The sequence below is a fragment of the Notamacropus eugenii genome, chromosome 5, assembly GCF_028372415.1.
Source record: "Notamacropus eugenii isolate mMacEug1 chromosome 5, mMacEug1.pri_v2, whole genome shotgun sequence".
NCBI classification, from domain to species: Eukaryota; Metazoa; Chordata; class Mammalia; order Diprotodontia; family Macropodidae; genus Notamacropus; species Notamacropus eugenii.
In genome coordinates, this window is record NC_092876.1 from 342696740 (window position 1) to 342840918 (window position 144179).

At 37.1% G+C, this 144179-nt stretch overlaps 2 protein-coding genes across 5 annotated transcripts in view; one reads left to right on the forward strand and one right to left on the reverse strand.

Annotated features, from left to right (window-relative positions):
- Positions 1-1712: 1712 nt before the first annotated feature.
- KPNA1 (karyopherin subunit alpha 1) lies at positions 1713-95553 on the forward strand. 4 transcript variants are annotated; one of them, XM_072613808.1, is made up of 15 exons: positions 1724-1841; positions 4917-5051; positions 44122-44255; positions 54458-54565; positions 66283-66382; positions 68029-68123; positions 75968-76099; positions 79271-79359; positions 79946-80045; positions 80629-80792; positions 83807-83885; positions 85757-85882; positions 88331-88458; positions 90506-90684; positions 92828-95553. In XM_072613808.1, exons 3-15 carry the CDS (start codon positions 44127-44129, stop codon positions 93013-93015), a joined length of 1617 nt encoding a protein of 538 aa, XP_072469909.1. In that variant the 5' UTR covers positions 1724-1841; positions 4917-5051; positions 44122-44126; the 3' UTR covers positions 93016-95553. The 4 variants fall into 4 exon arrangements, with proteins under 4 accessions (XP_072469912.1, XP_072469909.1, XP_072469911.1 ...); XM_072613809.1 differs by lacking the exon at positions 1724-1841 and adding an exon at positions 2120-2190; XM_072613811.1 differs by lacking the exon at positions 4917-5051 and having other exon boundaries at positions 1713-1841.
- A 34522-nt stretch (positions 95554-130075) lies between these two features.
- FAM162A (family with sequence similarity 162 member A) overlaps positions 130076-144179 on the reverse strand; it is a 35381-nt gene continuing 21277 nt past the window's right edge. Inside the window, exons 3-5 of the mRNA XM_072613816.1 lie at positions 141352-141460; positions 136174-136282; positions 130076-131741 (exon numbers count right to left, since the gene is read on the reverse strand). Of these exons, the coding sequence (XP_072469917.1) occupies positions 131643-131741; positions 136174-136282; positions 141352-141460 (317 nt within the window). The 3' untranslated portion in view covers positions 130076-131642. The remainder of the gene's footprint in view (positions 131742-136173; positions 136283-141351; positions 141461-144179) is intronic.

Here is a 144179-nt window from a genome sequence, read left to right on the forward strand (position 1 = left end):
AAAAAAGTTAAAGGGTTAAAGAAAGTAGATTTCTGGGAGGGGCACTGAGAAATTTTTTTAAAAGGGGTGATAGGCCAAATAAGTTTGGGAACCTTTGCTTTAGAGATAGGTAACTGTGGCCAAAGGGTGACTATGACCCAGTGACTTATCTCTGAATAATCATATTTGTTATCGTAGGGCGGTTGTGAGGAAAGTGCTTTACAAAACATAAGACACTATGTTAAAGTAAAAGAGTATTTTAAATAAAGCTTTAGTGTTGTTTTCCCTACTTTCGTTTAAGAGATATGGCTCACTTCCTAGATGGTCCTCAGGTCCTTGTTCATACTTCAATGTGTATTTTATTCCCCAGTTTGTAGAAGATGGATTAGATTTATTTAGCATGGCCTTAGAGAGCAGAGGTAGCAGTGAGTGGGATCTTGCTTTGATTGTGAAGCTTTTCTAACTGAACACAGCCTACAAAAATGTGATGGAGGTAGTGGGCTCCTTCCAAGTAGCTTTCTTCAGAAGGAGGTTGGATGGCCACTTGTGTCAGATGTTGTAGAGGGGAATGGGCCATCTTTTCAGCTACAAGCAATTCTCAAAAGCCATATGCTAAGTCAGAGGGGCTGAGAATCCACGGGGTGGACGAAGGGAATTCCTGCTTGCGCCTCTGAAGCTTTGTGACTCTAAGAGTCCTGGACATGAGAGACACAAGAGAAAGGGATCAGAACAGGTCTCCTGGGTAGGCCCCACCTTGGCAAGGTCAGGAGATCCCAGATTCGCTGGGACATTCATTCCTACTAAGAAGCTAACTGATCAGCCAGAATCCCATCTGCGTTGGAACGATCTTCCAGGCTGGTCAGCAGCACAGTTTGCAGTCAAACGTCGGGCCCCCTGCTGAGGGGCTCTAGAGCCGTCCTCAAGTCAGGGAGATGCGGCTTCTAGGTCCACATCAATACTGACCAGCTCAGTGCCGCAAGCACCACATGGGGCTATAAACCAAGCTAGGGCTCGGAGTCCTCCCCGGGATGGAAACAAAAGGGCAAAGTCAAGACTTCGGGGCTACAAATGTTTATCAAGCATCGGCTGTGGATAACACAGGCAGCAGTAACGCAGAAAGGTATTCGGACGAGTGCAGACAGAGCAAAGAGATATTGTCCCCCAGGCCGTAATCCACCGTAGGGAAGTGCGTGAAACGGGCCAAAAGGCCGGGTAGGCCGGTCCGAGCGCCCCTCCCTCCTCCGCGGAGGGACGACGCCCAGGCTCCAAAGCTCCCGGTAGCTTCTGCGAGGCCTGTTCCCTGCCCTTCCCTAGTAATCCGACACTAGTTGCTCCTCCCTCCTTATTATCACTCTCCTAATCCCCAGGCCCTTCACTCCCCAATATAAACCGAGTACTGCAGACTTCATCTTCAATCCATCCGTTTTTCTGAGCTAGACCGATCCTAGTTTTTCTTCTTTTGAACACAAGCTGAAGGGGGAGGGGCTGTTGGTTAGAAGCTGTTACGGGCGGGTGGAACTACAATTCCCAGAAACCTGTCCGGGACCCTAATCGCGGAAAGGGAACGCGCAGGCGTAGAAACTGAGCTTCCCCCTCTTCTCCCCCCCCCCCGGCCGCCCCCTCCCAACCTCCGACGTATGTAAGCTGCTATCACGCAGGCGCGCTCCGAACGCCGGCTTCTCTGGTCTGGCTGCTTGCTCGGTACGCGGCGGCGGCGGCGGCGGCGGCGGCGGCGGAGAGCGAGCGAGGCCTGGTGAGCGCCTCTGAAGCCGCAGGTCAGCTGTGCGGTCGAGAGAACCGGCGGACGCTTGACGCCCCCACTTTACCCACCGTTCGCTCGAGATCGGCTGCCACGGAACCAGGTGGGCGCGCGGGTGGCGGCGGTTGGGGAGGGGAAGGCGTCCGCCAGGATCCTCCCTCTTTTTCTTCCTCCCTCCCCCCTCCCACTCCGGGCTGTCCTCCCGCGGGGAATGGGGAGAGGCCCCGGGGCGGGGGCGGGGAGGGCGCGAGCTCCGATCCCTGGGCCTGTCATCTTGCGCCTTCTCCTCCTGTAGCCGCGCAGCTAACGGCAACGTTGGGGAGGCCCTGCCGGCCTGGGGCTGGGCCCTGAGGTGCTGGTCACTGTCGGGAACGCCGGCTGCGGCGGATCGGCGGCGGCGAGAGCAGCGGGAGGAGGAGGAGGAGGAGGAGGAGGAGGAAAGGGAGGAGGAGGTGTGTGTGGGGGAGGGGAGCTAGGACTGGGCGCCCGCAGGGGCGTCGACGGCGGGGAGGGCGAGCCTAGACGCGGTGCCTGCGTGGTAGATTGGGGTGGCGGGGGGCGCCGGAGGAGCTTGTCATAGGCTATGTGAGTGTGTGTGTGTGTGTGCGTGCGTGTGTGACATCGTGTTAATCCAGACAGGAAGGGACAGTCCGGGTGGGAGTTCACAAGTTCGGGCGCCCCCACCTACCCCCCGGCCCCAAAGCGGAGCGGATGGGTATTTTTGGGGGGAGGGGGGAGACAAGGCAGGACGCTGCGCTGTGGAGGTGGGGGTGGGGCGCGGCTACGGCGACAGATGTCATAACAACACCGGCCTGAAAAGGCTGACGGGGGTGTGGTAATTATAGGCATGACAGAAGCACTTGTGACTAGAACGCGGATAAATGGCGATTCGTGTGCCGGCATGGCTGGGAGGTGTGACGTGCGAAGAGTTCTGGAGGATGGTGCCCAGTGGCGGGGAGGTGGTAGAGCCCGCTGAGGGGGCCTGGGCTGGGGGAGGCAAGGACAGCCCTGAATGCTGCCCCGATTATAAAACTGGAGAAATAAAAAAATACATTAATCCTTCAAAAATTCTGTTTAAGCTCTTTAGGACAAATAATCGCAAAATACTTCTACCTCCATACTGTCTTACAGTATGATATGTCAAAGGACCATTTTACTAAGCTCTTTTTTGTGATTTAATCTATACATATGGGTTAATCTTTTTTTTGTTCTCCTGTCATTAATGGCCCTCTTTATTTTTATCTTGTTTTTGCTGTTTTTAATTTTTGAAATGATCAAGAGCTTGTTTTCTAGATCCTTTGAGTAGTAATGAATTACTCATTTTCTCATTGGCAGAAATCATAAATAACCTCATGTATTTATTGAAATAAATTGTTATACTTGCAGCACGTGGATTTCATAATATGGAGAAGGTGTGTTTTTGGACTAGAGTGGATGGAGGACTAGGGGAACTAGTAGAGCAATTGGGCAGACCATGATCCATGTCGGGGCAGAAGAAAGCCCTAAAGACTTGAGACAGGCCAGGAGGATTTGGGACTGAAGCTGATTACCTTCTTAGATTAATTTCAACAGAGCTAGGCTACCCAATCAAGCTTTCTGGAAGGGTCAGGGTGCAGTGTGAGAATACTGGATCTGGAGGTACTCCCTTTAAGGGTACAAATCACAGCCCCTTCTTACCTACCTGTTACATGCAATTCCTGCCCCTTGGACTACCGTAAACACATCACACAGAGCCTCCTGAAATGTTAAGGGCTGCCCTTCCTTTCCCTTGTTGTAATCGTGCACATGGGTTGTCAGATCAGTTACCTCTTACTTCATTTGCCCAACCTATCTTTTTCACTCATACATTCTTTAGTAACATTCTTTAATTTATTTCTCCCTATAATTCCATGTTTCTTTATTTTTTTTTGTATATTTATATAGTCTTTGCTTGTGCTCACTGCGGGCGTGCTCCGTTACCCTTTGGCTTAGTCTCATTTTCAGTTATTTGGACACTAGTGTTCAATGACACTGTTCTCACTACAACACTAGAAGAATGTTGGTATTTTTAAAATGATATTTAAAATACTCGTATTTTTAAAGGCTTAGGGTAATTAAAAGACCTTTGCAACATCTCAAAAGCAGTCCAACTTCTCTTGCTTTTCAATTTTGGGTCCAACTCATTGTCCATTTGCTGTATATGAACAAGATTTATGCTAATAGTCAAGCTATATAGATTTTCTGCCCAGTTACATATCATTGTGTGGATAATAGGGTTTTTTTTTCTACCTGTTCTTTCCTCTGTGGATGATTCAGATTTTTGAGTGATTATATTTGGCTCCAAAATGAACTATTCTATATGAAACTAAAATCCAGTTTTGAGTAAATCACTGACCTGTCCTATTTGTTTCTGAAGAATTCTAGGTTCGAATGCTGTTTATTTATTGCCAGTATTGTTCCCCTTAAGTAGTACAGGTGGCCAAGATAACCTTAATATTTGATCTGAAATGTTACTTTAGAATAATATATTTACAAAAAACACAGTAATTGTTAACTAATCTAGTGCAGTACTTTTATCAGTTACATATGTGAGGAGGAATTGTATGAAGAACACCTAAATATTACTAAATAATACTAAATAGTATGAGGAATACTTAGGAAAGGATTACGTATGATCCTTAAGTTTACCATCTGGTAGAGGAGATAAACTATACAGGCGTCAAAACATACAGATCAAAGTGCAGAAATAAATATCAGTTAAAATTTTATTATTTATTCTGCTGGAGTGAACCAGCTTGCTTATATTTAGCTTATGTTTGAGTTGAACTCTCTTCTCATCACTCCCTATTAAAATCCTTAACTTTCTTCAAGGAGCCAGTCCAGGTGTCATTTTCTACAGGAACCATTCTTGGTACCCCATAGTTGTGTTTATTGAAATCACAACTTATATTTTTACTTAGCTTAAATGTTGTATTTCTCCTGTAGAATGCAATCTTGAGTTCAGGGACATGTTCAGGAACATTTTTGTATTTCTAGTGCTCATTAAGCATCTAGGTAGTTAGGTGCTTAAAAAATTCCTGTTGAACCAAAAATATGTGTTTTGAGTGATGAATTTAACCAAGATAGTGAAGGTGAATGTTTTTAGGCATAATTGAAAAAACACTATCCACTAATCCACATTGTTGTGGTTAATTAATAGGAAGCAGGAAGGAAGCTTTGATCCAGTTGGTGGCAGGTGTTGTAAATACGAGAAAGTTTTGCAGTCCTCCAAAGAAGAATTGAAGCTGCAGGGTGGAAGGGGAAAGGCTGATTACAAAAGCAACTGGTTGAAAAGGTAAAAAGAAATTTATCTGAAGTAGCTGGATGACAAATAGTTGGGGATATCTTCTCTGGGCTTTAAACAATACAAAATGTGATTACTCTGCCTATGGAGAATCTTTGTATTCCAAGTAAGTATAATGATGCTGTCCTTTGAATAGAAATATGAAGTTATTGACTCACAGGAGTTGTTTTCCAACAGTAACGATGTTTAGGAATCCACCTAAGAGAGATAGGAAAAGTGGAACTTGAGGTTTTCTTTGAGATTGTTCATCCATAATTACCAAACTAGGAAAGGAGACTTGGAGTTAGGGCAGTTTGTGTCTTGGATTGTGCATTTGGTTAGAGATTTTATGGGATCTTTTTAGAATTTGAACCTAGTGGATTGAGGTACAGGGGGAAGATGAGGTAACAATTACATTGCAAGATTTGTAGGAGCTAGAAAATTGTTGCAATTCACCATTTCATTTTTTTGTCTTATATTTTCAGTATGAGTATATGTACATTTCAGTGTACAAAGAACAAAAAATACTTGTGTCTGAAACTGTTAGCTTTATTATGTACAATTTTTTTAAAAGGACATTTAAGTATAACATGGTAGTACAGAGGTGTATGAATTATTTGGCACTGGCAACTATTTTGGTATGATTTCATTTTATGACGCAGTAATTTGGAATTGATGGAGAGCTCACCTGGAAACCAGAAAAACCTAGATTGAAGTCACTTAACCTCTCATTACACTAGGCAGCTGTGTTAAGAGAAGTGGAAAAGGTAGTAACCTGTATTGATAAAGGGGGTATCCTCACCTTAGAGTTCCCTACACTAATAAAATGACAGGTCCAGCCCTGTGCTTTTTTGTGTGTGTGACTGCAGTGGTCATTTATATGTACTTGTGATAACTCAGAATGTCTGACCTTGACCAGACAAAACTAGATTGAGTTGGTTTTCTCTGACCAGCCTTACCTTTAGTACTTTGAGTTGAGTATTAGATTTTGTGCCATACACAAATGTTTTGTTGCTCTTTTTGTTGTGTTTTTAAGTTTCTGGTTATTAAGAAGGGATGTTATCATTCTAAGGAAATGTGCAAAAGTTGTAGCTTTTGAAGAGCATACTTTGATATTGTGAGATAATTGTAATGGCTTCTTGGCCTGGAGATCTCAAATGATTCAGAGATTGTTCAACCCATAAAGATTAGTCACACTGAAATGCAAAGGAAAATGTAGTCCAAAATGAAAAACCAGTGTGAGGAACTGACACATTTTAGCTGCAAAATAGTCTAATCTCAGAAAACTAAGATCTTCATAAGGACCTGGTAGCCAAAGAAGTTGTTACTGGTGTTTTCACTATGTGGCATAGGCTTCTTGAAAATGGAAGAACAGAGAGAAGACCTGTTTAAAAAAATAAAAGTTTCTGACTCTTGCTATGAAGAAAAAAATGCTTGACATAGGCAAGACAATACAAAGACTGAAGTATTGGAGATTTGAGAAAGGTAATTTTTACTGATGAAATTCATTTTGTAATTCAAGTCTATGGCAAAATTGTTATTAGAAGTCTGAATACACCTGTTAAGAACTACAAAACAACATCAAATTGTGAAATATTCACACACACACACACATACACACACACACACACACACACACACACACACCACCCCCAAATACCCAAATTTGTTGGGGATTTTTTTTTTTTCACTTTTCAGTGAGCCTGTAAGTCTTATTTCCCATTGAAGGAATAATGAACTCTGATAAATGTATTGATATCTTGAGAAGCAGAATCGTTCTAGAATTATAGAAATTCCAAGGTAGAAGCAGAATTTTATAATATAAAATGAACATCTTGTCATGTGTCAACAGAGGGTTAAGATATTAATATTACAATGTCCTGAGAACGTGCTTGATTGCCCATTGGATGGAAAAAATTTATAGGCCATCCTTTTCTCAGGTTAGATTGTGAAAAATGAATTGTTTGTCAGATATACTTAATATCCAATGTCATGATGAAGAATTAAAGAATGTATCAAAATCTTCTGAACTCAATACCAAATCGTATAAAATAAGTGATTTTGACAAATGGAAGACCTATTACATTTTTTTAAAAGTTTCTTTAACGTGTGGTTAAGTCAATAAATAGTTGACTTTGCTCCAGTCAGTTAGCATACTGTTATAACAAAATTGGCTCATTTGTGCCACCTGATCTCTTTTCAGTTTCTTCTGTGTATTTTAAAAATATTTTATTGATGTTCTCATTTTGCATCTATCTTTTCCCTTTTGGGGGTATTTCTGTCACATTTAATTCATCTTCCTCTTCCTCAAATCAAACCGTCCTTCCCTATAATAGTTATTGTTAAGAAAAACAGATTTGTTCATTAGCCTTTTCAGAAAATTTACATTATGTTCTGCCATTCAATTAATTTTTTCCAATAAACATTTTTAATAAGGGCCTATTGTGTGTTCCAGCTCATTCTTAGGTGTCCAAACAAAATAACTGGAAAATATGATTTCTACCTTTACTCTTATCAAATTTAGGAAAGAAGACGTTAAGCATGGGAAGCCTTGAGTAATGTGTGGAAATAGAACTGGATTTTGAGCCAGTATGCCGGCTTCTGCTACTACCTGAGGCAGCTGGTGGCTCAATGGAAAGAGAACTGGACTGGAGTTAGGAAGACCTGAATTCCAGGCTGACGTTAGATGCTAATTAACTATGTGTGACCTCCTGGCAAGTTATTTACCTTCTGTCTGCCTCTGCTATAAAATGAGGAAATGATAGCATCTACCTCACAGGATTGTTGTGAGGATTAGATTAGATATCTGTTAAAAAAAAAAAAATAGCATGGTGCCTGACATGTAATAGGCACTTTATAAATGCTTATTCCCTCTTCCTTCCCTTTCCCTTACTGCCTGCATGACATTGGGCAAATAATTTAATCTCTGTGCCTCAGTTTCCTCATTTGCAAAAATGAAGGTATTGGACTAGAGGACATCTAAATTCCCACCCAACTGTAAATTTATGATTCTGTGAACTAGAAAATAATTCTAATGTTCCAAGGTAAGAGAAAGTTCATTGTTGCATTTGAAAGAAGGTAGGCCTTCAGCTGTGCTTTTAAGATACAGGAACCTTCATGGTAATAACATTATTGCTTGATTTATATTGTGCTTAAGGATTATTGCTTTCATAAAAATTATTTCACAAATATAGAAGTTGGTAGTAAAATTACAGATGAGGAAACAGGTTTTGCTTAAAGTTGCAGAGCATAGTATGGTAGGTAATCAGTAAATATTTGTTGAATATTTTCATTTGACATTTTGTTGAATTAATTCAAAGCATTTGGAGGTCAATGATGTTTTCTTTACACTTCTACTGAAATCTTGGTGTTTTTCTCTGTATTCCATTGGCCATCATCTCCATTATTTTTCTCTGCCCTTCCTAACTGCTGTATTTTTGGTGCTTTTTTTTCCCTGGACTTTTTGGCCAACCTTAATTTCTCATCTATACTTCACCAACTCAAGCCATTTTACCCTCCCACTTCCATACTTCTCTTAACTACCTCAGTGATTTCATTTAACCTATTTGACTGCTCCAGCATCCTCCCCAGCTTCCATTTATTTTGACTAGGTTCTGCCACATTTCATCTGTTGTGCGAAATAGTAGTGATGTACAGAGGGTTGAATTACCATACTTCAGACATGGCAGCATTCTGATAAATCATCAGTGAGAAAAATTATGAGATTGGGGGGAGGGTTATTTTTTAGAAATACTGTTAAGTTTTTAGTCTTTCATTTCACCCTCAAAATCTAGGTGAGCATTCCACCTATGATAGTTTCTTAATAAATGTTTAACAATTAATTGCCAAGATCATAAATTATTTGTGTAAGGATTCCTGATGTGACAACTACTAGGAAAACAAGAAAGCAGTTTGATAGAAATTAGGTTTAGCTCAACATCTTACATGATGTAATTAATACATTATGTCCAAAATGGACATTATAACTTTCATATTAAAGGTCACACTAAAATATTAGAAGAGAATCAGATCAGGTACCTTTTAAAGTTATAACTAGGGGAAATACAGGTTAGAGATGATCACAAAAGATAAAATAGATAATTTCAACTGCGTGAAATTGAAAGACTTTTGCAAGAACAAAATTACTGCATCTAGGATAAAAACAAGCATGAAGCTTGGGCAGGGGGAGGTATATCAAATATGTCTGAAAAAGGATTGATATCCAAGATATAGAGGCAATTAATTAATAAAGATATATAAGACCAAGACTCCATTTAATCAACAAGCAAGGCAGGAAATGGAACAAGAATTGGGCTTCTACTATGTGCCAGGCACTACCAAGTACCTAGACATAAAAAAACAAGTGAAACTGTCCCTGCCTTTGAGCTAACAGTATATAACAAGGCAAGGTAACATACATGTATAGGTGTATACATATGTGTGTGTGTGTATACGTGTATAGGGCTGTATAGGCATATCCTTATATAGATGTATATATAGGTTATGTGTGTGTGTGTATATATATATATATATATATATATATATATATATATATGTATAAATGTAGAGAGAGAGACAAAATATGTAAAAGATAACTTTGGGGCAAAGCCCTAAAGTAAGTGGGAGGTATGAAAAGATTTGCTGTAGAAGATGGCACTAGATCTTGAAGAACTGGCAGTGAGAAGTGAGTACATTCCAGGTGTGGGCTAATGGCCACCCTCAGACACGAGATAGAATTTTGTTATGTGAGGTTTCAGTAAGAAGGTCATTTTGGCTACCCTGTAGTGAGTGTGAAGGGAAGTATTGTGTAAAAGCATGAAAAGTAAGATAAGACCAAGTTATGAAAAGCCTTAAGTACCAAACAGGAGTTTATGAGATTCTGCAGGTGATGGGGAGCCCACTGGAGTTTGTGAAGTAGTGTTCACATTTGGACTTTAGTAAAAATCATTTTGATGCTTATGTGGAGGATGGATTGGGGAAAACATTTTGGAAACTATTCTGGTAGTCAAATCAAGAGAGAATGAGGGTCTTAAGGAGGCTGGTAGCCAGGTAAATATAAAGGAACAAGATCTGGGGTTTGGGTAAAGGGCTTGTTAAAAAAATGGAAAAATTCAGGGGGAAAATACTCCATTCCAGGTTTTTTTGTGTGTGTCTTGCAGGAAACAAAGAGAGAAATAAGCATGTTTATCATGTTACCAGAATTCTCCCTTTCTCTTTATTTTCACTTTTTCCCTGTTATTATCTTTCATAGTGGAAGAGAGTAAAGAGAAGGGGAAAAATAGCCATTTAAAAGGTCTGAGCCTTGAAAAGCTAGTGAGCTAGTGCTTGGAGCTTTCAAATGAAGAAAGCTAGAGAATTTCCCAGTTTAATGTTGTTCGGTCATTTTCAGTTGTGTCCAACTCTTCATGACTCCATTTGGGGTTTTCTTGTCAAAGATATGGAATGGTTTGCCATTTCCTTCTTTAGCTCTTTTTACACAGGGAAGAAACTGAGGCAAACGGATAAGTGACTTGCCCAGGGTCACCCAGCTAGTGTCTAGGGTCTAATTTGAACTCAGGTCTTTCTGATTCCAAGGCCTGGCTCTGTATATACTGCTCCTAGTATACGTATGCCCTATATAAACATTAGTTACGTTGCCTTTTATCTTTTCTCAGGTGATGACTGGCCAGCACAAGGGTGAGGCTATGGGCTACTGGTACCATATTTTACAATGTACATGTACAATTGCAGTGCACACTGTCTCTGCATATTCTGGCAGTAATAGCCTTAGTTATGTAGCTTTTTATGGTGCAGAATACTTTCACATACATTATTTGATCTTCCCAACAGTTCTGGGAAGTAGGCAGTAACAGTGTTACACTAACCATTTTATAGCCTAGGTACTGAGACTCAAAGAGTTTGACTGATATCCGAGGTCATATAGCTAATTAAGTAGCAGAGTGAGACCTCAGACCTATTTCTGATTCTAGGTCCATGGCTTTTCCCCCTAAACAATGAAGTAAAGCATAATGGTTTTGTTTCTCTTGCCAGTAAAAAAGTTCTAGTATCAACTTTTTGTTTCCATTTCTTGAAACAAGGGAAAGGAGATGGTAATAGAAATAATTTACTTTACAATCTTTAATGGATGGCTAAAAATCATTTTAGAGGCGTGAGAGCTGATGCAGAACCCTTTCTAATCAATCCTTTCTCCCTAATCAATCTTTCTGCAGAATCCTGAGAAAATAAGGAATTGGACAATGAGGACACATAGTAAATTATCTTCTCAGTGTAATACGTAATCAGTGCTTGCTGATAGACTACACAGTAATTGTTGGTTACTTATTTCAGATCAGATTAGGGACTACTTCACTCCTTCAAATTATACTTACAGGGAGTATAGACAGCAGTTGGCTAATCACATTTATTTTATGTAGATTTTATTTGAGGGTAAAGGTTATGCGTTAAGGATGTTTTCTTTGGAATTTGGAGACACCAGTTAGTTACACTAGTAAACTGGGATTAAAACCCAAGTCTTTTGGTTTTTCCCTTCTGTTACTGGTTCTGTTATAACACCTGGTCTTAAGAGATCATAATTAATTTTGAACATGTTTAATTGGAAGTTACTGTGGAGCAAGCAAGCAGCTATGTTTGAAGTTAGTTGGAAATATGGAACTGTTTTTCAAGTCTCCCACACTTCTCCCTCCCTGTCTCCCTATCTTGCATCTGATAAGGCAAGATCTCATCAGCCTTGGTATTCTACCTTATCTCTACCTTCTGCGCTTCTGATTGCAGAATGGAGACATGAACTCCAAACTTATATTCTGAGAGAGAGCTCTGTTTAGATACCTCATTTCCCCTCTGGCTGCACTGCTTTGGGACTTCTCTGATTTTTCCACCATGTGTCCCACTCTCATGTTGGTTGCCTTCCCTTCTCCCCCCTTTTCAGTTTACTTTTTGTGTTATCTTCCCCCCATTATATTGTAAGGTTCTTGAAGACAGAGACCCTTTTTCTTTTTTTTATATTTGTATTTTCAGAGTTTAGCACAGTGCCTGGCACATAAGTGCTCAATACATGTTTATTAACTATTGAGGAAATTAGGGTAATTTCAGTGTAAACTCACTCTTCTTCCCCTTCACTATATCTCAGAACCCCTTCACAAAATCTTTCCCTCTTTTCTCTTCTTTTTGACAATGAATGTCTTTACTGAGGCCAGAATCTTTGTGTGTTTGGTCCCACCCACTTCTGTCTACTCCAGTAAATTGCCCCTTCCGTGATCCTCCACTCAGTCTCAACACTCTCTGTGTTCTGTTCCTTACTACCTTCAAATGTACTCAGTTTTCTTCATCCCTAAAAACACCTTCACTTGACTTTTCTTCTCATAAGTTATTGTCCTTATTATATGTTCTTTCTTTCTTAACCAAACTTCCCCCCCCCAAAAATGCATTTTGCCTCCACTTGCTTTCCTCTCAACCCTTTATAGTCCAGCTTTTGACTTCTTGCCTCAACCAAAGCTACCTCTCTCCAAAGTTATCAGTGATCACATTTGCTAAATGTTAGTCTTTTCTCAGTGCTCTTCCTTTTTGGCCTGCTTTATTTAACACTTACCATCCTCTCCTCCTTCATATTCCCTCTAGGTTTTCTTGTCACTACTTTTTCTGATTCTCTCCCTACCTGTTTGACCAGTCCCTTAGTTTCCTTTATTCTGGGTTGTTATGCATAGTGTATTCTCTTTGGGTGTGCCCCAAGGTTTTGTCTTGGGCTTCCTTCTTGCTGTATACTCTCCCTTGGTCATCTCTTTGGCTCCTGTGGATTTAATTATTATTTCTATGCAAATGACTCGCAAATTTATAAATCTTGTCCTAGTTGCTCTTTGATCTTGGTCTCATGCCACCAGTTGCCTATTGGACATTTCAGAGTGGGTCATAGAAACATTTGAAACTTAGTGTGTCCAAAACATAGCTCATGAGCCTTCCAAACCTACCTTTCTTCCAGACTTTCCTGTTGCTGTCAAAGGCACTACTGTTTTTTCCAATCTTCCAGGTTCGTAACTTTGGCTTTAATTATTCTCAACTCTTTTTCTCACCTCACATTTCCAGTCAATTGCCAAATACGGAAATAACATTTCCACCTTCAAAAGTAGTAATCCATTTTTATTTCCATAACAGCTCTCATAACCTTCATCCCTAACTACATTATATTTATTTTGGATTTATTTTCTGGGTGTCTGCATGTGTACATGCACATGCATGTATGACTTACAAACTCCAGAGTGGGGATTGTCTCATTCTTTTTTGTTGTTGTTGAGCGAAACAAAGCAGTTAGTACAGTGCCTGGCATGTAGTAAGTTGCTTAATAAATGCTTGTTGATTAATCTGACTCATGTTGTTTGTTTATAACAAAGACCAGTCAACACAGTGAAATCTTGTGTTCCCTGAACTTTTAAATCAATTATATAATGAGTTACTCTGATAATGCAGAATGTCATTTGCAAAAGCCTACCTTTTGTTGTTTCTCTTTCCGTATTTTTATTAAGCATGTTCTGGATGTGTTTGTAAGTGACTCTCTTAAAAATTTTGTAGTGATTAGAAAGTAGCCATGTGAGTCAGTAGTTGATAACTTTTTTTTTTTAGTAGTAATAAAGTATATGATTTTTTTTTTTCCAACTATGTGTTAATCTTTAAGAAGCAACATGGTTTAGTGGATAGAGGACTGGCCTTGGAGTCAGGAAGTTATTAAGTTCAACATCTGACATATAATAGATGTGTGACCATGGACACATCACTTTATCAGTCTCCCAGTCAATTCTCTAAGTTACAGAAACTTAGGACTTGCTTATCTGCATTAGTGGAAGGAACTGGTTTGGATATCTCTGTTCAAAGTGCAGGCTGGCTTCATTTTTTTGGTGAGAGTTTGTGTTCATTTCTACCTCTGTTAGCTTCAGCCTTATTAGCAGAGTTTGTGCTTCTTTTCTTAGTTGAACCTTCTCTTGACCTCCATGGCTTATACTTTTCCTAAGCTGGTGCTGGCTATCCTGGTTTGTTCCCTTTACCAGTCTCCACCCTCTTCTTTTTTTTTTCTTTTTTTTTAAATTTTATTTTTATTTTTTAATGTTTAACAATCACTGCCATACAATTGAGATTTTATCCCCCCCCACCTACCCTCCACTACCCCCCTCCCTCCCCGCGACTGCATACAATTCTGTATAGATTCTACATATACTTTCCTATTGAGTATATTTTCACTATAGTCATGCTATGTAGTCAGACTAAAATAAATGAAAGAAATCGTATAACAAATCAGAACATAATACACAAACACATACACATACACAAACATGATCTGCTACATTTTGTGAGTGACTTCCATATTTCTTTCTCTGAGTGTGGAAGGCATCTTGCCTTGAGAACCACCTTTGGGATTTCTTTTTTTTTTATAAGAAGTTTTTGCGTTATTACAAAAATCCAAGTCTACCAGAAAAAACTCTCACACACTGTGGTCGTTGCTGTGCACAAAGTTCTCCTGGTTCTGCTCCTTTCACTCAGCATCAGGTCATATAAGTCCTTCCAGGCCTCTCTGAAGTCTTCTTGTTCATCATTTCTTATGGCACAATAGTACTCCATTACATTCATATACCATAATTTATTCAGCCATTCCCCAATTGATGGACATCCCCTTGACTTCCAGTTTTTTGGCAACTACATAGAGTGCTGCTATAAATATTTTTGTACATGTGGGACCCTTTCCCATTTTTATGATCTCTTGGGGATATAGTCCTAGTAGCAATATTGCTGGGTCAAAGGGTATGCACATTTTTGTAGCCCTTTGGGCATAGTTCCAAATTGCTCTCCAGAATGGTTGGATGCGCTCGCAGCTCCACCAACAATGAATTAGTGTTCCAACTCTCCCACATCCTCTCCAGCATTTATCATTTTCTTGTTCTGTCATGTTTGCCAATCTTATAGGTGTGATGTGGTACCTCAGAGTTGTTTTGATTTGCATCTCTCTAATCAATAGTGATTTAGAGCATTTTTTCATATGATTATAGATATCTTTAATTTCTTCCTCTGAAAATTGCCTGTTCATATCCTTTGACCATTTATCAATTGGGGAATGACTTGTATAATTATACATTTGGGTCAGTTCTCTATATATTCTAGAAATGAGGCCTTTATCCCCGAGCTTAGCTGTAAAAATTCTTTCCCAATTTACTACATCCCTCCGGATTTTGGTTGCATTGGGTTTGGTTGTGCAAAAACTTCTCAGTTTAATGTAATCAAAATTATCCATTTTGCATTTCATAATGCTTTGTATCTCTCCTTTAGTAAAGAATTCTTCCCTTCTCCATAGATCTGATAAATACAGTATTCCTTGCTTCTCCAGTTTATTCATGGTATCAATCTTTATACCTAAATCATGTACCCATTTGGACTTTATTCTTGTGTACGGTGTCAGGTATGGGTCTATGCCTAATTTCCGCCACACTGTTATCCAGTTTTCCCAGCAATTTTTGTCAAACAATGAGTTCTTATCCCAGAAGCTGGGGTCCTTGGGTTTATCAAACAGAAGGTTGCTATATTCCTTGCCTACTGCATCTTGAGTGCCAAGTCTATTCCACTTGTCTACCTCTCTGTTTCTTAGGCAGTACCAAGTGGTTTTGATAATTGCTGCTTTATAGTACAGTTTAAGGTCTGGTAGCGCTAGGCCACCTTCCCAAGCATTTCTTTTCATTAGTCCCTTTGATATTCTAGACCTTTTGTTTTTCCAAATGAATTTTGATATTATTTTATCCAGCTCTAGAAAGTAATTGTCTGATAGTTTAATTGGTATGGCACTAAATAAGTATATTAATTTAGGTAGAATTGTCATTTTTATTATATTAGCACGGCCTACCCATGAGCAACTAATGTTTTTCCACTTACTTAAATCTGACTTTATTTGTACAAAAAGTGTCTTGTAATTGTGTTCATATAATCCCTGGGTTTGTTTTGGCAGGTAGACTCCTAAGTATTTTATACTGTCTACCCTAGCTTTAAATGGGATTTCTCTTTCTATCTCTTGCTCTTGGACTTTGTTGCTAATATATAGGAACGCAGAAGATTTGTGTGGGTTTATTTTGTAACCTGCAACTTTGCCAAAGTTGTTTATTAATTCTAGTAATTTTTTACTTGAATCTCTGGGATTCTCTAGGTAAATCATCATATCATCTGCAAAGAGTGATAACTTAGTTTCTTCTTTGGCTATTCTTATTCCTTGAATATCTTTATCTTGTCTAATTGCTACAGCTAACATTTCTAGTACCATATTGAATAATAGTGGTGATAATGGACAACCTTGTTTCACCCCTGATCTTATTGGGAACGCATCTAGCTTATCCCCATTGCATATAATGCTTGCTGAAGGTTTTAGATAGATACTGCTTATTATTTTATGGAAAGTTCCCTTTATTCCTGCGTTCTCCAGTGTTTTTAGTAGGAATGGGTGTTGTGTTTGTCAAAAGCTTTTTCTGCATCTATTGAGATAATCATGTGGTTTTTGTTAGCTTTGTTGTTGATGTGATCGATAATGCTAATAGTTTTCCTAATATTGAACCAGCCCTGTAGTCCTGGTATGAATCCTACCTGATCATAATGTATTAATCTCGTGATAAGATGCTGTATTTGTTTTGCTAAAATCTTATTTAAAATTTTTGCATCTATATTCATTAGGGAAATTGGTCTATTATTTTCTTTCTCTGTTTTGTCTCTTCCTGGTTTGGGTATCAAAACCATATTTGTATCATAGAAAGAATTTGGGAGGACTCCTTCTTCCCCAATTTTCAAAAATAGTGTATGTAGTATTGGAATTAACTGTTCTTTAAATGTTTGATAGAATTCACTTGTGAATCCATCTGGCCCTGGAGATTTTTTCCTAGGGAGTTCATTGATGGCTTGTTCAATTTCTTTTTCTGAGATGGGGTTGTTTAAGTATTCAACTTCCTCTTCTGTTAATCTGGGCAATTTGTATTTTTTTAAAATATTCATCCATCTCGTTTAGATTATCGAATTTGTGGGCATAAAGTTGGGCAAAGTAGTTTCTAATTATTGTTTTAATTTCCTCCTCATTGGAGGTGAGTTCACCCCTTTCATTTTTAATATTAGTAATTTGATTTTCTTCTTTCTTTTTTTTAATCAGATTGACCAAAGGTTTATCAATTTTATTAGTTTTTTCATAAAACCAACTATTGGTTTTATTTATTAATTCAATAGTTTTCTTAATTTCAATTTTATTAATCTCTCCTTTGGTTTTCAGTATTTCTAATTTGGTATTTACTTGGGGATTTTCAATTTGTTCTTTTTCTAGCTTTTTCAACTGCAAGCCTAAGTCATTGATCTCCTCTTTCTCTCTTTCATTGATGTAAGCATTCAAAGATATAAAACTTCCCCTAATAACTGCTTTTGCAGTATCCCATAAGTTTTGGTATGTTGTCTCACTATTGTCATTCTCTTGAATGAAATTGTTGATTGTTTCTATGATTTCTTCTTTAACCCAACCCTTCTTTAGAATTAGATTATTTAGTTTCCAATTGATTTTTGGTTTCTCTTTCCATGGCCTTTTATTACATGTAATTTTTAATGCATTATGATCTGAAAAGGATGCATTGATTATCTCTACCTTTCTGCACTGGATTGTGAGATTTTTATGTCCTAGTACATGGTCAATTTTTGTAAATGTTCCATGTACCGCTGAGAAAAAGGTATATTCCTTTCTATTCCCATTTAATTTTCTCCAAAGATCTATCATATCTACCTTATCCAGAGTTTTATTTACCTCCTTAACCTCTTTCTTGTTTATTTTAAGGTTGGATTTATCGAGTTCAGAGAGGGGGAGGTTGAGGTCCCCCACTAGTATAGTTTTGCTATCAATTTCTTCCTTCAACTCCCCCAACCTCTCCTCTAAGAATCTGGATGCTATACCACTTGGAGCATACATGTTTAGTAATGATATTGCTTCATTGTCTATGGTGCCTTTTAGTAGGATATAGTTTCCATCCTTATCCCTTTTGATTAGATCTATTTCTGCTTTTGCTTTGTCTGAGATTAGGATTGCTACTCCTGCCTTTCTTACATGAGCTGAAGCACAATATATTCTGCTCCATCCTTTGACCTTTATCCTATGTGTATCCCCCCGTTTCAAATGTGTTTCTTGTAAGCAGCATATTGTTGGGTTATGGCTTTTAATCCATTCTGCTATCCGTCTCCGTTTTATGGGAGAGTTCATTCCATTCACATTCACAGTTATGATTACAATCTGTGTATTTCCCTCCAACCTCTTTCCCACCATTTGTGCTTTTAGCTCTCCTGTCTCCCTTCCCCTCCTCAACAGTATTCACTTTTCTCCCCCTCCTCCTGCAGCCTTCCCCTCCTTCTTTTAGCCCCCCTCCCTCTTACTCCCCTTTACTCTTATTGCTTCTTCCCTCCCTTTTAGCCACCCTCCCCTTTCTTCCCCCTTCCCCTCCTACTACCTATAGAGCTAGTTAGGATTATCTACTTAAGATTATTGTTCCCTCCTTTAAACAAATCAGATGAGAGTACCTCTCAAACAATGCTCATCTCCCTCCCCTCCTTCCTTCTACTATAGTTTTGTACTTCTTCCTGTGATATAATTTGCCATTTCCTGCTTCCCCCTTTTCACACCTCCTATTACAATCCCTTCTCATACTTAAATCATATTTTTGACATGACATCATTTACTTTATGCCCGTTCCCTCTACATATATCCCTTTTATCATAATAGCTGCACAGTTCTCAAGATTAACAGGTATCATCTTCCCTTACAGGGAGGTAAACAGTTTGCCCTAATTGAGTAGCAAGTTTTTATTTTTGTTTTTTCCCCTCTGTTTACCTTTTTATGATTCTCTGGAGACCTGCATTTGAAGATCAAATTGTCTATTGAGTTCTGGTGTTTTGGTCAGGAAGCTCTGGAAATCCCTTATTTCTTTGAATGACTTTCTCCTTGCCTGAAATGTTATGCTGAACTTTGCTGGGTAGTTGATCCTTGGTTGAAGTCCTAACTCCTTTGCCTTACGGAATATTGGGTTCCAATTCTTTCGATCTTTTAATGTAGATGCTGCAAGGTCCTGTGTGATCCTGACTGTGTGTCCTTGATATTTGAATTGTTTCTTTCTGGCTGCTTGTAGTATTTTCTCCTTCACTTGATAGCTCTGGAATTTGGCAACTATATTTCTTGGGGTTTTGAGTTTGGGATCCCTTTCGGGAGGGGAACGATGGATTCTTTCAATGACTATTTTGCCCTCTGAGTCTAGTACTTCTGGGCAGTTTTCCTTGATGATTTCCTGGAAGATATTGTCCAGACTCTTTTCTTCATCATGGGGTTTCTGGCAGGCCAATAATTCTTAAATTTTCTCTCCTGGATCTATTTTCCAGGTCAGTTGTTTTTCCAATTAAATATTTTACATTTTCTTCTATCTTTTCATTCTTTAGATTTTGTTTGACTGATTCTTGTTGCCTCATTGAGTCATTAGTTTCTACTTGCTCAATTCTAATCTTCATCGTATTGTTTTCTTCAGTTAGCTTTTGCATCTTCTTTTCCATCTGACCAATTTTTCCCTTTAAGGAGCTATTTTCTCCATTTAATTTTTGTACTACTTTTTCCATTCGACCAATTTTCCCAGTTAGGTTTTGGGTTTCCTTTTCCATCTGATCAATTTTCCCAATTAGGTTTTGGGTTTCCTTTTCCGTTTGATAAACTCTTCCTTTTAGGGAATTATTGTCTCCAGTTAATTTTTGAACTTCCTTTTCCATTTGTTCAATTTTCCTTTTCAGAGTGATGTTCTCATCAGTGAATTCTTTTTTTATAATTTTAAAATCATTGGCCAGTTTTCTTTTATATCCTCCTTCAGATGTTCCAGGTAATCTAGTTGTGCTTGCGAGAAATTCATAGTCCCTTCTGAGGTTTCAGATGGAAGTACAGTCTCAGCTCTGACCTCTTTGGTGTTTGTGTTTTGGTCCTTATCCCCATAGAAAGATTCTATGGTTTTTTCACTTTTTGTCTGCTTTTTCTGATTCATGATGTTGGCTGAGTGTTGTAGCTTCTGGTTTTTTCAGTCAGAAGATACAGATCTTTTAAGTTGAGCTGATGTGTGTCTAGGCTAAAAGCAGGCTTTTTTTTTTTGTTGTTGTTGTTTCCCAGATCAACCCTGGGGTTAGCTTGTTAGGTGTGTGGGAGGGGTGGTCTGGTCTCAGGAGATCTCCTCAGCTGACCTGAGGCAAAGGCAAGGTCAGGGGATGGTGATCCCAGCTTCCCTATTGTCTTCCCTTTTCCCCTGGAGGGCTGGGGCACGCCTAGAAGCTAATGCGTGTTCCCGCCCCTCCCGGGGCTTGTCTCCCAGCTCTGAGGCTTGCCTGGGTCTCAGTGCGAATTTTCTCAGCCCTGGGTTGTCTGTCCTTCCAGATCGCCTCCGCCACAGTAGGAAGAATCCCCCTTTGCTATTTTTCTAGCCTCTGGTGTTATGAGACTATTTGCCCCCTTCTGCTGTTCCCGCTGATCCAGAATTTATCTGGGGAAGAATTTTATGGTTCTTTCACGGTCATCAGGGGGGAGGAGAGAGCATTTACTGATCACTCCGCCATCCTAGCTCCTGGAAGTTCAAGTAGTTGACTTCCCGAAGTTTAGTCTTCAGGCTGAAGGTTTCAAGGGCTGCTGCGCTGATGTCTGGCGCTCAGCGGCTCTCACCGGCTCGGTTTGGCTTGTCTCCTGCTCCGCTGGTTTCGCCCGCCACTCTCGGGCTTCTCAGGTCCCTTCCGCCCTGCTGCGCTGACCGCGCTGCGCTGTGCGCTGGGGGCTTACCCCCGCGGAACAGATCCTTCCCGTGGACCTTCCAGTCTAACCTGGGCTCCGAATCTGTCAAAGTCTGTCACCCACTGGATTCTACACCTCCAAAGTCTGGTCAGATTCTCCTTTCAGAGATATCCAGAGGAGTTTTTCCAGGAGCTTAGGTGAGTCGTTGCTTTCACTCCGCCATCTTGGCTCCGCCCCCCCACCCTCTTCTAACTATGTCTCCTTGTCTTTTGTGTAAAGTGTTAGTTAGTGCCTGAGTTGCATTTATCTTCTTGGTAGTCTTTTTTTTTGTTATGATAAAAGGATCATAGATCTAAAACTGGATATGATCTTGGAGTCCATCTCCTTCGACCCTTCTCATTTTATAGATGAGGAAGCCAAGGTCTAGGGAGATTAACTAACTTATCCAAGATTACAATTGTAGTAATAATCAGAGGTAACCTTTAAACCCAATTCTTCTGACTCTTGAGTGTTCTTTCCACTGTACCATACTAAGCATCTCATATTATGTTTCTTTTTGCCTTAGGACCCATGATAATACTGATTTCTTTATATGTCAGCCCAAGAACAACCTGTGAACTTCTTGTTAATATGTCAGTCCCCTTCATACACTTAGTGGTCCATCCAAACTGACCTTCTGTTCCTCACATGTTATACTCCATTATCTTGTCTCCTTACATTTGTATTGACTATTCCCCATGCTAGGAATGCACTCCTTCTACCCCTCAGAATTGCTCATTTCCTAGCTCCAGTACCATCTTTCATATAACACTTTGCTTGGATTCCCGCAGTACTCAGAATTTATATTTATTTTGTATAAATTGGGTGTATACTTACATATACCTGTTGTTTCCCCTGATTGATTGTAAACTTCCTGGGAATAGGGACTGTTTTACTCTTGTCTTTGTATCTTCAGAATCTAGCATAGTGCCAAACATAGCAGTGTGCTTAATAAAAGCTTGTTAATTAAGTGAACCTTTTTATTTCAACTTAATTATATTTTCTGAGTTCATTTATAGCAAGAATATCAATATTGAGATAATTCAGTTCTTACACTAGTACATTGGCTGATTATTAGATGATCTTAGTGTAATCATATTTAGAACACTAGTGTTAAGTTGGTGCTTATTGGTACTTTAAAAATTTGTGAATATTAGCAACTTCTTTTTTCTACATTTTTCTACTACCTGTTCAGAATAAGAAGAAGGTTATATTTGTATTTTTTTTGTTTCTGCATAGTGTGTTTGGTAATCAGGCATTGCCTTTTTGGTGTTTTCAACATTATTTAAGTAATTTATAATTGACTTTTCATGGGGCAGCTAGGTGATGCAGTGGATAGAGCACTAGTGCAGGAGTCAGGAGGATCTGAGTTCAAATCTCACCTCACTAGCTGTGTGACCTTGGGTAAGTCACTTAACCCCAGTTGCCTCATCCTGGGTCTTCTCCAGTCATCCTGATGAATGTCTGATCACTGGATTCAGATGGTTCTGGAGGAGAAGTGAGGTTGGTGACCTGCACAGCCCTCCCTCATTCAAAACAAAGTCAAGTGCAAGTCATGTCACCGATGGTGTGGTCTTCTTCGACAATGAAGGATGAACACACACAGTTGACTTTTCATACTCTTTTGTATTCTCCACTATAATCAAGCTGTTTCCTGGGTAGGGACCGTTTTATACCTTTTTGTGTTTCGTATACCTAGCTATAGTTAATTCAACAAACATCTGTTACGTGCAAAGATATGCTAGAACTGGTAATATAGAGATAAAAGCACAAACAGATTTTTTTTCTTTAAAGTTCTTTAAATACTTTTGGAAAGCAGGGAAGGTATGACAACTAGGAAGAAAACATGCAACTTGGGAAATTAGGGGAAGACCTTAGGGAGGAAATGGTACCTGTGTTGAATCCTAAGAAAGCTAATAATTCTGTCAGGGGAAACGAAGGTGTGAATTCTAGGCTTGAGAGAGAGTGGCATGTGAAAGACACAGAGGAAGATAGAATGACCATGAAATATAGAGTGCATGAAGGGGAGTAATAAGTTTGAAATGGTAGGCTGGAACCCGACTGTAAGGATTTTAAGTATTCCCATTTATGCTAGAGGCAAGAGGGAGTTTGGGAGTGACATGGTCAGACATATACCTTAGTAAGATTATTTTGGCAACTGTGAGGGGTGGATTGTAAAGAAGAGAGACCAGAGGCAGGCAGATGGATTAGGAAATTATTAAAATAATTAGTGAGAGGTGATGAAGGTTTGTGACTTTCTAAGAGGAGAGAAAGGGACAGATTGTAAAATCTTTTTCAGCAGAAGAAGCACTAAGATTTGGCAACTGATTAATTATGGGGAGAAGTAAGGAAGAGTAAAGAGTCAAGAATGACTCCAAAGTTATGAACATGAGTAACTGGGGGATCATGGGAAATAGGGAAGTTTGGAGTGCAGTGTTAGATGAAAAATTCAGTTTTAAATCATGCACAATTTGTGATTCTAGTGGATTATCCAGGTAGAGAAGCCCAGCAGCTAACCAGTGATGGAGAATTGGAATTAGGAGAGAAATGAGGTCTGAATATATAGATTTGGGAATCATCTGCATAGATATGATCATCAGACTCAGGGAAGCAGATAAAATCGCCAGAGAGAGAACAAGAAAAGAATCAAGGACGACCATATTTAAGAGATATGAACTGGATGATAATCCAGCATAAGAGAAAGATCATTAATAGGAGGAGCACTGTTATAAAATTGGAGAGAGCAGTGTTATGAAACTCTTTAAGAGGAGAAAGTATCCAGGAGAAAGGAGGTTATTAATACCTGCATAGGCTACAGAAAATTTAAAAAGGATGAATTCCAAAAAAGGCTATTAGATTCAACAACTAAGGGATCCTTGGGGGATTTAGGATTGGTAGAACATGAACGATGGAAACACAGGGAAGCAAGAAATTCATGGATAAAGGGCAATGAATATAGTTTATTTGTCAACTCTGAAGTTAAGACCGAAGGGAGGAAAGTGAAGCCAGAACAGGGATGATTTTGGAGAACAGAGCTCTGTGTGTTCAGCAACAGGACACATAGCAAGAAACCTGGGATGGATGCCTGAGTGAGATTTGAAGCATTGTCTGGAACTGACTAGCTAATATAATTTAGATGAATTTGCATTCAAATCACTCACCAGAGGGAATAGTCCCTCTGGGTGGAGAGGACGGTGAAGGGAGGAATTTAAGGAGAGTAGAAGATGAGATGAGGTCCAAAATGTGTTGTTCTAAGCGTAGCAGCAAGGTACCCCTAACAAGCTGCCTAGAGTAGATGTCTGGATGGGATGTGAAGTATGTTCTGAGGCTAGCTAGATATAGTTAACTTCATTACTCTTACCTCCTATTTTGATGCCTTTGGGGGCTGTCTCCCATGCCTGGAATGCACTTCCTCCTTATCTTTGACTCTAAAATTCCCTTACATATAATAAATGCTTCTTGATCAATTAATTGATGTAACGCCATGATGGAAGAACTCAGGAGCAGGAGTAGTGTACATTAAGTCTATGAAGACAGGTTAGAAGTAGATTGTAACATACCAGAAGAGTTTGTTTTCTCCTAGAGATAAGAGGGAGCCACTGGAGTTTTTTGAGCCAAGGGGTAATGTGGATTTGTCCCTTAAGAATATCATTTTAGGAGCTATGTGGAAGATGGATTGGAGACAGGAGAGGCTAGAGGCAGGGAGACCAATTGGTCTTCTAATTAGAAAGTTATTGCAATAGTCCAAGATAGTGTTAATAAGGACTTGAACTAAGGTGATTGTTGTTGTGTTGTGAAGACAGAGAAAGGAATGGATGCAAGAAGAGTTGGGGAACTAGAATTAAAAAGATGTGACAACTGATTGTATATTAGGAGTGAAAGGGAGTGAAGAGTCAAGAATACCTTCACTGAAGCAATGCAAGAAAATTATGAAAAGAGAATTAATAGCTTGGCAAAAGAAATATAAAATTTCACTGAAGAAAATAACCATAAAAATTAGAATAGGTCAAGTGGAAGCCAATGACTTCATAAGATATCAAAAAACAATAATATAAGGACAAAAGACTAAAAAGGAAAAAATTGTGAAATAACTCTTCAGAAAAAAACAACAGACATGAAAAATAGATCGAGGACAGATCATTTAAGAATCACTGGACTACCTGAAAGCCATGATCAAAAAAAGAGCCTAAGCCTATCATATTTCAAGGTCTTTTAAAGGAAAACTGCCTGGATATCATAGAACCAGAGGGCAGAGTAGAAATTGAAGGAATCCTCAGGTTACCTCCTGAAAGAGATCCCCTAAATGAAAATTCCCAGAATGTTATACCCAAATTTGGAGCACCCAGATCAAGGAGAAAATACTGCAAGCATTCAGAAAGAACTACCATGGAGCTGCAAGATTTAGTACCTACAACTTTAAAAGAACAGAGGGCTTGGAAATATGATTCTGGTAAGGCAAAAGGAAGTAAGAACCACCTACCCAGCAAAATAAATAAATAAAGGTTATTTAATGCAATAGAGAACTTTCAAGCGTTCCTAGTGAAAGGACCAGAGTTGAATAGAAAATTTGTTATTTAAAGACTACAGAGAAACATAAAAAGGTAAACGTGAATAAAAAATCATAAAGGACTTTAATAAGATTAAACTGTTCCATTCCTATATGGCAAGTTGATACATGTAACTCCCCTTTCTTTTTTTTCTTTTCTTTCTTTCTTTCTTTCTTTTTTTTTTAAGGCACTCATGGTTAAGTGATTTACTCAGAGTAACAAACCCAATAATTATCTAAGGTCCAATTTGAACCCAGGTCATCCCAACTCCAGGGCTGGTGCTCTATCCACTGCACTGCCTACTAAGAACTTTATTATCATTAAGATAGTTAGGAATCTGTCTACTTAGGGGGCATGGGTGAGTATTAAGTTGGGATGGTCTGAAAAAAAGAATAGAGGAAGAGAAAGAATGAGAGAAATTAATCTCATATAAAAGAATTATACAAGGAAGAGTTTTTGTAATGGAGGGTAAAATGAGGGGGAGTGGGCAGTGCTTGAACCTCCCTCTCTTCTGTACTTATTCAAAGAAGTAACAATATGCACACACAGAGTTGGGAATAGAAATTCATCTTATCCAATAAGGAAGTAGGAAAGGGAAGGAAAGGAACCAAGAGAAAAGGGATAAGGTGATAAAGGGGAAGGATAGATTAAAGGAGGCAGTAATCAAAGGCTAAAAAGGGACTGAGTAAAAAAGAATGATGGACAGAAGAGACTAGGATGGAGGGAAATAGTCATAAATATGAATGGAACAAACTAATAAAATGGAAGAAGGTAAAACAGATTAGAAGCCAGAATCCAACAATATATTGTTTACAAGATAAAGGAAGAGTTTTATCTTTTGGTAGTTCTAGAGATCCATCTGGGCAAATTTTCGGTGATTTTTGACCAATACACTCAGGGTTTTTGGAGCAACTTTAGAGGTTGCTTTCTGCAATGAAGAATATGACAGGATTTCCATAGGCAGAAAAAAAAATCCGGTTTCTAGGAGCTAGAGAAAATGATAAGATCCTGGCACAGACTTAGGAAGAACTTTTCCAAGACTGGCCAAGGACTCAGAAAACAAGCTAGGACCTGGGCAGGGAATCATTCAATCAACAAACATTTTTCAAGCATCTACTCTGTGCTAAGTATTGTGCTAATCTCTCTGGGGATTAAAAAAAGGAAGCAAATAATAGTCCCTGTCCTCAAGGAGTTTACAATCCAAATGGGGGAGACAACATAAAAACAAATATATGCAAAAGTAAACTGGATAAGTAGGAAGTAATTAACAGAGGGAAGGCATTAGAATTAAGTAGGATTGAGAAAGACTCCCTCTAAAAGATGAGATTTTTTTTCCCCAAACTTATTTTCAGTTTTCAATAAGCACTTCCATAAGTTCCAAATTTTCTCCCCTTCGCTCCCTGCTCCTTCCCCACGACAGCTTGCAGTCTTATATGGGATCTACACATACATTTTTATTAAGCACATTTTCACCTTAGTCATGTTGTATAGAAGAATTAAAACAAATAGGAGAAACCATGAGAAAAACAAAATATAACAAAGGAGAAAATAGTCTGCTTCATTTTACATTCTGACTCCATAGTTCTTTTCTCTGGATGTGGATGGCATTTTGCATCATGAATGGAAATGTTTTAGGTCCTTGCATTATCGTGAAGGGCTAAGTCTTTCAGTAACAATCCTCAAACGCGGTGGCTGTTACTGTGTGTAATGTTCTCCTGGTTTTGCTCATTTCACTCAGCATCAGTTCATGTACGTCTTTCCAGGTTTTTCTGAAGTTCACCTGTTTGTCATTCGTTATAGCACAATATTATTCCATTGCATTCATATACCACAACTTATTCAACCGTTCCCCAATTGATGGACATCCCCTTGATTTCCAATTCTTGGCCACCACAAAAAGAGCTGCTTATAAATATTTTTGTACATGTGGATCCTTTTCCCATTTTTATGATCTCTTGGGGATACAGCCCGTAAAAGATGGGATTTTAGTTGTGGTTTAATGGAGGTCAATAGTTGGAGTAGAGAAGGGAGAGCATTCCAGGCATGGACAGCCAGAGAAACTGTCTGGAGCTGAGGTGTTTGTGGAATAGCCAGAAGTCTAGGTGCATGGTGGGGAGCGACAGAAGAAAGAGGAGTAAAGTGTAAGAAGACTGGAAAATTAGAAGGGGACTTAGGTTATGAAGGACTTGGAAGGTCAGAGTGTTTTGTATTTGCTTCCACAAACAATAGCACTTGATTTAATTAAGTGAGGGGAGGGAGGTAGAGGAGTTTTCAAAGTGGTCTGGCCTGGATTTAAGGAACATCACTTTGATGGCTGAATGGAGAATGGGTAGAGACTTAAGGCAAGTAGACTTTTCAGCAGGCTGTTTCAGTAGTCCAGTTTGGAGTGATGAGCGCCTGGTGATAAGTGTGCTTATTTAAGAGATGTTGCAGTGGTGAAATTGACAGGCCTTGGCAACAAATGGATGGGGAGCTTAGAGATAGTGATGAATCCAGGTTGACTCCTAGGTTGTGAACCTCAGGAACTGGGTAGTGACTTTTCAGAATTCCCTCACAAAAGGACAGGACAGAATGAATTGGAAGCCATGCTTGAATCTTCAGAACATCCCAAAGAAACTGGATAATTGAGTACAAAGAAATATAGTAAACAAGTTCAGAATCTAGCCCTTGAGAGACTGGTATCAGGATAACTCATATCAGGTAGAAGCAGATACAGTCAGCACCTTAGTTCAGGCCTTCAATACCTCTTACATGTATGTATTATCAACTTAGTCTTTTCTTCTTACTGTGTCAAATCTTCTCTTATTCTAATCCATCATATCATTCTTGCCAGCAAAATGGTTTTCCTTAAGTGCAGTTTTTACCCTGTCACTCTCCTGCTGTCAACTCAAATAAAATTCCTGTTTTAAGCTTATAAAAAATATATTTATTGATATGTTTTGTTTTTGCATCTCTTAGATTTCTTTCTGCTTCCAGAGTCATCTCTTTGACAAAGAATTTGAAAGAAAAAAAAAAATGTCAGCAACCTTGATCAGTACATCAAGGTAACTAACATTATCTGTGATATTCCACACCCATATATGTGGGACACTTCTGCAAAAGTATATGTGTTAGGGAGTGTCTTCTGATGTTTTTTTAGGGCCAAGTTTGTTCTTTGGAATTTTGCAAAATTCATTTACAGTTGATTTGTAGTTGTAACTTTTAAAGCTCTTTACAATCTCACTCCAATCTATCTTTTCATCCTCACTAAATATTGCTACTACACCTACACTATGCCACTTAGCTCAACCAGCCTTTTCATTTTTCCTTACATATGCTAACATGAGAAAACTATGTCTCCTGTCTTAATGCTCTTGCACTATGTGTCCCCCATATAAAGCATGTACTTACCTTAGTACATTTGTTGAATGAATGAATAATTGAAGGCTATCTTGAGACTAAGCCAAAATATATTTAATTACCCACAGTTAAAATTGAGGTCATTGTGGGACCCACAGAAAATGGTTAGCAGGTATAGTTAAATGAAATAAAGAGAATGGGGTAAGAGAGTAAATAGAAACTGCTATTTCAAATGAGATAATATTTATAAAAAATGCTTAGTATAGTGACTGGTAGGTACATTGTAGGCACTTATTCCATTCTCTTTTCCCCCCATCTCAACAGACTTTTTTGTCTAGATTCCATTTGTTGATTCTTTCTTACTCTATTTTTTTCTGAGTCTGGACTCAGATCCTGAAATTTAGTATTGACCATTAGTTTCTGACTTTTATCCCAAGTCTAGGCCTACTGCCTTGTTTAACCCCCAACTTTTTCTTGGTTTCCCTGGTCCTGCCTTCTTGTTTTGCCTCTGAACTTCAGGGACTTCATGTTGACATTGTGTTGTACTTTTATCATGTACTTGAACTTAGCTTAAGGTCTCAGAAGCAAAACTAATCCCAACACAACTCAATTTTACAAAACAGGGCATGTGATTTCATCAGTGTAGGGAATTCTTCTGACTAGACCACAGTCATGACTTAGTGGCTTACACTTACGAAGTTGCCTGAGTCACATGGAAAATAATTGCCAAGGGTCAATCATCAAATGTTATTTGCCTTAGATTATCCTGTCTCTGCATGTTTTTTAGACTGTATTGAATTGAAAAGTCACTCTGTCAAATTTCAGGGTTATAGAAGTTCAGAATTTCAGAAATACAAGACAGTTGGCAATTATCTGGCCATTTTTCCTGGGGAAAGTTGTATCCAAGGTCAAATACTAGCAAAACTGGAATCTAGGGTCCCCTTTCCTAACATTCAGTGTAAGGATGATATTTAGCTTTTCAATTTCTGACAACAAAAACTGTATGACATTTAAAATGATTATCTTGATCTAAGCTGAAAGTGGATGAGACAGGCATAGTAAAGGCATCAGTTCTGTTTAGCATTTTAGTAGGAAATTTTTGACTTTACTATTTTTGCCTTTCTATATTTCCCCACATAACAAATGCTTAATTCTTGCTGATTTGACTTGATATGAACAAATAGGGGACCATATTTCCAAAAACATATGGTTTATGTGGATCTAGTAATTTTGTAGCTATTAGTCTTTATCATCAAGTTTGTCCTCTCTTTGAGAAATCACCCTGGTTAATTTTTTTTTCTAATATTTTTACTTAGGAGAGATACCTGTCTTTATTTTCCTGTACAACTGTTTAGCTAAGTAAAAAATTGTCTGGAGAAGAAATTGCTCCTAATCATTTAATAAGCATTTATTTAGTGACAGTAATGTGCCAAGCACTGTAAATGGGTGCTAGAGATCTAAATAGTCCCTGCCTTCAAGGAGTTTATATTCTTTTGGGGGAGACAAAACACACATATAACTATACAAAATAGGTGATTTTAATGAGGAGGCTGCTAACAGTTGAGGGATTATGACTCAATTCAATTCAATAAACATTTATTAAGCTCTGACTGTGTGCCAGGCACTGTGCTAATTGCTGGGAATATAAAAAGAGGTAAAAGATAGCCCTCTGCCTTCAGGGAGCTTACAGTCATAACTAGGGGGATTACATACAAAAACATATATGCAAAGCAAGGTATATAAAATATAAGTAGGAAATAATTAAAAGAGGGAAAGCACTGGAAGTAAGAGAAGTTAGGGAAGACTTGATGGAGAAGGTGGAATTTTAGTTGGGACTTAAAAGAGGCCAGGAAGGTTAGTATTTGGAGTGGAAGAAGGAGAGTGTTCCAGTCATGGTGGACAGCCAAAGAAAATTCCTGGAGCCAAGAAATGGAACATCTTGTTCATGGAATAGCCAGGAGTCCAGTGTCACTAGATTGAATAGTACATGTTGGGGAATAAGATATAAAAAGACTGGAAAAAAGAAAGAGGGCTAGATTATGACCAAAACAGAATATTTTGTATTTGTTCTGGTGGCAATAGGAAACCACTGGATTTTATTAAGATTGGATTTTATTGGTGGCAATAGGAAACCACTGGATTTTATTGGATTTTCAGATAATTGTGGATATTCTTCTTTGATATTACACCAAAGCTTGATAAGTGGTAGGTTCTTTTTTTTTTTTTTTTTAACTTTTAACATTCATTTTCACAAAATTTTGGGTTCCACATTTTCTCCCCTTTTGTCCCCTCCCCCCACCCCAAAACACCAAGCGTTCTAATTGCCCCTGTCTGCCAATCTGCCCTCCCTCCCTCCCCACCCCTTCCCTTTGGAAGGCAAGCAATTCAATATAGGCCAGATCTGTGTAGTTTTGCAAATGACTTCCATAATAGTAGTGTTGTGTAAGAACTAATTGTATTTCCCTCCATCCTATCCTGTCCCCCATTACTTCTGTTCTCTCTTTTGATCCTGTCCCTCCCCATGAGTGTTGACCTCAAATTGCTCCCTCCTCCCCTTGCCCTCCCTTCCATCATCCCCCCCACCCTGCTTATCCCCTTATCCCCCACTTTCCTGTATTGTAAGATAGGTTTTCATACCAAAATGACTGCATTTTATTCCTTCCTTTAGTGGAATGTGATGAGAGTAAACTTCATGTTTTTCTCTCACCTCCCCTCTTTTTCCCTTCACTAAAAAGTCTTTTGCTTGCCTCTTTTATGAGAGATAATTTGCCCCATTCCATTTCTCCCTTTCTCCTCCCAATATATTTCTCTCTCACTGCTTGATTTCATTTTTTTTTTAAGATATGATCCCCTCCTCTTCAGTTCACTCTGTGCACTCTGTCTCTATGTGTGTGTGTGCATGTGTGTGTGTGTTATCCCACCCTGTACCCAGATGCTGAATAGTTTCAAGAGTTACAAATATTGTCTTTCCATGTAGGAATGTAAACAATTCAACTTTTGTAAAGTCCCTTATGACTTCTCTTTGCTATTTACTTTTTCATGCTTCTCTTCATTCTTGTGTTTGAAAGTCAAATTTTCTTTTCAGCTCTGGTCTTTTCATCAAGAATGCTTGAAAGTCCTCTATTTCATTGAAAGACCAATCTTTCCCCTGAAGTATTATATTCAGTTTTGCTGGGTAGGTGATTCTTGGTTTTAGTCCTAGTTCCTTTGACTTCTGGAATATCCTATTCCATGCCCTTCGATTCCTTAATGTGGAAGCTGCTAGATCTTGTGTTATCCTGATTGTATTTCCACAATACTTGAATTGTTTCTTTCTAGCTGCTTGCAATATTTTCTCCTTGATCTGGGGACTCTGGAATTTGGCCACAATGTTCCTAGGAGTTTCTCTTTTTGGATCTCTTTCAGGCAGTGATCGGTGGATTCCTTGAATACTTATTTTGCCCTCTGGTTCTAGAATGTCAGGGCAGTTTTCCTTGATCATTTCATGAAAGATGATGTCTAGGCTCTTTTTTTGATCATGGCTTTCAGGTAGTCCCATAATTTTTAAATTGTCTCTCCTGGATCTATTCTCCAGGTCAGTTGTTTTTCCAATGAGATATTTCACATGATCTTCCATTTTTTCATTCTTTTGGTTTTGTTTTGTGATTTCTTGGTTTCTCATAAAGTCATTAGCCTCCATCTGTTCCATTCTAATTTTGAAAGAATTATTTTCTTCAGTGAGCTTTTGAATCTCCTTTTCCATTTGGCTAATTCTGCTTTCTAAAGCATTCTTCTCCTCCTTGGCTTTTTGAACCTCCTTTGCTAATTGAGTTAGCCTATTTTTCAAGGTGTTATTTTCTTCCGCATTTTTTTGGGTCTCCTTTAGCAGGGTGCTGATTTGTTGTTCAAACTTTGCTTGCAAGTCTTTTATTACTCTTCCCAGTTTTTCCTCCACCTCTCTATCATGATTTTGAAAATTGTTTGGGCTCTTTAAGACCTTTTCCCAGAACTGATCCCATTGAGTGGGCTGGGATGTAGAAGCACTGACTTCCGTGTCTTCCCCTGATGGTGAGCACTGCTCTTCCTCATCAGAAGGGAGGGGAGGAGAAACCTGCTCACCAAGAAAGTAACCCTCAATAGTCTTGGTTTTTTTCCCTTTTATGGGCATTTTCCCAGCCAGTGACTTGGGCTCTGAATATTCTCCTCACACCCACCTTGCCTCCGGATCCTCCCAGCCCCGAGCTTGGGGTCTGAGACTCAAATGCTGGTTCCCAGCCTCAGGGCTTTGGGCGGGGGCAGGGCTGCTGTTCAGTGTGAGATTATGTTCAGATGCTCAGGTGGGGGCAGGGCCGCCTCACGGGCTCAGTTCCCTCAGGGGGTTTATGCAGAGACCTTCAACAATGGATGCAGGCTCCTGCCTGCTTGGGGAGCCCCGGTCTGCTCCCGCCTCTGCTGTTGCCTCCCGAGGGGGCCTGAGTTATGGGGGCACCCCACTCCCCTCTCGACCCGCCAAAGAGACCCTCTCACCAACCCCTGTCACCTGTGGGTGGAGGGACCCATGTGGCCGCTGGAGATCCCGTCCCTGAAGCCCGCTTGGATCTTTTCCTCTTGGTGCGCAGCCGCGGCAGGGCTGTACTCAGCTCCCAGTCCCGGCGCCCAGTCCGCGGCACAAAGGACCTTTTGTGAGAGGTTTGCAGGTCTCTCTGGAACAGAAATCTCCCTCTCTCCAATGTTCTGTGGCCTCTGGGTGCAGAATTCGCCGTAAGTTACTTCTTTGTAGATGTTCTATGGGTTGTGGGTTCGGAGCTATGTGTATGTGCGTCTTTCTACTCTGCCATCTTGGCTCCGCCCCCCGGTGGTAGGTTCTTAAAGTTAGCTGCAGTGTGATACCCAAAACCAAATCAATGAATTTTTCCTGTTCTAGTACATTGAAATTTGTTAGTCTATCCTTCTAAATGTTGGCACCTCTTTATACAATATCAAAAAAATCGCATTTGTTAATATCATTGATGTCATCAGAAAAGTCTTTAACTGTTGGGAAACTGTCAAGTTCATGGTGGTGGATACAGGTTTTCCAAAATTTTAATTTTTTTTGAAAGCTTGAATGTTATCATTGCAACAAATACTGTATTTGTTTTATTTGAAGAACAACTTCACTTTTTTTATTTTTTGAGGAAATATCTTCCAAATAATCAAATCTTAATTAAACATAATTTGCCATTCTTTCATGTAGAAATAATGTTCTATGAAAAAAGGATCTAATTAGTTCAGTTTGCACTTGAATTAAGGAACAGAGTAGAAGTGCTTTACACAGGTACTTCCGTTTCATCACACAGCATATTTAAAATATGTATACTCAAAGTTTATACTGAAGTTTAATAAAGTGAAATAATTTTTATTGCTTCATCAAGGGCATTTTTAAGTGCAACTGACTTTTTTTTTCTTCCTGTGACTGGATGTGAAGAATACAGTAACTAATAGTATAAGTTAGTATAACTGCCTTGATTCATGTTAAGACTCAGAAGGTTTCGCCCACCTTTGCATTTGTACTGTCACTGCAAATGTCAGCACAGCTGTTCCAGAAAAGATATGGTATTCAGAGAAGAATTTTGATAAATACAAGCAAAACAGCAGTTTAGTCATCTGTAGATTTGTCCATTTGTTAAGAGAAAAGTACAGTTTTGCACATGAGGTATTAACTTAGCCTTCATATTTGCGGCTAAATCTTTAAATTTGAAAGTCAGGCAACCTCTTGAAAACTCCCCTGTACATAACACTTGTGGGCAGGTAGGTGACATAGTGGATAGAGTGCTGGGCCTGAGTCAGGAAGACTTACCTTTACAAGTTCAAATCTGGTCTCAGACAATTTTTAGCTGTGTGATTCTGGACAAGAAAATGGCACACTACTGCAGTATTTTTGCCAGAACCCCAAATGAGGTCATGAAGGGGTGAACTGAAATGACAACAACAGTACATAACTTGTGACAGAATGAGAGTTGGAAAGGGGCAAATAATCTCTTAGATTTATTATAAAAATAGTTTGGGCTTCAGACCTCCTGAAAAGGTTTTAGAGATCTCAGGAGTCCTTTAAGGCCATACTTTGAGAACCATTGCTCTGTAGATAGAAGAATTTGGAAAAGGGGTGGGTTTAAGCAGAAAGATTAGCTCTGTTTTAGTTATGTTGAGTTTGAGATCCCTGCAAGATATTCTTGTCCATTTGGCGGTTGATGATGTAGGACTGGAGCCCAATAAAAGAGACTAGAGCAGGATCTATATAGATCTTGGAGTCATCTTAGTGTTGATAAGCAAACTCATGGGAGCTTATGAGTTTATTTTTTTATACAGAGAATAGAAAAGATAGTCTAGGACCTCATAGTGCCTCATGGGGTATTCTCATATGTTGTGATTTGGGTCATGATGCATATCTGAGCATATTGACAACAGCTCTAAAAGATAGGTGCTATTTTTAAGCCCATTTAATAGTTTAGGAAACTGAAGAAAATGGAGTGTAAGTGATTTGCCCAAGGTCACATAGCTAGTACACATCTGAGGCTGAATTTGAACTCAAATCTTCCTTATTCTGGGCCCAGTGTTCTGTTTATTGTGCCATCTAGCTTCTTTATACACATGACAAACAAAGTATGATATATAGTGCCTGCTAGTAGACCTAGACCATTTATCTTGATCAGGCAGTTCAGATGCGTAATATTCTGGTCCCAGAACTGAAGAAGAGGAAGGAGGAGTAACATATTTAGAGGAAGGGATATTTGATGGACAGCACACATGCTCCACTGGTATGCATGCAATTCCAAGATAGCTAAAGAAAGGTCCGCAGAATCCCTATGGAGGATTTTAGGGAAGTATTTGAACAATTCACACAAGATAAGATGGGTTGCAGTCTACATTCATATCTGGTCACTGGATTCAGGTGGTTCTGGAGGAGAAGTGAGGTTGGTGACCTGCTCAGCCTTCCCTCACTCAAAACAAAGTTAAGTGCAAGTCATGTCATCATTTCACTGATGGCATGGTCTTCTTTGGGAATGAAGGATGAACACACACACACACACATTGATGAGGGTATAGGTCCTTCAAAGTATGGAAGTGCTTCTACTTGCCAAACATTGAAGAGATTTATTATAAAAAGAGCTTTGGAATGGTTAAAACTCACAACTTATGTATGTCAGCTACCTTCTAGGAACCTGACATGCTTTTGGGATTTGAGAGAATGAGCCTAGAGAGAATCATATACACAAATACAAGGTAATTCAAAAAGAGCCCTTTAAAAATTTATTACTCAGCAGTTAGATTTATATGAACATGTAGTCAAAACCAATTTGTAAAAGGAACTATGTGGAAGAACATTGTGCAGTGTAAGACTACTATTTGGTACATATTACATGTTCTTATGTAACCTAGTGACTGAATAGTACCTTTTTTTAAAAGAGTTCAATTCTTTTTTTAATCACCCTGTATTTATACACAGAATCAATTCTCTTTCCGTTGCACAGTTCTTCCTGTTCTACATCTTATCCACGGTGATATATGAGCAACTTTGTCAAATGTTTGCTGAAATCCACATGTGATATTTCAATGATATTGTCATGATATCTAAGTCTAGTAGCTATCAAGACTCTTTTCACTTATCTGGACTTCAACTGCCTGTTAAGCTTTTGTATTCTACCTCTCAGTGTCTAAAGATGTTTCTTTTTTTTCCTCTACCTAGAAAAAAAAATTATCTTGTTAAGGACTTCTACCTACTCTCCATTTTTTGGTTATTATTCCCATCTACTCAGCAGTTGCCCTGTTCTTTCTGAAGTGCCCCTTCCAGTAGCTACCTTCATTAGCTCCATTCTTATTTCTGAGTTGGTCTCCTTGAAGGGAAGCAACTATCCAGGTTCAAGGTATTCTGTGGGTTTCCACTTCTAAAACTATAGTTCAAATGCCTCTACCAATATACTTTAATAACCCTAGACATAATTAGCTCGAAGGAGGAAACACTAAGGTAGCATAGTAAGAACAGTAGATAGAAACCATGCCCCCCCACCCATAAACCTTGGACACTGTCCCATAAATACACTTAGCACTAATGGGAAGAGTGGGCACACAGGGAAATCATGTGACCAATCAACTCATGCCTCCAACAGAGCCATGTTGGACCCTTTGTCCTTTCTCATTGGGTTTTCATGCTACTTCCTCTCCCCCCTGCCCCAGGCACATCCTCTGTAATGGGGGTACAGACTGACCAGCCCTTTCCCAGCCCATAACTCCTTTGTGTGTACTTTATCTTGAAAAAGACCTGGTATTTGCTTCTAGAGGTGGGTGTCAGAAGAGCTGTGAGTTGTGAAATGGTGCATTGTCCTGGATTCTGTCACCATTTGTTATGGATGAAATTATGTATAAACACAAATTTCGAGTTATAATTTAAGATCAAATCATTCCCAAATATATCAATCTGATTAGAACAAATTCATGTTTTCAGAACTAGGAACTAACTATATTTGTTGTAATTTCCTTGTTTGTCTCTGTTTTGTTTGTTTTTTCCTTTGAGGCTTTCCACTCAGATTTCTTTGTATTCACTTGATACTTAGTAAATTGGGGTCCAGTTTCTCATTTTTATCCTGTGTCTATCTTTGATTTTTATCCATGTTCCTTGTGAGCAGTAAATTGCAGGATTCTGTTTTCTTATCAAGTATATCACTTTTTGTTATTAATTCATTCATATTTAAAGTTAAGGAAACTGAATTTGTTTTTCTACATTTGTGTCTCTGGTATTTTTTTTAATTAGTATTTTTTGTGTGTATGTTATTCCCTTTCTTTTTAAGATAGTACTTGGTGTGAATTCTGTAAGGTAATCCTATTCTTACAGGCTTTCTTCCCCTCACCCTCAGTATCACTCTTCTGTTTGTCAACCCTCACTCTAGTTTTGTAGCTTTACTTAATTCATATCTTCCTTCTTGAACTAATTGTCTTAATTTCTTCACCTTTTTCTAGCCCTCTATTTCCTCCCTCTCAGTTAAGTGATTAATTAAAAAATCTGTCCTCTTTCCTACATTCCACCTTTTTTTTATTTATATTTTTTTCATTTTCTGCACCTTTTCTAAGGATTTCTTTAACTTGTTCTCTTCATTGATCCTTTCTCTTTGTCTTATACATTATAAGACATAATTATAAGATATAAGTATACATTATGTATTATAATGTATACTTACATTTCTTCATGGACTTTATGCTTATTTATTCCTTCCTAGACTCTTCTATTATCCTCTCTTCTTTTGTTCCTCATGGAATTAAGACTTCTAAAGGACCAAGTCTGAGTTCCTTCTTTTGACCAGTAGTTTCTCTGTTACTGTTTTATAAATCTTGCTTCTTCACCCTCCCCCCCCTTGACCCACCCTTTTCTGTTGTGCTTCACTCTTAGAAATATCAATTCTTGAGAGAGGTAATAAGGATAGAAAGATTACTCCAAAGTTGAAGTCTCCTCATGTCCCAAGTCCTGTGGTCCAGTTCTGCCCCCTGCCCTTCTCATAATCATTTTCTTTCCCCCTTTTCAGAGTCAGATGGTGGCACAGTGGATAGAATGCTGGTCCTGGCTTCAGGAAAACCTGAGTTCGAATCCAGCCTCACATATTTACTAGTTACATGACCCTGGGCAAGTCACTTAACCACTGTTTGCCTCAGTTTCCTCAATTATAAAATGGGGACAATACCATTATATAAATGCTTATTCCCTCTATCCTCTCCCATTTACCATGTAATCTTCTCTCTAGGTCCATGCCTGTCTACTTTTTGGGATGCCTGTGTTGTTCACTTCCCCCATCCCACCCTCCAAGTAGCAATACTGGCTCTAGTTTTATTTCTAAGGTAGAATGTCCATGTAGGTACAAAACTCTTTCAGAGGAAGTGGTCTCCCTTTGCACCAACTCCCTGCAAATTAAACCCTTATAGTTTTATCACCTCCATTACAAAATGTACCTGTCCCTCCATGAAAATGTTCTTCAGTTGGAACCTGCTTAACTGAATGAGTCAAGATCTCTCCTATTCTTTTCCTTTCTTTTCAGTTCCTCCGGTTGCCACCTAACCCATTCTTCTGTAGCTTCCTTCCTTGCTAAGAGACCACTTGATTAGGGTAGATCATACATTCTCTCTTTCCTTCAACTCTTGTTTCTGCTTTTATGCACATTAGTATCCTTCATTTTAGTCTCACAAAATACTGATTCCTCTGTAGACAGCAATTGCCTGGGTTTTATTCCCTAATGCATGTAATATTCTTCTATTTTAAGTTATTCTTTTTTTCCTTATCCTTGCGTTCTTTCAGAAGCAAATCTCTTTAAGGGTCTTTGTTTATTCTTTTTTTTTTTGTCAGTAGGTGTCTTTATCCAGTTTTTCCCCCCTTTCTAATATTCCCTAGAGATAGGGTAATTCTTTCCTTTTTCTTTTTCTGGTAGTTGCATTTATTTGCTTTTCGTTGGGGGGGGGGTGGCTTTTTTGGTGAGTAGGTGGCAGTATTTGCATTTGAATGATCTGCCCCGTCCAAGTCATTGTTTTTGTTTTTTGCTAGGCTTCAAATGCCATCTTTTTTCATTGAATGGTTGGGCTCAGATTTATTATGTCTTGTGTACCTTTGCTTTAAATATATTATTCCATTCCTTTCTGTGGTTTCTGGTCAGTATAAGTAGTTTTGTGTTATTTCTTTATATTTGAAGGTTGTCTAGTCATTTGCTGAATATGTTGTCATTGCAGTTGTCAAATTTGTGTGTCTTGGATTTTGAAACAAGTTTTGTTTTTGTTTTTGCTTTTTCTTTTCTGCTGGATGTAATCTGTAGATTCTTTTGATTGGTGTTTTGTTTTCTCCATTCAGAGGTTCTGAGAAGTTTTCTTATACTATTTCTTGTATTAGGATATTTTGGTTTTTTGACTTGTCATGCTTTTCTGGCAGTCTGGCAGTCTTAAATGATTTCGAGGCATCCTGTCTTTGAGATTAAGTGGTTTGGTTTGCTTTGTGTTTGTATAGAGATCTTGTGTTGCTGAGTACTACTACAGTATTTTGACTTTTTCTGTAGTTCTAATTATTTTTGCTATTCAGGCCATAAACTGCCTTTATTCCTCTCTTTTTCTCTCCAGATTCTGATTTTCTGTCTTGAATCATTCTGGAACATTCTGCTGTGGTTCTACACTCTCTTAGGAATCCACGGGGTTCTGTGTTTCATCAGGTGTTAAGTTCATTTTCCTTTGTTTTACAGTACTTAAAGTTAATTCATAATCTTTTAAATTGTTTCTCATCTTTCTAATTTTTCTATCTTCCCTGTTGATCTATCTGCTTGTGTTCTAGGTTTTCAGCTGAATTTTTTTTTTTCTCCTGAGATCTTTGGTGTTGGTCTGGTGTTGGTTTGGTGTAGTCTTTTTCCCTCCTTCATATTCCATATGGCTCATTTTCTGATTGCTCACTTGGTGCTGGGTTTGCAATCTCCCACTATCATGCCTGTCTGTGCTGGATTTCAAAGCTTTTTTTTTGAACTCCTGTGTTGAGTAATTTCCTTTTCACTGGTTTCATTCACTGACCCAAATATTTCCTAGGTGGATAGGGCTGACCCAGCTGGATTCCAGTTTTCCTTCAGATCTGTTATAGCCTTGCTATATACTATGTACTTTCCCCTCCCCGCCAACACAATTCTCTCCATATTTTAGTTCTGTAGATGACTGGTTCTGTGTTTGCCTCCCTTTTTAGGCTTGGGGGAAGATGGTATGGTTGTATACTGACAGATCTGCTGTCTTAGAGTTTCCTAACCTGAGCACTACCCTAGGCAGAGCAAGGACCCCCACCCCCTATACCTCAACTGTAGGGCAGAATTGAGTTCTTTTTGTTACTGCTGGATGCTAAGGGGAAGGGCAGGGGTGGAGTGTGCCAGTAGAAACTTCAGCAGGAGGAAAATCCTTGAGTGGGTCTCAGAACACAAGCCTGTGAGTCAGATTGTATGCCGTACCTTCAACCTGAAGGCTGGTGGGAAAGGGAGGGTGCTGAATTAGTGTTCTTCACTGTCAATTCATAATGCTGTAATTGTTCTATCTCCCACACATATTTCAGAGTAGGGATTGGAGAAAAATATCTAGTTCTCCATCTTGTAGATTTTATTACCCTGTATATTCCATTACACTAACAGAACAACTTGTTTCACCATCCTCCAGTTGATGGGCACTGTTCTTTGGCACTATGGAAAGAGTTGCTATATTTTTGTACACATAGGCCCAATTTGATGAATGTAAGGTAGACCCTTAGAATTGCTTTAATTTCTCTAAGAGTGATTTGGAATATTTTTTCTTGTGACTATTGATAGTTTGATTTTTTTCCTTTAAAAATTTCTTTTTCATATCCTTTGGCCATTTATCTTGTGCTGCTCTTAAAGTAGGCCAACACTTTTCTTCTTTTGGTCAGTGGATACTATACATTCTCATTGTTTTTGTTAGAATTTTTTTTCAGCAGTGGAATAGTTTAAATCATTACAGTTTGGTTCTTATGAGGTGCCACTGTTCCTGGACAATTCCTTAGTAGAATGTTAGGTTATAGTAGTTAGGGGGCCTAACCTTTCTCTGAGCTCTTTGGAATCTTTTTTTCCCTACATCTAGGGTATATGTCAGATTATGTTCAATCTTCCTTCCTTATTTCAGTACTTTGAGACTAAATGTGCCAAACAAAAATTATAAGTCTTTTGAAGCCAATGTAGTAGTAATCTACCTCTTTGAATTAAACAGAACTTACTCTTAATTAACAATGGACATAAAGTTTGTCATCATTAATTTCCTTGAAGTTATTCTGGTTGGTATGCCACCTTATCAGAACTGTAAGCTCTCTTGACTTAGGCTTTGAGAAATCAGTCATTTCTGTACTATAATGAGCTGTCAGAGTGATTCTAGGTTGCTTTTTTTTTAAACTTTGGGGGAGTAGGGGGTGGCTAGGACCTAATGCCTTTTTCTTTCTTTGTTGAGATCACTTAATAACCTGTTGATAATCAGTTCTAGTATTGTGAGTATGCAGATAATTAGCTTAAGTACATTAAACAAATATTTTAATATCAGATAACCAAAGTTGAATTAAATCTTAAAGTTGGAAGTAACCACAGTAAATAAACTACATTTATTGGAAAGGGTTTAAAGAAAACTTTAAGGGATTCCGAAAAAGGGAATAGGGAACTTGAGAAAATGTCATGCAACTCAACTTCTGCCAAGCTGTGTTCAGTAGAGACTCAACTTATTTGCCATAGGCTCTTAAAACTTCCTTTCAAATTCCCATAGTTTACATTTTAACCATCATTTTCTTTTCTTTTTTGATTTATGGACTAAAACATTTATGTGACAGCATAATAAGAAAAAAGATGATTGTACATGGAACTGCAGCTCTCTTATGTACACCTTGCTATTCCTTTCAAATATATAATAAAGTTATCATGTAAATTTTTTTTCCTTTTTTTCTTCCCTGCCTCCCCCCCAGAGATGGCCAACCATCAGTTTCTCATAATTAGAATCAGTTCCAGAATAGCACTTTCCTTATATGACTTCTTTTGTGGGTTGAGAGAATAGAATGATTATAGATGGTCATAGGTATAGAGGTAAAAGTTATCTCAGAGACCATCTAGTCAGACTCCTCATTTACAGTTTAGGGAACTGTATCTCACAGATGCATTAAATAACTTGGCCAAAGTTATATGGTAAGAGTCCTTAAGACAAGTCAAAAATTTATTGTCTGCTCTACTTTTGAAAGAGAAAAAGATCTAGCCAATGTCAATAGTACTCTATCACCATATTTTGTGCATATGGCTGTGTTCATTTTTTTCCTTTTGATTGTGAGTTCTAGTATATTCCAATTACCATATCTCTTCTATTTTCTACCACATTTCTGCCCTATTTTGTGAATCTCTCATAAATATATTATTTTAATACTTCATACAACTCCTACTACCTTGTAAATAATACCATTTGACCTATAATTCTGATTTTTGAACTTCTATTACTGTTGATACTGATCTAGACTTGGTACTTCAGAGTGCTCAGACCCTAAATGCTGCCCACATCAGGAAATCTCAATAATCTGACATCTTAAATTGATTTATTTTGAATGTATGACTCCTTCATAGTTATTATTCACAATTTTCATCAGACTTATGTTTATTCATTGAAGTCATGAGGAAAGCTCTGTCTTTTTATTTCCTGTCAGATTCTTCCCAGATATACACTTCACTAATTTGGTTGGCCTATTAGAATATAATTTGTATCTGAATACAGTAATTCTGGAGAACAAACACTGATTCACTAGAAAATAAATCTTGGAAAATTAACTAAGTTCTGATGATTAGGCTTTTTTTCCTTTAAATTCTAGAGGGTGTAACCATGAAAAGCTCAATGCATTCATAACTATTATCAGAGAACTGGTGTCTCTTTATCTTCTGTATTCTTCATAGTCTGTCCATAGCAAGGTAATTTTAGACAGTTTTCTTTAATGAATCAAAATTGTAGGTGTAGGATTTATGAAGGGTACATATCACAAACAGATAGGAAATTACAAGTGCAAAGATGGATATACAGAAGTGTACTTATTGTGTAATAAATGGCTTAGAGATGCAGCCTGTACCCTGTGCAGGTCATTTATTTTTTCTTCTTGCCTTCCCAAGAAGTCTTTTTTTTTTCCTAGTTCTATACTGCAACTATTACACTAGGTCCCCTAGTTGAAGGAGGGATTTCTTTGGGCCCCCAATTCTTGTCAGTTCAGGTTGTTTTTATTTGGGTTCCCTTCATTTTTGTTTCATGTTCCTTCTATTCATCTAACTTTTCGTGTTGTCTGCCTCATTCCCAAGATTCTAGTTTCTTTTTTGTTTTGTTTTTTTTTAACCTTTTCTTTGGCCTAGGACCTAAATAAAACTAAAAGCTTTTTCTTAGTGATATCACTTATTAATCTGTTGATAATCAGTTCTAGTATTGAAAGTGTATATGCTGATATTAGCTGAAGTATACTAAATAAATGTATTTTTATATAAGATAATCAATGATGAATAAAAGTTGGAGGTTATCTGCTTCTGTTTTTACTAGAAAGGGTTTAAGAAAACTGCTTTAAGGGATTCAGTAAAAGAGAGTAAGAGTAGGACATCTGAGGAAATGCAGTACAATTACTTCTGCCAAGCTATATTCATTTTAGAAAATTCAGAATCTCTTGAAATTGGTTTCCAAGAAAACTTGGAAACTTGGTTTGCCTATCCTTTTGTTGGAAACAACCTTTAAAAATAAAATAAATCATAGTTTTAGACCCAGTTTTTGACTCGAAAGTATCATAGTAGAATATAAAAGATAGATTACAAAACAGTCTTTCCCTGGGAAACCTCTCTGCTAGACTCATTTTTTCAATATAACATTGCAGAAATCATGACCACCTCAGGAAAAGAGAACTTCCGCCTAAAGAGTTACAAGAACAAGTCCCTGAATCCTGATGAGATGCGCCGGAGGAGGGAAGAAGAAGGACTTCAGTTACGCAAACAAAAAAGAGAAGAGCAGGTAAATATTTTATCTTTATTAATTTGTTATAGTTTGTTTAATATTTCAGAATAAACCTGAAAACAGTCAATTTGTAGCTTTGTTCATGGTTTTAGACACTTGTTTTATGTACTGTCAAGCCAATCTATCTGTGGATGCAATTTCTATACTTGTGAGCTCCCTAAACCATCGAATTACAGGTCTGTCTGACTCCTTCCATGGCCCAAAGTGCCTGTTAGAACAATGCTTCTCAATGTTTTCTCTCTTAAAAACTCTAGAAGAGTCTTTCTACTTGTTCCAAGTTTCTTCTTAGAACAGCTGATGTATACTTTTGGAGAGAATTCTAAGGTTCATTGCCCAAAGAGAAGGTATGAAGACTGAACGAGACAGATTGATGTGACATTGTGCCAGTGATGGGCAGACCTGGAAGGGTTCCAAGAGGGATAATGGCATCTGCGGAATGAGAATACTAGTCATTATTTACTTATGACTATAATGGCATAACATACTTTTAAATATATACATATATATATGTATTTTGTTTTACTAAATATTTCCAAATTGCATGTAAAAAAATTTAGCTATCAATTTTTTAAAATTATGAGTTCCAAATTCCCTCCTCCTCTTCCTGAAAAGGCAAGGAATTTGATATTGATTATACATGTGAAATCATGCAAAACATATCCATGTTAGCCATGTTGCAAAAGAAAGCATACAAAAAATAAAACAAGAAAAATAATTTTTAAAAAGTATTTTGCAACCTTCATTCAGAGTTCAGTTCTTTCTCTAAAAGTGGATAGCACTTTTCATCATGGGTCTTTTGGAATTGTCTTGGATCACTGTCTTGATCAGAGTAGTGAAGTCTTTCACAGTTGGCCATCTTTACAATATTGCTGTTACTGTGTACAATATAACCAGCTTTTTTTAAATCTGTAAGTGTCAACCATACTTACTAGATTCTTTGTAGAGAAGAAACTTTCTTTCAAATTTATGTCTGTTAATATTGTATTGCAACATTTTAAGCAAATAGGAGGAAAGATTGAGTACTGTATACCAAAGAATAACTTTATGATCAAATACTTAGTTGCCCAGTTGCTTTTCCTCTATTCATCCAGCTTTTTGCACAGTGATGGGTAATAATAAGTATGTATGCCTACACTGACTTTCTGGGAAGCAGAGCACTTTTCTATCAGTTGTGACTTTTATAAGACAATCACCTTTCTCTTCACCAGTTGTTTGTTTTTTTACCACCTACATCTTCATATAAATCACCTACAGATTATTACATATAAATGTGACTTGATGTGTACACATCAGGCATAGAGTCTTATCAGTTGTTTTGACATCTAGTCCTCAGTGCATTAATCCTTTTATAGAAGTTCACTATACATTTCACTATACATTTTTGGTGTCAGGCAAATTTAGGACTAATTTCAAGTGCATGGCACACAAGTCTAGTATGGGTTAGAATGATTTTTTTAAAAAGCAAAGCACAGCATTGGAAGGTATGGACAGGTGCAGTCAGGAATAGAGTTGCATGTGGTTTCTGTTGCCTCCCTCCTGTTCTAGTGGCAGCTTATTGGGTGGTGGCACAGATAAATAGTGGATATGCTTATTGTTTGAAGACCCAGAGACACTGGGGACCTGGGGTTTATATAGAAAAGACTTTTCATACAAAAGTCTTGCTAGGATGGCCATCATGTTATCAGTAGAATGATGGGGCTAGGCAGCATGAACCAGTAGTGAAGAGAGGGAGCATTTGTAATACAGAAGACCTACTTAGGATGAAGAAGGTGGAATTATAACATTGCCACGTCCATAAGATTGCTAGAGAGTTTCAGCAGTCAGCTTTAAGCAAAACTGGGTGCAATTTGAACCTCAAGTCAACTTGAGTCAAGTATATCAGAGTTTGTATAATAGGAGACAGTCCTAGGAAAATGGAGCCTTAGATTTCTCTGGCTATTCACTTGATCACTGCTAGTTTCATGCAGTGCTATTGACCACACTACATTATAGAATGCTGTATCATTGGGGATGCATTTTTGATGCTATAATGCCTTGAGAGTCAACATTTATTAGAAATCATTAGGATGTATAATGAAGTAGCATGCTTTAAACTAGAAAGCTGCCTAAACAATTGGGTTTTTTTTGAATGGTTAACACCAGTGATTTGTAAGGTGTGACTTGACTGTTAAAACTACTAATAGTATGGTGTACCCTTTCTTATTGATGCTAGAATTCTACTTGAAATTTAGTTATTTTGTTTGTGTTATCTTTACAGACACAGCTTATTAAATTGTCTAGGCTATCAAATATATCTGCAATAGAGTAGCATACTGTATTTGTTTTACAGTCTCATAACAAAGTGGTGAACATCATGGCACAATACATGTTTATTTTAGGACTTATCTTAATTCCATGGTCCTTCCATTCACTTCATCATCTGTCTGAAACTATCATTGTCTTCTGTCAACTCAACCATTATTTGTGTGTGTGTGTTGTGTGTGTGAGTGTGTGTGTGTGTGTGTATGCGTATGTGTTGAGGGTATTATGAGAGAAGATGTTTCCAAATTAGTAGAGGTTGTTTCAGTGATCACTGAAAAATGACACTGAAAAGGAAGAATTCTGAGACCAAAGTAAAATTTTAGCAAATGATTCTAACTATTGTGCGTTGTTTTATTATCCAAAGCATGCAGTATTAGTAATACTGAAGAAGGAGTAATCACTACCAGTGCTTTTTGCCCTCAAAGTATTGAAGATTGAACATGGTCTCTTTATAAACTAACCATGCTTATGTCAGTGTTTGAAGATAACGTAACATTGATGAAAAGTACATAATAAATTATAATACAAAAATATAGGTTTGTTTAATTCATAGCAGTTCTCTCTTTCCTATATGTCTTCTGCAGTGAGCAAATGCTTGTGGATACCTCTATAGTTTCCCATTCCTATCAACTGTTTTGATCATTTCAACTTTTGACATAAGTCCTAGTCTAGCATTTTATTGTGGAATAGAAGTAACCTTGGATTCTAGAAAGCTTTGCCAGTGAAACACAAACTATAGTGAGTTGTACTGAGCTGAAACTGCTTTGAGGACAGTCCTAGTAATAGCCTGAGTCTGCTTGTTCAAGAACCAAATATGGAGAATCACCACTAGGTGATGATTTATTATTTCCTGGGTTGTCGTGGCTTAGGAAAAATACAAAGTAGCCTTCAATTCTTAGTGTCTTCTTCCCCTCTGAATGTCTGTAGTTGCAAGGGCAGAAAATACTCAGAATCATAATTTTTAAACAATCTATAGATATTATTTAATTATTGGTATTCTAAATATGAGATCTTTATTTGATCTTATATGAGACTTCTAAGTGGTATATAATGGATGAGTTGCTGGGTTTAAAATCAGGAACAACTAAATTTGAATCCAGCTTCAGACTCTTAGTAGTTTTATGACTCTGGACAAGTCACTTAACCATTTTTAGCCACAGATTTTTCATTTGTAAAATGAAGATATTATTGTGAAGATTAAATTTATATATGTGTATATATACATACATACACACAAAATATATACATATGTAATATATATATATTATGTTTATTAGACGTAAAATCTATATACAGAAATATATACACACCCATAAACTGTGGTGTTGAGGGTAGTAAGAGAGAAGATGTGTGTATACATATATACATGCAGATATGTAGATTTCTTTCTATCTTCTGTCTCAGGCACTTAATAGTTTTATGACTCTGGGCAAGTCACTTAACTCTTCTCAGCACCCACTTCATAATATTCTTGTAAAGATTGTGTGATATTTCTGTGTATATGTATGCATTCAGATTTTATTTACATGAGTAACATATAAATATGTACAGATATATTATAAACTACTTTTATTTATATATAAATACTATATTAGGATGTAAATGTGTATATAAATTTTTATTTACATATAATTTATGTGTAACTATGTAAATAAAATATGTATATGTACAGATACACACATAAAGATCTCATTTGATCTTCACAATAATTCTATGATGGGGATGTTGAGGAAAAATTTGTGACTGAGAAAGGTTAAGTGACTTGCCTAGGGTAATAAAACAACTATCTGAGATCAGATTTGAATTTTAGTATTTAGTATTATACACACACACACACACACACATCTTTAAAAACCTTGGAGTGTTTTATAAGTGTTAATTATTACATGAACATGTGAGTTCCTGGAGGAACTGAACATACCAGTATTGACATTGCTGAGAATCATAAAATTTCAGAGTTAGGTAGGACCTCAGTGGCCAACTAGTCCATATCATTCTTGAAAAAGAATTCCCTTTACAACAACATACCTGACAAAGGAATCCAGCATTTGCTTTTGTATACTTTTATTGCATAGGAATTCACTACTTCTGATTTAACCAATTCTATTTTTGGATAGCTCTAATTTTTGATAGAAATGAAATGAGGAGGAGCAAAGAAGTTCTAGTTAAACAGAAGGATTCCTCATAGGTTACCCTTGGAGATGGAAAAACAGGAGTTGTTTTAGATCAGTCAAACAGCATTAACTAAAAGATATCATTGTATGGCATACTTGGTCCACCATGAAGGTAATGACAGTTTAAACAATGAAATCTGTTGCCAGAGTTGAAGAAGTAGAGAAATTGTGAAGATCCTCTAAACTAAGTCATCGTATATCTTAATAATCGTGCCTTTACTGTAAAAGTTGAAGTAGAGGAATGTGGTGAAAAATGTTTGAAAGTATGGTTTATAAAGAAAAAAGTGGCCTTGTACCTATATATCATGAATACTTTTTCCAGAAGAGAATTCATGGGATTATTTATAGAAGAGTTCTTAGAGATCATCTAAGCCATCCCACTTGCTTCCAGATGAGGAAACTGAAGCTCTAAGAGTTTGTCACATAGCTATTAAGTATCAGTGTGGGATTTGAACCTAGATCCTTTTGAATTTTAGAATCAGTGATTTGTTTCCACTATGCCACGTTGCCTCTTGAACCATCAAAACAAAGACTATATATCACTACCTTACCCAGGCTGGAGTACAGTGGCTATTCACAGTCATAATCCCACTACTGATTGACTCAAGAGGATGGACCTATTTCATTCCTACATAGGCTAATTTATCCTTCCTTAGGCAACCTAATAATCTCCTATTCCTGGGGCCTTACCATATTGATGCCAAATTTAGTGTTGTCATCTAATCAGCATAGCTTTCTGGAGCTCAGAACCCCTCCAACCTCTAGCTTCCTAAGTAGCTAGGGCTGTGTATGTAATGTAAATACCACAAGGCAGGTTGGAAAGTACTGTATATTCAGTCAGTCAGGCATTTATTATGTATCTGCCATGTGCCAGACACTGTGATAAGCCCCAGCGATATATAGAAAGGCAAAAATACCTCCCCCCAGGGAGCTCAGATTCTAATGGGGGAGTTATACAGACAAACTATGTACATATAAGATATGTACAGGCTAAATTGGGAAGGCACCAGTGTAGAGTGGTAATGGAGTGGGAAGGGCCTCTTGCACAAGTTGGGATTTAAAGTGAATCTTGAAGGAAGCCAAAAAGTGGACATGAGATGGGAAACATTCCAAACATAGGACACAGCCAGTGTCAAGGAAGGGAGATGGGAGTGTTGTTTGTGAGGAACAGCAAGGCTAGTGTTCCTGAATCATAGACTATGTGAAGGGGAGTAAAGAATAAGAAGACTTTAAAGAAAAGAAGGGACCAAGTTCTGAAGGGCTTTAAGAGTGAGGTATGTTTTTATGTTTGATCCTGAAGGTAGCAGGAAGCCTCTGGAGTTTATGGGAGAGGGGGTAACATGGGAAGAACTGTGCTTTAGAAAGCTTACTTTGGCACCTGAATGGAGGATGTAGGGAGAGGCTTCAGGCAGGGAGACCAACCAGAAATCTGTTGCAGGTTTGAAGTGATAAGTGCCCGCACCAGAGTGGTGATGGTGTGAATAGAGAAAAGTGAATGTATGTGAGCGGTATTATGAAGGTAGAAATAACGAAACTTGGCAACAGATGAATATGTGGAGTAAGTATGAGAAGAGACACTGAAGGTGTCTGGTAAGATGGTGTACTAGTAGGATAGTAGTACTCCTTCAACGTAATAGGAAATGTAGAAGATGGGAAAGTTTCATTGGGAAAGATACCAAGTTCTGTTTTGGATGTATTGTTCGATGCCTTGTAGGATATCCATTTAGAGATGTCAAGTAAGCAATTTGGTGATATAATCATAGAGGCCAAGAGAGAGGTTCTGAGGTGTGTGTGTGTGTGTGTGTGTGTGTGTGTGTGTGTGCACGCGCGCACGCATGTGCGTAGGAAGGAGAACCAGGAGAGAATAGTGTCATGAAAACCTAGAGTGAAGAGAGTATCCAGAAGAGTGATCAGCAGTGCCTAAGACTGCAGATAGGTTATGGAGGATGAGTTTTAAGGAAAAGGCAATTAGATTTGACAATTAAGAGATCATTTGTAAGTGGAAATATCAAGTTCAGTTGAGTGATGTATTCAGAAGCCATAATGAAATGGAGGACCTAGTTGTAAGATGGACTTCTTAAGTACTTTAGCCAAGAAAAGGAAGAGTCATAGGATGATAACTAGCAGGGATGGATGGATCAAGTGAGGGCTTTTTGAAAGTGATGGAGACAGTCATGATTGTAGGCATTAGGGAAGCAGCCAGTAAAGAGGGAGAGATTAAAGGTTGATAAGAAAGTGGGAATGATGAGGGATAGAAGACAAACTGCTGGAGAAGATAGGATGGAATGGAATGATTACAGGAAGAGGAATTTTCCTTATTAAGGAAAAGCATTGTTTTAATGTATTAATAAATGTAGTACATGTCGTTTAGAACTAATAGCATACACCCATTATTTTAAAATTATTTTCTTTATGCTTTTTGAAGTTATGAATATTAGCTATCTCTTAAATTTTCTTCTTCATCTCTATCTACTATGTTCCAACACCATTGCTAGAATTATCTTTTCCAGGAAGAACTTTTAATGTTTTATAGTTGACATTTTTTAAATGTTAAGGTTGTCTTTTTACACCTACACTTTTAGCAGTTTGAAACAATTGCCATCTTGCTGTCATAAATGAGCCACAAGACCAAAAATCAGTGCTTTTATCATAACTTGTGGTAATTAAATATCACAAAGGTCATGCTGCTGCTTGTCTGATACAGTCAAGAAAGTGCCAGTGTTTTAAGGGGCAACTTGCTGATAAACATTGTTACTGATGATACAAGTCATGCTATACACGTAATGGAAGGTTGTGTATTATTTAATTTTTCATTACCTTGCACACGATAACATGTTAAGCCAAATAGTTTTAAAAATAAATAGTCGTCACCAAAAATATTCACCTGTATGGTATATCACTTCATTGAAAAAATTTCATCTACCAGGACAGTAGCCTTTCTGTCTCCTATGGAATACCTATTCTTTGTTTAGATGCTGAAATCTTAGTTCTGAAGTACCAATTTTGGGGAGATATATTTTTTTATTTTCTCAACTTCATTACCAAATAAAAAATGGACAAGGAAAAAATTGTTGCATCTTTTAAAAAGAACATTAGAGAAAAACTAAAAGAGCAAAATCAAAACAACTCTGATGTTCTACCTCTCACTCATCAGATTAGCCAAAAAAAGAAAATGACATGTTAGAGGAACTATAGGAAAAAAGACAAATTAATCCTGTGTTAATGGAGCTCTGAATTGGCATAGCCATTCTGGAAAGCAATTTGGAATTATGACCAAAAAGTTAATTATGCATATTCTTTATCCTAGACCCTACCATACCCCAAAGACACCAACAAAAGATAAAAAAGACCTATATATTCATTCAAAAACATTTGTGACAGCTACTTTCAGAGTAGCAAAAAACTGGAAGCTTAAGGGAGTGCCCATCTATTGGGGAATGGTTGAACAAATTATGGGATATGAATATAATGGAATATTATTGTACTATGAGAAACAATTGAATGGGCTGTTTCAGAGAAACCTTGAGAATATCTATATGAAATGATGCAGAGTGAAGTGAGCAAAAGAACATTTTATGCAGTTAACAACAATATGAAGAAAAATAACTTTGCAAGACTTGAGAGACCTTAGTAATGCAATAACAAACTACAATTCCAGAGGACTCATGATGAAGTTATTTACCTCTTGACAGAGATGATAGATTCAGCATGCAGAATAAGGCATGCATTTTTGATCATTACCATTGCAGGAATATATTTTTCTTAACTAAGCATATTTCTTACCAAAAAATTAGCCAGCATATCAACTGAACCTTGACAGTGTGTTCTTTTTCCTTTTTTTTGAACATTTTTAAAGTTTTAATTTTCAGTTCCAAATTCTCTCCTTCCCTCTCTGCCCTCTCTCACTCCATGAGAAAAAAAAATACAATACCCATTTTATTTATTTCATATATTACACACACATACATGTATATATTATATATATAAAGTCATATAGAATTTATTTCCACATCAGCCATGTCGTGGTGGGGAGGGACACAAGAAAAATAAAGAAGAAAAAACGTGCTTCTCTCTGTACTCTTTGTGTTCTTTTCCACATCTACAATTTCCTGCTTTTCCATTGAAGGTAGAGAAGTGCATTTTCTTCTTTGGAGACAAGCTTGGTGTAATTATAATTAGGTTTTTCAGTTTAATTTTTATTTCATTTATTTATTAATTTATTTACATTTACACTGTAATCATTATGCCTATGTTTTCCTAGTTCTGTTTGCTTCAGTTTGCATCATTTCATAGGGTTTTTTATGCTCCTGTATTTTTAATATCCACCATTTTCTTTAGTACAATAATAATTTCCTTTAGTACAGTTATAATATTCTCTTACATTCACATACCACAGTTGTTAAATCATTCCCCAGTCACTGGGCATAAACTTTTGTTTCCCAACTCTTTACTGCTACAAATTGTGATGCTTATTTTGGTGTGTATGCATCCCTCACCTTTTTTGTCATTTATCTCCTTGGGGCGGATGTTTAGCAATGGAATCCTTAGACCAAAAGAATATGGTTATTTTGGTAACTTTTTAAAGCATGATTCCCAAATTACTTTCCAGAATGGTTAGACAAATTCAGAGCTCCTAATTCAGAGTGCTTGTCTTTTTATATCTCTAACATAGACTAAATATTTCCATAATTTGTAATTTTTACATTTTGTGATTGGCTCTGTCCTATGTTTGACTAAGAATTCACACTGCAATTCTAGGTTACAAAAGGTACCTGATCTAGTACCTTTTAGTTCCCTTCTAATTTTTTTGTGGTATTTTTTTATGGTATTTATGTTGGTTACATAACTGTTTTGAGCATATATTACTATATAGTGTGAGATGTTAGTCTAAACCTAATTTCTGCCAAGCAGCTTTCCATTTCCAGTTTCCTCAACAACTCATGTCAAATAAGGAGTTCCTTTGGAATACCATTTTTTTAAAAAGCTGATCTTATTTTTAATAGTTTATTTTTACATTTCCTTCATTTCCAAACATATCCCTTTCCATCCCTACTCAGACAGCCATTCCTAGTAACAGAAATTAAAATCTAAAGAGAAAAAAACCAGTTTAGGAATACCAATCAATATTTACAATATACCCAGTATTGCATAATTATAAATAAGTCCCTTGCCTTTTTGTTGAAGAGAATAAGGTAAATTTTCTCCCTTATTTCCCTCAATTTTTTTTCCTTCCTTCCTTCTGTTTTTCTTCTATTCTTTTTCCTTCCTTCTGTCTTTCCCTCTTCCTTCCCTCCGTTATTTCTCTTCTTCCTTTCTCTTTACATTGTTATACTCATTATGTATATTATTTCCCTAGCTTCCTTTCATTCAATATCTTCCCATGCTTCTCAGAAATCTTCAGTTTTTGTTTTATAGTATGATTATTTTCTCTTACATTCTTATGTCATAATTTGTTTAAACATTCTCCAGGCATTGAGTGTTTACTTTGTTTCCAGTTCTTTGTTATCACAGAAGGTGCTGCTATGGACATCTTGGTGTGTGTGAGAGCTTTCTATCTGCCTTTAACCTGTATACCTGGTCTGTAGTGGATGCTTGATAAATGCTTGTTTAACTTCTTTGGGGCACATGTCTGTCTTTGGGATCTTTGGGTTAAAAGTTTATCAGCATTTTAGACACTTTTCTCAGCCCATGGAATGCTGTTCTTAAAAAACTTTTCTTTTTCAGTTGTTCAAACGAAGAAATGTTGCCACAGCAGAAGAAGAAGCAGAAGAAGAAGTAATGTCAGATGGAGGCTTCCATGAGGCTCAAATCAATAACATGGAGATGGCATCAGTAAGTGAGATGTGAAAGGCAAACATTTTTAATTCTAAAAAAGTTATGAGTGTTAGCTTTCTTTTTTAACTTAAGGAAATTTGCTATATAACTTAGAATAGTATTTTGTATATAGATTATGCATATAATATAATATATGTATATGTATATAATATGTATATGTATATAATGTATATCCCTGCTTCCCACCCCACCCCAAGGAAGCATATTCGATAGTGCCAGAGTTAGAGTCTAGAAGGCTTCAGTTTGAAGACTCTTTTGGCTATTTAATAGCTGTGTAACCCTGGGCAAGTCACTTAACCTCTCTCAGTTTCAGTTTCTCATGTCTAAATTGGAGTTAGAAATAGTTCTTACTTCAGGCTTGTGAAAATCAAATAGCACAAGATATATAATAAAGTGCTTTGGAAACCTTAAAATGCTGGCATTATTATTGATTTCATTTAACCAGAGGTAATTTTAACATAGAGATGAAGCAGATTAAATAGGTGGAATTATATAATATAATTATATTTTGGAAATTTTTTGTCTCATTTTAAGAAAAAAACCTACACACCCAAAAATTTGACTGTAATTTTCTCCAGATTTAATCATAGATTCTGATTCTTTATGTGAATAATTGAAATATGTTCCTGTGGTTAGGAAAAAATGACTCCAAAACATACTAAAGAACACTTAAGATAGAGTAATATATCATTCAAAATTAGTAAGTGAAAAATTGAGTAAGACTTACTGAAATTCTAAGAAAATAATTTGCAATGTAAAATTCAATGAATGTTTTAAATGTGTACATTTAGAGCTTCTTATAAGACCATGAAAAAATCTGGAACTCAGTTATATGGTCAACATTCTTATTCACACTTTTCTGCATGAGTAAATGAGAGATGAAGAAAGGGAGATATTTTGCATATAAGTATTATATGATTTGTTCTCCTGGGTCTTCAGTAGCTTTCTCAAGCCTTTTCTTTTTGAATTAGTATTTGGAACCAGATACCTGCAGAAATTCTTGTAATTTCCTGCTTGATCTCTTCAAAGCCTGAAAAGGACTTATGTGTCATCCTTTGTCATCAGAACGATAACTGAAAAAATCTTGTCAGTATAGATCATTTTAGAGATTATAATGCATTATGAAAATGTGTTGAAATGAGTGAAGGAAAGATGTAATAATAAATCATTATACTTATAGTCTTGTAAAAGATTTAGAACAGCAGGACTTTGTTAAGGTACTCTGATTCTGGATGATCAGTCTGGATAACTGAGATTGAACTATCTCTGCTTATTGGAGAAGGGCAATTCATTAGGTGCCCTAATTTCATGAAAATATTGCATATGAAGGTCAACGTACTTTACACTAAACATTTCTTTAGCAAGTAACCTTTTGATGTATTATTTAATGTACTTAGTGCAGTTTAATAGAAAAAGATGACATTATTAAAATGGTGAATTTTACAGCAGTTTATAAATGAAAAATGTATATTTTATTAGTAAACTGGAATTCTTTTTTGCAAATTAGCAGAAAGACCACTGGCTTAGGAGTTGGACTGCTTTCTAATCACCATTCTGTCACTAACAAATTGTGTAACTGTGGACAAGTCATTTTTCTGTGGGTCTTGCTTTCTTTGATGTTAAAATGAGAAGGTGGGATTGGATGATTTCTGGTGTCCCTTATATGATCCTTATAAGTTAATACCATTTCATATAAGCAGCACGGGATAGTAGTCAGTCTTAGAAACAGGAAGACATAGGTTCGAGTCCTACCTTTGATACATAATGTCTGTTTAATCTTGAGCAAGTTATTTAACCATTCAGTGCTCTAGGCATATCTCTGAGAGTATAAGTTATGGAGGAATTGACAACCTGTATTGGTGTAGGGTTTTCTCTCATGTGAAAAATCACTGTACAAATTAAATCACAGATCCAGCATCTTTCCTGTTCTATTTATGCAATTTCCTTAGAGCCTTATCAACTTGATAACTCATTGTTTAACAGATAAACCAAGTTTCTGAACCCACAAATTTGTAAATCAAAACTTTAGCCATGTTAACTGCATGTACAGTAGTAGCATACCATCTATAGTCTAGCTGGAAGCATTTAAGTAAGCTGTTTACCTTCATAGATTGGTGATTAAGAAGATCATCTAGAAACAGTTGTTTTAAAAAAATTGTCTAGAGAATTATAAGGAAGAATTAAAAATAACCCATTACCTTTAAGCGTGCCAGGACCTCCTCCTAGAAAGGAGAAAAAACTAGGTGAAAATCTTCCCTAGTAGTGCTTTTTTTAAAGCTCCACCTAAAGTGATCTGATTTCTCTTATTCTTTGGAAGCTAGCATCTCCTAAAGATTATTAGCAGCATTTTCAGGTTTGCTGTCATTGAATAGATTTGGTATAAAATAAGGCCCATCCTCTAGAGGCTAGTATTTCTTCTTAAGTACTATACTTGGCAATGCTAGTAGCTTATACCAGGTAAACAAATCTTCAAGGAGTTTATAGGTTCAGTGGATAGCCTTTCCTCAGTTGTAGATAAAAAGAGGCTAAAATAGTATAGCATATAATTTCAGATAACATTAAGTCTTTTAGCAACTTAGATAATTGTTAGTGTTGGACTTGGAGTGAGGAAGGCCTGAATTTGAATCTTACCTCAGACATTAGCTTTGTCACCCAGGCAAAGAACTTAACCTCTCTCACCCTCATTTTCTTCATCTAAAAAATGGGGATGCTAGTAATACTTACCTCACAGGCAGTTGTGAGGATCAAATGAGATAATGCATGCAAAGTGCTTTGAAAACCTTTCATTATATAGACTCTAGTTAGCTTAAAGTATATATAAATATAAATTAAAATATAAATTACTAAATGCTGGTATCTAATGTTTTTCAAGCAGAGTTTCTCTGATGAGGAAAGATCATCTTATAGAGAGATTTTTAAACAAATAAAACACCTAACTACGGATTAGAACTTCCTGATTCAACTTTCACCTGTTACTAGTTGTGGCTTAACTATTGTTATCCTCACCAAGGCCCAATAGTTAATTTCTCTTCTGCTTTTTAAGAATTGAAAATCTAAATGTTAGAAGGAGCATCAGAGATCATCTGCCTCAACCTGCCATCCATTATAAAAATCTATTTTATATATAATCTGCAGTCTGTTGTTGTTAGTTCTTCCTTTTAAGGATCCAGATTTTGCCCCACTCTTGCTTCTGCGTATTTGTCCTAGCAATGCTTTTTGAAGTCAGAGAGAAATTAACTTCTCTTCTAAATTACACACTCTTATATATTTGAAAACAACTTCATCTTCTGTCCTGTCATTTCTCATATGGGCTGTTTTTAGACTATATACCATACTGGTTCCTTTCTCTGGAAGTAGTTTTATTTGTAATTATCCTTCTTAAAATGCGGTATGCAGGGAGGCAGAACCATGATGGCAGAGTAGAAAGATGCACCTACTCTAGCTCTTCCCCCACAGCCCATAAAATACCTGTTAAAAAAATGACTCTAAACAAATTCTAGAGCAGCAGAAGCCACAAAATGACAGAGTGAAAGAGATTTCCAACCCAAGGTAGCCAGGAAGGCCAACAGGAAAGGTCTATCACATGGGGCATAGAGCAGAGCTCAACCCATGGAGCCCAGCCCAGGTTTGGCCATGCAGCAACCATCAGGAACAGGACAGGAGCAGGCCTTGGGGGCAGAATCCCCAGCAACAGCTGCGGTTCCCAGGTACCTCAACCCACAAATGCCAAAGAAAGCTTCAAAGGTCAGTGAGAAACCTTTTTCACCTGAGTGAGAAGGGAGCAGTGTCCTCCCCTAACCCTGGACCCAGGCAGCTGCAGCAGCAGCAGCAGCAGCTGCAGCATCCATTTTTGGAGGCCTCAGCCTAAAGACCCTGGGGGAATTGAGCTACTGATCTGGGTCTCAGCCCTGAGTGGTGGTCCTGGGGTGAGGAAGAGTGCTGGTATGGAAGAGCTGGTGGAGGTTCTGGAAAGGGAATTCAATTTGCAGAACTTGGGCAGAAAAGCTTTGGTAGGTCCCAGACCAGAGCGCAGGCCAAGAGAGGAGCAAACTCCTCTCCCTTGATTATGCCACCTTGGAGGAACTGAGAACTTACAGATTCCCAGAGTATACCCTCCTCTTGACAAAGGACTCAAAAGTCAAGTAACTCTGGTAAAATGCCCCAAAAAGGGGGAAAAAAATAAGACTATAAAAGGCTACTTTCTTGGTGAACAGGTATTTTCTTCCATCCTTTTGGATGAGGAAGAATAATGCATACTACCTGAGAAAGACATAAAAGTCAAGGCTTCTGCATCCAAAACCTCAATGGTCTCAGGTCATGGAAGAGTTCAAAAAGGATATTGAAAATCAGGTAAAAGAGATGGAAGAAAAATTGGGAAGAGAAATGAGAGTGATGCAAGAAAATCATGAAAAGCAAGTCACCAGCTTGCTAAAGGAAACCCCCAAAAAATGCTGAAGAAAATAACACCTTTAAAAATAGGCTAACTCAGTTGGCAAAAGAGGCCCAAAAAGCCAATGAGGAGAAGAATGCTTTAAATAGCATAATTAACCAAATGGAAAAAGAGGTTCAAAAGCTCACTGAAGAAAATAGTTCTTTAAAAATTAGAATGGAACATATGGAAGCTAATGACTTTATAAGAAACCAAGAAATTACAAAACAAAACCAAAAGAATGGAAAAATAGAAGACAGTGTGAAATATCTCAATAGAAAAAAACTGACCTGGAAAATAGATCCAGGAAAGACAATTTAAAAATTATGGGACTTACCTGAAAATCATGATCACAAAGAGCCTAGACATCATCTTTCATGAAATTATCAAGGAAAACTGCCCTAATATTCTAGAACCAGAGGGTAAAATAAATACTGAAAGAATCCACAGATCACCTCCTGAAAGAGATACAAAAAGATTGTAGACAAATTCCAGAGTTCCCAGGTCAAGGAGAAAATATTGCAGTCAGCTAGAATGAAACAGTTTGAGTATGTGGAAATACAATCAGGATAACAAGATCTAGCAGCTTCTATATTAAGGGATCGAAGAGCCTGGAATATGATATTCCAGAAATCAAAAGAACTAGGATTAAAACCAAGAATTATGCACCCAACAAAACTGAGCGTAATACTTCAGGGGAAAAAATGGTCATTCAATGAAATAGTGGACTTTCAAGCATTCTTGATGAAAAGACCAGAGCTGAACAGAAAATATGACTTTCAAATATGAGTCAAGAGAAGCATGAAAAGGTAAACAGGAAAGAGAAATCATAAAGGACTTACTAAAGGTGAACTGTTTACATTCCTACATGGAAAGATAATATTTGTAATGCTTGAAACTTTTCTCAGTATTTGGGTAGTTGGAGGGATTATACGTGTGTGTGTGTGTGTGTGTGTGTGTATACATATATAGACAGAGGGCACAGGGTGAGTTGAATAGGAAGGGATGATATCTAAAAAAATAAAATTGAAGTGTGAGAGAGGAATATATTGGGAGGAGAAAGGGAGAAACAGAATGGAGCAAATTATCTCTCATAAAAGAGACAAGAAAAAAGCTTTTTCAGTGGAGGGGAGAAGGGGGGAGGTGAGAGGGAAAAAATGAAGCTTCCTCTCATCACATGTGGCTTAAGGAGGGAATAACATGCACACTCAATTTGGTATGAAAATCTGTGTTACACTACAGGAAAGTAAGGGAGAAGGGGATAAGTGGGGTGGGGGGATGATAAAAAGGAGGGCAAATGGGAGGAGGGAATAAAAAGAAGTAATCACTTTAGGGGAGGGACAAGGTCTAAAGAGAGAATAGAATAAATAGGAGGAAGGATAGGATGGAGCGAAATATAATTAGTCTTTGACAACATGACTATTATAGAAGTCTTTGGGCAGCTAGGTGGTGCAGTGAATAGAGCACCAATGCAGAAGTCAGGAGGACCTGAGTTCAAATCTCACCTCAGACACTTGACACTCACTAGTTGTGTGACTTTGGGCAAGTCACTTAACCCCAGTTGCCTCATCCTGGCTCATCTCCAGTCATCCTGATGAATATCTGCTCACTGGATTCAGATGACTGGAGGAGAAGTGAGGCTGGTGACCTGCAAAGCCCTCCCTCGCTCAAAGCAAAGTCAAGTTCAAGTCACGTCATTATTTCTGTGATGACATGGTCTTCTGTAGCAATGAAAGATGAACACACATTATGGAAGTCTTTAACAAAACTACACATATATAGCCTATATTGAACTACTTGTCTTCTCAGTGGGAATGGGTGGAGAGGGAGGAAGGGAGAGAAGTTGGAATTCAAAGTTTAAGGAATGAATGTTGAGAATTGTTTTTGCATGCAACTGGGCAATAAGAAATACAGGTAATGGGGTATAGAAATCTATCTTGCCCTACAAGAAAAGGGAGAAGATGGGGATAAGGGAAGGGAGAGGTGTGATAGAAGGGAGACCAGATTGGGGGAAGGGATAATCAGAAGGCATGGTATTTTGGGGTGGCAGAGGGGAGAGATGGGGAGAAAATTTGAAAGTCAAAATCTTGTGGAAATGAATGTTGAAAACTAAAAATAAATAAATAAAAAAATTTTAAAATGTGGTGTCCAGATTTGAAATTTACCTTAGTGTGTGGTATATTTGAGGAATTCAAGAAACTTAAAGCCTCACAGTAAGTTTATCTAGCTACGGGTTTTATTAATAGTATACAAACCACTAGTAGAACACTAATACAACATGAACACAAGGCATATTTGCTCTCTGCCTCATGGCCATCCCCAGGTTCCTACGTTGGCATGCTTCTTGGAAATGAAATTTCTTACACATGCATGTAATCCTAGGCAAACAACTCTGTCCATTCAATTCACTGGTTCTGGATGACTTAAAGATTTTCAGGAGCAGTACAATTTTATCTTGATGTGAACAGCGTTATCCTGAGATGCTCCATCTTACAATAGAAAGAATAAAGGAGGACTAAATAAGTGTTGATCAGCAAGCAAAGAATAAATCTAGAAAAGACAGAGAAGACAAATAATAAAAATAAGGGAAAGCTTTAGAAAGAGGTACAATGAAACTTTAAAAACTAATGAACAAAAAGAAGAGGAGAGGAAGGGGGCTTCTTCTTGACAACTGAGAGGAAAAAAAGAGGAGAATAAATAAAAGCAAGCAAGGAAAAGGAACTTGAAAAAGGCTAACAAACAGGAGGCAGGGGTTTGGGGGTCTCCAAGGTGAGGGGGAGAGAACCAGTGGGAACAAGGCCGACTTAAACTATAGATTAAGCTAAGGTAACCAAAGAGACTGTGTTTGCAGCAGAAGACAGGGGAAAAAAATCCTAATTTGGGTGTGGAGGGGAGATGTTAGTAACATAGTGAAAAATATAAACCCAATTTTCATGATTTTAAATGTGAGTAGATTAAATGTTCCAATAGAATGAAAGAGTAACAGATTGGATAAGAAAATGAAATCCTACAAACATATCGCTTACAAAAAGTGCATTATTAAAGTCATAAAATAAAAACGAGGGGCAAGAAAATAATTTGTATCAAGTGAATCCAAAAAGTGCAGGAATTTCGATTAATGCTAATCTGAAAAAGCAAAAACAAACATTCAGAACGAAAACAGATAAACCAAGAAACTATATTATGCTGAAAGGAAGCGTAGACAACACACCAGTATCAGTATTATACTTAGAAGCTCCAAATGCTTTTGCCTTTAAATTCATAAAGAAAACATGAAATGAGCTACAAAGAGACGTAGACAGTAACACATTGGTAATAGGAGGCTTCAGTGTTCCTCTCCCGGTGTTGGATAAGTGTAACAGAAAGATAAATGAAAGGGAAATTTTAGAACTGAACAAATTACTTTAGAAACCATTTACATTTTGGCAATAATAATATAAATTAGCATCATTTCATAAAAACAGCATAAAAACATTTCATAAAAATAAGGAAAGCCATGTTTATACTAAATTTTGTCAGGCAAGTCAGATCATCTTGAGACCATTTAAGGAGTAAAGTGAAAGACTTGTGAAGTAGGACAAGACCTATCAGTGTAACAAATTAGTTTCCTTGTTGTTGACATTGGAACCTTATTTTGCTACTTGAGGAATCTAAAATGACACCCAGAAAAAGATGGGAATAGTAGTTGGACTACACGTACAAGGGGGAGACCTATCCTTCTGGTCATAAAACCAAAGGGGCTTTGAGGGATTGATTCTCAAGATGTTTTGAAGAGGGAGATACAGTATCAGACAATTGGAATAATCATGGATATTATTATTACCAAAAAAAAAAAAAAAAAGCAATCAAGATCAGCAATAACTATAGAACCATGTTTCTGTTTCCCATCTCACCAAATCTTTTTTAGAATGATTGGTATGTGTAGGAAAAACGTTCTTGATCATGGTATGAAAAGGGAACAGATAGTCTTTTGTAAACTATTTTTGACAGCAGACCACATCTTTATAGTTATGTAATTGACTGCAAATTCTTCAGGTGAGAAACCAACTGTCCTGGATATAAATTGTTTCAGGATTCTCTCAGTACATAAGGCCCATCCAGTTGGAGTCTAAACATAATTTTCTAGGTTTTCCTTTCTGTGTAGGACACAGCAAAATTTCTTTAAGTGTCCTATTACCATAGATCTCTATGCAAATTTTTTCTGGTCATTTTTCCAGAGGACATCAGATATATATCCACTAATGGATCCCTGCCACTTCAATGCTACTCCTACTGGAATAAAGCTCACTTAGTAACAGAACAAGTAGCCTCAGTTAAATCAAGTAAGCCCAGAACAAGGGACTTGGAAAAGCTCTCAAGAATGGGATTAAGCACTAAGGATTGTTTACCTGGGGTTTCAGGAAGTCAGAAAAACTTTGCCCTAAGGCCTTGCAATTTACATAAGCTTCTCACAATAAAGCAAGCAAGCAGTCTAAGTCTGTTTAAACAGAAAAAGAAAATAATGAGTATTTCTCAACAAGGCACCAGGATTTTTGTGATGCAAGGCCATATTTTTTACTATTGTTTACAAGATTAATAGTAAAGTGCTTAAATATTTAAGAAAACAGATGCTAAAGTCTACAAAAATCATCTCACAGGAACCTGACTTGTAAGGGAAACAGACACCCAAAGAACTATACAATTACAGCCTGAAGTGGGAAGAGGGGAATTGACGATTTTTCTCAAGTGGATCCCAAAAGCCAGGGCATGTAAAAATTTTAAGTCCTGGGTGAAGGATTTCTCCCAAGGGGGGAGAGGGGTCCTTGCAAATAAGTACATACAAAGGGCAAAATTTCATCCCCGTTAAGACCCCACATGTAATTATTACTGTCTGACCTCTTTCTTCCATTGCAGTGCTAACTGACTCTCTTGCTAAAAGTTTTAGGAATAGGTCTGGTACTCCTGAGGGAGTTGGGGGTGTCTTTCTCTTAATATTTTTGGTTCAAGCCTCCATTTTTGGTGTGTCTTCCTCTCCATGTTAACTGCTGGTGGTTAATGCTTCATTTATATTTAATCAGCTAACATAAATTAGCTTTTATTAGGGGATATTTAATTTACAGAGATAACTAGATCAGGAGTATGCACATTTTCAGCCCATATCTGGAGGAGCACACTGTCCACTACATGTTCTACTTTGATCCCTGGGGAGAGTGGTCTTCCCAGCATTTGCCCCACCAGGCTCAATTCCAAATATGATATAGTGTCTGGATGAGACCTATATATTAGTTATCATTGGACTTGGTCATTAAGATTATTCCTTAGAGCCTCAATGATGGAATCGTTTTTTGATAAACCCATCATGAACCCTACTTTGGACCTCCTCGTGGCTTTGGCCCCTGACATTTTGAAGTTAATCAGGATTAGAGCCATCCCTAACTGCTAAAGAGAAAGCGACAAAGAGCAAGAGGTCCACATTTCTGGTCTATATGTTGGCTTCAAATGGGAAGCACCCAAAACCAGTCCCTTCATGGCATTATGCTTCACCAGAGTACTGGCCAGGAAGGAATCAAACCAAAGATACTTACAGCTCTAGGTAACCTTTTTAATGCATCCAAATTATGGCTATGCAACCAGTCAAAAAAGTTCTTTGTCATGTAGCAGAACCAGTCAGAGAATGTCTGTCATTATTCTAGGACTCTCTCAGGTCATCATGTCTGTATGGAGGCAGGCTCTTCTGCTTCTACCATGTGGAGGATTAAGTCACCCAAGCATGTTGATGCCTGCTCATTAACCTTCCATTTCTGTTTAATATTTCATCCCCTTCTCTGATAACGTGTAAAAGCAGTTCTTAACATTTTTTTTAAATTTGAGTTTCTGATTCTTCCCCTTCCTCTCCCATTGAGAAGGCACATGTGCAGTTGTACATATGTCCATATTAGTCATGTTGTGAAAGAAAACAGACAAAAAACCTCTAGAAAAAATAAACAAGTATGCTTTGATCTACATTCAAACTCCGTTGGTTCTTTCTTTGGAGGTAGATAGCATTTTTCATCGCAAGACCTTTGAAATTGTCTTAGATCATTGTATTGCTGACATTTGTCTGCTGTTTTAAAAAGGTATTGATTGAGTAGATCAAAATGCACTTTTCAGAGCTAATCTCCAACAAGGTGTCTATTATACCTCTAAAAATATGGTCTTGAGAGCCTTCCTCAGAATTGATTTTCAGTGATTCTAAATAGGCTGCTCGTTGTGCCACATAGAAAAGATCACCATCTAGAGGTAACTTCACTGAACTACAGGCAAACATGTGATACTTAAATCATAAGAAAAGTATTGAGTGGGTATGTGATTGGCTCTTACTGTACGTAGTCAATCACTGTGTATGTCAAAGTTCATTTGGAAGTTTTGAAACCTGGAATCTTTACAGCCACATTTATGATATACTCTACATAGACTTTATTCATGTCAACCTGATAAATACTCAGATTGAAGTTTTGGTAAATGTTTCACATCAATTCTTCAAAAAAACCTTTTAAATGACCATTCATCTAGCAAGCAGTTATCAAATACATTCTGTATTCATGGTATTGGGTTTAGTGCTAGTAAATATAAACATGAATAAGATATGTACTCACTTCCTTCAAGGAACTCGCAATCTATTGGGGAGACATACCAATACTTGTGTTACAATCGGGTAAATTGGTTGTAGTGTGAGTAGAGAAAGGTCTAAGACACATCTTTCTTTTTTATAATAGAACTGAATTGAAAAAGTGTCAAGTAAACAGTAACTATTAAAGTGAAGGAAACCTACCTGAAAGCCCTCTTTTTTTCTGATCTGACTTCTTGTGCTTAGCTTGTTTTCTCTCTATTATTTTTCAATGTCTACAGTTTGGCTGTAGTATTCTTGGTGGAAATCACTTCCTAAGGTTCCTTGAGCATCTAATTGAAAGGATAACAATAGGAAAAAGACTCTGATTTCCTTCATAAAGGAAACTTTCAAAGGAAAGTCAGCAACTTTTCCACAATTTGTAGTGTTATAGGGATACATAAAACATGGAGAGGTTAAGTGATTTGTCCAGGGTCATGTAGCTAATCTACATCAGAGGCAGGACTTGAACTCAGATCTTGTTATATGTTTTAATTTAAAACAAGTTAAACCTAGCTCCATGTGATTATCTATAGTTGCATTATTTATGCTTTTAAATTTTTCTTTAAAAACTTTTAGTGAACCTGCACTAGTATGTTCATTTAGTTTTCCTCTGAAAACTATTATTTGGTTATATTTGGAATTTGTGTGTTATTCCAGGGTGGTGTCATTACCTCTGATATGATTGAAATGATATTTTCCAATAGCCCAGAGCAGCAACTTTCAGCAACCCAGAAGTTTAGAAAACTACTTTCAAAAGGTAAGTTATGAATCTATTATAAGTATATATTTTATACATATTTCCATAGTATGACTTTCACAAAGCACATTCTTTACTATAGATCAACATATTTTGAACTGCCCTCTTATCAGAAGAAAAAAACATATAATTTATAATCCATGCTTACAGTCTTACTTTTCCCACTTTGATTAGACTGGATGTAACCAAGATGTTTTTGTCTCATTTCTAACCTACTGCATAAAAGACCACTTGATTGGAGTAGCATTCAACAACTCATTTAAATTTAAGAGATCTTGACTCTCCTTTTAGCCTCATTCACTTTTTTGATGAAAAATAAGAGATCATGTGAAAGGAAAGTAATTTCCAATTTTGATGTACTTAATTTGCCACTGAAGCAGCTAGTTTAGAACTGAAAATATTTAGTCAAATTGTCAGAGGTTTTAATGGTCTGAGTGTGTGTTGTTTGGTCAATTCCACATAATTAACTAGGGTTGAATGAGGTTTTGTCCCTGACTCAAATAAGTCTTAGAATTTTAGAGTTGGAATAAACATTAATGGTCATTTAGTCTAAACTCTCATACAGTGCAGGACAAGGCAGGGAATAAATGCTTTATTAAGGAAACAGCATCAGTATTAGAAGAAAGTCTTGATTAGTGTGTGACACTAAGAACTTTGCATCTTTTAAAGGAGAGACCAGCAGTCGTAGAAGTGGTGAAATCAGAGAGGAGAACTCTGATATCTGCCCTCTACCTTCTCCAGTATAAAGGGAGTGGGTCAGTCCCAGGAGCAAGGAATACTAAATAAGTTAGAGTTCCAAGGTTGGTGTGATCTTGCAAGATGATGAGTTTCTGGAGACCATGATGAAGTCCTGATGAGTGCAGCTGATGAGAAGTTATGAGATAGATGGCTGCCCTAGGTACCTTCCTTAAATAGAGGATCTGGGAGGAACTCTCTGTTTTCTGCCATTTCCAGGCAGATGGAGGGAAGAAGCCCAGGGTCACATATCCTTCTCAGTTCTCCAGTTTTCTCATATATTAATATCTCAGTATTAGTATGGGAAAACAGTCTGGTGCACCAGAATAACTACTGTTTTTAGAATGAAAGGACAGGGCTTCAAAACTTGTCTGTGCCTTATACTTCCTAGTGACCTTGGGCAAATCACTTAACCTCCTTTGACCTCAACTTCATCTGTTAAATGAAGGGATTAGATTAGATTGCCTCCAAGGCCCCTTCCAGCTCTAAATCTATGATCTATCATTCCAATAAAAAGTAATAGCACCATTATTTATAAAATCAAGGGGTTAGAATAGATGATCCCCTTCTAGCACTAAAGTTTTATATTTCTTCTATATGATTTTGAAATTAGATTTCTGTTCCCAAAAATGACCAGAACTCATTTGCTAAAGCTTCATTACTAGTATAAAATTTCTCTATTTCATTTAGTAGTGAACCTTTCAAAGGGAAAACAAAGGAATGAGGAAAACATTATGGAATACTTTAGAGCTACTCTTTCTCTCCATATATATAATATGTATGTGTATATGTATATATACACAGACGTATGTGTACACACACCTATATGCACATATACATATATAAACATACATACAAATTAAAGGTTAAACTTTTTTCCTTTTTTTTTTTTTTCCCCTTGGGGGAAATAGAACCTAATCCTCCAATTGATGAAGTCATCAGTACACCAGGAGTGGTGGCCAGGTTTGTGGAGTTCCTCAAACGAAAAGAGAACTGTACATTACAGGTAGGAACTTTTCTTCACTTTTTTATGTATTACTTCAGAGTGAAAGAACATCGTTGGCACACTGAAAACTATAGTTTTGCTAGTATTCACACTCCACTTTTGTCATTAGAGTTAACTTCTTTTTGAGTTGATAACTATGTATCAGTTTGTGCAATTATTTGCTAAAAAGTCTTAAAAATCCTTAGGGAAGTATTTGTGGTAGAGGAAACCTTTATCATGGAACATTTGTTTGTATTGTCTCATCTTCGATTTATAGTTGTCACAGACATAAAAGGGAGTCTAAAATTACTGTTATTGAGTTACTAGTGGCTACTTAGTATTCTTGGTCTGACTACCATGCTATTGCAGTATCAGGAAACTCTGGTTTCTATATTGGATTATTTCCCCATTGAAAGAGTAATTCATAGAACTTGTCTTTTGATATCCCAGTCCATACATGATACAAGAGCATTAATTAATAGATATTTATCGAGCATCTGCTATGTTTTAGATACTAAGAAGTGATATATTTAAATAACATATGACTCCTGAGCCTAAGGAGTACATTGTAGGGAGGTAAGACACCAACACAGATAGCTATAATGTACAGTATCATATGATGAGAATTACAGTGATTGTCGCCATTTATTGGGAATTCGTTTTCTGGTTTTTTTAATTTCTTTATTTTTAGTTTTCAACATTCACTTCCATAAGTTTCAAATTTTCTCCTCCTTCCTCTCCACTCCCTCCCAAAGACGGCATACAGTCTGATATAGGCTCTACACATACATTCCTATTAAACACATTTTCACATTAGTCATGTTGTATATGAATGGGAGAAACCATGAGAAAAAGAAACAAAAAAGAAAGTAGTCTGCTTCACTCTGCATTCAGACTGCGTAGTTCTTTCTCTGGATGTGGATGGCATTTTCCATCAGTCCTTTGGAATTGTTTTAGGTCCTTGCATTGCTGAGAAGTGCTAAGTCTGTCCGAGTCAGTCATCACACACTATGGCTGTTACTTTGTACAATTCTCTTCACTTCACTCAGCATCAAGTTCATATAAGTCTTTCAAGGTTTTTCTGAAGTCTACCTGTTCATCATTTCTTATAGCACAGTAGTATCCCATTACTTTCATATACCACAGCTTATTCAGCCAGGGAATTGGTTTTTTTTGGAAGAGATTTTATTTGAGTTGGGTTATAAAAAATGGAAAGAAATGCAGTATGATAAGATAAGGAATAGAGGTATTCTAGGAATAGATATTATTATGAACAAAGTTCTGGAAGCATCAAAGGATAGCACAAATTTAGGGGTCAGAAAGTAGTCCAATTCGACTGAAGCTAAATAGAAAAGAGTCACTTAAATTAAGGATGGAAAGATAGTGTGGTGACAGATTTTGGAAGCAGAAGCATTTGATCTTGATAGGCAAGAGGGAGCCCCTGAAAATTTTTCGTTGTTGAGCACATCTTGGCATAAGAAAGATTATTCTGTCATTGATGTGAAAGAGGGATTAGAAGGAGGAAAATGTAAAGGTTCTATGATCTATAAATAAGATATTAAAGCAGATCAGGCAGGTGGATTTATGTGACAAACTAGATGATCAACTAATGTTCAGTCTGTTTTGGAGTGACAAATGTAACCATTTAATGTATTGCCAGTTGATTCAGAACCAGAAATGGCATCAAAATGCCACAGTTCCCTTTGGAATTACTTTAGATCATTTTCAGAAATTAATTTGGTATGAATCTTCAAACCAATCTTTGGGTTTTTTAGTGATCACTTTGAGAAATTAATGAAGAGCCAAATAAATCACCAGATATCTGTATTGAGTTATATTGATCTCAGTTTACTAAGAACATAATAAACATGTTTCTAAAAGAACAAAAAAAAGTGGCATTACTGATAGCTTTCATTTATTTTACTGTCACTGTTGTGTATATTGGGCTGGGTTTTTTTTTAAACTAAGCATGATGATTGTTAAGTTCTATTATTTGACTATTCAATCCATGGTCCCAGGATTCTACATTGGTCTAAGACTGGTGTTACATGGGGAGTGGAACAAACTGGTAGATAGCAGTCATTTTGTAGGTTTTACTTGCTGCTGGTCTCCATATTTCTCACTGTTCAGAGCATTGTATATATATACATGGAACTATGATTTTGAAATTTGTAGAACTTGTTCAAGATATCTCTTCTTTTTAATCTCTTCCCACCCCCGCTTTCTGTCTTCTCATCCACTCTGTTTCAGTGATGAATTGCTTCAAGAAGGAAAAACAAGAAATCAAGAGAAGGTAGAGTACTTCAATCTTCCATCAAGTTTCCCTGTTCCAGCTTGAGATTCACCCAACCCCCATTCTCCATTTGGATCAGGACTGTTTTACTAGATGATTCCTGTGTTACATTTTGTTCCCTGGCAAAGACCAGGACGGTCATCAGCCATCTGTATATCAGGATCACCTAGAGAGCAAGGAAAAGTCTTATATCAGAAGAGTAAATCCAGACAACCAGTACTGCAGAGAACAGAGCCTGAGCTTCAAACAACCTTCTGGGAAGGAAACCAAAGGAACTTTACTGCAGTCTATTGTATATTTTTAATTGGATGAGGGAGGTAGGGAAAATGGAAAAACTGAGTTGTTTTGTCCATGATTGTAATGTGAAAAAAAAAAATCTCCACCCCATATTAGGAATTAAGAATGCTAGGGAAGAGTTGCAGAATTCATTCTTAGTTCTTAGCTTTTATAAGTAGTTTCAGGACTCAGTGCTATAATGTGGCATAAAGAGTTTTATAACCCTAAATTGAAAAATGAGTCAGGCAATTCCGGAGTGAGACAATTCAAACTCCATGTCTAGACTTTAGTAATGCCAAAGGAGCATAGCATAATCCTGTTATCAACTATTTCTCCTGGCTAGATCACATAATCCTGTAACATTCTAACATCATCTGCTATGATTCTTCTGGACATTTGAGCCCTAGAAAAATTCCTCCAGAAATTTAATCCAAATATCCAGAAGAATTAAAACCATCATAACCTGCCATTTATTCAAGTGAGGAAGAAGCTCTGAATTACTTGGGAGGTGAGAATGGGGAGGAAAGGATATGTTTGGTGGAGAGTAGAATACCAGCTGGCTTGATATGCTCCTGGCTCTTTGAAAAGGCCTTAGGTTGCAACTTGTCCTTGGCTCTGCTATCCTTTGGCTAGAGGGCCACATTGTACTCTGATCAAATTCAGAAGGGAATTGTTGACTACTGCTCTACCTTCAGTGCTGTTGATAAAAATCTATCCTCATAGGCAGGGAGCAGGGTAGAGATAGGAGAGCAAGAGATAGGAATGCAACATTGCTAGAGAAGTGTTCCTCACTGCCTAGCTCCAACTAAGAGGAATCACTCTTGCTTTTAAAGTCAGTGAAATGCTCAGGACCTAAGGGGTAAGCAGTTAGTTATAAGGGACAGACACATTTATTCTGGGCATTGCAGCCAGTGCACTTTTCCAATCTTTTACCTGAGAGAAATCAGTCTGTAGCTGACCTTTATCTTCCCTATTCGACCACTGCTGTGGTATGAGATGTGGAGGTTTGGTGACATTGTGTCTGTATGGGAGAGTATTTTCCAGTTCGTTGGAACTAAGGGCTCAAATACCCGAGGACAAAAGCTTTTTAGAAGGAGGCTGAGTATGCTGGGTTGGAACACTACAATTTAACCTATCCCTTTTGGAAATAGAAGTTGTACTAGGAATGTATAGTATTCTTTTGGGGATGCCCTGGACTGTAGCCATGGCATTTAACTGTCTCATCCTAGGTTTCCTGAGTTCATCTCTCTAATTGCCCTTTCCATTTGGACCTGTCATCTCTATGATATCTCTTTGCTTTAGTGAGGTGTTTTATTACCCTCATGCCTGCCTTATAAAGGCAGCTGAAAACAAAAGGTGAATTATTTTACAGCCCCAAATATTGGATAGAGGTGCTGTATCTTAAAATTATGAATTTAATGAAATTGACTTGTTTTTCCCTTTGTCCCTCCCTCTTCCTGACTTAATACAATAAACTGCAGTAAACCTTTTCTTACCCTTCCTGTTGGTCCTTCTAATTTTTGTTGGAAGGTTGTTCAGAGCTCAGGCCCTGCTCACTGCAGGGTTTGATGTCTAGGTTTACTTTTCTGATATGAGCCTCTCTTTTCACTTGCTCTCTAGGTGAGCCTGATGTAAAATGGGCGACCAGTGATCCTAGCATTTGCTAGGAAACAGTGAGACCTGCAAAGTGGCCAGCAAGAGTCCTGATCCAAATGGAGAAGGGGGACCAGGCGTACTTCAGCATGGAGTGGGAAACTTGATGGGAGGTCAGAAGTACTCCACCTTCTTTGGATTTCTCATTTTCCCTCTCTTAAAAGAACCCATCACTAGAAGGTAGAGACTGAGAAGGGGAAAGAGAAAGCATCATAAGAATGTCCCACAAATTCTCCAGTTGTTGCTGGTTTTAATAACCTCTTCATCATGAGAGATGGTGAAAATGTCTACTGCTTGATGGCTTGCCTAGTTCTCCTCCACATGGTGCCAGACTTAGAACACTACAAAAGCTTGAGACTGGGCCCTATGGAAATAAAGAAAAAATAACCAAAAGAGAAAAATAAGTATAATAAAATTTACTTTGGCTGCCACTTTTTTCTGCAGATGATAATTTCTTTGTTTAAAGTGAAAGTTCTTAAAGGAAATTGTTCATTTGGAGATTTATCAATCATCATACTTAAATGCTTTTAAACTTTAGAAGTATTTGATTTAATTGCTTTGCCTGTCGCTGCAAAAAAGTTGAATTTTAGGTATTAATTTTTGTTCACATTTTAAAAATTAATGACGTAAATAATTTAAACTTATTGGGTACCTATGATGTGCAAGACACTGAAAGAGATAGAAAAATAAATAAGACATTGTCCCTGCCTTAAGGAGTCTATGGTCTATTAGGAAGATAGTCCACAAATATTATAATGCTGTAAGTGTATAAGAATTACAAGCAAAGTTTAGAGGACATAGAGATTAATTTTAGTTAGAGGAATCAGAAGTTCTGGAGGATGGAGGACCTGAACTGAGCTTTGAATGATGGGTGAGATTTCAGTTGGTGGAGCAGAATACATTTCTTTTTTTAAAGGGGGATGGCAGGAGTAAAGACAAGAAGATGGAAATTTGGAATCACTTTAGGGAATGAGATGTGGTGGCACATGTTATAACATAAACCTGTAAAAGTAGATTGGGCTTATATTATAAGTGGCTTTGATTGCTAGGCTGTGGAGTTTGTATTTTGTTGAGGAGATGATGAAAAACCTTTAAATCCTTTTGAGTTTCCAGCCAAAAAGTAACGTTTGGATATGGACATGGGAAAAATTAATCGGTATGCATGGTAGATAGGAGGTAGGGAAACTGATTAGGAGGTTATTGCAGTAATCTGCTAGGTTGCAGATAATGAGGACCTGAAACTAGGGTAATGACAATGGGAACAGAGAAGTAAACAGTTCCTTGTGATACCAAGGAGAAAAAATGACAGATCTTAGAGACTGATTTTCATATGGTATGCAAGATGGGAAGAAGCAGCAAGGATAACACCAAGGACTAAAGTGATTGGGAGTGACTGGGCAATTGGGTGATTGAAAGAATGGTGCTGTCTTACTAGCTATGTGAACATGGACACTTTACCTTCCTGAATCTCAGTTTCTGCCTCTATAAAATGTTGCATAGAAGCAAATCATTGTAAATTTTAAAGAGCTGTTTTTAAAAGAGACAACAGTATTTCCATTAACAGAAACAGGAAGCTAAAAGGAAAAACAGATTGGGGGAAAACATGAGGAATTGGTTTTAATTTTGAGTGTCAGTAGAATGTCCCAGCAGAGTGATCCAGTAGGTAGTTGGAAATATTAGTCCTGGAGCTCAGGAAAAAAGTTAAAGGCCAGAGGTAAAGATTAGGACTCATCTGTATTAAAGTCACTTTGTGGGGATGGATAAGAGTCTAGGGGAGGGGAGTAAAAAGGAGAGAGCGAGGAAATTGACCAAAGACAAGACCTGAAGGATTGCCAATATAGGGGCATTAGAACAGTGAAGAGTCAACTGAGAAGAAACAAGAACCATGAGAGTCCAGTAATCCCTTAAGCCAAGGGAAGAGAAAATATTAATACAAGAGGAGGTGATTAGCTTTGCCAGCTCCTGAGGAAGTGTCTAAAAGATTGAGGACTAAGCAAATTCAATCAAGATTGTATTAAGGGTCGAAATGAAAACCTTATTGTTCAGAGTTTAGAAGTGTTGAGTGAGTGATAAAGTGGAGGTAGCAAGTGATTAAACACAAATAAATATGCTTCCCAAACATGGACAAATATGGTAATGAAATGGTTGGATACTGCCAGGAACAGCCCATCACCTTCAGTGAAAAGAAGCTCAAATGCAGATATAATAGATGACTTAGTATTTTATAAATAAACTATGATGTTATCAGCAGAAAGAGATAGTATTGTCTTCTCCTTGCCTCTCTTATATGCCTTTATTTTGTTTTTCTAGAACTATGTCAAATAATAGCTGGAAAAGGGGACCTTATTTCTTTACTCTTGTGTTTTTTGGGAAAGCTTTTTTGCCATTGCATGCAGTGTTAGGTTTGGGTTCTAGTTATGTACTTGTTATCAGTGTATTTTTAAAAGTTACCTTTGTATCTATATTGCATAGCACCTGCCACATAGTGGGTACTTAAGACATACTTAGTGACTTACTGATTTGTAGATTTTTTTAGTATAAATATATGTTGAACTTTGTCATTGACCTTTTCTGTATATCTTGAGATAATCATGTGGTTTTGGATGGTTGTTTTTAATGTGATTAATTATGCTAATTGTTTTCCTAATTTTGAACCATCCTTGTATCCTTGATATGAATCCAATTTGATCACACAGTAGATGCTTGTTTGGATAAGAAGCTATAATCTTTTTGCCAAGATTTTATTTACAAGTTTTGAATTGCTATTCATTAATGATATGATCTTTAGTTCTCTTTTGTTGCCTTGTTTCTCCTTGGTTTAGATATTAGAGCTGTATTTGTCACATGGAAAGGATTTTGGGGAATAATTTGTGTAGCATAGCCATTGTTTTTTAAAGTTTGAAAGACTTCTGCATTTCCATCTAGACCAGGAGTTTTTCCTGTAATAATTTATCCAGTATGCTATTGTCTTAACTTATTAATTCTTATACCTTATATTTCAGAACCTTCTCATTACTGGAAGACCACCCTTTTCTTCCTCTGTCATTTCTATTATTTTTATCTTTATCCTAGTTATCATTTTATATGTTTTTTTCTTGCCACCTTTGCTTTAAACTTTTACACAGACAAACCTACCAAAAGGCCTTACTCATTTATTTGTTTTTGATTTATCTTCAACTCCTACTTAATCTAAAGTTAGTCATTCTGTATGTTGCATGATTAAGCACTTACTATATGCGAAGGACTATGCTAAATGTGGGGGATGTGAAGGACAGTCATTTTTGTCATGGAGCTAACATTCTAATCGGAGGAGACGACATATATAGAAAGGGTCAACATCAGGGTGAGTAAAAAATCCTGGTGGGCCAGATGGCAATAGTATCAGATCAGATGGTGTGACCAAGAAGTATTATAGTTGGTGATTCATTGAAGATGTATAAAAAGGCCATATAAAATGTTCCTTTAGTTTGTGAGTACTTAGTTTTAGAATTTCATTTTATCTGTTGTAATACCCTTAACCTGCTGAAAACTACTGTTAATAATGCTGTCTTATTCTCACTTCTCCGTAGAGAAACTCTTGAGTGTTCTTCATGTTACATAAGTTGTGAGCTATACCAATGAAAAATTATTTTTATTTTCATAGTTTGAATCAGCTTGGGTGCTGACAAATATTGCTTCAGGAAATTCCCTTCAGACTCGAATTGTGATTCAAGCAGGAGCTGTGCCAATCTTCATAGAGCTGCTCAGCTCGGAATTTGAAGATGTACAGGAGCAGGTAAAAAAACAAATATAAAAGAGAATTAAAATTGTCTGGTAAAAAAGCATTAGACTTTAGTATTGGGATAAATTTTCCTTTCAACCTTATTTAAATAGGATTTTATAAACAAAATCCGCATCAATCCATGGTTTCTCAGAGGAGGATATTTTATAAACCTAATATTAGTTGAATTGAAAACTTGGACAAAAAAAGTACAGTTGGAGTGAATGATATTATGTTCACAAATTTGATACAACAAAAGTATTTTCGGGTCTGGAATGTAGATACTGTGAATTCTTTTGAGTGAAAAATTTTATGAAACATAGCATTGGTTATTTGGCCATCAGTTCAGAAAAAATGCTGTCGTATTCATTGTTTTTATGTATAGTATCTATGCTATGTAAAATTAAGTACCTATAAAGTATTGCATAGAAAAATATATGCAGAATATGTATATAAGAATTATGTAGAACTACAAATTGATAGAATTAACTAGTTTTACAAAAAAATTGACCTTTTAAAAAATTAGAAGGACCAAGAGGATAAATTGATGCAAAAATATTGTAATTATACTTTGAAATAAAAATTTTCATCCTACTGTTTTAAGATAAAAAAAATACACTATGATAACTCACATGGCTTGGTTCTTTGAGGTAATTCTTCTAGTTAAGAAAGTCCTTGCTCTGAAGGAGCTCACAGTCTAATGCGGGACACAAGCAAGGTGTAGGCAGGTTGAATTGTGGATAGCCTCAGAGAAAGCACTATAAGGCTGGCTGGGAAAGGCTTCTTGTAGCAAATCATATTTCTGAGTCTTGAAGAAAGCCAGGAGGCAGAGATAAGGAGGAAAGAGTTCCAGACACGTAGGAGTTAGCAAGCACAAATGCCATAAGTCAGGGATGAAGTGTCTGGAATGTTCTTCAAGACCTCCTACTGAGGAGATTTGATTTTGCTCAGTTGGAGGCCTTGAAGAGTTTTGAGCAGAGGAGAAAAATAACCAAATCTATGTATTAGAATGTTGAAACTGGAAATGGTATTATTTATTGGAGAGGAGACAAAATCAAGAAGGTAAGTAGTTCAACTGAATAAGGACCTTTACTGGAACAATAACAGTAAGAGAAGAGATTCTAGAAAGATGACACAGGAAGATTTGGCAGTACTTGACAACTGATTGGATGTGGGAGGTGATGGACAGGCAGGAATCAAAGATTTCAAACCTGGTTATCTGGGTTACTGGTGGTACCACGTGGAAATTGATAGTGACTCAGTCATAAGAAGTAAATTTAGTTTTTTGACCTGTTGTTTCTTGTCCTTGTGAAAAAGTCATTTAGTTGGAGGGATACCCTGTGGATAGTACTTTAGAGAACATTTAAAAAGTTCAAGTTGCTAGCAAAGGAGTAATTAGAGATATAGTTGGAAAAGGAGGAAAAGATGATCAAAGTAAGGGCATTGAACCCTGGGAAAGATTACTTCCAAAACTTAATTCCAGGAGAAATGCAGCAAATTGGAAAAGATGACATAAGATGGCAAGTAATCACCATTGGATTCAGTGGAAATATTTTGGTTTTGTTGAGCTTTCCTTCTTTAAACCATTGTTACAAGACTCACTGGATAGGAAAAGGTTTGTAATATGTTTGGAGATGAGTCTGATGGGACAATAAAAGAAATAAAAATAAATTTAAAGGGGGAAGTGGAGCTCATATGGATTTGATAATTGGTTTGACCATTTAGAGCAAGTTTCAGCAGGAGGAGGGGGAGGAAAGCTAGTAGAGTTGAATGGTAAAGAGGTGAAGGCATGAACTTTAGATTGCCTTTATTTTTAAGAAAATGTCTTATTTGATGCCTTTTCTTTCTAAAACAACCTCAAATTTTTCCTGCTATATCACTGTCACTTTTGCCCATTGAGCTCTCCCTTCCTTTTAACAGAAAAACAGTTAAACAAAAGTAATCAGCTATGCATATGCAATGTATTACACTTAAACACCCTTCCTCTTTAGCGAGATGATTTCATCATTTGTTCTACAGGACCACAATGTTGGTCATTATATTAGGCTCGGTTCTGTTGCTTTTTAGTTAATGTCATTGTGTTTCTCTTAGTTGCAGTTATACTTCCTTTGTTCTTCATCATTTCATATTTTCATCATTTCATCATTTTCATATTTCAAGAACTTTGTCTTTGAAAGGGACAAGAGTGCTGAGACATTACATGATGTATAATAAAAATGTCACAATAAAGAAATGAATGCTGAATCAAGTTTCTGAGGGGTAGGTAGGGGAAAGGATAGGATCAAGGATAAGAGGATGTGAAATTAACCTTAAATATTGGGATATTTTTTTCCTCTGAGACAAAAGGGAAGAAAGCGAGACTAGGTAAGTGGTGTATTCTGTTTTGAATTTGAGAAAACACATTAAAAGTGTACTTTTAAAAAAAGTTAAGATTGCTTCAGGTTTTAGGCCATATGGTAAGCTATGATCAATTTAAGTAATAAAAATGATTGAATATTTTCAGTTTTAGCTATCTCCTTAATGCATATTTTAAAAGATGTTTTTTCCAAATTTAAATAGTTTTGACAGAAAAGACACTTCTTAACAACTTCAGTCCCATTACAAAGTATATTTTCTGAAAAAGTTTATTGATTATTAACAGAAACAAGGAATGTGTTCTTTAATGGTACCCTTTTACAATTTGGTACTAATATTGACTAATTCACACTGTGGGGTAATTATTATTGCTCCCTCCATCTCCCATTCCTGCTTCATTTTCCTTTTGTGTGTTATCTTTCCCCGATAGAATGTAAACTTTTTGAATCAGGAACTGTCTTTTTGCTTGTATCTGTATCCCCAGTGCTTGGTACAATGCCTGGCACATAGAAAGTGCTCAATCTATTCTTGTTTGTTTCCTTCCTTCTTCTTTCCCCCTAGAAATGTGAATATTTGTCATCAGATCCACTTTGTTGTTGTTGTTGTTCAGTCGTGTCCGACTCTTCGTGACCCCATGGACCATAGCACGCAAGGCCCTTCTGTCCTCCACTTGCTAGTCATGAAATGAATGTCATCATGTATTTTTAGATATAATGTAATAGGTGGCTAACATAGGAGCGATACATTAATAGGTAATGGTAGCATCTACCTCTTATTAAGATGGAATTAATCTACTGTGAAACTCTTGACTAACCAGTCCTTCTTTCACAGGCAGTCTGGGCTCTTGGTAATATCGCTGGAGACAGCACCATGTGTAGGGACTATGTATTAGACTGCAACATTCTTCCCCCTCTATTGCAGTGAGTATTTGTCATTTGTGCTTGAGTTCAAAGTTTTGGTGGAAGGAAAATATTTCTATTTGCCCACAATCCACTGTAGCTTTGGAAGTAATTTTAGATTTCCTACTTTCTAGTTGAGGCATAATGGGATAGTGGAAAGAGTACTGTTTTTGGAGGCAGAAGAGGCCTAGATTCATGTCCGACTTTTGGTGCTAATTCTTTGACCAGGGGTAGGTCACTTTACTTCTTTAAGCCTCAGTTTCCTCATCTATATAAATGGGGATTATGGTAACTATGCAGGGTTATGGATCAAATGAGAATGTATATAAAATATTTTTGTGAACTTTAAGAAGTGCTCTGTGTTAGCAGTCATAGTTGTTGTAGTAACTGTTGTAATAATTGTTGTAACTGATGGTAATGATGGTTATTTTTATTCCACTCTGACCTTGAATTGAGGGTCAAAATTCTGAATTTATATAGTCCAAATTAATGAGGTTTACTGTTGTAGAGAAGCAAATCTTATTTATTACTCAGTAACAGCAAAAGTTTCCCTGCCTCCCCACCCACTTGACCAAAAATTACATTTTAATTTTTTGTGTTTCTATAGGCTACTTTCCAAGCAGAACCGTTTGACCATGACTCGGAATGCAGTGTGGGCCTTGTCTAATCTCTGCAGAGGGAAGAATCCATCTCCAGATTTTGCAAAGGTATATGTTTGTGAAAAATTGAGAATTGCAGAAAAAGTACATAGAGGAAAAACAGAGACCAATTTCAGGTGTGAAAGAGGAATTGTGATTTTTTTTCTTTGTGACCCACATTTAAAAAATTATTTTAAAATATTTTGCACTATTACCTATTGGTAAGGGAAATTGAGAGCTTCCCCTTTGGCTAGATTTGTGTTTTTGTTAAGTGAATTTAACTGCTACTTGATGTTTCTAAATTAGAAACCTTAGAAACGATTGGGTTTTTTGTTTTCCTCTTTCGAAGGAAGGTAACCAAAATGTAAGGTTTCTTAACTCTATCCCTCACTGAAGCATTATCAGAAATTTGATTCTATAAATAGTTTGATTTTTCTAGAAATCTCATTAAAGTCATTGTATATGAGTCTCTACTGCGTGATATTTTTTTGCTTCCATAAAGCAAACTTAAAAGGCCCTATTTTCTGCTTGTAAGTCTAAGACTACACAGGTACAGTTTGCCCAATAGATCATCAGGTAAGTGCCTGTTTGCTTTCTTGAATATTTTCAGCTTGGCTGAATTTTCACAGCTCATGTCATCTTCTTCTTGCAGGTTTCTCCCTGTCTGAATGTACTTTCTTGGTTGCTGTTTGTTAATGACACTGATGTGCTAGCCGACGCATGCTGGGCACTCTCTTATCTGTCAGATGGACCCAATGATAAAATTCAAGCAGTAATTGATGCAGGAGTATGTAGGAGATTAGTGGAGCTACTGATGTAAGAACTTAATGTTTGTCGTTTTGTTTCTGTTAGTCTTCTAATTAGTGGTCAGAATTTTGTATTTGGTTGCAAGTACTGATGTATTATTACTTCAGGGGGGAGGGTGTCTCTTGTTTGCCTTGTTTATTATGTATATGCTCCATCCCTGGGTTGTTTGTGGTTACAACCTTTAAGCCCTTATCTTTTGCCTTTAGTAGGATGTAGGGTCAAAAAGAGGACTGCTACCTGCTTCTGTGCCCTAGGGCAATATTTTATGGACCCAGGCTAATTATTCAGGGAGGCAGGGATATGCCATCCCCCAAAAGAACACAGAGGGAGGAGTGTACTCTCTAGCCACCACCAGTGATCTTATAGCTCTGACATGCTGTTTCCCTTCCTGAAGATTTCAAAGATCAGTAGAAGGTAGGAGAGAATTATAAACTGATATCAGAAGATGCCCTATTCTTCCAACAACTGTCATCTTAAAATAACACTACTAATGTAGTTTTGTTAGGCAATATTTTTTGTTCTTATTTACATAGCTCAATGAAAGATTTTGATTTTCAGGGAAAGCAGGATATTCAAGGTGGTTACTATTTTATAGCTCTTTCTTTACTCTAAAGATTATTTCTTCTACAGCTGATACTTAATCTTTTCCTCCTGAGAATATTGTAAGGCTAGGTTCAGGTGACGGTTGTTTCTCAGAATTGATGGTTCTGTTGAATCAACTACCCATGTGGGAAAAATCAAGTAAAAAGGAAAAGAATCTTTTCCCCATGTAAGAATTTCGCATGGAGCATACCCTCAAAGATATCTAGTTTTTTCTGTAATTAATGATTTCATTATCAGAGTATCATTTCAGGTATTAATTCTAAATTTTTAGGGCCATATATTAGTGATCTGAGAGCCAGGTAGGCCTGGGTCCCACTTCTTACACATATAAATATCCTAAGTCTTAGGCAAGTTTTAAACTTATTAAAACTTAAGACTGCACTAAGGCTTTTGGATCACCCTGTATATTTGGCTGTGTGAATGGGCAAGTCACTTAATCTCTCAGTGTTCCAGGTAACTCTCTAAGACTAGATGTTTCAGAAAAGGTGCTTACTTATATAATAGTGTTTTCATTCCTTATCCCTTGTGTCAGTGGCATGTTTATATTCCCAATAGTTATATATTTCTGATTGTTTGATGAACTGTGGTTGAACTGAAAGTTTTTACGCAAAAACAAACCCCAAATCTCCTTTTACAGAAGGAGGAAAGACTATAAATTTCACGTATACTACCCATATAACCTAGCCACCTCAATGACATTTATTCCTTGTTTAGACCCAGTTAGCTATTCTTGCTTTGTCAGGACTTCAGGCTATAGGGTTAGAAAACAATGGCATCTGAGTAGTTGAGGATAATCAAAGACAGCTCACTAGGCACAGTCATCCTCTATGGTACACTAAAAAGTGAATATTTATTTTCTTTATCTCACGCTTGGTGTTTAATCCCTTACATTTGCATAGGTCCCTTGATGTTGATTATGACTTATAAGTAATATTAGATCTTATTGTGTCTTAATCTGTGTTTTGTGATACTTTTAATAATTTGTGAGACATAAGGAATATATTGAAGTCATTTCTATTTACTGTTTTTATTCGTCACCTGAATTTGAAAAATATGTTTTTTGAATTTATAGATGATCTAGGTCAGATGAGACTGCTAATACTCTTGACTTAAACAATTAAGGAATGGCCCAAAAGGCAGTATGAAATTTGGTAGGAATAAGGGCAAGATGAGAGCCAAGACAACAATACAGTTGTAGAATGGAGGAAGGTACAGAAAAGAAAGATCTGTTAGTCATAGTTGACCACAAGCTGCATGGAGATAATACAGTGCTGTTGTGTATGTATGTACACACACATTATAATGCTCATAAAGGACAGGAACTAAACTAGCCTTTCATTTATATTCTCTAGTGGAGAATTCAAACACGATATAATCTTTTTTTTCCTATGTCCTTTTAAAAGGGTTATAAATATGATTAAATGAAAGATTCACAGAATCAGGGTTCTCAGAAGAGAGTGTTAAGAGGCAATTCAGTTACTGTCTTCAAACATAAAGAGTTTTTATGAGTGGAATGTTAATCAGGTTTCTGGAGGATTAGATTAGAGAAAATAGATTTTAAATTAAAGCATAAGATTTTTAATTATAAGGAAAAACATCACTCAAAGTTATTAAAACACTGGAATATACTATTGAGAGAAATGATAAGTTTTTCAGATATTAAGATATTCGAGAGACTAGGATGTAGAGATTATTGACTCCAGTTCCCTCATTTTTATAGATGGAAAAACTGAAGCCCATGTGACATAAGCATTCATCATGGCTCTAGGAATGACCTAAAGGGCTCTTCTAGTTCTAATTCCCACAGTGCGAATATTGCTTTAGGAAATTGATCCCTAAGAAAAATAGCAAAGGGGTTGACTCCTACCCCTTCAGAAAATTTGTGGTCTTACTTGAGATGCACTTCTAACACAGATAATAACCCCCTCTACACCTTAATGTTTTCATAAGGAATTGGGGCCAAAAAAGTTCACTTATCTGGTGATGAGCCTCTCTCCACTTAGCTAGCACTGAAACTACTTTAGTAAAGTTTCTCTTTGTCTGTGCAAATGTATTTTAAATACAATTAAAAGCAGGTATTATAGTTTTTCTTTTCATCTTACCATCTGCTTTCTTTGCCATATGCACTGTGTCTGTTGGTGCAGCTTACTCCTTCAAGATATTCTTAAATTCTGATCCTTTTTAGTGCTAGACTAGTCCTCAGACAGACCCAAAAGATGTGTAGGGGACACACATCTTTTGGGTCCGTAATTTAAGCCTTTCCAGGTTGGTAAGGGCTGTCAGAGCTTGTACTACTCTGACATAGCTTTCAAGAGTAAAGGTTACCTCAATTCATTGGTCAGATAGCATGATATAAGACATTAATGGGTGAATCATATTAAATAAATTGTCATGAAAACTAAATCTTTTTATAATTACAGGCATAACGACTACAAGGTGGTTTCTCCTGCTTTACGGGCTGTAGGAAACATTGTTACAGGTGATGATGTTCAGACACAGGTATGATCAAATAGTTATAATACACTTAGCCACATAAATTTCCAGTTTTAATGAGAATTAATTATATACCTGCTATTTATTTGAAGCACTGTGCTAAGCAATGGGGAAACAAAAGCAAAAAATGAAACAGTCCCATCCCTCAAGGATCTCATATTCTACTGAGAAAAAGGAGTGAAGGTTACTTTTTGTGTGCACAACATTTACACAAATGTAGTATATGATGAATTCTGTGCTCTCATAGTAATGATGTCCAGCCTTTTTCCTTTAATGTTTATTATGTTGAAGTTTTAGCGCAGATAGCTGCTTTCTTCTATTATATCTAATAATTCCGTTTTGATGGCCTACATCTTATGCTGTTGCTAGTTCCTGCATACACCAGTCTTTGTGTAGCCAGCTTCTCTTTTAAGCTAAAAGCACTCATTATGTACCTCTCTTGGTTATGACAACATCATTTCCTTTTGTTCCATTTTCTTTGATCTTTCCCTCCCCAGTGGCATTCCTTAAATTGACTTTCACAGCATTCCATGAGTTGGTATCATTCTACCTTATCTTCTAGTATTCCCTTACAAAACCCCTCTTTTGTAGTCAAGCCGATTTGATCAGTGTGTTCAGAAAACACTACTCTGTCCTATCTTCCTGCCTTTGTTCAGTCTTTCCCACTTTATAGAGAGCCTTCCCTCTTATTTCCTATGAAATCTTATTCATATTCAAATCCTAGAGGCAGCAAAGTATAATGGAAGGAGCACTAGATTGGGAATTAGGGCTAAATTTGAATCCTAAACGTAATATGTGCTTTATGACATTGAGCAAGTTACTTTACTTCTTGATGCCTTAGTTTTATCTGTAAAATCAGTGGATTGGACTAATCTCTGAGGTATTTTCCAGTCCTAAAATTCCCTGATATTATAAATACTACTTCTGCTTTTTCTCTGACCACTCCTCGAAATGTTTACTGTTTTGTAAACCTTTTGTATTGCGGTTTAACTTTTCATATGCACATTGTAAATTCTTTTTGTAAATTAATTGAGAGAAGAGACTGTCTTTTAGCGCAGTTTTATACATTCCTGCCTCCCCATATCCTCCCAACATTAATCTAGCTCAGGGATGGGGAATCTGAGACCTTGAGGCCACATGTGGTCCTCTAGGACATCAAGTGTGGTCCTTGGACTGAATCCAAACTTCATAGAACAAATCTCTTTAATAAAAGGATTTGTTCTGTAAAACTTGAACTTAGTCGAAAGGCTGCACCCAAGGACCTAGAAGGCCACATATAGCCTTAAGGCTGCAGGTTCTCCACCCATAGTCTAGCATAATGCACTGCATATGCTAGGTGCTCATTGAATAATGTATTGGCTGATTTGTGGGTTAACTTTTCTTCATCAGATGATGACTGACCATCCATTTGAAAAAAGTAATCTTAACTTTTCTGACCCCTCAAGTTATCCATCCAGCTGTATTCTGTTTTGATATACCAAGGCCAGATAGATGACTCGTTCCCAATTGTTAATTCATATATTAATTACAAATACTGTTTGTCAGCATGCTCAAGGGCATTCTTATTTCACATATGTAAAATAAAATCCATGTTTATGAATTGTGAGTAAAGTGGAGATTGATTTACAGTATATTTTATGTTGCAAAAAAGTATAACTTTAACAATAGAGAGAATGTTACAGTAAAATAATTCATCTTCAAAGCTAATACTGTATTGAAATAGTTTGAGTAGATATTTGGTTTTAAGAGCATTATCTGAAACTAAGTGAAGTTAACTTACTAAATCTAACCATCCATGTTAGTGCTAAAAATTAAGGGGTTACTTGTATTTGTATTATTACTATAATAAAAAATATTTCCAAACTACTTTTTTTCAGGTAATTTTGAATTGCTCAGCCTTGCAGAGCTTATTGCATTTACTCAGTAGCCCAAAGGAATCTATCAAAAAAGAAGCCTGTTGGACAATATCTAATATCACAGCCGGAAACAGGGCTCAGATCCAGGTAATACCAGGGAAGTCACTTTTACAACTTCCACACAGAGTCATATAATTGTTTTTCCTTCAGTACTAGCAATAAACATCATGTTTTTGTTCATTCTTGTACTGAAGACCTCAAGTTTTATAGTCTTATCCCATTTTCTAGTTCTTATTTGGTCATACACGTTAAATCCTCTGAAATTCATTCCTAGGTTCTACATTTTCTCCCTTTATTATCCATTTTTGTATTTAACAATTTCTTCTAGATGATTTGTGATACTTTAAAGTTTGCCTTTATTTTTGCCAAGTGAAATATTTTTTCTTCATTGGACTTTTGTTTGAGATCAATTTACTCTGAGAATTTTGAGTCATTTTTCTATAAACTGATTTGCTACTTAATGTTTGTCTCCTGTATTCAAGTTGTATTTCAGCATTAGGTTGAAGATAAGACAGGTCAGATGTGGTCCAGGTCAGGAAAGATAAAGTGAAGAAAAAATCCAGAGAGAGGGAGAGATTCTTAAACAGCAGTTTGAATTAAGAGCAGATAGCTATAGGAAGGCTGTTATTCCTTACCAAGGGTGGCATAGTAGGTAATATTCAGTGGCATTCATTTAGTTTTGATTACTTAAGTCCTAAGTAGGGAGGTAAAATTAGCAAAGTTTACCTTTACCTATTCTTGTCACCTTCTCTTTGTTCCTTTCTCAATCTTCTCGAGCTTTGAAAGGGATTAGAAAAAGAACTTACTAACACAAAGTAATTTGTAATTGGTAGAGAAGTATGTATTTGTATTGGCAGGGTACGAGTATTATCTTTGAATAAGGGAATTTTTCAGTTCTTATCAAGCTTCCTTTTTTCTTATCTGCCAAGAGAAGAGAGTCCAGTAACTTTTGAAAAGTACTAACCATTGGCCAAGCAGTTATATATTTGTTAGACTATCAAATTCTAGGTACCCTAGAACAGAAATAACAGTGATTCTAAGCCAGTTATATGCTATATTTATAATATAGTTAGTTTATCCCATGAGTCTTGATCAAAACAATTCCTCTGCAGCTCTGGATTGTAGCATTATATCTTGGTTGAACATCCTGCTGTCCAAAAAAGGTGAACTTCTTTGCTCTCTTTCTTATAATTTTGGTCTTTTAAGGATTATCTCACTGGGTACCATGTCATCCCTGGGGGTCAAGACCTTTCAAGCTTTCCATTGCTGCTTTTCTTGGGAGACAGTATTGTATCCTTGAAATCCATGATTTTCTAGTTGTAGACAGGACCTGTTGATGGAGAAATCTAAAATGTTAGGCTTAGATATTTAAATTTTATGACATTTTAAGTACTTAAGTAGAGAAGTAACATGATGAAAACATCATTTTAGGAATATTACTTTAGTGGTAGTATGCAAGGTTAATTGGAGATAGGGAGATTAGGTTATTATAGTAAATTGATGTGCCAAGTGAGAGCTTGTCTTGAAAGGTTATGGGAAGGAAATGATAATAGTTTTGATATGACTATAGAGACATTTTATAAGGTATTGAAAATAATGTAAGAGTCTAGGGATGTAGATATAGGTATGGGAATCATCAAAGTGAATAGAGATGATAATCAAATGCGTTGCAATAGAGTGAGAGTCCACTGGAGAAGGAAATGGCTGACATTCCAGTATCTTTGCCAAGAAAACCCCATGAATGGTATTGGCATGGTATGGTCCACAGGGTCACAGAGTCAGACACAGCTGAATGAGTGAAGAACAACTGCAAGAGGAAGAGGAAAGGGAAAAGAAGAAAGGATTGAACCTTGTAGCCTATTAGAATTCAAAAATGTTTGTAAGCGTCTGGTAATATAGTGGATAGAGCACTGGACCTGAAGTCAGGAAGATGAGAGTTCAAATACAGTCTCTGTCAGATGCTCACTAGCTATGTGACCATAGTCAAGTCACTTAACCTCTATTTGCCTCTGTTTCCTCATCTGTAAAATGAGCGTAATAGTAGCACCTACCTCCCATGGTGGTTGTGAAGATCAAGTGAGGAGAATATTTGTTAAAAGCACTTAAAGTAGCACAGTGACTGGTATAGAAAAGGCAACTGTATAAATGCTATTTCCTCCTTTCCCTTTACTAATTTAGAGATAGGAAGAACAAGGAATGAATAAACAAAAAGGAAGTATAAGACAGGTAGGAAGAGAACCAGAAGAGAAAAATGTCATGCCCAATGTCATTCAATAAATGTTGATTAGGTACCTTTTACAACACATGAGGAGCTATGCTAGGTAGACCCTGGGAATACCAAAAGAATGCTGTTTCAGAATGTTATGTTATATGTTGGTTTGAGGAAGATTAAGACAGAAAAAAAAGATGATCATGCTTTTTGGCTAAAAGGAATTATTTGATGAATTAACTTTAGCTTTAAAAGTTAGATTAAAAGGAGCAGTTTTCCTATGGTTGTCATTGATCTTTATCATTGCAATTTTTTTTTTCTTGTAGACTGTGATAGATGCCAACATTTTTCCAGCTCTCATTAACATATTACAAACTGCTGAGTTTCGAACAAGGAAAGAAGCTGCTTGGGCTATTACAAATGCCACTTCTGGGGGTTCTGCTGAACAGATAAAGTAAGTATTCATATAGGAATGTGTTTTATAGTTTAAAAAAATTACTCCTTCTTCCCATTGTTTCTGTCCTGTGTGTCTTTGGGAATGAATGAGTTGGTTCATTTAGCAGCGGGTAATGGAAAAGAAGATAGGAATGAACAGCCCAGCTTTCTGAGGGATTATCACCTCAGTTCTATACTTACATATACATTTCAGCTGTGTCCTAGCTACATTTAGGTAAATGCTACTGCCAGGGCTGGTCCAAACCCATTACTGAACTGTAACCCCTGGCATATTTATAATCCTGAGAGGAAGAGGGGATTAGTAGTTTAGTAGTGCATAGTTTGGAATCAGTGCAGGGAACATGCCTATAGGGATTGCCCAACTTTTTCTGGAGACTTAAGGGAGACCCTGAGAAAGGTTTGGGTCAGTCTCGAAGACAATGAAAAGATATGAAGCTTATCTTTCTTAAGCCTTTTAAGGCCTATCTCATTTTATTTGCAGTCCCTTAGGTCTTAGTAATAAAGTTGTGATTTTAGCCTTGAGCTGACTTCATCATTTCAGATTACTTAGATTGAATTTAAGTCCACAGTTTAGAAGCTAGGTACCCTAGAACAGGAGTAACATTGATCCTAAGCCAGTTATATACTATATTTATAATATAGTTAGTTCATCCTATGAGTGTTGATCAAAACAAATCCTCTGCAGCTCTGAATTGTAGCATTATATCTTGGTTGAACATCCTGCTATCCAAAAAAGGTAAACTTCTTTGCTTAAAGGAAACTGCTCTCCTGTTTTCCTGGTCCAGTAAATTGTATTCCAAAGATGTTCATTGCAGTTGTATTATATAGCACTGGTAAATCTTTTTCTTTTACTAGTTGTGTTTTTTTAATGTCTTCTCTATCAGTGCCAAATTAAATTCACTCAAAAGATTTATTGAGAATCTTCTATGTACAAGGTGTTGTAGAAACTACAAAGTCTTTGCTTTGAAGAAACCTTATGATATTGTGAGGAGACAATAAACATGAACACTTGAAAGATAAAATTAAAAAAAATGTAGGAGATATATCATAAAAGAATTAATAACCACATGAATCATTTACTTAATAAGCAGAGTAAGTCCAAGGATGGGAGAGACTACAGTGCTAGAGTGGTCTAAAAAAAAGATTTTTGAGGGACGTTAGTTACTGGGTGGAAAGGAAAAAGGAAGCATATCTCAGATGTATGTGGTGAAGGTTTTCTTAATGGTTTTTTTTTCTAATTACATAGAAAGATATTTTAATATTTTTTTAAATTTTGAGTTCCAAATTTTCTCTCTCCCTCTCTCTCTCACCTCCCCTCTCCTCTAAGAGAGTAAACAATTTGATAAAGGTTATATATGTGCGATCATGTAAAATATTGAAGAATTCTTAAAGTATGAGTGAGCAAAATGTACAGTAAGAGATGACTATGCTTGTAGTGGAAAATATTTTAGTTCAGTGAATATTAAACACTACTGCTAGGTACCTAGGTAGATGGTATTACCTTTTGATTTTTATTTTGCATTTTTAAGCACTGAAAGAATCAGATGGTGTAATTATCTAGATCACTTGTTATATATTCAAAGTTCAGCTCAAGTACCACCTCTGCCTGAAACCTTTCCTGATTCTGTCCAAGTACTAGTGCCCTCCCTCCCCATACTACCTTCATTTTTTATAGATTCTACATGTTGTCTCCCTTGATAAGAGTATAAGTTCCTTGAGGGCTTTTAAATTTACTTGTCCATTTATTTAGTTTTGACAGTTCCATAGCTGTATTCCATCTCCCTCTTCCAACAGTCTCCCCAAATTTGTTTCACCAACCTATCCTACACATCAGTTCAGAGTGATGGAAAAAGTGTTTAGTTGCTTTTTTTCCCTTGCTAAGAATCCAGACAAATCCTTAGAAGTAGTAGCATGACTGATTGAGGCAGGTGACTATTGTTATCTCTCTTAAACTACCAAGACCACCTCAGTGCAAGTATCACATGATCTAGAGAAATGGAACTCTTTCTTAATTCGAATCAAGTGCTTTTTGCTTTGTTGTTTAGGTACCTAGTGGAACTTGGTTGTATCAAACCGCTCTGTGATCTCCTCACAGTCATGGACTCTAAGATTGTACAAGTTGCCCTGAATGGCCTAGAAAACATCCTGAGGCTTGGTGAGCAAGAAGCCAAGAGGAATGGCAATGGCATTAACCCTTACTGTGCATTGATCGAGGAAGCCTATGGTAAGACTTCCTTTAGTAGTCGATGGCCTTGGAATTGCTTTTGATGCTGTCTCTCACCTTTTCTGGGTCCCTTTTCCACATTTGTGATATGTAAATTTGATACAGATTGCGATATCCTTGCCTAGTGGCTGATAACATTATTAAGATGTGAATTTTTACAGTAGAATAAAAAACTAAATTTGAGCCAAAAAGGCCCTCACCTTCACTGCATTCATATTCTCCTACCTGGCTAGTTTCTTAACTTTGTAACCTACCTTTATTTCCTATCTTGCTTTCTTACCAAATGTGGTGTTTAGATAGCTGGTACCTGCCTTGCCTTGTTCCTCAGGAAGGGAAGGTTTGAAAGTCAAGAGAATCTGCCAGCTCTGAGTAATGACAATTAAACCTACTTCTGTGATTAATCTGTCCTGATCACCTTAGGTTTTTAACTATAGTTTCTTGCTTACACTTCAGAAAATGGTTCTGGGATCATCTAGGATCTATGATTTCATAAGTCCAGTTCCTGTCCTTGAACTCCTACAGTTGTGGATTGTTCAGCCTGCTTTTTGCTTTCTGAGCAATTGCGGGCCCCCCGATAGCTACCTGCCAGTCTGACAACTCCTTTCTGGTAATTGGATTGCTGAGAAGGCAGAGAGCCCCATTCCACTTGGTAAATTCAAGCTGTCAGCCCTGCATATTACTGTCAGATTCTTGACATCTCCCCTAGAAGTAGGAGACATAGATAGAACAGTAAAAATACTCATTTATTGATGTATGCATTCAGTTCTGCTTTTTTGTTGTTGTTTCTGATCTTTTTGTTCCTAATGTTCCTTGTCATTAGTGTTGCCTATCTTATATTTAAACTTTTCGGAATCATAGCATTATGTGCTTGTCTTTGGACTAGATGGTTTCTTCTTTGAGGTCCCTTCACACTTTAAATACCATTCTGTCCTAAAATGACAATTAGAAAAGAGTGCTCCTTCTCTAAGATTTCCTGATACTCTTTTGACAGTTCTAACTAGATATTAAGTATACTGTCTGTCATGAGATATGGCTCAAAACAGGTTCTGAATCATATTACTGAACAGCTCTTTAAACGCAGAAATATTATGTCATATCACTTTTAATAAATACTTTGCTGATAGTCCTTTCAGATATTGGTTGTGTCTTCTCAAAGTATGTAGGCTTGATAAAACTTAATTTAAAAAATTTTTCCTTTTATGTTCACAATGTTATCCTCCAGTCAGCATAGGATTGGTTAATGTGTATCACTTTGTAATATTGTGTGCCTAGTTGGAGGAGTGGGAGTGGGGCCAGTTGTTAAACTTACTTCTGGTTTTGCTTCCTGGTCTCTCTACCACAGCACCGTGTTATGATAAACAGAAGTCGTAGTTAAAAATTGTGATATTGAACATTCTCTTCTTTTTCTAATCACCTACTTACTGCCAGATGCAATTACAGACTATTGTGTAAATGTGTGTTATTCCTAGATTGTAGGTTTGGATTTTAAGGTTTTTTTTGTATGGCCTCAAGAAAACTGTGTAGAGTATACCTACTTTTCTCTGATTTTCAGATGGATAATACAAGAGATCAAGAAAAACTCAAGTTATTAGGATCATAATTATTTTATTGTGCCAATGAAAATCATATTCATTTAACTAATTACTAAATAAAGGTTAGTACAGGCAGCTCAGGTAGAGAACTTTGGATTGGGAGTCAAATCTTGGCTCCTATACTTAACTGGCTGGGTGACTTTGGGTTATAATTTAGGCAATAATTATTTTTCCAATGAATGCAGGAATCCATATTAATATAAATGTTCCCACACAACTCTTGTAAAATGTAAGTGTTGATATCCAAAGCCTATGAGTTTTCCCTAAGAGTTATTCTGGTTACCCTTTTGTTAAGGGGAGGGCATTCCACCATACTCATCTGTAAAATGTACATAATAATACTTCTCAAATGAGATAATATTTGTAAAAACATTTAGGAGAGTGTTACACAGTAGGTAATAAAAGCTTATTTCCTCATCTAGTACCTACCTCACAGGATTACTATGAGGATCAAATAAGGATGAAAAGCATTTTGATGCTTCTTGGGGGACTGTATAGTTTCATAGATCTACACTCTTCACATTTACCTTTGTTGTACTTTATGCTTTCAGGTCTGGATAAAATTGAATTCCTACAGAGTCATGAAAACCAGGAAATCTACCAGAAGGCCTTTGATCTCATTGAGCATTACTTTGGAACAGAGGATGAGGATAGCAGCATCGCACCTTCAGTTGATCTTGACCAGCAGCAGTACATTTTCCAGCAGTGTGAGGCTCCCATGGAAGGTTTCCAGCTTTGAAGCAAAATTCTTGTATTTTCCTGTGTCAGATCAGGCTACTCGATCAAGTCCTCTTGTGGAGCCCACAGTCCTCATGGAGCTAATTTCTCAATGTTTTCCATAATACTGTTTGCGCTCATTTGCTTGCCTTGCGCACCTGCTCTCTTACACACATCTGGAAAACCTCTGGCTCTTTGCGGTGGAATGCCCTCTTAACAAAAGGGTAACCAGAATGGCCCACCTCTTATGGAAAACCCATAGGCTTTGGATATCAGCATTTACATTTTACAAGAGTTGTGTGGGAACATTTATATTAATATGGATCCCTGCTTTTGTTGGAAAAAAAAATTATTGCCCCTTTGTTCTCCTTTAAATGGAAAAAAATTATACTGACAAAAGATGATACTAACATTTCTCTTTTATTCCACACAACTTGCTTGCAAGTCAAAGGAGATGTAGACACATTGTGTGTACTTCAGAGTTCTTTTCTTGTGCTCTTCCACAGTAACCCCTTGGATTAGTTGGTGAATTTCTCCAGCCAGATTGGCATTAATCCTCACTGAGATTGATGGAACTCCCTACCACCCCCCATCCATACAATTCTTCAGATATTAAAGTACACCCTCCGCACCCCCTTATCTTCAGTATCTGGTGAATGTGCTTTTTGATTGTCAAAAGTGATGAAGAAGTAATTGACATTTTTGTTCAAGAAAGTCTAAGTACCACAATCTGGGTTGCAGATCCCCTTAGAGGAAAAGGGTTAAAGGGGCATATATGGCTGTTGTTCCCCTTTGGTCATGAACATTTTAGGATTTGGAAGTGGCTCAGTTTTAATACTATCATGAGGACTCCCAGAATTAAAACCTACATGACATCTCCCCAGACCTGAACACAATGTGACTAGAAGTAGCGTCTCTGCATTAATGAAGAAATGTTTCAGGCTTTGTGGTCCTGACCAAGGTCTTTAAGGTATTGAAGTTCTCCCTAGGTGCTCTCACTCTCTGTGGCTGTCAGAAAACATCCATTTAAAGATTGCTTGAGGATTTTTTTTTTTTTGTTCTTAGGCAACTTGATCTTAACACATTCATGCTGTAAACACAACTCTTTTAGCCTAGACCATCTTTAATCTGTTTTTAATATTAACACCAGGAATAATAATAATAAGGAAATAACCAGGAAAACTGGATAGTGTTATGATTCTTCCAGCTGTGAAATATAGTTCTGACCACAGCTCCTTGTCGTATGTACTCCTTCCCCATTTCCCCCCCAAAAAACAACAACCCACCTTCTCAACATAGCACTATTTTAATTGAAAAGGGTCCATGGATCTTCTTATGACTTCACTGATGATTTTATTCCATCCCCTTACTAGTACTGAAGTCTTTGAATTAGTGCTAATGTACATCTGGCTGTGTTGGTGAGGTTCTGCTTCGTGCATGATGACCCCCATCTGTACCAACAAACAGTACCTCAGTTGGTCCACAGCATGTTTGAACTGGACCTTCGGCTGAAAAAGCTAAGGAGCTTAATGCCAACACCAGTTGAATATGGTTTCTTCTCAGTGCTAGTTGGCCATCTGGATACAACGTTGGGATGCCATCAGAGAAGACTTGCTGTTGCCCTTCTGTGCCAATGGGTTCTGAAGGAAAGCTCCTCACTTCTGTTTCTGAACATGCCCTTTCATGCAGCTTTGGATTTTTTTCTTGTTTTCTGGGATTCATATTCACCCCCAAAGTAAACCATTTGGAAAGTTACCATTGATGAGCTTCCCTACATCCCTGGGGAGCCCTTCTGGGTGTGTGGGATGTGCAGAGCTTTCATACCTCATCGTGATGCTATTCACCATTGGCAACTGGCAACAGCAGCCACCTGACATGACCTGACTTAAAAATTGTTTTCAAAAAGTCATCCAAACCAGAAAGATGCAAAGACAGTGGACCTTATCAGCTCCAAATGTGACACATGCTTCCTTCACATCCAGTCTGTACTTGTATCTGTACTCATGGATGAATAACACCTGATGTATGTATGTTAATCTTGGAGTAGCCCCTGAAAAGCTAGTCCACTCCATCCACAACTGTTACTTCTTCTAGTGCTGCTTTGTGCTGAAAGAACATCTAGTTTACTGCACTTGACCTGTAAAGGGACTTTGATTCTTTGTAATTTTAGGGATAAATTAGGTGGTTAATTTAAAGAAAAATCTTCAATGTTGCCTTTACATCACATTAAAAATAACTTCTTTCAGAAGGGTGATAGAAGCACTGATTCGTAGCAAAATCTTGTTTTTAGCTTTGACATTTTTTTTTGTGGCTGGATTTTTTTAAATTGTAAATTACTGATAACATGTCATTTCTATAGGACCTGTTTTAAATCATGTACCTTTTATTGGACAGTACAAAAAATACAGCATATTTTGTAAACCAATTTGAATGGAAAAATACATAAAGCACAGCAGAAAGTTGTTTCCCCTAAGTTAGTAAGCATAGTGTATGTTGGGAATTTTTGCTAGTAATGGCAGGTGCCTAAATGAGTGAATTAAAACAAAGAGTCCATTTAAAATGTGTTCCGTCTTTCTGTCCAAAACAAGGGAATTTTTCTTTTCCCTGAAATGGAGCAGGTTTGTGAATTATGACACATGGGCTAACTCAGGTTCTTTACTACAAAATTACCATTGTATACATTTTAAGAAATTAGTTTACTGTAGAAATTCTCCCTCCCTTCCCCACATCCCCAAGGCTGTAGAGGACTATTTAGACAGTGGGAGATCTCTAGTAGGAGTCCCTCTTCCTAAAATAAAAAGAAAAGGTTCTATGGAGTTCAGTGGTTTGGAGCAAAATAATAGTCAAGAGAGGGAGGGGAAGGAGTTCATATGAAGCAGTAGGATTTACAACAAATAGTGGGACTGTCCTGAAAGGAGGGGGAGGAGACATGTCTGGAGGAGGAGTGGGGGAAGAGTGAACAACTGAGAGTGATTTATTTGTAGCAGCTGCTTCCTCTCAGCCATGGAAAACCTAGCTTCTCATGTTTGCAATTCTCAATTTTCCCACTTCCCCTGACTTCCTTCTAACTTGCTGTGTTGCTTTATGTTTCTACATAGCAGAATCCTTTTTTATTTGCCTTTAATTGATTTCTCCCAAAGAAGTCATTTTTAACAGTAATTTGGTGCCATTTTTTCCAGTGTATATCAGTTTTTTCCCTTTCAAAAAGATCTAATTTTATAAAGGTGGCCTGCCTGTATTTGGACCAATATATATAATTAAGTGTTGGTATGAATGAGTTAATTATGAAGCACTTGCTTTTGTTTTCTAAAGTTGCTAGTTTGATCATTTCATTAATTCACTTTTTTTGAGCCAGCCACAAAGTGCCTGTTACAGGATGTATATGTGTTAATTTTGTTTTCTGATGTATTAATTATTGAATGACCCAAGTATATTCACTTCAACACTGTGTAAAGACTGTCCGGGCTCATGTTATCCTTCTGGGCACAAGTTAGCCCTTTTCTTAGTTCTTTATTTTTTCCAAAACTTAGGTCTGAATAACTCCAGTTAGATTTTATTGTGAGAGTCAAAGTGGAGAGAAATCAGTTGATAATCTGGAGAGACTGTAACTAGGTAAGATTGTAATGGTAGGAACAGGGGAAGACATGGTGCATGTAGACAGAAAAAGAAAGCTAAGACTAGGAAATAGACTTCTCCATGAGTCATTTGAATTCTCTCATTCTTGCTAATCAGTTGCTTCTTCCTCCTTCGTTGTCATTGTTTTTATTTACCCTTAGTTGCATGCCATGGAAAAGTCACCCTTTGGGTGATTTTACTAAGTAGTTTCTTCACAAGCCTGCTGATCTGAAGCTGAACCAACTGTAAATCTTTTCATTTGCTTAGTTTGGGTCAGTAGTAAGCCTTACTCTCAGTGATGTTCATTTGCCTAAATAATCTATATTCCAAAATCAAATTTCCTCAAAACATTATATTTCTTTAAACTCTCCTATGTCATTTCTCTCAGGCAAGTTTAAGTAAGTTTGCTTACCTAGAGCAAAATTATTACCACAATTTAAACACAGCCTGGGATAATGTTACAAAGGGGTTTTCTAGGGTCAGAAGTGTGCCATGTTCTTTTTCTTCTTTGGATGCAGTGGAGAAGATAAGTATTGTCCATCTTGAGCTGAGACTTGAGTAGTACAAACACTTTTTCTGCAGAGTGGTTTCAACATGAAAAATGTTTTTCATGTAGTATGGTAAGTAATAATTTTAATATATATGCATACACTCACATGAGTCTGACTTATCTGGAGTTTTTAAAGTTATTGTAACATTGCCAGAGCAGCATGGTTCAGTAAAGAGCATTGTCCAGACTTTGCAAGGAGCCTTGTTACTGTTCCATATTTATAGATAGTAGTTTTCTTGTAAATGTGACCAGATAGGTGCTGCTTAAGTTTGGAGAACTGTTCAGAGCCTATCTCAGTTTATACATCTGTAAAATGATGAATTGAAGTAGATGATTTGAAAGGTCCCACAGAATCAAAGAATTTGAGAGTTGGAAGGGACTTCAGTCCAACTATCTAGTCCAGCTAATCAAAGAAATCACCATTATAGTGCACCTGGTAAATAGTCATCCAACTTCTGTTTGAAGGCCACTAAGGAAGGAGCACCTTTCCCCTTTGGAGTCAGGCCATTCCACTTTTGGACAGCTCGAATCATTAGAGATTTCTTCCTCACTCCAGCCTCTCTGCAGCTTTGCTCCTGATTATGCTCTCTGGAACCTGTGACAGCCCTTCAAACCATTGGAGAACAGCTATTATATCTCTTCTTCTGCCACCAACCCCACCCACCTAAGTCTTTGTGTCTTCCTCCAAGCTAAACATCCCGTATCTTCAACTGATCCTTGTATGGTATGTCTCTTCCAGCTCTAAAATCCTATGATGCTGTTAGGACCATTTTGCTTTATTATGAGCTACATAAAATAAATAAGCCCCTACTCAATTGGGAATTAATGAGATTGCTTCTCTGCTTTTGAGTCATCAGAGCAAAATTCAGACTTCATGTTTTCCTAGCATAGTAAAACCTTTGTTAATGAAGAGGATCTGTCCTAGTGACAAAATTTTAACTAGCAAAAAGCAACAAGAGACACATAAGTTTCTAAGATGTCTGAAGGAGGACAAATTATTGCAAATGTAAATTATCAAATATGTTCACAAAATATGCGATGGGAAGTCTTTTTGAGCAAAAATATGGGTTAAGGTTACATGGGAGTAGAGGGAAGGGAAAGAACCCCAGAGGATAGGGAGATCTAGGAGAAGCCAGTGGAGATGTGCAGCAACAACAGACAGGCCATAACCAAACCCCTCTGGATTAATCAGCCTCAGAAGTAGGAGGCCAGGTCACCCCAAAATGCTTAAAACAAGGGAAATTATTAGAAGGTTCCCTTATGAAAACAAAGGCAAGACTTAGAAACCTATTATATACAGAGGTCTCAACTGAAAGGCTTTTAATATATTTGTTCAATATCTTTCAAGACACATGTAGTATAATAAATTTTATGTAAATAGTGGCTTACATGATAGCTGTCATTTGTGTAGTGTTTTTAAGATACACAGAACGTTTTCTTTGACTTCACAGTCTTGAGAAATGAGTACCCCAGCTATCATCCCCATTTTACAGATAAGGAAAATTAGGTTCAAGTTTGGTGATTTGCCCATAGTCACACAGCTTTTCTCTACTGCTCCTTAAAATATATGATAGGAATATTCTAGAGTTATATAATTGAATGAGTGAGTCATTTATTGAATGTGTATTGGATACTGTTAATAGGACATGTCTGTTTTGGAAGTTAATAAAACCTGACATTTATATAGCTTTAAAGTTTGCAAAGTGGAAAGTACATGATTTCGTTTGAACCCCACCACAACTCTGTAGTAGGTAAGTACTAGAGGCATTCTTCCTCATCTTACAGGTGGAGTAACAGTCTCAGAGAAGTTAAGTAATTTTACCTGGTCACATCACTTAGCAAGTCTTGGAAGCCAGAGCTCTATCAATTACAGCACACTACTGCTATAAAGTGTCACCTTTTAGCTCTCAGTCATGGCATTTAGACAAGAATTTTAGGCTATGAGGCTATTGAAAAAAAATTCATGAAGCATTAATGCTTTTATGTGTTTCTTTCCCCTTTTACTACAATTTAAGGAGCAGCCAAAATGGAAGGACTGTCTTCTCATTCTTATAGTATCATTTCTTGTTACATAATTGCAGTGGTCTTATCTCATTTCTTCCTAAAAGGGTTTTACACAACTATATGGCACAAAGTTCAAGATCACCAGTAATTTTTGAAAGATCTATTGTGGTTTCCATAGCTTATGAAAACCAGCATAGGCTTTAGCTATCTGATAGAAAGGTAAAAGCACAGCAGGTGGAAGCCTGGGTGGTGGGGGGAATGGTAGTAGGCCAGGGAAAGTACTGTTATATCACATTTATGTGAAACTTGTGCAGGATGGGGAAACTAGCCATGAAAAGGGAAAGGTGCGGGGCAGACAGAGAGAAGGAGATGTTCATTTATCAGACCTCTCTATTACATGTGCTGGGCTCTGTCCTAAGGGCTTTAACAAATCTCTCATTTGAGGTAATAACCCTGGGAAGTAGAAGACATTGTGGTCCCCATTTTACACTTAAGGAAACTGAAGCAAACAGGTTAAGTGACTTAACCTGAATCACACTGCCACAAAATCTGCAACTGGATTTGAATTCTGGCCTTCCTGACTCTGGTCCCAGTGCTCTATCCATTGTGTCACGTATCTCTTAGTGAAAGGACAGTTGGGAAGAAGCAAGTAATATATGGTTCCTAAGTAATTGTGCAAAGACTCCCTGGGAAGTGTAGAAGAAAATAGGAGATAGGAAAGGAGTTTCTCAGGATCTTTGAGTTGCAGGCATTAATCCAGGGTTGGGGAGAGGAGTGGACTCAAATAGTAACTGATCCATTTTGGAACTACAAATTGAACTTTAGAAGGCATCTAATGACAGCTAGGGGATGATGCATAAGCCTCTGCATCCCCAAAGTTAAGAAATGTATATTAATAAGAAAGGCAGAAACTCCCTAAGAATGGACGTAGTTCTAATAGCAATGCAATTCTTTGTAGCCTGGGTATTAGGAGTTATCTCTCTCCAAGGGTAGGGTTTTGTTTATTTCTAGGAAGCCTCGAGAGTCTTAAGTCATTGCCTAGGTACCCAACAGTAGTACTCACTTCAGACTGTCCTCCAGCCTGGAAGTTTCCAGAACCACTGGTAAATTGGACACCTAGTGGTTGTGGCTTGCTGTTTTTGTTGGTTGCTGCACTAAGATTCCCTGGAATAGGCACACGTGGGTGATGCTTGATTGCCCCTTGTTCAGCATTAGCATTTTAGTAGCAAGAGCAAGCAAACCCCCAGCATGTTTCCTTTTATACAGTAAACTTGGTAGAAATGGATCGTTTCCTGGTTTCTTAAAACATCCTCACCCAGGTCAGTGTTTTAGTATGCCTTTCATGGTGTTATCTAGTTTGCATTTCTTGTCATTGGTACATCTGTACCTGATTCTCATAAGTTCAACTCACATCAGTCCTCAGCATTAACTGTATTTGAGCTGTTCTGAGTTTGTGAAGTCTGGGCATGTGATAATAATGGCTTTGATCTGAGGTCTGCATCCTGCACTGCATATACAAGGCTTTCTGTTGGATATGGCAGTCAGGCATAACCAGGGAATACATGAAACATTTATTCCTAAATTATGGTGTTTGCAGTATTTAAATATATATTAGAGGAATGTCAGGACAGCCTTTCAAGGGGAGGCAGAGGAATGAATCTCTAAAAGTCTTATCAGTGCCAAAGGCTTGTAGTTTTGCCTTTAGAGGAAAAAATGTATGGGAAAAAGATAGTTGAATTCTGGTTATTTCCAATCCAGTATATTTCATGTTCAACCTAGATGGACAGGTCATTCCAGCTGCTAGAGCAAATTATGAGCATTTTCTAGATTCATTTTTTTGTTGGATATCCTCTTCTCTTCCCTCCCACAATTGAACATAACAGTAATGAGAAATCCAGTACAGGTTTGTCAGAACTCTGGGAGCTCCAATAGCAGAACTGCTAACAGCTCATTTACTAGAAGCAGCACAGTGGAAGGGATTGGAGGCTGGCTTTGGGAATCAGGAAGACCTCTATTTAAGTCATGACATTGATAGATATTACTGTGTGACCTTGGATAAATTACTTAACCTGTCAGTACCCTGGGCAACTTTTTTTAAACTCCAGGTACTTGATATGTATGGAGGATATATGTACCTGGAATCACAGCTCCAGATCAAAACAAATGATAATCCCAGTAAGTCATAACTGGAGGCATTTGGGCTCAATTACCCTTATTTTCTTGCAGTGTTAAAAATTCTTGTGAATCCTGCCCATCAGACAATTATTACTCTAATCAGTTTTATAAATTTCTGTTAAGCTATCATTCCCATAGCCTGTAAGTGGCTTTTCCTCCAAAATTCTTCACAATATTTCTTTATTATGATGGTTTTCCAAGGACTAACATTTAAGATGCAAAATTAGTTTGGGGATGGTAAAATTGCAGTTAGTGGGATGGGAAATAGAACTTTTTCTCAAGTAGATTTTTTTCATGAAGAGGGGCGGTAACTGATTGCAGCTTCACGGTTCCCCTCAGGGTAAGAGTAGAGAAGTCTGTGATAGACCAGAGGTGGCTGCGGAATACTAGTGTCCACAGTGGTACACTCCCTTCAGGAGTGGAAGGTAGTAGGAGAATGGAGGCAGGGAAGACAAGTTCTGGGTACAACTTTCTACTACTGACACATCAACATCAACACAGCAATGGAAAGAGAATAGTGTGATATCTGAAGACCTACATTTAAATGCTGGTTTAGCCTTTCTGGATCTTAGTTTCTTCATCTGTAGAATGATAGAGTTGGATTAGTTAACTTCTGAGATCCATTCCAGCTCTCAGTCTGTACTGCTATAGCCATGATCCCTACACCATGGTATGCCATGCTCTTCCATGCTCACCCACTGCCAACTCTGATGACCCAGCTTGAATCATCTTATTTTGATCAATAGGACTAAGTCCTGTATTAGTGGCTTGACATATGAAGTAGCATTCAAACAAAATAGGGTAAATAGAAAGTTCCTCTTGCCAGGTCCTGTTTCCCCCATGTCATTTACTGTCATCAACAAGGAGTAATCAACAAGGAAAGAATTTTTTGTAGTTTGTCCCTTCACCTTCCTACCTTTACTCACTTTTTTCTTCAGAAGTTCCTCTCCCTTCTGTGCCCACTGCAGAAGGTTCCAAGTGCATAACTGATGTTTACAAATGTATGACGCAGTCTTGAACAATACACAGATGAAGTAAATAATATGTAACATGTTACGCAGCATGGCACAAGTTAAGAACTTTCTTCTAGACTAGGCTTCCTGTAATCTTCCTTTTCTCCAGAAGGCCCCAAATCTATCCTTTCTGCTCCCAGGTTTAGACTAAGTTGTCATCTTGCCAGTTCCATAGGTTCTTCGAGAAGTAGGAACCTCAGCTGAGTTTCATTCAGATCCTCCTCCTTTCAACATCAGTTTGAAACTTCTTAGGACCACTTGATGCTCTTGGCCACTGTCATCTGGGGTTTGTCCATAATAATTTCGTAAATAGGCTTCTCTTGGTTCTGGCCACTCAGTTTTCCACCTTCATCTGTACATTCTTTTCCTTGCCATTTTAATGCTCTTCTAGTGGGCTAATAATTGCTCATCTCCTTCATTTATTTCAGTTGATCCTGTGTACCCTTCCTGCTCTAAACCTGATGCATACCTATGGTTGCATAACAAATTGAACAAGAGCCATTATAATTTTTTTTTCTTTTGCAATGATGCCATTAGTACATTATAAAGCATACTTGCCTGGAAGCTGGGGTTCCTGCCAGAAGGCTCCTGTTCCGTGACAAACGGCAATATCGCTATAAATGTGAGTATAAAATTGTTTCATTGCCTTGTGTAGCCTTGGACAAACCAGCCATATTTAGTCAAGGATCTGTGATTTCCTCAGCAATGAGATTGTTACCCTCATTCACAGTTTAGTACTTAAGTCCTAGGGAGTTGGCTGAGGCACTGTGAGGTTCAGTAACTCACCCACAGTGACAAATTTAGTAATTCAGAGGCAGGATTTAAACCTTGAGAGTGTACAGGGTTCTAAATTGGACTGCTGCTATCTCTGGACAAGGGTGCCCAGAAAATTAACTTCAGTACCTCAAGGATCTAGTATTTAACCAGGGTAGGTGTGCCATGAACACTTGCTGGTAGACCACTATTTTTTGTTGTACAGTCACAATAAATACAGTCCGATAGTCAAAATGAAGAATAACATTCCAAATAAACTATAAATTTTTACATTTTAATAAAAGAAAATATACCTTTAATAACTATTATTTGTAATTTCTTGACTATTTTCCTTTCAGTCAACCAATATCCACATATTAATTGCCAACTATGTACAAGGATACAAAGACAAAAGCACAAGTTCTGTTCTCAAGGAGCTTACAATCTACCAAGGGGAGACAACACGTATCTGTGTGTTTAGATGTAGATACAAATATGTACAACATGATTAAAGGGGAAAGCGCTAGCAGCTGGGGAGATCAGAAGGTTGGCCTTATGTTGAGCCTTGCAGAAAGCCAGAGATTACTATAGGTAGGGGTAAAGAGGAGGTATATTCGAGGCATAAGATATAAGATGGGAAATGGGGTGTGTAATGAATAGCAAGGACAATCTGGCAATACTATACATGGAATAGAACAATATGTAATGAGGCTAGAAAAGTTAGATACAAACAGGATGTCAAGGGCTTTAAATCAGGCAATAGGGAGCCACTGGAATTTATTGACTAGGGGAATGGTAGGGTCAATTATACCTGCGCTCTAGGAAAATCACATTTGCAGCTGTGTGAAGGATGGATTAGAGTGGGGAGAAACTTGAGGCAGGGGAACAAGTTGGAAGTGTTTGCAATGATTCAAGTGAGAGGTGATGAGGACCTGAACTGAAGTGGTGGCTAAGTAAGGAAAAAACATAGATCCCAGAGATGTTATGAAGAAACAAAACAAGAATTTGTAAGTGATGAGGTACTCGATGAGTAAGTGAAAAAATAGTTAAGGACAACAGCAAGGATGTAAATCTGGGTGACTGGAAGTCCAGCAGTGCCCTAGACAGAAACAAATAATAATAATGACAGTAACTAACATTCATAAAATTTTTTAAGGTTTACAAAGCATTTTTACAACTATTTTATCTTATTTGATCCTCACCACAAGCCTGAGAAGTAGGTGCTAATCCCCATTTTACACATGAGGAAACAGACACACAAAAGTTAAGTGACTTGCCCAGGGTCGCAAAGCTGGCAGGCAGCTGAAACTGGATTTGAACTTAAGTTTTCCTGATTCCAGGTCCAGTATTCTAGTTACTTTATCACGTAGCTCTGTCGAGAAATAAAAGTTCTGTTGTCAACTTACTGAATTTAAGATGCGCCCCTGGCCCAGAGAGAGAGAGAGAGAGAGAGGCAAACAGACTAGGACTGGAGTCATCTACAAAGAGATGGTAATTTAACACATAGTTGCTGATGATGTCACCAAGAAAAAGCATATAGAGATAGAAAAGAGGGGCATACTCTCATCTGGGGCCTTGAGGCACACTCACTTATAAGGTGGAATATAAATGGTGGGTCAGAAGTAGAGCCTGAAAAGAAGCAATCAGACAGGGGAACCAAGAGAGAGAAGTGGCAAAACAGAGGTAGGAGAGAGTATACCACCCCATGTCAAATGCTGCAGAGAGGTGAAGAATGAAGATTATTAAGATAACTGGATACTGGATAGACCTGAATTGAATGATAAAATCAGAAGCCAGATTACAAAGGATTAAGAAGGTTATGGGAAAAGAAGAAGAATCAATCAACAAGGTCAGGTCTTCCTATGTGCCAGGCACCGTGCCAGACACTAGAAATACTGGTTGTGGAAGCCACAAATAGAGATACTCTCTTTCCTAGAAGTGTGAGAAAAGAATGAGAGCTATAAAATGACAATTTGAACGGAAAATCTTGAAGAGGGTCTTCTTAGGATGGTGGAAACCTGGTTGACTATAGGTGGAAACCTATATTTATAGACCACAGAGAAAGAACCAGTATATAGGGAGAAATAAATGATAAGGGAGAGATGGGACGCTTGTGGTCCACCTATATATTCATAAAATTTGTAGCTATCATTTGGTATATTCTTTTAATTGTTTTCATTCAGTTACTTCATGTGTCTTTCCATATTTCCATATTTCGTATTTTTGTACTTCAGTAATGTTCCATTATAGATATAAAGGATTTTTGTTTTCACTCTAACCTTTGGTTTCATAAGTTGTTTCCAACTTTTCACTGTTACAAATAAAGCAGTACATTGGACAGATTGACCCTTTACAAAATAATATATTTATGCTGTAGGCGTAGAAAAGGGATAGTGAGATAAAGTATATAATTAGTTTTGTAATCTTTTTATATATTGCCAGATTGCACTCCAAATAGATTGCATCAATTTATAATTCTCCAAAAGGACATTTTTTTGTCCTACTGGAAATTGCCCAAAATTTGGAATCAGGAGACCTGCCTGGTTCAAATTGAATGATTAATTTAAACATTTAAAAAAAATAAAATCCAAACCATAAAATGATTCATAAAAGTGGAATAATGTATTTATCTGAGTTCTAGAATGGAGATGACTGTTAAACAAATGGAAGGAATAATTAAGAAGAGAGAAATAGATGACCACATTAAGATGAGATTATAATAAAAATAGATTGGGGAAAATATAATAAACATGACAAATTTTTTTAAAAGTTTGACATCTAAACTGTATAAAGTACTGTTAAAATGTATAAAGGTAACCCTAAGTCCTGATGAATAAATATTGAAAGGATAGAAACAAATAATCCTCAAAGAAAAAAGCACATGATAATAATCACTTGGGGGAAAATTCCAATATCATTAATAAACACTTTTGTAGTACCACTTCATATCCATTAGATTGGAAAAATAATTAACCAGTGCTTGTGAATTCCTTCATTACTAGTAGGATTACAGACTCCTAGAATTCTGGAAAACAATGTGGCAACAAAAGGAGCAAAAATATTCATACACTTTAGACTAATAATTCCAGAGTTGGGAATATATGCTGAATGCATAATCAATGTCAAGGAAGTTCCTATTCAAAGATTTTCATGGAAAAATTATTTGTAATTGCAAAAGAATAGAAGTCATATAAATGTTCAATAAAAGAATGGTTAAATAGCATTTATCAGTATAATAAAATACTTTAATGCAATTAAAATGAAGAATGGGGAATATAAAGAAGTCTGGAAAGAGCTTTCTGAAATAATGCAAAATCAAAAAAGTTAAGCCAGAATAGCAGAACTAAGATACATTGTGCTAATGACAACCAATGGAGAGGAAAGTAAATAAGAATGAATGATGAAGAATCTTGATGAAGACTGGGCATGGTGCAAGTTACTGCATTTTTGGCTAGAAATTCATCTATCTAAATAACAGTTCTTTCAAAGTAAATTTTATTTTGTTCTGTTTTGGACTAGACCTGTGATTTCATTGGTGTCAGTAATTCAAGTTAGAGCTTAGATTCTGAAACAAAATACTTGTTTCCTACCAATCTATTTTATAGTCACAGAGATCAGGAAATTATCTCCTGAGGAGAAACTTCCATACTAGGTAAGTTTAATAAATTCCACAATGTAGATTTTAGTAACTAATTTTGGCATTGCCATTCTATTTTAGTCTACAAAATATTAGCCCTAAATATCCCATTATCCTATATCATTATTTCCCAATGTCATTATTTCCTATGCTTGTTCTTCTCATGACCATAAAGGATAGAAAATTAATTTTGTCCCTGGACTTGGAGAGAATTTAATTTGCTACAAGGTTAATTGCCCATACGCTTATGAAATAGGTATAGCATATCATAATGGATAAGAGTGCCAGCCTCCAAGCCAAGAAGAACTGGTTAAAATCCTACCTTTGACGTATTCTGCTTTTGGATGTCTTTCGGCTTCCCCATCATGGCGTGATAGCACCTGCTATCATGGCCAGAAGGCTCATCCTCCTGTCCAGCATTGTTATTTACATCTTATCAGTATCCTCTGACCTTCTGATTGGACCCTCTGAATGGAGGGAGAAGCCTGAGTTCCGCTTCCATTTAAGGAGGGGCTGCCCAGGACGGTTATCTCATTTTCCACCTTTTTTCAGTTTTTGGATTTCTCTCTCACCCCCTGAACCAAGTACCTTCATCCCCTCCACCACCTTCTTTTTAGCCTCTTTCTTGGGTGTTATCTTCCCTCAATAGACTGTGAGCTCCTAGAGGACAAGAACTATTGATTAGCACAGTTGTCTGCTGCATAATAAATGTTTTGCGATTGGATGATTGACCGACTCTTGATGAAAACATTCCCCTACCAATGCAAGTCAGCAGCTGCTTTTTAGTTAATTGTCTTAGAGAGTTATCTATGACACTGAAAAAGTAAAAGGCTTGAACCCTGATCTTCCTGATTCCTAGGCTGCTGCTGAATCTACTATCACCTTGCCTCTCTTAATTAGTTATATTTACAGAGATTATTGTTTGTAATTTATTTATTAAAAACTTAAATTCTGGCTCTACAACTTATTACATTACTGTGTGACCTTGACCAAACTATTTAACCTCTGAAGGCCTCAGTTTCCTCATGTTAAAATGAAGAGAAACATTTAGAACTCTAAATAAAACTTTTTTCACAGTCCCATCAGCGCTAACTTTGATCATTTTCAACATTTTTGTCAATTTTATATGTGAATTTTTTTGAGAATTTGAATGATATTATATTTCCTCAAAATTGTTTATATCATTTCATCACGTGTCAATTAGAAATAGATACTACTTTTACAAACGTATAACCATTTTTACGAATGTCAGATTTTTGTCAGATGTATTTACTACAATTTTTTTTAATCTTGTCTCCTTTTGGATATAATGCTCGTCAGTGTTCAAATGCTTTTTATTTTTATCTGACTAAATTGTTCTCTTTTTAATTATTTTTTCCATTTTCATAATTTTTCTGATTTTTGTTAGTGATATAAGGAAGTTGATTATTCTTATATGCTGCTACCTTGCTAAAGTCAGTTTTTCTTCAGATTTCTTTTGTTGAGTCTCTTGGCAGAATTGTAAATAGAGCAGTAGACTTGGAATCAGGATGATGTGAATTCAAATCCCTCCTCAGCCACTTACTAGCTGTGTGACTCTGACCAAGTCACTTAATCTCTGTGTACTTCAGTTTCCTCATCTGTAAAATGGGATTCATAAAAGCATTTACCTCCTTGGGTTGCTGTGAGGGTCAAATGAGATATTGTAAAGTGCTTTGCCAGTCTTCAAGTGCTTCATAAATGCTAGTTTTTATCATCATCATCATCATCATCATCATCATCATCATCATCATCATCATCATCATCTAGATATACAATCATGTCAACTGAAGATAGACATATTTTAGGTTCGTGGCTAATGTTTCTTATTCCTATTCCTTTTTCATATCTTATTAGCCTTAATGTCTAAAATTATATGTCAGATAGTAGTGATGACTACAGACAAAGCTGCCCTGTGTCTCATAGAGTGGAAATGAGTCTTTTCTCCATTGTGTTTGATCTTAGCTCTTAATTTCAAATATGTTTTGAATTATGTTGTCATATAATGTAACAATTACATAAAGAAAAATCCTTTTATTCTTATACATTTTAATATAAATATATTCTCTCTTATCAAAGGCCTTTTCTGCATCCATTGATAAAATTTTAATGATTTTGTTGAAATGCTTTATTATATTTGCAATCATATTTGCATTCCTGGTGTAAATCCTACATTTCCATAATGAATTTATATGTATACATATATATATGCATACATCACTATATCCTATTTATCAGTATAATTTTAAGTATTTTTGCATCAATTGTCACTAGTGTGATTAGCCTGTATTTCTTTCTGAAGCTTACTTTGATTGGAGAATCAAACTATATTTTCCACATGGAAAGAATTGTGTAACATATCATATTTATCTCTATTTAGAAATAATTTCTGTAATATAGGGATTACATGTTCTCTAAAGGTTTAGAATAGTTTGCTTATAAAGCCAATTGATTGTGGTGCTTTTTCACAGGGCAGTTTATTAATGGCCTATCTAATTTCTCCTTCTGAAATTGATCTATTTAGGTTTTTCATTTCCCATTTAATATTTTACATTTCTGTAGATATTCAGTCTTTAAATTTTTCAAATTTATTAGCATTATGGTCATAATAATCTGATAATTTTTCTAATTTCTTCTGTATTTTATATAGCCTTTCTTTTTTTTAAACATTGTTCTCTCCTTTTAAAAAAATTAAGTTTGCCAATTATCAATTTTGTGGTTCTTTTAAAATACTGAGCTGTGTGGTTTTACTAATTATTTCAAATGTCCTTTATTTTTCCATTTTAATTATTTCTGTCTTATCATAATAATTTTCTTTTCGTTTCCATTTAGCATATTTAAATTCCTTTCTAGTTCCTTTAAATGCAGTCTTGCTTATTGTTTCTTCCCTTCTCTTGTTATAGGCATTCATTGCTATAAATTTGCTTCAGTAACTCACTGGCTGCAGCCCATAAATTTGCTGTTTTATTTGTGTTGTCATTAGTGATGAGGTAATTTATTACTGTTTTTAAATTCAATCTTTGACCTACGTATTGTTTAATAAGTTATTTTTTGATCCCCGTGTAACCTTATAAATTTTGATGCTGTTGTTTAAATCTAGTTTTACTGTGCTGTGGGTATGTAAATGTGGTATTTAAAACTTTGGTCTTCTAAATGTACTTAGGAGGATCTAAGGGCATGATCAATTTTTGTGAACATTCCATGTGCACTTGGAGAAAAATGCATATTCCTTGCGTATTCTATTATTTCCATACATATATACACATTATATATATTAAATCCAGTTTGTTCAGCACCCTTTTCAAGTCTAAAACTTCTTTCTTATTTATCCTCTTGTCCAAATTTATCATACTGATAGCAGGGGCTTGAAATAATCTATTATAATTTTCTATCAGTTTCTTCTAACAACACTGGAACTTTTTCTTTACAGATGTAATTTCTATGCTTTTGGTGCCTATGTGTTCAAAGTCAACATGAGTTAATTTTCAAGAGTAACTTTAAGATAGTATAATTTCTTTGTTTCTATTCATCCTTTCTAAATTTAATATTTAATTTTTCATGTATTATCAAAGCAACTCCCAGTTTTCTTTAACTAGTTAGCCATAGCCCGATAAATTTTAATCTGCTTTTTAAACTTTAACTCTTTATACATACTTTTGTATCAGACACTTCCTATAGACAGCATATTGATTGATTTCTTTTTTATGCCATTGTGTGATGCTTTTTTTTTCATGGGGTAGTAAGTAATCCATAGCTAAGTGACGGTGGATATATCACTAGACCTGGAATCAGGAAGACCTGACTTCAAATCCTTCCTCAGATACTTACTAGTTGTATGACCCTGAGCTTGCCACTTAGCCTGTCTGCCTCAGTTTCCTCACCTACCTCCCAGTGTTATTGTAAGGATCAAATGAGATAAAATATGTAATCTGCTTTACAGATCCTTAAAGTGCTAGGTAAATGCTAGTTATCAGTTCCAATCCATTTTTATTATTTGATTGGTCATAAGGTAATAACACCTTTATCTTATTTCTATTATTAAACAAGCTTGGTGAAAGATCATTAAATAGAATTCCAAAATTTATGCTGTTAGCACTATAAATTCATCTTTAAGACTCAAACTCTTCTGCCTCCCTGACAGTAAAAGCAGTTTTGCCCTGGGATCACCAGAACTCTAATTTACTTGTCTTTTATTTTTGTAATCCATATTTAATGATCTATTCTAATTTGGATATTTGTTATTGTTCACCTGTTTTCAGTTGTGTCCAACTTATTGTTACCCCATGTAGGGTTTTCTTGGCAGAGATACTGGAATAGTTCACCATTTCTTTCTCCAGCTCATTTTACAGATGAGAAAACTGAGGCAAGCAGGGTTAAGTGACTTGCCCGGGGTCACACAGTAAGTATCTGAGGCCAGATTTGAATTCAAGAAAACGAGGCTTCCTGACTCCAGGTCTGGCACAGTGTGCCACCTAGCTACAGCTATGAAAATGAATATGTGTACTATATAATACTTTATATATGTTTATCATCTTTTTCCCCTAGTCTATTTTTATCATTCATTAATTTAATAAATTGCTATTCATTAGACATATTTGAAATACAGGTATCATTCTGAATCACCAGATCTTCAGTTATTTTTTCATCTCACTGCCAAAGATTCTTCTGAAATGTTTTATTTTCATCAATGTATTATTTAAGGGACCAACCAATATGTCTCAATATTTTATTTCGACGTAGAATGATTAGATTTGTTAGAAAATTCTGGGTTTTAGGGCCATGTTTTGAAATTTGATGTATAACATGTTCCATGTTCCAATTTCTCCATAATTTATGAGTCTTGTAGAAAAATCTCATGAGACTTTTTTTTTATATAAGCAGTATCTTCCTTCTGGCTATTTGAAGGATTTTTTTCTCTTGTTAGTGGTAATTCAGCAAACATTTACTAAGTACAAATTATGCAGAAAGGACTGTACCAGATGCCAGGGAAATACAAAAACAAAAAATGAATCATTCTTTGCCCTCAAGAAACTTATATCCTATTGAGAGAATAGGACATATGCATAACTCTCATGGCAGGAGAAAATACTAACGGTAGGAGAAGGATGGTATGGATATGGGAGAGGGTTCATGGAGGCCATGGCAAAACCTGAAGGAAAATAAAAATACTGCAAAAAGGAGGAAATGAAAAGGGAATGCATCCCCAAATCAGAAACTGTGAGTAGAGAGAAGCAGGGTAGATATAAACCATGTTATGTAGATAAAATCAACAAGAGTTAGCAGAAGATTAGATTATGGAGGTTGAAACAGGGAGATGAGAGAAAAGAAAAAATCAAGGATAACTCCTTAGTTTATAAATTTTGGCCACTGAGAAGATAAGAGTGCCCTAAACAGAAATGGGTAATTTTAGAGGAAGGTAAGATTTAGAGGAAATTAGGAATTCTGTGTTGCATATGCTGAATTTGAGATATTAATGAAAGATGCAGGAGGAAACATCCATCAGTCATTTGACAATACATGGCTGGAGTTTAGGACAGTGAGTAGTGCTGGATATAAAAAAGACTTGGGAATCATCTATGAAAAGATACTACTTGAATGCAGTGTGCTAAAGAGATCACCAAGAAAAAATAGAAAAGAAGGCCCAGGATAAAGCTTTATAAAACACCCAAACTCATGGGGCAGTAGAGGGGTGATGATCCAGCAAAGGAGGTTGTAGACAGTGGTATCATTCAAATAGAAAACAGATCTCTGCTGGCTACATATTAACATTATCTGTTGTATTCCTATTTATTCTGGGCAGCATGGGAATCAAATTTGCAACATCTTTGCTGTAGAGTGTTCAGAGAGGGACTAGACAAACCGGAAGAGAGCAGTGTCATGGAAGGAATGACTGATAGCTTTCAGAGGCTACAAAGAGGTGAAGGAAAGTATGGACAGTGAAAAAGCCTTTAAATTTAGCAGGTAAGAAATTTTTGGTAACCTATGGTTTTAGTAGTGGGGTGGGGGTAAATGACCAGACTGAAGAGAGGTGGCACAGTGGATAGAGTTCCAGGCCCTGGAGTCAGGAAGATTCATTTTCCTGAGTTCAAATCTGAGCTTAACCCTGCTTACCTCAGTTTCCTCATCTGTAAAATAAATGGCAACGCACTCCATCATCTTTGTCAAGAAAACCCCAAATGGGATCAGGAAGAGTTGAATGTGACTGAAATGGCTGAATAACAAGCAAGGATTCAGGAAGCAGTGGTGAGATAGTGAGTGAGAAGATTCTTCTTGGGGATGAAGCTGTGAAAGAGGAGAGATATACCAGCTTGGGGGGGACAAGAGGGTGATGACACAAGTAAGTTTTTTAGCCATGGAAAATCAGCAATTCAGCAGAGAGATTGAAAGAGGGAAAAGAAAGGATAAGAAGGAAGGGGGAAAAGGAGAAAAGGGTGATAGTAAATGGGAAGATCAAACTATTATCAGGTTACTTTATAGAGCTAGGAAAAATTATAGTGAAATTCATCTGGAGGAACAAAAGGTCAAGAATCTCAAGTGAAATAATGGAAGGAAAAAAAGTGGTGAGGAAGCCTGGCAGTATCAGATCTCAAACTACACTACAAAGTGATAGTCTTCAAGATAATTTGGTACTGGTTTAGAAATAGGTCAGTCAGTGAGAAAAAATTAAGTGTTAGCATATAGAAACAAATGGACCTAGTAGCCTATTGTTTGATAATCCCAAAGATTCCACAAACTGGGGGTCTTTGGGTTTATTTGACAAAAACTGCAAGGAACATGCAGCAGGCAGAAATTCCATCATTTATCAAGAAAAGCTCCAATATATGATTGGCCATAAAGTCTGACAGAAAAAAAGTTGATGGAGCAAAGTAGAAATTACCCTTCAGATCTATGAATAGGGAGAAAATTCATGATGAAACAAATGATAAAGAGGGTTACAGAAGATAAAACAGACAATTTAGGTTATATAAAATTGGAAATTTTTTTCTACAAACAAAAACAGTGCAGCTAAATTTAGAAGGGAAACAGTTAACTGAAGGGGAAAAAAAAACCTTGCAGCAAATTCTCTGATAAGGCCTCATTTCCAAGATAAAGAAGGAACTGCTCCAGTTTTATACTAATCAGAACCATTTTCCAGTTGATAAATGGTCAAAGGATATGAATAGCAATTCTCAAGATAAGATATGCAATCTATCAAAAGCCAAATGAAAAAATTCTCCAAATCACTAATAATTAGAGGAATTAAAATGAAAATAAATCTGAGTTTATACCCCAGATCCATCAAATAAGCAAAATTAACAAAAAAGAAAAATGATAAATGTTTGTGAGGCTGAGAGAAAACAGTCACTGTTGGTAGAGCTGTGGATTGGTACAACCATTCTGGAAAGCAGACTCTGCCCAAAAATTTACCAAACTATACGTACTATTTAATCCCATGCTACTGTTAATAGTCTTATAGGCCAAGAAGGTCAAAGAAAGAAGAAAAGGATCTATATGGAGAAAAAATACTTTTACCAGCTCTTTCTTATGATGGCAAAGTACTGGAAACTAAGAGTTTGTGCATCAATTAGGGAATGACTGAATGAATGAATGGATGGAATGGAATACATTCTGTATATGTACTGTAAAATGAGAAAAGGAATGGTGTCAGAGAAGCCTGAGAAGATTTGTATAAACTGTTGCAGAGTAAAGTGAGAAAAACCAGAGAACTACTTATACAATAACAACACTAAAACAAGAGCAATTCTATAAGAGTTAAGATCTCTGGTCAATTCAGTGATCATCTATGATTCCAGACAACTTATAATGAAGAATGTTACCTACCTCTTGACAGAAGGTAATATATTCAATTTACAGAATGAGACATACGTTTTTGGATATTGGCAACGTGGGAATATGTTTTGCTTAATAATGAATATTTGTTACAAAGAGAGGGAGAATTAGGAAGGATAGAAAATAAATACTAAAAAATTGAAAGAAATTTAAGAAAAAACCATATCTAGTTAAGATGAGGGGGGCACAACTTCTTTCAGAAGTGATTCTCACTCCTTAAAAGATCAAAGTGACTTTAGGCAGTAGGTGGCACAGTGGATAGGGTGCTGGGTCAGGAAGACCTGAGTTCAAATTTGCCTTCAGATACTTAGTAACTATGTGACCCTGGGAACCAGCTGACATGGTTTCTTTGAGGATCAAATCAGAAAATATTTGTAAAGTGCTTATTAACAAAGTATCTGACACATAGTTGGTGCCACAGAAATACTTATTCCCTTCCTGCCTCCCCTATCCCACCCCTCCAGTATATCAACAAAAAGGAAATAAACATAGGGGTCTGAATAGCTATTAGATTCAAACTTTTCCACCACATCTGGATTTTAAGAGTCATCATAAAACAGACTGAAACAAGGTTTTAAATGTAAAGGTGGTCATTTATATTAAACAGGCTTTAATAGCTAGCTATTATCTTCTTGGGTTCAAGAGTGTATAATCTGTGGAAAAGGGAGAGTGGGAGAATACTGAGGCATGACTTACTTGCATCAGTGTCACAGGACACTGTTTTAGAATATTTAAGCTAAACTGGCTTCTAAGCAAGTAAGAATAAATATTTTCACCATGCAGCAATGAAGGCCCAGCTGAGATTAGATAATATGAGTCTGAAGTGAGCTCAGTTGTTAGGGGTTGGTTTTCTCAAGCAAAGTTCAGAACAAGTGGAGAAGGTAGGGTGATTGATTGTAGAGAATTGATGGGGTTTAAATGGCAGTAGGACTCCCACATTAGTAAGAAAAAAAAAAAAGGAAAAAATATTGAAAATATTTTAAAAATGGGGAAAATGAAAAAATATTAGTACTGTACTCTTTTTCAGGCACAAGTCTGCCAGAAACACTTTTATTTAATATAATGTTATTCTATAGATAAGAATTTCCAGCCTAGAGAAATGTGCAAGATGGAAATCCTTGCCCTAGCCCCATGTCTTTCAACATGACTGTATTCCAAGATTCTATTCCAATTCTATAGGGTGCTCAAGGAGGACTTGTGTACCTCTGATGTGAGGGCTTGCTGAGTCCTTTCCAGCACTGTTCATCCACCTTTGGTGTCTGCCTGGCATTCAAGTTTCAGCTATGCCTCCAAGAAGCTGTAGCATGCACAGTGCCCACCCCCTGGTAAACCATCTCAGCAGATGGGCCACACCAAGTTGAAGGTAACATATGGGCCTCATATTGGTTGGGGAGCTAGGGCATGTCTCCTCCAAGCATATGAAAACTTCCCTGGCAGAACAGGCAGATGAGAACAATTTGTTCCAGTGGCCATGAAGGCAGCTGAAGTAGACTCCATGAAGTGCTTAGAGTTTGGTTGGTCGGGCATCAAAGACTCCAAGGTCTTTGCATCCCAGGACATCATCAGACATCTTGATTTCTGTCCTGCTATTGGACTTTGATAACTCTGGAAGAGAACAAGGCTGACAACTATGCAACTCTGCTTCCTTTAAATCCAATTTATGCTTGAGTCAAGATATCACTGTGATGTCATTGATCCTCTTCAAAAACAAAGGACAAATTAACATTCCAAGATGATGTATGAGAAACTTGAACAAGGAAAAAGATAATATATTAAAATACAAAATAGTCATTATTCTTTCCTCATTCTCCCTTTCTTCTCTCCCACCCCCACTTTCACACTTTATACTCACTTTTCAACTCTCTGGAAGCTTTGATCTCATCATTCGACTGATGCTGCTTTCTCCAAGATACTACCAATAATTTCTTAGTGGCCAAGTTGGATGGTCTTTCCCCATATCTTAGGCTTATTGACATCCCTGCAGCAGCTGACTCTTAAGCATTCCCTCCTCCTATACGCTCTCCCTTTCCTGGATTTTTATGACCTTTCTCCAGACTCTCTTCCTACTTGGGTGGCCACTCCTTGCCAGTTTGTCCTTGCCTCACTCCTTTTTTTTTTTTTTTAATTTTTTAATTTATTTTCAGTGTTCTATAATCACTTCCATATGTTTGATTTTTTTCCCTCTCTCCCTCTTCTTCCCCCTTCCCTCTCCACTCCTTCCCCAAGATGTGCAATCTTATATAGGTTCTACACATACATTCTTATTAAATACATTTTCACCTTAGTCATGTTGAATAGAAGAATTAAAATGACTGGGAGAAACCATAAAACATAACAAAACATAATACAAAAGCAAATGGTCTGCTTCATTCTGCAATCCAAAGTTCTTTCTCTGGATGTGGAAGGCCTCAAAAGTCCATTGGGAATTTTTTAGGTCCTTGCTTTGCTATGAAGGACTAAGTCTACCAGAAAAATTCCTCACACACTGTGGTTGTTGATGTGTACAAAGCTCTCCTGGTTCTGCTCCTTTCGCTCAGCATCTGTTCACATAGGTCCTTCCAGGCCTCTCTGAAGTCCTCCTGTTCATCATTTCTTATAGCACAAGAGAATTACATTACAATCACACACTATAACTTGTTTAGTCATTCCCCAATTGTTGGGCATCTGCTTGATTTCCAGTTCTTGGCCACCACAAAGAGAGCTGTTATAAATATTTTTGTACATGTGGGACCTTTTCCCATTTTTGTGATTTTTTTGGGATACAGTCCTGGAAGCTATATTGCTGGATCAAAGGGTATGTACATTTTTGTAGCCCTTTGGGCGTAGTTCCAATTTGCTCTCTAGAATGGCTGGATCAGCTCACAGCTCCACCAACAATGAATTAGTGTTCCAGCTCTCCCACATCTTCTCCAACATTTACTGTCTTCCTGTTTTGTCATGCTAGCCAATCTGATAGATGTGATGTGACCTCAGAGTTGTTTTGATTTTCATCTCTCTAATCAGTAGTGATTAAGAACATTTTTTCATATGACTGTAGATAGCTTTAATTTCTTCCTCTGAAAACTGCCTGTTCATATCCTTTGACCATTTATGAATTGGGGAATGACTTGTATTCTTGTACATTTGACTCAGTTCTCTGTATATTTCAGAAGTGAGCCTAGCCTTACTCCTAATGCATGAGTGTGCCCCAGAGCTCTGTCCTGGGTCCTGCCCTTTTTTATACCACATTGTGGCCAGCATAAAAATGCTGGTCTTTCTACTGACCAATCTTGATTCTAGAGGACTGATAAAATATATTTCTCTTCCCACCTAGATATGCTGGACTATGCAAGTGTAACTTTTTCTTTGTGACAGGAGAGAATTCTTTGGAGAGGCAGTATAGTCAGATCACACGGATGTAAAAAGATAACCATAATATTTAAAAAAAAATAAATTAGATGAAAGAAATACTTGACCCCAGTGACCAGTTTTTCTCCTTGGGGAAGTGAATAAGCATTTATACAGTTTCTACCATATGTCAGGCATTGTGCTAAGTGCTTTACAAATATTCTATATCCTTTGATCCTCATGATGCTCCTGTGAGGCAGGTGTTGTCCTTATCCCCATTTTATAGTTGAGGAAACTAAGTCAAATAGATTAAATGACTTACTCAGGGTCACAAACTGGTTAAGTACCTGAGACCAAATTTGAATTTGAGACTTTCTGACTCCTCAGAGAAAGATTTTGAGGAGATTCCTTATTTGGGATTTTTCCCCCTAGAGTTTAAATAGGCCAAATAATAATTCAGCTGTTTCCCATTTCTGTGTGTGTGGGTGGATTCTAAGAGTATAAATTGAACATAATGGTCGCTAAGAAACACTGTCCCCACCTCATCGCATAGAGATCTTTGTTCCTCTGAGGAAAGTCTCAAAAAAAGACATATGAACTGTAACAGCAAACTCCCCAGCATACACAGGAGGGTCTGCTGTACAGGTTCTTGGATCTACTTTTCTAAGGAAAGCAACCCGAAAAGGGATAAACAATCTTACTTTAATTAAGCACATATATCATTCACTTAGTTCAGAGGGAAAAGTCAGCACCCTGAACTTCAGAGAAAATACAAACAAATTACAAACAAACCAACAGACAGGGCTTCCGTCTGACCATAGATAATACATAAATCTTTACCAGAGAGAGAAGCACCAGTATCTGGGTTTTCAAAGGGGATGAGGTGAGGGAGAGGGTGGGGCTCCTTAATGGCTGCCCAGAATCTCATCTGGTCTAATCAGACACTCTTCCATAGATCTGAGCCCCAAAGCAAAACCTCACCTCAGAGTATAGCTACACTTTTCAGAGCCAGAAGGCACAACCCTTGTGACCCAGGGCCTCATTAGCAATGAACAAAAGATGTGGGCCTTCATACAGCACAAGCCTTCCCTAATCAAGCTTCCCTTCATAACGCCCGCGGAAGGTCTGTTAATAGTCGGGGAAGATTTTTAACTCCCATAATACCAACTCAGCTCTTACATTGTAAAATAGGGCTGTTTATTCTGCTTGCCCCTTTCTCCATTATCTGTGGTCTGTGCAGCTGGGAGGGATCTTAAAGTTGACTTAGAAACAGTCTGAAACTGTCTTTAAAAAAAAAAAAAAGAAAATGAGGCCCAGAGAGATTGTTACTTGGTCAGTTTCACACAGTAAGCGAATAATAATAACTAGTACTTATACTGTACTTTAAGGTTGGCAGAGTGCTTTAATACGTTCCCATTTGATCATCACAACAACTCTGCAAGTTAGGTTTTGTTATTTATTATCTAGTAAGTTTGTGTCTGAATATGGATTCAAACACAGGTTCTCTGATCTCAAATCCAGTATTCTTTCTATGACACCAGATTTAATTTGTCCTTTTCCTCACATATTCAGACATTTATTAAGTGAATAAATGGACTGTTACCACAACTGTAAGTTCTTATGTACAAAGGGCAGTCCTAAATATCTTCTGCTTTGTCATCACATTAGCCATAGAGTAGGATTCTCTGGGTCCCAGGTTCCTGAACTATAAACTTAAGATATTGGAGAAGATAGCCTCCCTAAGCTGATATTTTTGTTTCATCTGTAAAATGGGAGTAATATATTTACAATAGAATTAAAATCTAGTCCAGTTAGATCTAGACCAGCCCTTACTTGATGTAAGAACTTCCTCAACCACATTTCCAAGTATTTGCCTAAGCTTCAGTGATGGGGAAGTAGTGCTTTAAGCCATTCATTGTTGTTCAGTCTTTTTAGTTATATTTGACTCTTCATGGCCCCAGCTGGGGTCTTCTTGGTAGAGATATTGGAGTGGTTTGCCATTTCCTTCTCCAGCTCATTTTATAGATAAGGGAACTGAGGCAAACAGGGTAAGTAACTTTCCCAGGCTCACACAGCCAGTAAATGCCTTGAGGACAGATTGAAACTCAGGAAAATCAGTCTTCCTTCCTCCAGGCTTGGTACTCTATCCACTTTGTCAGCTAGTTGCTCTTTAAAACCATAATACACTGTAAAAGCATGAGTAGTTAGTGGAGTATGGTCCTAGAGGAATAGCTCCACACTAATTCATCCTGTACTCAGTTGCCAAAGTGATTTTAAGGAGAAATTTTGGCCATTTCACCTTTCTGTTCAAACGTAGTGGCTTCCTGTTACCTTAAGGATCAAATGTAAAGTCCTTATGGCATTTAAAAAAAAGTTTTGCTAGTCTTTTTTTTTTTTTTACATCAGCAGAATTTATCTATATGCCTTCCCCTCTGTTCCCAAAGAGTCATGCCATATAACAGACTTTTTAAAGAAAAGAAAAACTAAAACTGGTAAATGCATTAAAAAGTCCAAAATTTGGGCAATATTTTTGTGCAGTCATACTTATGGTCATCCCCCCATTCCCCTCCCCTGTACTCTGTAGGTGACGTGTGGCTTTCTTCTTATATCTCTTTTGTGGAGGCAGACATGCTTGTAATTTATAGTTTTATAACATTCACTTTAGTTTTTTTCCTTTTGTTTTGTGTTATTTGTAGTTTTATAACATTCACTTTTTGGTTTTTGTTTTGCATGTATGTGTGGTTCTTTCTGACTACATTGTTAAAGTAAGTGTGTATATTGTTTACTTGGCTCTGCTTCCTTCACTCTTATCAGTCCATGTCTATCTTCCCATGCTTCTCTGTCATCACATTCATCATTGGTTCCACAACAGTAATAACATTGTATCCATGTACTGTGGTTTGTTTAGCCTTTCCCAATTGATGGGTATCTGTTCTTCCCCCTAATTCTTTGCTGTTACAAAAAGTGCTTCTATAAATATCTTGTTGTATATGGGGACTTCCTTTTTATCAATGATCTCTTTGTGGTATAAGCCCAGTAATCAAATCTCTGGTCAGAGAGTATGGACATTATAGTCACTTTATTTGCATAATTCCAAAACGGTTGTACAGATTCGCAGCTCCACCAGTAATACACCAGTGTACCTTCTCCTGTAATCCTTCCAACATCTACTATTTTTCATCTTTGGCAGTTTTCAGGGTTTGAGGTGAAATGCAGAGTTTGCATTTCTCTTATTAGTTATTTGGAACATTCTTTCATATGGTTAACATCTTGCTTTTCTTTTAAGAACTGTTTGTCCATAACTTTTGATCAGTTTTATTGAGGAATGATTTTGCTTCTGATGATTCTTTTTAATTCTTTTGGGTTTGCTGTGATTTCACTTTAGGTGGTATTTTTAAAATTTTATTTTCTACCTTCTTTAAAAAATTAGATTGGCTAAAGGTTTATCAATTTTATTAGTCTTTTCAAAGAACTAGGTTTAAGTTTAATTTACAAGCCTAATTGTTAAAAAATGTATACTCAGGTCATTAATCCTTTTCTTTTCTATTTTGTTAGCATATGTTTGTAGGAATATAATTTTCCTCCTGAGGACTGCTTTAACATCATCCCAGAAATTTTTAGTATGTTGTGTGTCATTGTTATTATTTTCTTTCATATAATGATTCACTCTATAATGTGTTCCTTGACTCATTCATTATTTAGTATTTAATTGCTAACTTGCCATTTGTGTTTTTTGTTTGTACTCCTTGATTACTGTTTTTATTATGTTATGATCTATAAAGGAAGTGCTTTAAAATTTCTTTTTACATTTATTTGTAATATCTCTGTGCTCTAAAACAGTCAATTTTTGTAAAAGTCTCATGTGGTACCAAGAAATGTATTCTTTAGTCATTCATTCAGTAGAAGCCAAACGTCTTTTAGCTCTGGTTGTTGAGGTTAGGGGTGCTCAGGATCCCAAAATAGCTATATGCTGGGTTCTGCTCAAATGAATTTGAACCAAGTCTTCTTTCAGTCAAAGAAAAACAAAGTTTATTAAAGATCCTCAAAATTGGGTAGACTCTTAAGGAATCTGAGCATTTCTATCACTAATGCCTTAGAACCTTTGTAATGCTAATATAAGCTGGCTAGAATAGAATCTGATCACTTTCATGGAAACATGATGGATCTTATATACAGAAAGGCTTAGGGAAGAATCCAGATGTGGCCAAATAGTCTGGGGGTTTCAGGGATGATGGTCTTGATGGGAGTGGTCAGTACCCTAAAGTGTCTAAAGGTAGGATCTTGATGGGAATGACCAGTACCCTGGGGTAACTAAAGATTGAGTCTAGGGAGGATCTTGATGGGAGTGGCCAGTAGCCAGGAGAATGGGATTTCCATAGGATCAAGGGTGAGAAGTAGCTAAGGAAACCCTGAGGTAAAAGATATTTGGGGATAGAGAATGAAAAGCTTATGGCCTCAAGAGAAGTGGGGAAATACAAGGAGTTTTCGAGGTGAGGTTTTCCAGGGCACTTTGACAAATGGGACCAAACCTCTTTGGGGTAAGGGACAAAGGTCTCAGTTTAGGCCTGGACCCTGTCACAGCAATATGTTCCAAGTCTCTATTTCTTTAATGTTTATATTTCTATTTAGATTTATGCAAAAGTGAGAAAGGGACATTAAAATATTCTGCCACTAATATGTTACTATGGTGGTCTGTCTTTATTACATGTAATTTTTATTGCATTACGATCTGAAAGGAATGCATTGACTATCTGCCTTTCTGCACTAGATTGTGAGGTTTTTATGCCCTAGTACATGGTCAGTTTTTGTGCATGTGCCATGTACCACTGAGAAAAAGGTGTATTCCTTTCTATCCCCATTCACTTTCTCCAGAGATCTATCATATCTACTTTATACACAGTTCTGTTCGCCTCTTTAAGGTTAGATTTATCAAGTTCAGAGAGGGGGAGGTTGAGGTCCCCCACTAGTATAGTTTTGCTGTCTGTTTCTTCCTGTAATTCCCTTAACTTCTCCCTCTACAAATCTGGATGCTATACCACTTGGAGCATATATATTTAGTAATGCTATTGCTTCATTGTCTATGGTGTCTTTTAGCAGGATATAGTTTCCTTATTTCTTTTGATTAGATCTATTTCTGCTTTTGTTTTGTCTCAGATTAGAATTGTTACCCCTGCTTTTTTTACATCAGATGAAGCACAATATATTCTGCTCTAACCTTTTACTTTTATCCTGTGTGTATGCCCGTTTCAAATGTGTTTCTTGTAAACAACATATTGTTGGATTGTGGTTTCTAATCCATTCTGCTATTGCCTCTGTTCTGTGGGAGAGTTCATCCCATTCACATTCACAGTTATGATTACTGTGACCTTCTCTCCATCATATTTTCCTCCACTTATGTTTTTATTTCTTCCTTCCCCTCCAAAACAATAGTTTTATTTTTGACCACCACCTCCCTCAGTCTTCCCTCCCTTCTATCAGCCCCCCTCCCTTTTATTCCCCTTTCCCCTCCTACTGCCTATAGGGCAAGTTGGATTTCTATACTTAAATGAGTATGTTGTTTTGTCCTTGAAGCAGATCAGATGAGAGTAAATCTCAAACAATGCTCATCTCCCTCCCCTCTTTCCTTCTATTATAATATGTTTTTCTGCCTCTTCCTGTTTCTGTCTCCTTCTTTTCTCCTGTTATAATCCCTTCACACCGTTTAATTACGTTTTTTATCATCACATCATTTAATTTATACTGACTCCCTCTATGTATATTCCTTTTAAATGTTATAATAAATACATAATTCTCAAGATTAACATATCAACCTCCCATATAGGGATGTAAATAGTATGCCTCTTTTGTGTCTTGTATTTGAAGATCATATTTTCTATTGAGCTCTGGCCTTTTTATCAGGAAGATCTGGAAATCTCATTTCTTTGAATGGCCATCTCCTTGCCTGAAATATTATGCTCAATTATGCTGGGTAATTGATCCTTGATTGTAGGCCAAGCTCCTTTGCCTTACAGAATATTGTATTCCAATCCCTCTGATCTTTTAATGTAGAAGCTGCCAGGTCCTGTGTGATCCTGACTGTAGCTCCTTAATATTTGAATTGTTTCTTTCTGGCTACTTGCAGTATTTTCTCCTTAACTTGCTAGTTCTGGAATTTGGCAATAATATTCCTTGGCACTTCCAATTTGGGATCTCTTTCAGTTGGTAATGTATTTCATTCTTTCAATGACAGTTTTGCCCTCTGAATCTAGGACTTCAGGGAAGTTTTCCTTGATGATTTCTTGGAAGATATTATCCAGGCTTTTTTTTTTTCATCATGGCTTTCCAGTAGACCAATAATTCTTAGATTTTCTCTCCTGCATCTGTTTTCGAGATTGGTTGTTGTTTTTTTCATTCTTTAGATTTTGTTTGACTCATTCTTAATGTCTCACAGAGTCATTAGTTTCTACTTGCTCAATTATAATTTTTAATAAATTGTTTTCTTCAGTTAATTTTTGTACCTCCTTTTCCATTTGTCCAATTGTTCCTTTTAAGGAGTTTTTTCTGCAGTTAAGTTTTGTATCTCCTTATGCATTTGCCCAATTTTCTTTTTTAATTCTTCAGTGGATTCTGTTTTTCATTTTTTTTTTTTAAATCATTGGCCAATTTCTCTTCTACCTCTCTAATTTGGCTTTTAAAATTCTTCTTGAGCTCTTCCAAGAATGCTCTTTGGGTCTGAGACCCATTTCATATTCCCTTTTGAGGTTTCAGATGTGAGTGCAGTCTCAATGCTGTCCTCTTCTGAATTCATATTTTGGTCTTTGTCCCCATAGTAAGATTCTATGGTCTTTGCTTTTCTGGTTTGCTTCTTGCTCATAATAATTGCCTTTTTTCTGGTTTTTAAAGTAGATCTCTGCTTCTGGGGCACAGGGGGCTCTGTCCCACATTTCTTGTGCTGAGAACTTAAAGCTTTGTGTTGTGGCCTCTGGTCCTTTCAGCTAGAAGCTAGAATGCTGCAGCTCACCTGGTGCTGAGCTGGCTGGTATGTGCCAAGGCAGAGGCCAAGTGAAGTCTTTCTGAGTTTCTTTGGGGGTTACACTGAAACTCCTGGCATGAGGTGTGGGGGAGGGGTGGTCTGGCTGCAGGAGGTCTCCTCCCCTGAGCTAGAGCACAGGCAAGCTCAGTGGCTGGTGACCCCCCTTTCTGCACTGGTGTCTGCCCAATTCCCCTGGCTGTGCTAAGGCATACCTGGGGTCCTGGTGTTGGCACTTACAGCACCTTCCCCCTGGTGCTCAGGGTCTGCTCCTGGTTTGCTGAGGTGGGGCTGTCTGGGACACGTCCCATCTTGCACTGGTCCCCTTCAGCCACAGCAAGAGGGACTTTTCTTGACAATCTCCCGAGCTGAGAGAGTGCAGCTGATTCCACTGTTCCAGGATTTTTCCTGGGGCAGTATTCTCTGCATTTTTCAAGGTCAACAATGGGAGGGTGAGAGCACTTACAGTTTACTCTGCCATCTTGGCTCCCAGAAGTTCAAGTAGGTCATGTTCAAACATTTAATTTGCAGGCTGATAGTCTCAGGAGTGGTTGCTGCTGTTACTTGGGGTCCTGCGCTTCTCTCTCACTCTGTTCCACAGGACTTCTGTCCTGTGCTGATATGTTTGAGAATCCGTACTGTTGCTTCTGATTCAGTCTGCCTCTGTGGTTCTTGCTCCATGCCACTATGAAGAAGTCTGTGCTGATGCAGTCTGTGTGCTCCGCACTCCTCCAGCCCCATGTAACAGATCCTTCCTGTGGATCTTTTGGTCTGTCCTAGGCTGGAAATCTGCCACACTCTGTCTCCTAGTGTATTCTGCCACTCTAAAATTTGTTCAGATTCTCTTTTTAGAGGTATCTGCAGGAATTTGTGGTAGAAATCAGGTGAGTCCATGCTCTCACTCTTCCATCTTTGCTCCACCTTCCCCACATGTCTTTTTTTAAAATGTGTTTTTCATAAGCAGCAGGTTGTGGGGTTGTTTTCATATTCATTCTATCACTTTCATTTTATTGGAAATTAAGGTTCCAAGTTACAAGTTACGTTTATATTTTCCCGTATTTTCTGGCCCCTCCCCAAATTAGAACACTTTTCCCTCTTCTTTTGGAAAGATAGTATTTTATCTCCTATTTTTTTTTCAACTTTATTTACTTTAAGGCAACCTATTCCCCCAGGTTCTCTTTCCCCCACTTTTAAGTCTCCTCTGCTTCCCTCCTGCTTTTAACAACTTTCTCTAGTTTTGGAGTTTTCCTTCACCTAGTCCCTTCCCTCCCCCACCCCTTTTATCTCTTTATCTAATTCTTCCCTTCTTTTTGTTTTCTCTCAGTTAAGTAAAATCCTCCCCCCTTCTCCTTGGCAGTGTTTTGTTAGTTTTTTTTTTTTAATTTCATTTTTTATGCCTTTTCTAAAAACAGGATTTCTTTCTCTCATTCATTATTTCTCTTCCCTTTCCCTTCCTTAGTCTAGAAAAAGGTAATTCTAAACTTTTATTCTTTTATTCATGGCCCTTATATTTATTTATTCCTCTTTTATTCTCTTTTTTTCCTCATGGAAATAACGATGTATAAATGCAAAGGAAAAAGATTATCTCTGCCCATTGAGAGAACAAAACACTGTAAGGTACATATTTTGAGTTCTCTCTTCTAAACAAGTACTATTTTATTTCCTCATATATCTTACTGCCAAGCCCCTTTTTCTGTCATGTCTCAGTCTTAGAAATCCCATTTCCTGCAGGTGATAGATGCTGTAGAAGCATTGTCCCTTGATAGGGATTTTTCTGGTTGTGTAGTTCTCTTTGCCCTCCACATCACTGTTCTTCACCCTTTTGCTATGATGTCTCTCTAGATCTGTGTTCTCCTGTTCTTCTGGGTGTCAGTTCAGGAGCTAATTCCTCCTTCTGAGGATAAATGATCCCTCCAAGCACCAAACCCTGCAAGTTGTACAGACTGCAAAGTTCTCATCTTTCCTTTATGGAATATTTTTCACTAGGACTGACTTCCACTGAAGTGAGATTATTTCTTTTCCTCGTCTCTCTCCTTTGATCTCCTTACCCTTTCTCTTATAGACCTTTTCCTTCCTGAAAAACTAGAGAAGTTATTCTTCATTGTTCACCTTTGACTTGATTAAAGTTGTTAACCTGAAAGTTTGGTTAAAGAAAAGGCAACAGTCTAAATGCATACATTTATTATTAATTCCCCTTAAAGTAACAGTTACATAGTACTATGGAGCCAGGATCAAAACCTGACTGCTCAGTACAGAAATAGTCTGGCTTAAATACATTTTACTGTGAGAAAGGAACTCTCTTAGTTGAACAATTTGTAAATTTAGTAAGACAAGACAATTAACAAAGTAGTTTCAGTTGGGTTTTATGATTCCAAGCTGTGTAAATTTCCTCTCTGTAGCATATGTCTCCATAACATATGATAAAGAGAAAATCCTGCCACTCTAGTGGGAGGCATCCCATAAATCATAAACAGGTCCTTGAAATTGCTGACACAAGAAAGGGTATCTTTAACAGAGTTGACAAAGTTGAAATTACAACCCAGGACATCTGTGTTTTTCCTTATCATTAACATGCCATAAAAAGGGTCTCGGAAGGAAATTACTAAGTCAGCCCCATCTGTTTCACTGACACACCAAAAGGCATTCTCTTGAGTTTACTTAAGATTAACAAATGAGACTGTTAGGTCCAGACTCTTCTTAATTCAAGCTCTCGCTTTCGTTAAAATCCAAAGTTTATATTAAAGGATTATCAGGATATATCATATTCCTATCTACCTTCTTTCCTTCCCTCTCCTCTCTTATTCTGCAATTTAGTCCCACAAAAGATATTAATTCACTTGTAGGCAAGGTGTTGTTTAGTCCATATTTCAGGCTTTTTCTTCCATCACTTCTGCTATTTGCCTTCTGTTTTCTCCCTTCTCCCCTTTTATACTTTTAGAAAGAAATCTCTACTGTTACTTTGTTGTTGTTAATCTCATATGGGTCCTTTGTCTTTTTTGTCCCCCTCCTTTTTTTCTGGAAGAATTCCTTTCATTCTGTGCTTTCCTTGGATGCTGTATATGTTTACTTTTCTTATAATTCTGTTGCCTGGGGGTTTTGCAATGCAAAATAATCTGCTATGGTTTGGTTTTCTTTTTTGGAATATTTCAAATACTTTGTAGTTGTTACTGAATGCCCATCTTTTGTCATTCATGGTTAGGTTGGGTTTACAAGATATGTCACTTAAGCTGCATCTTGACCTCATACTGCTCTTCATTCCCTTCTGTGATTTTCTGGTAGGTGCAGAAGTCTTGTTATTCAAATTTCCTTTCTTTTCTACTTGATCTTTCTCTTGACTACTTAATTTGTTGCTGGAACTATTAAATTTAAGTACTATGTGTTGTGGAGTTTGCAGCATAGATTTTTTTTTTTGTGGAGGTGATATGTGGGATTTTTGGATTGGGATTTTGTTTTCTGTGTTCAGAAATTCCAGGAAGTTTTCTTGTATTGGAGTGTTCTGACTTTTGGTTCATTATTCTAGGACACATGTAATCCTTAAGTTGCTATTAGGCAGTCTGCTTTTTGAAATCAATGTCTTGCCTAGCTAATGATTCATGGTTGTTTTTTTTAACACTGCTTTTTGCCTTTCTTTCTCTTAACTGTTCTTAACTTCCAAGTATTTGCATTCCCAATCACTTATTCTCTTTTGTTTCTTTGGTGATGTTTGCTGCTTTGGATTCAAGTTGAATTCTGTTGCAAGCTCATGAATCAGCTTATTGAGCCCTGGCAGTATTTTGGCAGGACAGTGAATGGTTGCTGAGAATGAATAGTTGCTGAGGGATCATGTTAGAGATTAGCTGTCTACTGTTGTTTCATGGGATGATGATCATAGGATCATTTTCTTAGTGTCTTAGACCAGAGGCATCAAACATGTGGCCATAACACTCCCCACATACTCAGACTAAATTAAAATGTAATTGGGAAATATTTAACAAAATTAAAAAAAAATCCCTAACATTATTATGTAGTTTTCTAAGTCAGCATGTGGCCTACAGGGACCCTTATGAGTGGTTTAGTGGTCCCCATTTCGATTTGAATTTGACACCACTGAGACCCTGGAGACTGTGAGATTGTTTTCTCTGGTGGCTAATTGCCACTTTGGAAGTTTAAAAGGCTATTATCTGAGAAAATGTCTAGTGTTCCATTTTGTTGGTCACATAACCCAGACTTCTGTTACACACTTAAAATTCATCACAACCTGATCCTTTCCAGTTTTCTTACATTTTACTCTCCTAAACACAATGTATATTCCTGCTACACTGACCTGGCAGTTTCTTGAGCAAAACATATATCTCCCATATTTCTGCCTTTGAGCTGGCTATCCCCTATGACTTGAGTGCTTTGGCCCCTTGCTTCCAACTGTTAGTTTTCCTGGCCTCCTTCAAGATTTGGCTCAACTCTTACTTGCAGGAAATCTTTTCTGGTCCTGCCCACTCTGTCCCAGTTACTACTTACTTCTCTGGGGTTAACTTTAATATATTCTGTAATGTATCTCAAACTTTTTTTTTAACCTCTTCTTGTTAGAATGCGACCTCCTTGAGAGCAGGAGCAGCATTTCTTTGTACTCCTAACACCACACTGTGACTGAAATAGTACATACTTAATAAATGCATAAAGGCTAGAAAATACTGAGAGATATATAAAGACAGAGAAGTGAACACAATAACTAGATACAAGCTATACAGAGAGTTGTTTGCTAAAAGAATACCAGGAATGATGTGTCTGAATTAGTGGGAGTGAAGGTGGGTGGAGCAAAGTGACATAAATGCTAGGCCAAATTTAGATTTCATTGAATAGGAAGGCACTACAGGATTTTGACCATGGGAACAATGTTAGTATTCAGGGAATGTTATATCATGCAGAGAAATTAGTCACAAGAACCTTCTAAAACATTTAGGGAATAGTATGCATCATTCTGGAACATAGGGAGATAAGAGGGATAAAAAGGGAGCTCTGCAAAGGACTATGGGTGAGTTCTTGGGTCTGTGAGGTGGTATTCCTCAGGCCTGCTGCATCAAACAGCAGAATAAAGCTAACAATGTCTACATTGTTTGATTTCAAGTTACTCCACCTTGAAGAGGGAGTGATGTATAACACACACAAAACCAAAAATTTAAAGAATAAATTTATTTCAAGAAACGTATTGCCCAGGTAAAGATATAATGTGATTCAAGAACTTTAAATGGTAGCCTTCTATCAAGAAATTTTTCTTATTTTTTAAGACAGCAACATTCTAATCTATAAATGTATATATAAGTAGTGCCAACAGTAAAATAATTTTGATATTTAGTGTAGCAAGAAATCAAAGTCAAATTACATTTAAATAAAAAATAAACAGGACTCAATGGAAAAGAACATGCATCTGTGATGCTACTGGTATATCATGTGTAATCTTAACTAAGTATCGGTTTTAAAACAGTAATACAAAATAATTTCTGGTTTCAATCTTTGTGAGGAAAAATTGACTTTTAGGGTGATAATTAAAGGTTATCTACCCATTAACATTCAGGAAGTATGTGAGAATAAATAGCAAATGTTCAAAAGAGAAATCATATGTACCAATGTTTATTAGATAATTGTACCTTAAGTCAAATTCTTTGTGTGAAAAAAAGTGCAAAAACTTGTTAATCCATGTCTTTAAACCAGAAGGCAATTATGAAAACATTTCACAACTGATTTAATTTTTGCACAAAAAAACAGATAAGAGTCAGGAATGCAACTTAAGCTCCAGAAGTGGTATGTGCCTTGTATCCAAGCTGTTTGATGGTCCTGAAGTTACAGAGTAGTGGGGAATAAGCTGCAGCTCACCAGTGGAGAGAAGGTTTAATTTCAACCATTTTTTCCTTGAGGCCTGTTCACTAGCTATGTCCTTCTATACTCAGGAAGTGACAGAGAGAGCTCCTATACTAGGAAAAGGAAGGCACACAACTGTCTCTGTGGCAGACTCTCCGAAGGATGGTGATGAGTGGAAATCGGTCACTGACAACTAGGTCTGCAAATTCTGGTGTCACATCATCACAGGACTAAGGCCCTGCCTTTCCCACTGCCTCTTCCCCCCCACTGCTCTCTGAACTTCTAGGATCCTCGAGCAGCATGGGTATAAAGCAGATACCATATCTTGTGACTCCTGTTTTGACTATGCAAAAAAGCTAAGTGAGTTGTGAAATATTGTCATCATTATTTTCATGACAGGACCCTCAGCTGGTCCTCATCCAGCTCTCTCTGGGCTGTCTTGTTGAGTAACTAGGAAAGTGGTACATAAACACAGAGTGGGCCACACAGATTTTTCATTAAAAACTGTAATAAAATATTTTTATGGGATGTGAAATAAAAATAATATCTGTACCTTTGAACAGAACACTTCAGAAGTGTGAAAATAAATAAGAAATCCTCTAGAACTCTGAACAATGAGTACTTGAGCTAAACTGCACCACTTCTATTGTTCTGGTTTTTAAATGGTAAAGGGCTGTGTTTGGTTCAAACTCTGATCAGTTGTGAAAAACTAGACAAGCTATTCTGTTGAGACAGTTTATTGATGCTACTACAGACCACAGCAAAAGGGCATTGGTACAAGTCACACTTTAATGCAACAGTTTCCTTTCTGCTAGGGAGGCATGTGCCTGCCACACTGTTCTTACTGAGTTTTAAATACCCATTGAACCACTTCATGTCTGTAACTCTACTCAGTTTTGGAGTCCAGGGCTTCTTCTGCTTCCCTTCTCAAACGAGCTTTCTTTTCTAAGTTCAGGCTCGTCAGGGTCTCATGTCTTTTGGCAGCCTACAGGGAAACAAAACAGAAGGCCTCATAACTACGCACTGCCACACCAGTGACCAATCCCACCTAAACACTTCACCCAAGACATTCCCCTTCATATTTTTTCTACTTTCTCCAAAAGAGTCCTAAAGCTAGCAGCTAATCCTCCCAAGCACAACAGAGTATTTCCACTGTCCTTCCTCTGAATCCTGAGTCATTTCCTCTCTTCTCCAGTTATATTTCTTCTGCTTTTTTTTTTACTTTCTCTCCTCAACATCATTCGTAATACAGACAGCAATTTCTTAACTGACAAATCAACAGATAATTCCCAGGTTCCCTCTGGCCCTGCCCCACCCCCCTTCCCATTTTCCTCTGTGTTGATACCTAGGTCCCAGTCTGCATCCTGCCATCAGATTTGTTCACAAAAATACTGGTGGTGGTGTCTTCTGACATTACATGTTCTCCCGGGGTCAGCAGCAAAGAGATACAGATAATGGAGACCTCCCACTCACTGACCATCACATCTCACTACATGAGGCTATGAAGCTTTTATATGGCTTACAACAGTCCCAGTCTATACCAGTCTGTTGCTTTCTTTCACAGACCACCATAGAGGGAATGTTTTCTCTTTATTTCACACACTCTTTCCTCACCCAACATACATACAGAACTCAATTTGTGTGTATACACACACACACACACACACACACACACACACACACAAATATAGAAAACACATGAAGCACTCAAGGTACTTAATTTTGGAAGGCACTAATGGAACAACAGCCTGACATTTTAATGAAGTCCTACTTCTCCAACAGGTTCCTACAAAATCCTTCCCAAATTCACAGTGCTCTCTGTGACCTGAATTTCTTCTAAAAGGCAGAAAGACTTTTCATTTTCTGTAGGATAAAAAATTAAGTCCCAACCAACCAATCAGCTTGTGGACTGTTCAAGTCAACAAAATTCAATCAGAAGTCACCATCTGACCTCTAAACAAGCCACTGGTGGGTACTGGCAAAGTGCTAAACAAGTAATTGAAGCCCTGTAAGCTCATCGAGTTCACTGGGAGAACTTCCTGATCCCCTTTAAACTCATCATTTTAAAATTTGCTCCCTTGAATGCCACTGCCCACTGTTTCTTAGAATATAAATATACTCCCCTAATTTTTCAAAGGGGAAATAGTTCTGTTTCTTGTTCTTTCCTTGCTCTCCTCAAATAAATTTGAGTAATAAAACATCTTATGTTATGGGTGGGAACAACCTCATTCCACTGACTGCGTAGCCTGTTGAATTAAGTTGAATTTTAAAAATTATCAAATTGGGGCAGACAGTGGTGTCCATGGATGAAGGTCTTGTTCACCCACCAGCACAGGCACAATGCACAAAGTTGGGAGGAGGGAAGTGTCCCCTTTCTACTCCAACCATTAGGTCTGGTGGTCCTAAGAAAAAGGCCTGGAGTCTTGGTCTGTTTAGGTTGCCCTTTCCGATCCTCTTAAGATCCTAGATCTTAGCAACTCAGGAGGTTGAGCCATAACAACCTTGGAGGCAGGATTTCAGGGCAAATGTTGATGCCTGCCCATTAGGGAAACCTGGAGAAGCCAGGGTGCTGCTGGGGCACAAGCCCAGTAAGGCTTTAGACTTGGAACCTGGTTGAACAATACCATATAGGAACTGTGTTAAGCTGTGAAACTAATCCCCCCTCCCCACTCCAGACCCAGAGGATGTAGAGAGGGATTATACACCCTGATGTTGGAGGAGAGATGTTCTTTCTATACTTCTGAAGTAAATATTTCTTTATAAAAGCTGTTATGACTTACATGGAATTAGGATGCTTAGACCTCTAAAACCAAGGGAACACAATTAGTAGGAGCCTAAACCAGCGGCAGAATCTAGATCCTCCTCAAGCCTCTTAAAGGTACCAGAGAGCCCTATGGGAGGTGTAAAAGGTAACAATTGGCCCTCAGACAACAGAGGCCAGAGAATCACTAATACATGTAGAAACATGTCCAAGGTCTAGCTTACCTAAAGTTGGAGGAGCTTATCAATGAACTATTTGCAGGGTGATGAATCTTTTGGACACAAAGCTCAAAGACCACCTACTAAGTTACAGAAAGGTTAAAATATATGTTGGTGGAGGGAATACCCATTCCGGTGAAATAACAGAAAGCTAAGTATTTAAAAATTATTATGACAGAAGACAAAAGTCCTGGTTTCTAAAAATACTGCTAAGGGAAAATTATTTCAAAAGGCTCAAAGCAATGGTGACAGATGGTGAATACTAAAGGGCCCCTTAAACACTGTTCTGGTAAGACTGTAAAATGTTTGCAGTCTTTTTGAAAAACAATTTAGCAATTCATTTTAAGGACCACAAAACTGTTAATGATTTTTTATTTGTAATTTTGGGGAAATGCCACAAGAAAACCAAAAATATGGGGAAATGTTCCAAATCAAGATATTCACAGCAGTGTTCTTTATAATAGTGAAAAACTGAAACTATCCCAAATAGACCACATTTGGGGAAAGGCCATGTTCAATGAATACAACAGAACAACTTCAGACTTCTAAGAAATGGCAAGCATGTGCACTTTAAGGATACATGGAAGTATATATGAATGTATATATATGAAGTGTTATCTATAAAAATAACACATTGATGACAACTCAGTAAAAGCTATTTCTTTCTCCAGCTCATTTTACAGATGAGAAAACTGAGGCAAAAGTGACTTGCCCAGGGTCCTCCACTATTAAGTGTCTGAGGCCTGACTCCAGGCCCAGCATTCTGTGCACTATGGCACCCCCTAGCTGCCCGGTGAAAACCTCCATGCACATAAATACCATTCAGGAAAGAACCTGGAGGTACTGAAATGGTTTAAAGTTGATCAGGTTATTTCTTTTCCTGAATGAAGTTAAACTGTTTAGAAAGTCAAGCTAAACAAGCTTGAGGTTTTTTGACAGAGGTAATGAAAACTGAGTTAGCTGACACTTGCATTGGCTGTCCTTTTTCAACTGTTGTGTGTTATTCTTTCAACAATTTTTGCAAATGACAGAAAACTGAATGTATAGTGAAGAACTTCCACAGTAAGCTGCTTCTGGCTCCTTGTTCTATCCCAAAGAGAAGCGAACCAGGGCAACAGGAGAGACCTAACGTGTGCCTTCACATATTAGAATCTGCAGCATTTAGTAGAGCAATAGTAGCATCTATCGCATTTTTTAAAAACCTCTTACAACACAATAAACATTTAATTAACCTCCTATTATGTGCCAGGCAGTGTGCAAAGTATGATATACAAATAAGAAAAAGAAAAAAAACTTTTAAGTAACACAAAACTTTACATGTGTTCATCAACTAAAAGCAATTAAGATAGTTTCATAATGAAATATTTATATATGTGATACATATACACACATTCATATATTAACATAAATATATAATTTAAGTCAACGTTAGAACAGTAGTTCTCAAACTTTTTGGACTCAACACCCACCCTTTACACTTTTTAAAATTACTGAGGAACCCAAATAGCTTTTGTTTGTGTGAGTTATATCTTTTGATATTTACTTTGAGAAATTAAAACTGACAAATTTTCAAAAGCATTTATTAATTTTAAAACATTAAATAATATATTTTCTGAAAAATAACAGTATTTTCCAAAATTAAATTTAGTGAGAGAAATGTTACTGTTTTACACATTTCTGCAAATCTCATTAGTATCTGGCTTAATAGAAGACAGCCAGATTCTCCTATCTGCTTCAGTATTCAGTCTTTTGAGACATATTGTTTTGACTAAAGTTTTTGAAGAAATTCCAGCCTTATACAGACAAGTAAATTGGGAAAGGACTATTTCACTAGGCAGATAACACCTAAGTGTGAAATAGTTTTGACCTCTTGGACCCCCTGAAAAGGTCTTAGGGTCCATGAGAACTGCTTTAAGAAGGGTAGCTATCACTAGCAATTTTGTTATAGAACCCCTGTGAACGAACAAGGTTACATGGAACAGTTAGGGAAACTCTAACTTAGATGCTACCTAAGATACCTCTGGTACAAAACCTCACGGCTCTAAACTGCCAAAAGCACAGCACTGCAGCTCTTTCTCATGGTGAGCGGAAATGAGTCATAAAGAACAGCCAACTGAATCAGTTTTTGTTTTGTTAACTATAGTCTCACCGACTTCTCTGCATGCTTACTCCTCCATCATCTCCAAAGCTAAGAAAAGTCAGGTGAAGGGAGATGCGTATGTCTTGGTACCCTTGGGGAGGTCTGAACCCCCAGATGTTGCTAAGCACATTCAGGAATGAGGAAGGAACAAGAATAACAAATTCTAGCCCTTGAACCTTTTCCATGTCCAAATCCTGCTGGGGGCCGCAACTCTTTAAGTGGCTGTTACAAGACAGATCAATGTTTGTTCCACAAGTTATCACAGAAAATAAGACGCAAAGGGAAAATATACCCTTACCTGTTTTCCCTGAAAAACCATAAGGCCGCATCCCATTAGAGTCAGAGCAATCATGATGTAGCTGATCTTGACTCGGACCTTATTCTTGGCAGCATCAAGCATCTCAAACCTAACAAAATGAGACCAAATAATTCAATTTGTGTAAGAGCCAGGCAACATGTAGACCATTTTATATCAGAGAAGCCTAGAAACCCCAGAGCTAAAAGAGACCTAAAGCCTCAACTCTTACTTAAAATACTTTCTACAGTATCCCTGACAGGTGGCTATGCAGCTTCTTCTCCAACAACTCCGATAAAGGAAGAACTTGTTTCACAAGGCATTTTATTCTGTTTCTGGATAGCTATTAGAAAACTTTCTTATAGAGAGGTCACAGGAGAACAGATTCAAAGTGGGAAGAGACCTTAAACCCTCTCATTTGACAAATGAGGTTAACATCCACACAGGCCAAAAGTCACACAAAAAAAAAGTAAAAAAAGAGGGAACTGAAGCCAAGTCCTCTGACTCCAGATCTAGCATTTAGTTCATCACACCATGCTGACTTTCCTTTTCAAGTCTACCTCTATAAAACTTCTAGCTGGTATTTCAACAGAAAAAACCATTCTGGCTAAAGTAGAAACATCTAGAGTTGGAAGAAATCTTAGGAGCATATAATCCAACCCCCTTCCTAACAAGACAAATCACCTGTGCCACATTTCTGGTAAGCAGTTTCTCAGTCTCTGTTGGGACACCTCCAGTGTCAGGGAGTTCACTGTCTTACAAAGCAGCCCATTCCAGTTTTGGACTGCTCTTATACCTAGAAAGCTCTTCCTCCTTTTAAGTTCAAATCTTCCTTCCTGTAATTTCCAATAATGGTGGAGTATTTTTTTGAGGAATAATCATTTCCTTATCCACATGACTATCCCTTCAAACATCTGAAGGCAGCTATCATGGTTCTCCTGTCTTTCTCTTGTACAAAGTGACATCTCTGACATTGTGGGGAGCATAAAAAAGGTGTTACATTTATAATCTGCTTTAAAAAAGAATCCCAATAAGGAGAATAAGGTTAAAGACCCTCCATTTACCTTCCAGTTATATGAATAAGCAGGACAAGTGGTGTCTATATAGAAATATTAATAGCAAGACAAACAGAAATCTTTAATCCATATTTTATTTTTCCAAGGTGGCATGTGTTCATATTTTGGACTTGCATACATATGGATTTATGTCCCGTGATCCCAGAATTATGCAGAAGGGCAAGTCTGTGGGCATTTATCTGTCAGCAAATATACAAGCAACCTCTCCCCTAGTATCCACTGTGAAAAATGGGTGTTTGCCAGTCAGCTCTATGCCATGATATTCTGGCTATCATAGGAGAAGTAGCAAAGTAACACAGAAACAGGGGTAGGCATATTTTCATTTGTCAGGCAGGGAAATTAAGAAAGATGAAGAACTTATACATAATCTTGGATAAGTCAGGGGTGGGCTTGGATAAGAATCGAGGTCTGTCTTGTTCTATTCTTTTCAAGAGGCTGAACTGCCAATGAGAAAACATATAGAGAGAGTAGGACATTTCAATAAAACTCCATACACAGTACAAAACACTCATACAGTATGATCTCAAAGTCTAAAGGAAAACACTTATGTTCACAAAGCACATACATTATCTCATTTGATCCTACAACCTCCTTGTAAGGTAAGTGGTATGGGCATATTTTCCTCATTTTATAGCTGAGGAAGATGAGCTTCAGTGAGGCTAAGTGACTATTGTCCCTTGGCTAGTTTAAGTGTCAGGGCCAAGACTGAAACCCAGGTCTTCTGGAGTTCATTATTCTTCTCACTGGATGAGCAGCTATCTTGACAGCTGGTTTAGACCAGTGAGACCTGGGTATCATCTGGAATGATCTGCTTAACTGGTCCAAAATGACAGGTGTTGATATAGAAGATAGTTTATCCTAAGAAGTATTTTCCCTTGGGGGAGGGGGAGAAGAGATAAGAAAAGGGAGAGAGGGAGAAGGAGAGAGAAGGATAAACAAAAGAAACTAGGATAGAGGGAAATATACAGTAATTGTAACTATGAATATAAAGAGGATGAACTCAACCATAAAATGGAAGCAGAGAGCAGAATGGATTAGAAACCAGAGTACAACAATATGCTGTTTACAAAAAACATTTGAAAAAAAGACATGTATACACATACAGTTAAAACAAGAAACTAGAGCAAAATCTATTATTCTTCGGCTAAAATAAAAAAGGCAAGGACAGCAATCATGATTAACTGTACTTTCTTCCATTCACCACTTACCGTTTTCCATTTGTAGTCATTGTGTGTGTTATTTATCTAACTCTGCTTACTTTATTTTTGCATTGTTTGAAAAAAATCTTCCCCTATTCTCTGAATTCTTCATATTTTTCTTTTTCTTGTAAATCTGATTTTATTTTTTCCAATTATATGTAAACATGATTTTCAGCATCCACTTTTAATAAGATTTTGAGTTCCAAATGTTTTCTCCCTCCTTCCCTTCCCATCCCTCCTCCCCAAGATGGCAAGCAATCTGAAAGAGGTTATACATGTGCAATCATGTAAACACGTTTCCACATTCATTGTGCTTTGAAAGAAGAAACAGAACAAAAGGGAAAACCCATAAAAAAAGTAAAAGTAGTATACTTCCATCTGTTTTCAGACTCCATAGTTCTTTCTTTGGATGTAGATAGCATTTTAAATCATGTATCTTTTGGACTCACTGTTTTGCTGAGCAGATTAGGAACAATTTTTGTCAGTTTTAGCTGATCATGCCACAATATTGCTGTTTCTGTGTACAATGTTCTCTTGGTTCTGCTAGGTCAGAAAACCTAGATCTCCTTGCTCTCCTAATCTGCTTTTATGTCTAAATCATGTACCCATTTTGACCTTATCTTGGCATACAGTGTAAGATGTTAGTCTATGCCTAGTTTCTGCCATACAATTTTCCAGTTTTCCCAGCAGTTTTTGTCAAATAGTAAATTCTTATCCCTTATAGATTATAAATCTTATAGATTATCAAATAGTAGATTACTATAATCACTGACGATGGTATCTTGTGTACCTAACCTACTCCAACGATCCACCATTCTATTTCTTAGCCATTACCAAGTAGTTTTGATGAATTCTGCTTTAGATCTGGTATGGCTAGACCACCTTCCTTTGCATTTTTTCATTAATTCCTTTGATTTCTTGACCTTTTGTTCTTACAGATGAATTTTGTTATTTTTTTCTAGCTCTACAAAATCATTTTTGGCAGTGTGGTATGGCAGTGAATAAGTTAATTAATTAATTTACGTAGAATTGTCATTTTTATTAGCTCAGACTACCCATGAGCAACTGATATTTTTCAAATTGTTTAGACGTGACTTTATTTGTGTGAAAAGTGTTTTGTAATTGTGTTCATATAGTTCTTGAGTTTGTCTTGGCAGGTAGATTCTGAAATACTTTATGCTGTCTATAGTTTTTTTAAAATGGTATTTCTCTACCTCTTGCTGCTGAGTTTTGTTTGTAGTATATAGAAATATTAATGATTTATGTAGGTTTATTTTATATCCTGTAACTGCTAAAGTTATGAATCATTTCAAATTAGTTTTTTAGTTGATTGTCTAGGATTCTCTCAGTATACCATCATATTGTCTGCAAAGAATGATAGCTTTGTTTCCTCTCTGGCTATTCTAATGCCTTCAATTTCTTTTTCTTCTCTTATTGCTAAAGCTAACATTTCTAGTACAATATTGAATAATAGTGGTGATAATGGGCATCCTTATTTCACTCCTGATATTACTGGAAAGGTTTTTGGCTTATCCCCACTGCAGATAATCACATTTGTTTCCTATACGATATATTTATGTAACTCAATTTGTTTAGCCATTCCCTAATTAATATCGCTCCATTATTTTATAAAAGAGAGACTGCAAATTGACAAATATTTAGCAAATACTTTTTAACTGCTCAGAACTGTGCTAGGCTTTATGAAAGTTAAAAAGTTTAATGTTTCCCAGTCAAGATGGCTGCCTGAATGAAGGCTGACTACCCAGCTCCCACATATCCAACAAACCCAATAGATGCATCAGATCAAACAATTATCAGGAATCCCGTTAGAAACTACAGTGACTTCTTTCACCCTAGACTGCACAAAAAGCTATCCAGAATTACATGAGTAAGAGTAAGGGATGGCAACAAAGCCAGAACCACTGCAGGCAACCATGACAGTGATCTCTTAGAGATGGACCAGGGATATTTCTATGGTTCTGATGAAAGGCAGTCTCACAGAAAATACTGTGAAACTTGGAGTCTAAAATTCCAGGTTATGGTGTTAGCTCCACCAAAAAAACTCCCACCTGACTAGAAAGTCAGTTAGGTTCTCTGACCCTGTTTTATTGTCTATAAAATGACATTGAGTTGTGTGAGTAATATAAAATAATGTAAAAATATATTGAAAAAAATGTGAAGTGCCAGATACATGAAAGGTCTATTTCTTTTAAAAACAAAGAAACCACTTCTCTGGGCCTGGAGGAGACTTACACACAAAATTATACATCAAACAAGTGGCATAAGGAAGCTAGAACTCAGGTCTCCTCACTTTTAGTGGGCCTTTGCAACAACCTTTGCAACAAACCAAATACTTCATCTATGTTTTTGCTGACTAGAATTAAGTAACTTTGGCAAACTAAAGAAACTGGTCTGATGGTGTACCATAATTTTACCAAGCTTCCATTTCCTCATATGCAAAATGGGGTAAATAATATTTGCACTGTTGCCTCACAAGGTTGTTGTGAGAAATATACCTTGTAAATTGTAAAGTCCTAAATAAATGAGAATTGTTATTATAAGAACTCACTAGGAATTAGTACAAGAGATCAGGGAAAAAAAGGACAGAAAAGGTTAATAGAAGAAAGGGAGGTAAAAATACCAGAACTCCAATTCTACCATAAGACTGCTTTTCCAGGATTCATGAAGCATTTAGTTATAGACAGCCAGGCCTCAGAATATGCTCTAGTTTTTGAGGCCAGTGGCTCTGTGCTTCTGTTTTAGTCCCTTCATAGTAATATAAGCAGACATTCAAGGGTTTGATGTGGAGAATACCATGTACACGAGATAGAAAGGAGCACTTCATACACAGCTGGGGTTGTGAGGTCTGTCTACCATCTTTTTACAATTCTGGGTTCAGCACTCACGAGATAGTCTCTGGGATTTCCTCTTCTCTTTTGAAACGGCCTGACCAGATGATTAACTTCTTTTCCCAAGGAGTGGGCTTATGTAATGGCACTCTAGATTTATAAAACTCTGTGGAAAAACAAGAAAAAAATCTCACATTATTCAAGTTTAAGACTCTCTAATTTAGTAAAGATGGTGACAGATAAATGCTGTATTGCAGTTATATATTTTTAAAACATATAAACCAAATATTAATTAGAAGGGACACTGAGCTACTCAGAGCTAAGCACTGGTTGGGAAAAAGTTCCTAAGAAATAATTCCCTTCTTAATTTCCACTGAAAGAAAAGGCCTACTTACCAAACAAAACACACACACACACACACACACACACACACACACACATATATATGTATATACATACACATATACATACACATATATATGCATGTGCACACACATACACACACACACACGAGGGAGACAGTATCAGAAAGGGAGCAATACCAGAAGCTCAAGAGCACAGCAAATACACCCAAGGTTAGATTTAAGGATCTCGGTGACAGATAGTCAGATAAACTTGTATTGGATTTAACTGTTCACGTGTTTCTGTGTTATCCTCCCAACTAGAATATAAACTCCTCAAAGACAGGGCTAGTGTACTACCATGAACACCCAATGTAATTAGTGCTTTACACTTGGCAAGAATCTAGTGAATTTTTGGTTTCTTTATCCACAGACTTCAGCAAACATTTATTAAGTACCTCTTATGTTCAAAGCATGGTACTAGGTGTGTTGGAGAGATACAAAGTTTAGTTAACCTCATCCATATTATTTTGGAATGTACTGGTGGAGGAATCAAACACACACAGATAATGACATATATAATACCATATAATAACATGCAAGTACATTAAGAAGTACCAAAGTATTATCTTAGTGAGGATGAACAAAGGCACATGCTTAAGGGCAGACCCTTCCAGAATTAAGAAGTAAACACAAAAAGAATGTAACGTAGTCACAATTCTCATTAAACAAAGAAACTTAGGAGTAGCCAACCACAAAAATAATGGTCTTTAATTTGAAAGGACAACAGTTTGCAGCTTCAGTAAGAATGGCTAATTAGATCAGATCCACTGCTCAATCCAGCCTTAAGTTTTCTCTCTGACAGAGACACTAAAGAATATTTTGTGCAAGAGAATTGTCCTCTGAGGAATTAACCACAAAAGGCTAAAAACAATCCCTTTAATAACTTATTGTAGATCTGGCATTTTCATGAGTTACCTAAACCTTTCAATTTCTATTGTCAGCCTGAACCACTTCTGGTGATTAAAAATCCTTTTCCAATTTTTTGCCTGTTGTGTTAAGAGTATTTCCTTTTATATAACCTAAATTCATTCTGTTATTACCTCCATGGAGCATCCCTGTATCTCAATATTCCAGGATTTAGAGAACAAATCCTTTATAAACTTGATCATCCCTTTCATGAGTTTTTACACTGGTCATACTTGCCTACCTTTACTGGATATTTATTTTTATTGTGCCCTTAACACTGTAGCTTCTTCCTCCCTCTGAATAATCTGCCTGTTCCACTGTTTTTCTCCAGTTCTGTCATGCCTTTTCTCAGGTAGAGCTAAAAGAACTGTTTACAGTCATCTTGACATGAAGGTACAATGATCTGTTCAGGATAGGATAATATCTGTTTTGTCACAGAGCATGACACATAGCAAGTACTTAATAAATACTTGTTGATTGTTTCTGATGTCTTTTCAGATGATGAATCTGAAACTAATAGTGAGGTAAAAATTGTAGTGTAAAAATTAAATTTGGAATAAGAGAAAAATCCCTGATAGGAGATACTCATTCATTTGACAAACATTTAATAGTCTCCCACTATTATGCACAGCTACATAAGAGGTACTATGCAGGGAAATAGAAGACATGGTCCCTACTTTCAGTGAGGTGCTCACAATCCAGATGGAAAGGCAAGCTATCTATATATGCACATAAGAAAAGTGCAAACAACACAATGTCACAATACAACATATAACTCAAAATCAAAGGCATGAGCTGGATGATGAGTGAGATCACTACAAGCTGGGATGGTAATGTAAGACTTCATGCAAATGGTAGGACCTGAGGTGCAATTTCAAATGCAGACAAAGATTTGGACTGATAAAAGAGGATGGCAGAGGCATTCAAGATGAAATCAATGGTGGTGGTTTGGGAGAAAATATGCTTCATGCTATGCATGCATAGTATTCAATTCAGTTCCACAGGCAGTAAGAACTCTATATGGGCCAGACCTCTGATTCCATTGTTACAGGGAAATCTCTGTGGGAGGACTACCTCTACCTGTACAGATCAGACATTATTTTGCAATTTCTAGTCTTAGTTGCCTAAAGGTTCTGAAAAATTACTTAACTTTCCCAGGGTTTCACAGCCGGTAATGTGCCCTAAGTGGGAACTGAACCCACCAGCAGCACTCTCTTCCCATAATATACTCTTCCTCCTAACATCAAAGTGATACATGAGCTGTTATTGTTATTACATGGTGGGAGACCATGTCTGTGTTTAGATGACTTCATGAAATTAAGTATAAAAATGGAAGTTAAATAATATGCTGAGTCTTTAAATTTGAGCTCCAAGAAGAAGTCAGGGCTTGGAGGCAAAGCTTTGGAAGTCATCTGGGAAAATAACTAAAGTTATAAGAGAATATGAAATCTTAAAAGGAATTTTTTTAAGAGAATGACGAGTTTTAGCAAATACCCCAAATTAAAGGATGGGAAAAGGAGAGAGCAAAGGAAAGAAGAATAACAATGGAGATAGGAGGGCTAGATTAATTTAATG

Bases quoted from the DNA above. Each gene is read 5' to 3' on its own strand.
- KPNA1 (XM_072613811.1), top strand. From the start codon at position 44,127: ATGACCACCTCAGGAAAAGAGAACTTCCGCCTAAAGAGTTACAAGAAC. The intron at 54,566-66,282 runs GTAAGTGAGATG...GTGTTATTCCAG, and splicing joins ATAACATGGAGATGGCATCA to GGTGGTGTCATTACCTCTGA. The intron at 80,046-80,628 runs GTATATGTTTGT...TTCTTCTTGCAG, and splicing joins CATCTCCAGATTTTGCAAAG to GTTTCTCCCTGTCTGAATGT.